Below are 144,179 nucleotides of genomic sequence, written 5' to 3'. Positions count from 1 at the left end.
TTGTGTTTCTTTCCTATGGTTTGTGTTGGTTTTTTTTGGGTTTGTCTTGTTCTCTTAGAGTCCATCTGTGCGATTTGTTAAGCTTACCCTCATTGTGGTTGGGATCTATGAAATATTTCGGACATGCTTTATTGCTGAACTTTTATAATCGGCTCTGCTTCGCAGTATGAGCACGAGTACGATATTTACGTCTGAATATTTTCATAATTCTTCTTCCTGAGTGCTTCTTGATTTATTTTCACTTTGTTTGGTGTAAGATTTGGGTTGTTTGGACTCTTATAAGTGCTGTTTGGCTTTCTTAATTGACATATTTCTTCCGATCAAAAAAAAAAAAAAAAAAACTCCAATTCAAACCCAATTAATAAAATCACAATTTTACTAAACTGAATCGAATATTTAATTAAACTCTCATGTGGTTCGATATTCGAAATTAAAATATTTCAGTGTCAATTTCATTTTCTTGAGCCACTTAAGCTTTTAATTTCTAATTCCAAAATAACTTTTTATAAAATTATATACGAATCAACCCCAATATTGTTTATCAATTCCACAATGAAATCAGAATAATAATTAATTAAAATCTTAATCACCTTGATTAATTAAATGTAAAATATTTTATGTGGCGGGGTCGTTACACCAAGCCTCCATCGAGAAGGAGAAAAATCCTTTACAAGGAAAGGAAACAAACCTCCGCATAGAAAGAATTATTATACCAATAAGTAAAAATTAAACAAATCAAATAGAAAAAACCATATTTAATGCGTCACCAAATTCATCCAAAACGCTATTGTTCCGCAACCTTCAACTTGGAATTTGAAAACTCCATCTTCACATGCTCTGCAACCTTCAACTTGAAACTTTCACCTTCAACTCTAAATGCATTTAATATAACTAGTGGGTGGCACACACGATGTGTGTGCAATTTAAATAAGTAGGAATAAAAAAAATAATAATGAAATTAATATTATAATGTGTACTTAGCTTAAGTGGTATGAGTCCTCGTACTTAAACCCATGGTCATGGGTTCAAGCCTTGCCCATCTCTTTGTTTAATTTTTTTTTAAAAAATAAAAAATACTGCCACATGGCATGAGGAGAGTAAAGCTTCAGGACACCATAAAAGGTGTTCACTTTATAATAGTATAGATAGATAGATAGATAGATAGATAGATAAAAAGACAATTTTATCTTATATTCTCCAAACTTAAAAATAGATTAAGTTGTTAATTAAAATAAAATTAATGATTGATATATAATATAATTAAATTAAACAATAAAAATTATAATAAATAATTAAAAAAATTAGAATTAATTTTAATTTTAATTCAATTAATGTTAAAAAATTATAATTACGTACATAAGAGAACATAAAGAGAGAAAACTATTAAAAAAAAAAAAAAACTATTATGGTTATTTCACATATGTAATTAACCAAATTAATTATTATACTGTGATCCAAAATCACATAATGTCTCTGTTTGGAAAGTGGGTTGATTTTTTAGTTTTTTAATTTTTTTGACTATTTTAACTTGGGCTAAAAAATTTAGTTTGGGAAAGGTTTTTTTGCCTTTTTTGTAAGAGAATAGTGTAATAATTATGGGTTGGATGTGATGTTTTATTTGTTATGACTAAAATAATCTATTTTGTCTTTTGTGGCTAAAATAACCCCAAACCTCCTTGCCAAACGGAGCCATATAAGTCTTGTTTGGGAAGTTAGCCATTTTAATAAGTTAAAATTTTTGTGTTTGAAACATAGTTAGATTTTTTGTAGTTGGATGTAATATTTGTGAGAGAAAAAGTGAAATGATTATAGATTTGATATGATATTTTGTCTTATTAATTATTTTGACCTATTTTATCTTTTTGTGAATTTTAGTAAAAAAACCAAAAAACCTCTTGCCAAACAAGGCCATAGGCCTCTTTTGACAAGATGTTAAAAGCAATTTTTTTTAACTATTAACCATTTTAGCCTAAAAGTAAAAAAGTTATTAAAAAAATTAAAAAGTCTAAAACTTATATTAAAAAGTCCAAAATTTTATTTCTCTTTATTTTTTACATATTTTTTTGTAAAAAATCAAAAAATCATTCGAAACATACAATTTTTCTTTCTCATATTTTAATCAAAAAGTTACTAAACTAGTTTATTCCCAACCGAAACAATCTACTTCTCAAAACAACCCATGAAGTGTTGGATTTTAGGTCTCATTTGACATGTAATTGTTTTAGCTTAAAAGTCAAAAAGTTATTAAAAAAATAAATAAACTTTTAATCTATATCAAAAAGTTAAAGATTTATTTTTCTTTATTCTTTTTTGCACATTTTTTTGTAAAAAATTAAAATATTGTTTCAAATATATTAATTTTTTTAAATCATATTTTAGTTAAAAAGTTAAAAAAAAAATTACTAAAATAATATTTTTCCAAACAAGGCTCGAATCCACAAAATATAAAATGAATTTTGGCAAAAAAATAAAATAAAATAAATAAATAAATAAATGAAATTAATCAATTCAAAATTTGAAATTGAAAATGAGGAGTGGTTAATTTTCCCCCTTTTCAAAATTCGTTATTCGCTCTCACGATCGATATCTCTCGCCCTAATTCTTCACATCTCAGGCATGGATTATTTCTCTCTTTCAATCAATCATTTTCGACCTAATTAGGGTTTCTGGCAAGTCAATCAACCATTCAAATTCGATAATTCAGAGTGTTCAAGATTAGGGTTCCAAGCTTTTTACAGAGATTGGAGTCACATTCAATGTCTGCTTCAACAGTTTCAATCACGGCCAACCCCTCTGCGAGGCGGAGACCCGTGGTGGTCGGAGACAAGAAGTCCGGCATAGAATTGGTGGCTACTGACGGCGTTGCCGCCGCCACAAGCGACAAGATTTCAAACGGGAAAGATCTCAGCCACTCAATTAGAGGCGAAGTAGTTCTGGAGAGATCAAGAGACGTGGTTCAAGTCAAGAAAGCTTTGCCCAATATAGAGACCGCATTACCTTCTCGCCGCACCAATCGAAAGGGGGTTTCGAAGACCCAGAAACCCCTCTGGCAAACTATCATCAGTGCCTCCACCAAGAACTTTTTGCTTCTTCTCGTGCTTCTGGGTTTGGTTCAGATGATCCGTAGATTGTTGGCTAATCCTGCAACCATCTCTCCCATTACTTCTTCTACGGAATTTGAGCGTCGAATCGCCGAAGTGGAGGGTCTGTTGGTGACTACTACGAAGATGATGAGGGTTGAAGTGGACTTGGTGGATCAAAAAATTCTGAATCAAATCGGAGGTCTGAGAACGGAATTAAATAAGAAAATTGAGGATAAAGGCGTGGAATTGGAAACTGGGTTGAAGAATTTGGAGGATAGAACTGAGAGTTTGGAGAACTCATTGGGTGAATTGAAGTTGACCGAGTGGTTATCGAAGGAAGACTTTGTTAAATTTCTTAATGAGTTCAAGAAGGCTAAGGGTCTTGATCATGGATACACTGATTTGAACCTAGATGAGATGAGAGCGTTTGCGAGGGAGATAGTTGAGAAAGAATTTGAGAAGCATTCTGCTGATGGGTTGGGTAGGGTAGACTATGCACTAGCATCTGGTGGGGCTATGATTGTGAAGCATTCTGAGCCGTACACTGTTGGGAAGGCAGGCAACTGGTTTTACACTGCTAACCGAAATGGAGTTCATAATGATGCGGAGAAGATGCTTAGTCCCAGTTTTGGAGAGCCTGGTCATTGTTTTCCTTTAAAAGGAAGCAGTGGTTTTGTGCAGATCAAGCTTAGAACTGCCATTGTCCCAGAGGCTGTAACTTTGGAACATGTTGCCAAGGTGATTTTTTTTTTTTTGTTCCCCTATTTACTACTTGAGTTGATCTTGATTCATTTATTGTTTTTATATCGTATGTGCTTGCATTCTATTTGTAGTATACAAGGTTTGTAGATCAGATGTTTAAGTTTCAACTGTCTTTAGGTCTGCTTACTTGTTTTGACTAGTATGGATGCATTGTTTAATTGGATTTGGAGAGGATTTTCTGTACCAAAATCAATTGCAATGTATATGGGAAAAAAAAGTAAGACATTGTAAGTCGAAGTGTAAAATTATAAGTTCTGTTGATGTAGTAGAAATACAAGTTTTGTTCATTGTGTTCATAAATTTGCTTCTACTGTCAGAACTAGAGAGGTGATGACTTTTGTTTTCTTGCTGCCATTTATTTCTAGCATCTTAAATGAGTTAATCTTGCTTCATCTTGCTCGACAATTTCAAAGATGTTATTTGGTGCCTTGCAGTAGGGTTGTGTAGTCTATGTTTGGGATGAACTTAATAACAATTTTGGCCTGGAGCGCTCTCTGAAAGACTGACGTATGCTCTTGGAATGGAAATGCCTTCTTTGTTTTTTTTTTTTTCTCGATGAAATAGTTTGTGGATTAAAGACAATTCTCTCCTGGAAGCATCTAATGATTGTGGTATTGTCTTTAGTAAATTGGAGAGAGAGAGAGAGAGAGAGAGAGAGAGAGAGGCTAGGGATTAATTATGATGGCCAGTTGAAAGGCTGGTTCTAAATGAAGATAATTAGTTGGAATGTGAGAGGACTTAGGTTCACTAGTAGAATGTGCACGGCAAAATAGGTTTTAGTTAGGAATAGTCCGGATATTGTGATTGTTTTAGAAACAAAAATTGAAAGTTTTGATAGGAAATTGATTAAGAGTATTTGGACTAGACACAAGGGGTGGGTCATTTTATTATTTGGATCAAACAGTGGTTTCCAGAAGTGAGGTAGTGGTAGTTGTGTTTCTGCTTTCAGTTAGGTTTAGGAGTCTTGATAATAGTGAATGGTGGCGAATGGGAGCTTACGGTCCCAATAACCCATGATTGAGGCAGTCTTTGTGGGATGAGGTAGCCTTTTTAGTTTATGCTATCCTAATTACTGTTGGGTGGAGATTTTAATGTTATAAGAGAGTAGTTTAAAAAAAGCTTAATGGGTACATAGTGTCATTTTGATGCTTTTGTTAGAGATTGACTTAATTGATCCATCAATATTAAATTCTTGTTTTTCTTGGTCAAATTCTCAGGACAATTTATCGTGTAAAAGGTTAGATAGATTTTTGTATTCCTTGGCAGGGAAGAGAGTATCCCAAATTTTTCAAATTTGAGACTGTTCAGATCATTGCCCAATAGTTGTAGAGAGTTGTCATTTTAAGTGGGGACCGACTCCCTTTAGGCCCTGTTTGTTTTGGGGGATAGGGGTTGGGATTGGATTAACATGGAGGTGGGTACCACTAAAATCATGTTTGTTTGCAGAAAACTAACGGTTCTATGAGATTAGAATTAGATTTGAAAATGTAAATGGATCATCACTTCTTTTAAGAGATGTTTTCAAGATTGGTGGGGTAATGGTAGCGTTCAAGGGTGTGAAGGGTTCAAACGCAAGAAGAAACTTAATTGGTTATGGATAAGCTAAAGGCTTGGAATAAAGAAATATTTGAGAGAAGTGCAAAATGAGATTATAAGTAGGATTGAAGAGTTGGATGGCTTTGAGGAGAGAGGTGAGATGGATAATAAGAAGGGAAAGGACTGACGTAAAGATTAAGTCTGAGAAAGTTGTCTTCAGGGAAACAATTCTAAGTTGTTTCATAAGGTTGCTAATGGACAACATGAAAAGAAATTCATCAAAAGGTTTCTCCTTCTAATCTAAGTCGTACTACTCATCAAGTGGGTAACGAGACCTAGCATTGAGGGTTTGGATTGGTTTCCTATTAATGTCTTGTTGGTTTGAAAGGCCTTTTGATGAATTATAAATTAGAGAGAGCCAACTTTTTATTGTGAAAGGGATGTGTCTTCGGGGCTAGATGGTTTCGTTATGGCTATGTTTCAAGATTGTTTTGGTGGGGTCTTAAGGAATACTCAACGAAGGTTTTTCTTGAATTTTTTGAGAAAAGAATTGTTAATACTTGCATCAATGTTTCTTTTATTTGTTTGATTCCTAAAAAAGAGAATTTCTTGAAGATTGGCAATTTTAGAAATATTGGGCATGTTTGGTTTGTCTCTCAAGACATGTTTTTGGAGAAAAAAATTCCAAAAACATGTTTGGTTTAAATTTATTTTTTTTTTTTAAAAAAAAAGGTCCAAAATCACTTTTCTCTTTACTACACATCAACCAATTACTTTTTTCTCACACCCATTTATTCAACTACAAAAAAAATCAAATCATCCGAAATTTAAAAACTATTTTCAAAATATACAACAAATTTTTTTTTTTAAATGTTCTAAACTCTCTCCAAAAAATTATTTTTGAAATAATATCTCAAAACACAAACCAAATAAGGCCATTAGTTTAGTTACATTTTGTATAAAATCTTGACTAGAGTTGTCTAGAAGATTGAGAACAGATTTAGGGACACTAGGCCTTGTTTGGTTTGTATTTGAGAAACATGTTTTGAGATAAAAAGTACGAAAATTTGTTTGGTTTGGTTTTTTTTCAAAAGATGTTTTGAAAAATTATTTTGAGAGAGAGTTTTGGAAAAAGTGATTGATTTGATGTGTATGAGAGAGAGATTTGTTTGGAAAATTTGTAAACCAAACAAGTTTTGAAAAAAAAATTGGAAAAATTTGTTTGGTTTGATTACTTTTGAAAACTTATTTGTAGAGAATTTTTCTCAAAATTTTTTGAAAAACACAAACCAAACAAGGCCTATATCCACTTCTTAGGGTGTTTTTGGTTAGGGACATTATATGCTGGATGTTGCTTTGATTGCTAATGAAGTTGTAGTGGATTATAGATCTCGTGATAAGGAAAGAGTCATTTTTAAGTTTGATCTTGAAAAAGCTTAAAGGTTTTGGAGATGAGTAGAGGAAATGGATTTAGGTTTGCCTTTTCTCTACCAATTTATCGGTGATAGTTAATGGCAAAGCTTGTGCTACTTTTGAAGCCACTAGGGGTCTTAAATAGGGGAACCCTTTGTCCCCCTTTTTTGTTTACATTAGTGGTTGATGTATTGGGTAGATTAGTGGATAGGACTAAGGAGGCGGGTTTAGGATTGTGTGCTTTGGGTTTCAGTGTTCCATCTTTAGTTTTTGTATATAAATATATTCTCTGTTGAGGAAATGGATTTAGGGTTGTCTCATTTTCGTTTAAGGTTCCAGTGGGCGTGGCAAATAAAATTGAGAATATGTCACAAGAATTTCTTGTGGAAAGGTAGTGAAGGGAAGAAAGACCACTTAATTAATTAGGACGTGGTTTCTCTTCCGAAGAATAAGGGGGGGATGTGGGTTGGGTTATATTGTAGAAAGAACATTATTTACTTGGAAAATGATTATGGAATTTCCGTTTGAAATAATTCTTTATGGCATGTTATCAAGAGTGAGTATGAGATTTGGGATAATGGCTGGGATTCTTGTGTTAAAATGGGGAAATTCTCAATCTTCATGGAAATTCTCGATCTTCATGGATATTCATTTCTCAAGGTTTCACATTTTTTTCAATCCATTTGTCTTGTTATGGAAAATGGGAAGAGGACTCATTTTTTGGGAGGATGTTTGGAAGCATCAAATTCTTTTTGCTCATTTGTTCCTCGCTTGTGTTGTGTATCTCCTTAACATAATTTTTCAATTGCTCATTTGGTTTCCTCTTATGCTACTTCATTTTCTTGGCATTTTCATTTTTTAAAGAAATTTTAATGATTGTGTAGCTAATGAACCTGCTTTGTTATCTATCCTGGATGTTTCTTTGAATGCTCGTGTTGACAAAAGGTTGTGGAATCTTTATTTGTCCAGTCTTTCTCCTATAAATTATTTTTGAGAAGGTAATTGATGATCCAAATGCCACTCTTTGATCCTCATGAAATGGTATGGAGTGCAGATGTGCCATTGAAAGTTTTTTGCATGGACTTCTCACCTCTTTGATTTTTGCTATTTCCTACTTCAAGGGGATACTTTATTTTCTATTAGTAGAGATTGGAGAGTTGTGTGCGATATGTAATTTTATTTTTTTAGAGCATTTACCCTTTCGATGTGTGAATTTCTTGTCCTACTTACTCTTTTGTATCTCTTTTCTTTTTTATTAATAAAATAAAATTGTCATTGTTACTAAAGCAAGCTGGCCAAAGGATGATGGGTTGATGGTGCTTCTAAGGTAGTGGTGTCTCTTCATACTTAAAGTGAGGAAATGAAACAAGATTATGGAACCTTAAGGGAAGAGAATTTAGGCTATCCAATCAGATTTGGTAGTCTAGAGCTTTGACTATAAAGTTGGGAAGCTAAGATGGGGTTAAAGAACAGAGTAAATATTAGGTTGGTAGAAGGCTGAAGATGTTGGTCTAAAATGTAAGGCAGAAGCTTGTAGGATTTTCTGCAAGGCAAATTCAAGGGATTCTGGGATATAATTACACCATGGTTCTAAATAATGAATCAGGAGATGAATTGGTATTGGTTGCAATGCAGCGTTATCGGGAGTATCAAGCGATACATATCGGGAATTAGGTGAGATGGTTGTGAATTTTCGGAAATCATTCACGACCCCTCTAATTTTCAATGAAACACAAATTTTGACTTTCTTAAACTTAATTTGTCCCATTTTAATTAGTGTAGTGTGTTCTAAGGAGTAAGTTACTTTTTTTTTTTCTCTACTTTGAGAGGAACCACACCCTTCTGTTTCTGGCAATGACTCGCATCACACATACTTCATCTAGAACTGTGTAGCCACATTCTGAACTGACCTGGTAGAGTAAATCATACGATTTTAGTACGAAACCCAGACAATTCACACAATAGACCTCTTTTTGGTTGTTAAGGTACCTAACAATTTTGATGAGGTTCAGATTTGGATTTTTCCAAGAACAAATAGAAATTAAAGTAGTGGGCCAGTTAGGACTCCCTAGTCAGCCATAGCTTGTGCACTGTTGTTTGATGCACCACTTTCCTATATTTTGAATCCTACATTGGTGAGAGAGTGCTCCATGAAGCAACCCATCAAGTATAAAACAAATCCTCATGACTAGACAAATTAAAGTTGTTGGTGTCTACAAGGACACGTGGGCCTCACAGTGTGCCATGTGGTGCACTTCAGTTCTTTCAAAAAATTCCCAATTTAAACTGTTTGGTTCTCTTTGAGAACATGTAATTTATCCATTGCAGTCCAGTAAGTTTCGCAAAACCAATACTTGTCTATGATGGTGCTACTACGTAAGGTTTGAGGTTATTGTCCATTCTTTTTGATGCTGCCACTGCTTTTGATTCCATCTCCTACTAATACTCAAATGGTTTTGATAATTAATCTTGGAATAGTGGAGTAAATCCACTGATTCATGAAGTGTGTTTGAATCATATTTTGAGTACAGATTTTAGTTGAATGCTAGAGTGTACCATGCCTCTGGTTACAATATGTTGAGTTGTGTGGTTCTCATAATTGTGTTTATTGCTCTTACTACTGATTCATATTATGTCATATGCCGGGGTGGTGTGTCTCCAATACTTGCAGTTTCTTCCTTTATTTTGTGTGTGGATGTTATGGTTTCAATTATATGATACTAAACAGCTGTTTTCAATTATGAGTAGTGAATTTTCAACATACCCATTCACTAAACGCATTTGGGTTGTAATGTGAGCAGAGCGTTGCGTACGACCGGTCGAGCGCTCCCAAGGACTGCAGGGTTTCCGGATGGCTGCAGCAAGGGCGTGATCCTATTGATCAAGTGGTTGATACAGAGAATATGTTTGTTTTGTTGGAGTTTACCTATGACCTTGATAAGAGCCATGCTCAAACTTTCAACGTGTTGGACTCGTCTGCCTCTAGCATTGTTAATATGATCAGGCTTGATTTCACATCCAACCATGGAAGTCCATCTCATACTTGTATCTATCGCTTGAGGGTGCACGGTTACGAACCCAGTTCTGTCTCGATGCTGGCAATTTAATCTTCAATATCTCAACGCTGCTGTGTATTGGATGGATCATTGTCCCTCTAGTTCTTTAATTGTTGCTTTTGTAATTTTTTTTCCCTTCTATGTTAGGTACTTGTTTTATTTTTTGTTTTTGGTTTTGGTTTTGGTTTTAAACTATGATCTTTGATCAGATACTAAATTTTAGTGTGTTCTCGGACTGCTTATCAGATGGATCTGTTTTTTAAAAATGGGGGATGTTACTCCCATTGTAGGAGAAAAAACAAGTAATATTAGGAAAGCTTCCAAATTATTGATGTTTTTATTTATTTATTTATGTTGTTTGGTGTATACTTGTTACTTGACCGTGCTACTGATGGGTATGTTTTTTGGTCATTATGCTACAATGCCAGTGGCTGTGTAAAAAGATGGAGACTAGAGCAATTCAAGTAAGTTTGACCTTGACCTGAGTCAACTTTGAAAAGTCTTAAGACTGGGGTTCTTACTACTCAAACATCATGAATTTTATTGTTAACGCAAATAATAAATAATATACTATATATTATTAATTATCTTCAAACGTTGAATTTTCATATTGTAATGTAATTAATTTTATTATTTGGTACAAACAACGCAAGTTAATTTTCTAGTCACTCCATCACCTTCCCCCAATCCCAACTCCACCTCCTCATTCTCTTCCCCAGTGCCACTCCTACCTTTACCTGATTCCAAAAATCAATCAGTGTGTTTGGTTTGGATTTTTTGAATTAAGTTTTTTGAAAATTGAGGGTTCGTTTGGTTTGAATTTCGGAAAAAATTTTGAGAAATTTTCTCTACAAATAAGTTTTTAAAAGTAATGAAACCAAACAAATTTTCTCAAAAAAATTTCTCAAAACTTGTAAACCAAACAAGTTTTCCAAACAAATCTCTCTCTCACACACATCAAATCAATCACTTTTTCCAAAACTCTCTCTAAAAATAATTTTTCAAAACATCTTTTGAAAAAAACCAAACCAAACAACTTTTCGTACTTTTAATCTCTAAAACACATCTCTCAAACACAAACCAAACATACCCTGAGTATTTTGGTTTTTACGTTTTTTTATTTTTAGTGAATATTTTTTAAATTTTAAACATTTTTTTATGTTTTTAGATGCACTTTACTTAGATGTATTTAAAAAATAAAAAATTTGTGCAAAAATATTTTTAAAAATTAATAAATACATAAAAATACAAAAAATGTACTGAATTTTTGTTTTTTTTTTTTATATTTTTGGTATTTAGTGAATTTTTAAAAGTTTTTTTTCAATTTTTTTTTTTACTTTTTAGGTATAGTTATGTTATGTATGTCTAAAAATTTTAAAAATTGCTCAAAATATTAAAAAAAAACTCAATAAAAACAAAAAAATACGAAAAATGAAAAAGTAGAATTTTCTGAAAAGTGTTTTTGAAAAATGATAACCAAGCATAGTTTTCTTTTGTTCATTAAAAAAAAATATATTTGGAAAGTTGGGTTGGAGAGCTTTTTTTACACTAAAATAGTCAATAAAAATAAAATATGTTAAAATAATTAATAAAAGAAAATGTTATATGTAAATTATAATCATTTCATTTTTTCTTTTACAATTATCAAATCAACAACAAAAAAAGTCAATTATAATTCCAAATATAATTTTTTTTAACTAAATTAAAATAATTAAAAAACTAAAAAATTAATTAAAATAACTAAGTTCCCAAAGGAAGGGAAGCTCTAAAGTGCCACTCCTACCTTTCACCAATTTCAAAAATCAAATTTTTTTATTCATTTAAAAAAAAAAAAAAAAACATGTTAGCTATGGTATTTTAGAATGGAAGCTCCAAAAACCGTGAGAGGCGATGAAGACGTGGTTGGTGCCCAAAATCATGAGAAGAAAAGTAGACATGGTTGGGCAGCTTTTTACAGTGCTAAAGTTTTAGGAGACGTAAGACATTGGCCTCGTGTAGATTGATCATCCTTGCATCGCTTAGGCGAAATTTGGCGTATGAGAAATGATTTATCTTTTTATTTTTTTATATTTTTTTCATCACATAACTTTTTTATTTTTCTGTACATCTTTTTATAAAAAGATAAAAAGTACACTTATTTAGGTCATTCCAAACAATCCCTAATAAGCACATATGGGGCGTTTTGACAAGTTGTAAAAAAATTAATTTTTTGATTTTCTTAGATTTTATTACCTCTTTATTTTTTTATACAAAAAAGTAATTTTTTTATCAATTTTTCAAAACACCACTATATATATATTGGAATAATCTGTTGTGTACAATAAATAAATTGAAACAATAATAAACAAATAAAATAAATAACGTACCGAATTTATTTTATTGAACCAAATAAATATTTAAAGACTAAGTCGAGTGTGTGATACTATATCCTTAAGACAGATTCGCTCTACTACGGTGCTTACGGTTATGTGGCGTTTATCTCTCAGAATACAATGATCTTCACAAATTTGTAATAGCACTCCAAACAAGTTTGTCCGGCGAACTAGAATCTTGTGTTCTATACTCTCTTTAATTTTCTCTAAAACTAGAATGAAGATTATATATGCAAAAGAACAAAATTTGGACAACAAAATGTATTTTTTCAAACTGTTTTTGATCCTTGAACACTGCTAGAAATGTTGGTATTTATAGGCAAAAATTTTGTCCGAACAGGTGCAATAAAAAAAAACGAACAGATATGAAACAGTTTTGAACAGGTGCAATTTCAAAATTCAAACAGATAACTGCTATAACTGCAACAGATCTAGTGGCAGTTTTGGACAGATAACTGCCCAACAGTTTGGATCTGTCTGGGCAGTTTAAAACCTGTAGACAGTTTAAATTTGAATCTGTTGTGGACTGAGGCACATTTATGGACATAAAAAATTAAATTCAAATTTTCAATTAAATTTCCACAATAATTTTTGGAAAAAATTGAAATGAATTTTGTCTAAAAAATTAATATAAGAACCGACCCGACCTACACCTACGCCAGGCACGGCCGAGCGGCAGCGGCTCGCGCGCGTGTGTGGTGGTTTGGGCTAAGGTTTATTTTTTCCATAACTCCTCCCTTCTACAAACTTAGGGTGCCCCTTGAGGCCCAACCCAAGTATTGTATTCTAGAGCTTATATGCATACACAAGCTCTCTTAAAGTTTCAATATATAACAATCCATTTCAAGGAAACCTATATTTAATTCTTTAAATGTCCAATTTCACGAACCCAAAAACGACGTCAACTTTCCATTCACTCATAAATGATTTTGACGAACCATCTTCACCGTGTGACTTGCTATGTGACAAGGAACACGTCACCTCTTTAGACCCACCCTAAAAGACGTTTGGGGTCCACTCAATTTTGGGCTCAAAGTTGGCCCAAAATAAGCCTTATAAACTAAATTTTTCAACAATCCGCCACATGAATGAAATTTGACGGAGAGAAAATGTAACAACATGATCTAATTACAGAGAGTACAAAAATTGAAAATATTCTGCAAAGGATAAGTAGTTTTTGGCTTTAAACCTTCCTTTGTGAGATATTATCGAATTTACTAGCTAACCAGTGAACATGATGTCTTGAACTGTTCAGCCGTTTGTATAAACCAAGACAATAGAACTCACACAGTATATCCTCAGACACAGTTTAGTTCTCACTATTATGTTCATTTTGGCCCTGAACAACCTGATCTTTCATGAGTGCTCTAAAGACTTGTAGCCCTTCACAAATCTCATAGAACCGACCCAGTTCACACTCACATAGGTGATTTTTATAAGGAGTATCCTACCATACTCCACTAGATATAAGAATCATTAAAATTTTACTTAACTTAAAACGCTGCAGACATCACTGTTTCATCCTAGAAATGGGTAGGAGTTGGACTCCCCAGTGATCCTTCTGAGTCATTCACAACTCGATTGTCCCTTTGAACCTAGATCTTGGGATCTCCAGTCAACTAGGTTGGGTTGCCATTGTGGTAACTCTTATTTAATAGGCTTAAGTCTCATTCCCCTCAATGAATTCTCAACTAACTCTCTTGCTAACCCTTTGGTTAGTGGATCCGCTATGTTGTCTTTAGATTTCACATATTCAATGGAAATAATTCCATTGGAGAGTAGTTATCTTACGGTGTTATGTCGACGACGAATGTGACGTGACTTACCGTTATACATATGACTCTGTGCTCTACCAATTTTTGATTGACTATCACAATGTATGCATATAGCAAGCATCGGTTTTGTCCATATTGGAATATCTTCAAGGAAATGGCGAAACCATTCTGCCTCTTCTCCAACTTTGTCTAAAGCTATGAATTCTGATTCCATAGTAGACCTAACAATGCAAGTCTGTTTGGAAAAATTCTAAGATACAGCCGCCCCACCAAGAGTAAAGACATATCTATTGGTGGATTTTAAGTCTTTAGTATCCGATATCCAGTTTGCATCACAGTAACCTTCAATTACTGCTGGATATCTAGTATAATTCAGCCCAATGTTACGAGTAAATCGAAGATATCTTAGAACCCCTATAATTGCTTTCCAATGTTCTACTCTCGGATTACTCGTATATCTACTTAATTTACTTACTGCATAAGCTATATCCGGGAGTGTGCAGTTCATCAAGTACATTAAGCTTCCAATAATTTGGGCATACTCTAATTGATAAATATTTTCCTGTACATTCTTAGAAAGAAACAAATTAACATCCACAGGCGTTCTAGCAAAATGATCATCATCTTTGCTAAATTTGTTAAGTATTTTCTCAATGTAATGAGATTATGACAAAGCAGATGCTTCTGATGTTTTGGTTAATTTCATACCAAGAATTACATCAGCAATACCCATGTCCTTCATGTCAAAATATTTATTCAACATTTTCTTGGTAGTTTTAATCATGTCATTATTACTACCTATGATGAGCATATCATCCATATAAGGACACACAATGACATAACATTTGTCTGTGTTTTTAATATAAACATATTTGTCACACTCATTAATTTTAAATCCATTGACATCATTGCCTTATCAAATTTCCCATGCTATTACTTTAGCACTTGTTTTAAACCATATAATGATTTAACCAATTTACACACTTTCGTTTCTTTTCTTTTCCTAGAACAAAAAAACCTTTTGGTTGTTCCATATAAATTTCTTCATCTAATTCACCATTTAAGAAAGCGGTTTTCACATCCATTTGATAAATTTCTAGGTTGTATAACGATGCAATAGCAATTAGCATTTTAATGGATGTTATTCTAGTAACCGGTGAGTGTGTGTCAAAGTAATCAAGACCTTCTTTTTGTCTAAATCCTTTGACCACAAGTCTTGCCTTGTATTTATCAATTGATCCATCCGTTTTCATTTTTCTTTTGAAAATCCACTTGTGCCCAAGAGGTTTACAACCTGGTGGCAAATCCACAAATTCCTAAGTGTGATTTTACAAGATGGATTCAACTTCACTATTGACAGCTTCTTTCCATAAAGGAGTCTCAGGATTGGACATAGCCTCTTTAAAAGTTAAAGGCTTATTTTCTAACAAAAATGTTAGAAAATCTAGACCAAAAGATTTTGAGATTCTAGCACGTTTACTACATCTAAGTTCATCTTCCTCATTTTGATCTAACTCTTGCTCTTGTTCTTGATCATGTTCTTGATCCTGACTAGTAATCGCATCATGAGATCTTTTATTGTTATTAATCTCTTGTCCAGTCTTATTGGAAATACATGTTCAAAGAAAGATGCATTCCTCGATTCAATAATAGTATTTACATACATTTCGGAATGTTCTGATTTATGAATCAAAAACCGATATGCATTACTATTCTTGATATAACTAATGAAAATGCAATCTACTATTTTAGGACCTATCTTAGTCTTTTTAGAATTAGGAATAGCCACTTTAGCCAAACACCCCCACACTTTTAAGTATTTGTAGAATGGTACTCTCCTATGCCACAATTCATAAGGTGTTTGATCTACTTTCTTTCGGGGTACTTTATTAAGTGTATAATTAGCAGAAAGTATTGCTTCCCCCCACAAGTTTTGCGGTAATTCAGAACTTATTAACATGGCATTCATCATTTCTTTTAAAGTCTTATTTTTTCTTTCAGCAATTCCATTTTGCTGAGGTGAGTAAAGAGCGATGGTTTGATGAATTATTCCATGTTCTTTACAAAACTCACCAAAAGGTGATTCATATTCACCACCCCTATCACTTTTTAGTTTTTTGATTTTCTTGCTAAGTTGATTTTCAACTTCATTCTTATATTTAATGAAAGTTTCTAAAGCTTCATCCTTGGTTCAAATTAAATAAACATAACTATATCTAGTATAGTCATCTTAAAAGTGATAAAATATTTTTTCCCACCTCTAGTTTGAATTGATTTAAAATCACAAATGTCACTATAAATTAATTCAAGTGGTTTCGTACTTCTTTCAATCGAATAAAAAGGAGTTTTGGATAATTTTTTCTCAACACAAATTTCACATTTATGATTTGAATCAATGACAAATTTAGGTAAACATTCCATATTAATTAATCTACGCAAAGATCCATAATTAACATGTCCAAGTCTACCATGCCATAAATTTGAAGACTCAAGTAAGTAAAAAGAAGATGTATTTTTATTAATAACTGAGGGTACAACGGTCATTACATTCATCTTGAAAAGGCCATCAAACATGTAACATTTTCCTACATACATCCCATTCTTAGTAAGTACAAATTTATCACTCTCAAACACTAGCCTAAACTCATTCTTACTCAACAAAGATCCGGAAACAAGATTCTTGCGAGTGTCTAGTACATTCAGCACATTGTTGAGAGTGAGTCCCTTTCCAGATGTCATCTTCAGAACAATCTTCCCTTGTCCTTCAACTTTGGAAGTTGAGGAGTTGCCCATAAAAAGTTGTTCACCGTTGTCCACTGTAGAATAAGATGTGAACATCTTTTTGTCGGCACAAATGTGCCGAGTAGCACCAGTGTCCACCCACCATTATTTAGGATTTTCGACAAGATTTTCCTCGAAAACAACTACAGAAAGATTGATGTCATCTATACCATTGGAAATATTGTCCACTTCGGTTATATGGGCTTGTGCAGGCTTCTTGCTTGTTCTTCTTTTGCTTTTGCCTTTGCTACAGCAATCTTTGGCCCGATGTCCCTCTCTTGTCACAAATGTAGCACTTACCATTAAACTTGTACTTTTTAATTTTCCTTCCTTTAGAGCTTTGTGATGAACTTTCTCTAGAAAACTTCTGTTTCTTTGTTTTTGGAGCATGTTCCACCACATTTGTCTTAGACTCCATAGGATGTTTCCCAGCTCGCTTTTCAGAATTGCGGTTATCCTCCTTAATCCTCAAACACACAATTAATTCTTCTAAAGACATTTTTTTGCGCTTGTGTTTGAGGTAGTTTTTGAATTCCTTCAAGCCTTGTGGTAATTTCTCAATTAAGGCTGCAACTTGGAAGGATTCACTGAGACACATGCCTTCTACGTAAATGTCATGCAGAATGAGTTGAAGATCTTGAACTTGGCTGATCACAATTTTAGAATCAACCATTATAAAGTCCAGGAATTTGCCAACCACAATTTTCTTTGAGCCGGCATCTTCCGTTTTGTATTTTTTCTTTAAAGACTCCCAAAGTTCATTTGCTGTCTTGATAGGACTGTAGACGTTGTATAATGTGTTGTCAAGTCCGTTCAAGATGTAGTTCCGGCAAAGAAAATCAACATGTTTCCAAGCATCGACCGCAATAACTACTTGCCGGTCAGTTTCATCCTCGTTTAGAGTAGGAGCATTCTCACAAAGAAAACGAGCCAGGTTCAGAGTTGTAAGATAGAACAACATTTTATGTTACCATTTTTGAAAATCAGTTCCTGAGAACTTCTCTGGCTTCTCACCGTGATTTACCAGTACTGTCACAACAGGAGAGGGGGTTGGCGCAATTGCAGCCACCATTCCAGTACTTGTTTGAGCATTTGTTTCAGTAGCCATGAATTTTAAATTATAAAACAAAATTATAATTATAATTATAATTTATACTACACAGAAAAGTAATCCAAATTCACAGAATTAAATTCTATAAAAATAAAAGAAACAAGAATGTAACTTTTATTTTTCAATTAAGTTGGAAATAAAATAAAATTTTATTTAACCAAATTAATTCCACAGAGAAAATTAAATTTCTGTAACACTTCGATAATTAAAAAAACTAAAACAAAATGTTTTAATTAATGAACACTCAGAAATAATTTAAGAAAACCAAGATTAGTTTCTGAAAAAATTCCACAAATAAATATTCTGAATTGTTAATGGCACCAGTATATTACTACTAGTTGTCAAAGAAAATAGATAGCATATTACTATTATATGCCAAATATTATATTACTACTATTTGTTTTTCAACTAGAATATTATCTTGTAAATTCACAGAAAATAATTTCTATAAGAAGAAGAAAGAAGAAAAGAGAAAGGAAATAAACGAAAAATTTTGTAAACAGAATAATTCGAATCTGTCTTAAAATTGTTGGAACAATCTTCTATGTACAATAAATAAATTGAAACAAAAACAAACAAATAAAATAAATAACATACCGAATTTATTTTATTGAACCAAATGAATATTTAAATACCAAGTCGAGTGTGTAACACTCTGTCCTTAAGACAAATTTGCCCCGCTACGATGCTTACGGTTATGCGGCGTCTATCTCCCAGGATATAATGATCTTCACAAATTTGTAATAGCACTCCAAACAAATCTGTCCGGCGAACTAGAACCTTATGTTCTATACTCTCTTTAATTTTCTCTAAACCTAGAATGAAGATTATATATGCAAAGGAACAAAATTTGGCTAGCAAAACGTATTTTTTCAGACTGTTTTTTATCCTTGAACACTGCTGGAAATGTTGGTATTTATAGGCAAAAATTCTGTCCGAACAGGTGCAGTAAAAAAAACCGAACAGATATGAAACAGTTTTGAACAGGTGCAGTTTCAAAATTCAAACAGATAACTGCTATAACTACAACAGATCTGGTGGCAGTTTTGGACAGATAACTGCCCAGCAGTTTAAATCTGTCCGAGCAATTTAAAACCTGTAGACAGTTTAAATTTGAATCTGTTGTGGACTGAAAATGGCACATTTATGGACATAAAAAATTAAATTCAAATTTTGAAAAATTAATATAAGAACCGACCTGACCCACAACCCACACCCGGCAAGTCCGGCTAGACGGACGGCGGCGAGCACGTGTGTGTGGTGGTTTGGGCTAAGGCTCATTTTGTCTATAACTCCTCCTTTCTACAAACTTGGGTGCCTCTTGGGGCCCAACCCAATTATTGTACTCTAGAGCTTATATACATACACATGCTCTTTTAAAGTTTCAATGTGGGGCAACTTATTTCAAGGAAACTCACATTTAATTCTTTGAATTCCCAATTCCACGAACCCGAAAACGACGTCAATTTCCCATTCACTCATAAATGGTTTTGATGAACCGTATTCACCGTGTGACTTGCCATGCGGTAAGGAACACGTCGCCTCTTCAGACCTACCCCAAAAGACGTTTGGGGCCCACTCAATTTTGGGCTCAAAGTTGGCCCAAAATAAACCTTATAAACCAAATTTTCCAACAGTATCTGCCGCAATTTTAGAGCATCTTTTAATTCACTAAGCATATAATACTTGTTAGTCAAAATGTTGAGTATAATTTACTTTTTTAACTCCAATCCATTAGGCATATAATTAGTTATTTTAGTTCAATTCATATTTAGGCGGGGTTTGAGAAGGAAGTTTTTTGGTTTTTGATTTTTTTTTTTTTCACTAAAAGACAAATTGGTTACAAAACCAAAAAAATAAATCCAAATAAAATATCATATCAAACCTTATAATCATTTTACTTTTTCTCTTATAAACATCACATTCAACCACAAAAAAATCCAACTATCTTCCCAAACACAAAAAAAAAAAAAAAAAAATTCAATAATATCCTACAACTAAAAAAACTCACTTCCCAAACATCCACTTGCTAACTGCGTGTAGCTAGTCTTTAAAGATTAGACAAAATGTATTTAATTCTTATGATAATTTTATTCCATTTTTATCACTGACGTGACATTCTATAATATTAATAATATTTAGATGAATAATTAAAATAAAAAATATGACTGGAATAGAAATATAAAAAAGTTAATAAACAAAATAAAATATATATTTTGTAATATGCCTATTAACATTGGAGATACGACTAAAAGTAAATAAGTGGTTGTGATTTTTTTTTATCCAACTAAATGGTTATGATAGGGGACTTGGGGGTGCTATTGTGCCCTTTTGTAGGAGTTCGTCCCGAACGTTTTTCGATAATCTGAACTGTTTATATTATAGGGTTTGTCAAGAATATTATTCATGTAAAAAATCAAGTTAATTGAATATTCATAACTCCATAATTAGGTCTTAATTGTTTTTTAAAATTTATGAAAGGTATGTTAACTGTTAATTTTTATAAAAACAAATGTGCTTTTAAGGCTGTAGATATTCAATCAACTTGATTTTTTACATAGATGATCTACTCAATGAATTCTATAACATGAACGATTCATATTATCGAAAAAGAGTCGGGACGATACTCCATAAGAGAGTACAGAAACCTACTGTGCCCAAAGGCAAGACAGGATCCCCAGATCTGAGAGGCAATATAAGAAGGTGACGAGATAATAGGAGTGGAAGTGGTAAATATTGTCGCATTGAGAAGGATGTGTTGGTAATTTGGAAAAAAGAAATAGAGAAAAAGAAAGTAAAAAAAAATAAAGTGTCGCTTATGTTATAAATTTAAGAGTTTTATCAAAAGTTAATTATATTTTATTCACTTTAACTACTATTAAATATTATTTTATTATTTATAGCTTTAAAACCTACATTTATGCTTTGTTTAAAAATATGTTGTTTTAATAATATTTTAATTTTTTACAAAATGATATTTAAAAAAATAAAAAAAATAATAATTTTTTACAAAATGATATTTAAAAAAATAAAAAAAATAATATGGTAATTTATAATAATGGACTTTTTAACTAAAATTTAAAGAGACACAATAATATTCAGTGATAACTGAGCCGAATAAAGTAAAAAAATAAAATTAAAACTAAAATTAAAACTAATTTATTACAAGAACAGAATCCTATTTAAAAAATTGCCAATAGATTTTGTTGTATGAATATTTGTTTTTGGTTGGTTGCGAAAGTAACGCAAGTCATTAGGTCCCACGGCATGACCGCGGTTTAAAATAACCTGACCACGGTTAAAAGTAGATGTCAAAAGCGAAACCCATGTCTCTCTCTCCCCTCGAAGCCACCACTTTCCTATTTGCTTCCTCGTGCGGTATTAAAAAAAGTAAAATTAAAGTAGAAATCCAGACGACTCCAAAATCCAATCCCCTCACTCTCTTCTTATCCTCCTCTCCTTTCCTTTTCTCTCTCATTTTCTCCCTCTCTCTCTCTCTCTCTCTCTCTCTAAGAAAACCAGAGAAACTCTGCTCTGGATGCAGAAATCAAATTCTACGAAAACGTTGCTGCTACCGGTATGTATCCCTCTCTCTCTCTCTCTGATTCCTTCAATTTTTTTTCACTTTTCTCCGATGGATCTATCTTCTTCTGAGCTTTCTGTTTGATTACTTTGATCTCTAACATGTTCATATGATCTACTATATCTGTTTTGCTTCTGTTTTTGTGTTTATATGTATACTATTTCGTTGTAATTACACTGTAACGCGCACACGTTGTGTGTACATACATATATGAATCTCGTTGACTAATAATATTTGAATTTCATATATATATATATATATATATATTTTTTGTACTTTCTGATTTGAGCATAGTTGAAGGAAGGTTGATTGTAAACTTCTGTGTTCTCTATAATTCTGATCTTAATTCACTAGAGAAAGTTTCTCCTTTTAGTAAATGAATAATTATGCTTTCTTGTAGATCTGGGAGTGCCTACACGGTTCTGCGTGTTTAATTATACCTAGATGTATGGAGTCAGGATTTTTGAAATTTTCATATCCAAAATTTTAAATGAAGAAATCTCAAATATATATTGTCAAGTGTGGAAATTACAACAGGGGGAAAGGAAATTTTAGATGTGGAAAATCAATAAAATAAAATTAAAATTAAAATTAACATTAGAAAGATAAAAATAAGAATTATGTTTTTAGAAACCTAGTGGTGGGAAATCGAGGACAAAGTTTTAAATTGTTGGAAAATAGAAATTTTTCTGAGTTTTAGTGGTGGAAATTTTGAGAAAAAATATAAAACCATATATAAATTTTAAATTTCCCTGATTTCAGCGAGGGTAATTGCTCCCTCTTGTCCTATAGTGGCTTCGTCCATGCCGGTGTATATGTTTGTATGTTGTTTTGACGTCAGAGTACTGGTTTTCTGCATTAAGAGCTTAGTTGCTTGCGACAGAACAGCGCTGAGTTTGTTAGGTTGCAATTATGTGTCAAATTCTACTCCTTATATATATATATATATATGAATATATTTATTTTCTGTTTGTTTTCCATGTGTGTTACGTTTGTGATTTTGTTTCTATTTGTAACAAACTTTGCATGGAACGACTCTGTAATACCTGTTTCTATTGTGATTCTGTCTTGTTTGTTTTCTTTTAGTTGGTTATTGATTTCAATTATTTCTAGAGATTATTGTGGGTGAACCCTTTTTGACGTAATCTTTTGATCATTAATTCTGCAGGACGAGTTTGGCTTCAGTTGATTTTCCAGTTTGTGCATCATTAACTCAAAATCCATAACATCTTGGTAATAATTAAAACGAGTGTCGTCTAGTGTTAAAGTTTGGTTATAAAAAGAGAGACGGTGAGGTGTTCCTGAAGTAGGTTTTAGTAATTGAAGTTTATTGTTGGATTGGGGTTTGATTTTGCCTGTGTTACTAAATGGGCATTTTGGAGGACATGGGTTTCTGTAGCAATTTTGATTTTCTCTCAGCTCCTCTGGGGGAAGGAGAGGTGGCTTTGGAACCTGAACAAGAGGCTGCTATGGAGGACGATTACAGTGATGAGGAGATGGATGTTGATGAGCTAGAGAGGAGGATGTGGAAAGACAGAATGCTCCTGAGGCGGCTTAAAGAACAGATTAAGGCCAAGGATGGAGTAGACAATATAAAGCAGCGGCAGTCCCAGGAGCAAGCTCGAAGAAAGAAAATGTCTCGGGCACAAGATGGTATCCTCAAATACATGCTGAAAATGATGGAAGTATGTAAAGCCCAGGGCTTTGTGTACGGGATCATCCCTGAGAAAGGAAAACCAGTGAGTGGAGCCTCTGACAATCTTCGTGCATGGTGGAAGGAGAAAGTCAGGTTCGACAGGAATGGGCCAGCTGCAATATCCAAGTACCAGGCTGACCATTCAATGCCCGGGAAGAATGAAGACTGCATCACAGTGGCCTCCACTCCTCACACCTTACAGGAGCTCCAAGACACCACCCTCGGTTCACTTTTGTCGGCTCTGATGCAGCACTGTGAACCACCCCAGAGGCGGTTCCCATTGGAGAAGGGTGTTCCTCCACCGTGGTGGCCCACTGGAAATGAGGAATGGTGGCCTCAATTGGGTCTTCCTAATGATCAAGGCCCTCCTCCATACAAAAAACCTCACGATCTGAAGAAGGCCTGGAAGGTTAGCGTTCTAACAGCAGTGATCAAACACATGTCCCCCGACATTGCCAAGATCCGCAAGCTTGTGCGCCAGTCTAAATGCTTGCAGGATAAGATGACAGCGAAGGAGAGTGCCACTTGGTTGGCTATCATTAACCAGGAGGAGTCGCTGTCCCGAAAGCTGTATCCCGATAGCTGCCCACCCGCATCGTTTGCTGCTGGGAGTGGATCATTTGTCATTAGTGATGTGAGTGACTATGATGTTGAAGGAGTGGATGATGACCCAAATACTGAAGTAGAGGAGTGCAAGCCCCGTGATGGTACTATCTTCAATTTGGGGATGGGGGGATCGAAAGATAGGTTTGTGGTGCCACCATTGGCTCAAATCAAGGGTGAAATTATTGAAACAAACTCGGATTTCATTCAGAAGAGGAAGCAGCCATCAGATGAGCAGCACATAATGATGGAGCAGAAGACATATACCTGTGAGTTCCCTCAGTGCCCTTATAACAATTACCGAAGTGGGTTTTTTGACAGAACTTCGAGAAACAATCACCAGATGAATTGCCCTTACCGAAACAATTCTTGTCAAGGGTTTGAAATGCCAAACTTCCATATCAACAATGACAAAGCACCTGCCTTCTCTAGTTCCTTAGCACAACCCAAGCCAACTCCTCGGACAGTGAACCAGGGTTCACCGTCTTTCCATGTTACCGGACTCGGACTTCCAGAAGACGGGCAAAAGATGATTTCTGATCTCTTCTCGTTCTACGATACTAATCTTCTGCAGACCAAGAGCTTGAATTCTGGGAGCCTTGATGTTATCGAAGATCAGACTCCACAGCAGCAAAAATTTCTACTTCAACTGGATGATAATTTCTATGGGCAGGGGGTTATAATGGAAGAAACCAACATGCCATTGAATCATTCAGTTTTCCCATCAAGTGAATTTCAGTTTGATCAGTGCAAAGCGTATGCTTCTTCATTCGATACCAATGGAAACGACAATATGGCAGATTTCAGATTTGGTTCGCCAATGAACTTGGGTTCGGTTGATTATCCCATTGACCCCATGCCAAAGCACGATGCATCCGCGTGGTTCCTTTGAAGGAACAGAGCAAGTGGCTGTATATTCTTGGAGGAAGGTCATCCAGGTGTTATTCTCTCCTAAAATAGGTGAAGCTTCTTCCTTGTAAGTGTAGGTAATTAATATGTGTTGGCTTGTTAAAGAACTTTTTGAAGTTTGCTTTCAATTGTCTCTCATGTTTAGGATATCTAGGTTGCTTAGTTGCAGTATTGAAGAGATGGAGATTACAGAACTGGGGAAAAACCAAAGAGACCCTCTATGCAGTACTGCTTTTGGAAATGGTTGGAGGCAACTTCTAGTTGCAATAGTTGATATTGGCATGTAATTATATATACCATGAAAACACTAATATTCATATATGTGGTTTGCTCTTATAAAAAATAAATATATCTTGTTTGCTTCATTAACTGGCAGTGTTTTTTTTTTCTTTTCTTTTTTTTTTCTTTCCAAAGTTCACTATGGAAAGTGAATTTTTGATATGTATAGTTATCTCTTTGTTCGATAAATGCAGTGGAAAGGAATGTTAATAAGCTTGGTGAAGTTGTAGACCTCGATTGATCAGATGTAAAATGATTTCTCATCTATCTTGTGAGGGATCCAGTTGAATGCTCGAGTATAGATTCCTTAGCCTCCGTTTAGGAAGTGGGTTGGCTTTTTGGCTTTTTAGTTTTTTTTGGCTTTTTTAGCCTGGGCTAAAAAGCTTGGTTTGGAAAAGATTTTTTGATTTTTTTGGCTTTTTTGATTTTTTTTGTGAGAGAAGAGTGTAATGATTATGGGTTGGATGTAATGTTTTGTTTTTTTGTGACTAAAATAGTCAAAAAAAAGTCCCAAACTCTTATTGCCAAACGAACCCTTAACCTAAGAGCCTATCCTAGGTGGGTTCTTGGGAATTGAGAAATAGCAACCACGTGGCATTTGATGATTGGTGTGTGATATAGACATGGAACAATTTTAGTAGTTGATGAGACTGGCTTGGAATTCACACGTTGTTTGAATTCCAAGTGCTGACTGACCCCAAAGGTCTTTTGTTTAACCCTTCATATATGTGAAGAGCTATGCACAACAAGGCATGGGGTTAATTGAGATATGACAAATGATTTGGCCTCTTTATATTTTTGTCCAGTTTAAGACATTATTATTGAATTTTTTTTTGTCTTGGAGGGTCCCAGGTGGTTGGCGTGGATGAACACGAAACGAAAGTAACTGTGGTGAAAAAAAAAAAATAATAATAATAATAAATAAAAATAAGAGATTTTTACGTACAAGTCTTTTAATTTATGAATTTGTATTCTATCAACTCCTAATTAAGATTTTTTTAGACCTTTAAGTTTTATTAAATTTTTAATAATTGAAATTGCCTTTCAAACAATATTTGTTTATCATTTATGATTATTTATAAAGGAAAATAATGATTTGATATTTATTTTGATTTTTAAAATTTTAAATATCAAATTTTAAATTAAAAAATTAAAAAAAATATATGTGAAAAAGAAAAAAAGAAACTATTAAATTTTTTTTGAAAAAATGGAATTATTTTTTTGTAATGAAGAAGCATAATGATGAAATATTGATGTGTAAAATTTTTTTAAAAAATTAACAATGAAAAAATTGTAATATTCTCAGTTTTAAAAGTTAAAAAAATTGATAATATTTTTGATTTTATTAGGTAGTTGAATCAAACTAACAAGTAAAAAGGTAAAAACGTTTAGGCCATGTTTGTTTGGGCGGACTGGATTAGCATTCCCATGACTAATAATCCTGGGATTACAAATCCATTGGATTATGTATCATATCTTAACTAAAAGTCAAGTTTAAAATAATTAATCCGTACTTCAATTGTTTAACCAAACATCGGATTAATAATTTTATTGGACTATTAGTCCAATCCCAAGCTCATGTCCATCCAAACAAACATGACCTTAATCTCATATTCTATTTTTTTTTATTAGTTGGTGAAATAATTATCTGAAACATTATTGTTCAAACTTGATAATATTCTTAGTTTTAAAAATTGAAAAAAACTGATAATATTTTCAATTTTACTAAATAGGACTTGTTAGTTCAAAAAATCTTAGATAAGACTTGAGTTATTATAATATTTGTAAATAAGACTTTTAGATAATTAACTCTAAAAATAAAAATGTTAAAAATTTTAAAAATTTTATGAAATATTTCACATGAGTGTGAGACTCGTACAAAACCCACATTATGTAGGTTTTATACTCATATAAAATATTTAATAAAAATTTTAGAATATTTAGGATTACTCAAATAAAAATGAAGGGGATAACGTGTTGAGATGGAAACAAGAGGGGGGCTGTAATTAACGGCAATCAATCAATCAAATCAAAGCTTTGAATTCCTTAGTCAAAGTTGGGCCAAGTTGCAACAATAATGGTCAGTTTTGTTGATTCCTAGTAGTATTTGTGTTCTGTTTTCTATATATATATATATATATATAAAATATGATGTAAACTATTAATTAGTGGTTACACTAGAGATATCTACTGTCACATGTGTTTTGTGTCTCTGTTTTTTTTTTTTTTTTTTTTTTTTTTTTTTTACTTATTACATCATTAGTGATGATATTAGTGATAGAAATTTGATGGTGTGTAGCATTGTTGTGTATATATATATATATATATATGCTTTTCGGAGAGGCATAAGGTAGCATCTACAATGTTCATGTAGCACAATAGCATTCTCCCTGCATTCTCACTTGTCAGGTTCAAATCTTGTCAGACGAAGTTGGATGGTTATGCTCTATTAGCTTATGTTGTACTTGGGAGTGGGTATGACCGGCCCGGTAGGGCCGGGCTGGGCTAGGTCAGGCCTAAGTTAAGAAAAAATAGGTGGGTATCGATAGGATTGGGCCAGGCTAGGCTAGGTCTAAGCTCTGGTTTGGAGATTTTGATTTTTAATTAAAAATATATATATATTTGATAATTTAAATTTGTATGATTCGAATGAATCAAATGTATTAAAATAATATATTTGAGTCATTTAAATTATAAAAATTTATATTATCAAACATTATTGTAATCAAAATGTCATATAAATTGTCACATTATTTTCTTTATTTTTTAATACCTTTTTATATAAAATTAAGAAGTTAGCCTATAAATTTAAATTCAAATTTAAATTTTGTTGGTCTAAAAGTCTACGGGCTAAAATATTTAGGTGAAATGACAAAAGCATCATATTTCTTTTATCCAAAATTTCACACGCCAAAACATCAACAAAGAGAAGTTTTGATTATCAATCTCGTTCACTTACTCATCATCATCTTCAAGTTCTGTAGGAAAAGTGGATTGCCGAAAAACCAGGTTTGAAACAATATCTGGTCTTCTTACCCCCACTACCACGAAACACTGTCGCCGATAAGTAAAAAAAAAAAAAAAAAAAAAATTAGTGAGCATCGCGGAGACAGATACAGATCTGAGCCGAAGGGCAAAGTGTCTTGTTTCTATATTTTAATGCTGATACACTAATGTTTCTTCTCGAAGATAGAAAGCCACTACCACTAAATAAAATTGCCCAAAAATGCTTTGGAAGATTCAATAAACACACTCTGTTTCGTTTGTTTTTCTGATTTTTTATTTTTTATTTTTAAATTCTAATGTGAAAAAAAATGAATTCGAAAAATCAAATTATTTCATGTTCTGATTTGTTATTTCAAATAAGTTTCTGATCATCATGTCAAAACTCGTGACATAACAGCAAAATGGTCCTTTGCTCGTCAGGAGCCATCATACCCATACCTCTCATCTCTACTTCGAATCATTGTCATAAATTAGTTTTTTATATATTTTTTTCCAAAGATTTCTAGGATACAGATTGTGTGTGTGTGTGTGTGTGTGTGTGTGTGTGTGGAGGTGTTGAATTGAGGTATAGAAAATGGCGGAAGGTTCAGAGTGTTGTTGAGTTGTAGAGAGAGAGAGCTGGTGGGGAAGATGAGAGACAGGCAAATAGAAAGAGAAAAAGAAATGGGTTTGTAGAGAGAGAGAGAGAGAGAGAGAGAGAGAGAAGAGAAGAGAAGAGTTGTTTCAACAGATAATGAAATTGTTTCAACAAGTAAAAAATGAAACTTGTGACTGTTTGTTGAATTGTTATTTTAACAGATAAAAAAATTTGAACAGATAGGTTCAACAAATAAGAAAGAATTAGCACATTTCAACAGATAGGGGGAAATTAAACAGATGAGGAAAAATAATTGAACAAATAGGTTCAAAAAATTGAACAGATAAATACAAAAATTTGAACAAATAGGTTCAAAATTGAACATATAAGATAAAAAAAAAATGTTTGAGGGCCCGAAATTGTTTGGCTCGAAACTCAAAACGACGTCGTTTTGGATTCTCTTACCGATAACATGTAATAAAATTCTTTTACCGATAAGATATATTACAATTCTTTTACCGGTAAGATAATCCAAAACGATGTCGTTTTGGATTCGGGACAAATTCGAGCTTGAAATGTTCGGGCCCTGTAACAGCGTTGTAAGATAAAATTAGAAATAAAATGTCTTCCAAAATAACAAAATGTACTTTTCATTATAATATTTTACAGGCAGTGTACTTTTCGCCCAAAAAAATACTTATGAGACCTAATACCTTACACCCTCTTTAAAATAGACTTTTCACCAATTTTTTCAATTGTCAATTTTTAAATGGGGCTTAAGAAAAAATAAAAAAATAAAAAAAAATTCGTGCTCAAATTTGGACTGGCTTAACGTTGAGACTAAACTTTAAATATTAAGCTAGGCTTCTAAAATTACAGTTCAATCCCAAGCTTTGCTAATAAATCTATGAATTAAATAAATAATAATAATTTTTTAATTAAGTTGGCACAAATATTTAATTTTGTTTATTCTATATTTTAAGTATAAAGTTTGATGGGTGTGTTTCCCTCTTTGGTTTATTGTTTGATTTTAAGCAAAAATAAAATTAAATAACACAAATATGTTCATTTATATAATATAGAAATAAATATAAATTGTATAATATGTATTAATAATCGAGCCGGCTTAGTAGTTGACTAGTTGGGCGGCCTTGCATTGCAGCAGCAACAACATATTTTATGACTGGAGAGGGCCTTCAAAGCAAAGTTTTTAAATTCAGACCGGAGTTTTGATCTGAATAAACCAGGGGCGAAATTTAAAATTGGAGCCCTTATGTTTGAAAAAAATATCATCTATCTAAAATTTTATCTCAAAAAATACTCCAAAAATGTAATACAATGTAGATTCAAGGACGGTGTAATGCGTGCAACAGCATCCAAAAATGAAAATGATCCAACAATATATTATTTTAAATAAAATTTCTAAATATGTAGTATTATTATACACATATTCACAACCCAAAAAAAAAAAAAAAAAGGTAAAAAGTAAGCGCACGCATATATATATATATATATATGTGGGTGTTTGGAAAGTGGATTTTTTTGTAAGTTTTTTTAATTGTAGGATATTATTGGAGAAAAAATTTTTTGTGTTTGGGAATATAGTTCGGTTTTTTTGTGGTTGGATATGATATTTGTGAGATAAAAAGTGAAATGATTATAGATTTGATGTGATATTTTGTTTAGATTGATTTTTTTTAATTTTATAACTAATTTGTCTTTTAGTAAAAAAAACCCAAAAACCAAACTTCCCAAATAGCGCCATCTGCACAAAATAATATACTAAAATTTACTTACACTGACATGAAGAAGTCATTACAAAATTCAAAAGATAAAAATATGATCCTCTTATTTTTTAATTTAGCAAAATTCAGTTTACAAAAAAAACAAAACATCGCCCAATATTTAAAAAGAGAAAAACGAAAAAAATATCAAACAAAATCTACAATTATAATATTATATTACTCCAACATGTTTAGAAACAAAATTACTAATTAAGTTACATAATTTGTAAGGACTTTTATTTTGAATTGTAAAGTTAGATTAGTTGAATTGGGCCTTTATTTTTGGATCAATTAACACTATTAAGAGAAAATTACTTGGAGACCCTAGTTTGATAAAATTTGGGGTTCGAGGCGATTGACTTCTTCGTCTTAAGCCAAGGCCAGCCCTAGAATAAACCCCTAAACCTATTTTTATTTTCATGAAACTGGATAAAAGAACCACTGTTAAACAGGTCACCCATTTAAAGTAGCACTGGTTCAAGAAAATTAGTTAATATTAATTTACCATGCAATACATGACTGTGTTTAGATGTGCACCATGGCAATAAGTTTTAATTCTGATTAACCGGATGGTTGAATCAGTAATTTTTGGCTCGATTTCTTTCCTATATGATTTGAAGTTTTGGGACTGCAATATTATTTTTTAATGTAATCACCCAACTAATTCAGTTGAATGATCCTCCACCAGGTGCTTACACCCCCTCTTAATTACGCAATAAGGAAAATTAAACTCTTTTCCAAGCCGCCCTCAATAATAAAAATTAAAAATTAATATAAGATCCTCCAAATTAAGAGAAACTATAGCAAGTATTTTGAGTTATAACACACCACGTATACTTTATATAAAGAGACGCATGTTCACTTTGTCTCTTATTTTTCAAATAAGATAGTCATGTGTTCCTCTATTATTGGACGGACACACAACCATGAGTTGGATCAGATCTACCAACTAACTTCTCTCAAATTTTAAATTTAAATTAAAAAGAAAAAAAAAATGGAAAGAGAGATTTTAATATACACTGGTCATAAGGGCTGTTTTGCAACTAGTGATTAAAGGAAATTGGCTCACCAGCTTTAAAAGTCAAACCCAGAAGTCAAAGGAAATATGCTTTAAGTTTTCCTCCCTGTCTCATTGAGAATTAACAACAATTCAATTATATTTTGAAAGTACAAGTTTTTAAGAGAATGATCAAACAGAAAAGGAAAAATGATACTTAAAAGTAAAAAAAATCTTTGATTTTTAATTATATTTTTTAGCACATACAACAAGGCAATGCAGAGGAGAAAAGGGGGAAGTGGGTGCTTAGATTCAAACCCATGACAAATGAGAAGGCTTTCCAAGTTTCTCTTTGAGCAATTTATTCTCTTTTAATTTGTTAAATCATATTATTTGTCGCAACTTGACTAGCTTCCTAATTTTTGAAACTTTCTTTTTTTGTTTTTTTGTGTGTTCTTTTTAGGATCTTGCAAATTTCTTCTTAGTGCCTTGTAAAAAATTCAAATTAGTGTTGAATACTTTCTCCCTCTTTTTCTTTCTTTTCATCCCTCTTAGACCATCTCTAACGGTGAACCAAACGCTTCATCAGATTCAAATTTTGATGAAAAATACACTTTTTTATGCTCCAACCGTTGCACCAGATTGATATTAAAATGAGATTTCAGCAAAAAAAGCATCAAATTGAGAACGAGACATAGATTTTACCAAATCACTGTTACTGACCGTTGAAAGAGGTACACCGGTCAACCAGCCGGTTGCCCGGCCGGTTGACCAACCGGTTAACCAGTAAAAGATTCAAACAGTTCAGGAAAAAAAGTTCAAACCGTTAAAAAAAAAAAAAAAAAAAAAATTTTGCCTAACCGGTCAACCGGCCAGTCGACCACCCGGTCATCTCGAAAAAAGTTCAGAAAGTTCAAAAAAAAGTTCAGACAATTCGCGAAAAAAAAAAAAAAAAAAAAAATTTGCCTAACCGGTCAACCGGCCGGTCGACCACCCGGTTGTCCCGGGATAGATTTGGTGAAAGGTGAACCGTTGGAGTGAGTGGTATCAACTTTAGTAAAATGGGTCATTTTTTACTCAAATTTGGTGAAAAATTTGAGTCACCGTTGGAGATGCTCTTAATCGATAACAATAGTTATTTCCCATTGTTTGGTGAAAAGAATAATTTAATTTATTTTGTTTCATAAACCCTTTAAGATAGAGGTGTATAATTGAGTAAGGACAGAATAAAATATTTTTTTTAGACAATATTACCCATGCATATATATATATATATATATCTCACAGAACTCTTTTGAGGAGAAATATTTTTATTTTATTTTATACAAGTTTAAAAATGTTGTGTATGTGTATTTTTTGTTGGTTCATCTAGTATGTATTATGTTTTTTATAACAGTAAAATATTTCTGTGAACTAGAGTAACATATTACTGTTTACGTCAATTTCGACGGTATTTTTTTTCTTTTTTATTTTTTAAGAATATAATCAACATGGATCTTATTTGATAGATCTAGATGGAAAAATTCTAAAAATATTAATTTCATTAAAAACTGACAACTAAATCAAAAGTTATATTATTTTAAAGTTTAAAACATTAAATTACTTATTAAATATATTTTGGTAATAGTAATATGTGTTAAGTTTTTTTTTTAAAAAAAAATTTTTATACTTATCTTTAATGCATTAAAATTTTATTATCAGAGAGTTTTAACCAAATTCTCCTATAATTTACCATCTCCCTATGGGATTAAAAAATTATGGTACATAAAATTTGATCACAAAATTAGATATGAATCATGATACTCTCTCATGGGATGGGCTAATGTACATCTTACTTTCATGTGGAGATTTGTACGTATAAAAATAGAGAAACTACCTCTCAATGGTAATTTGGGAAAATTATTACATATGTATAAAAAATATTATAATTATAATTATAAATATTCATAAATTTTACCATTAATTTGTATTTATGTTTTAAAATTTACACTGACCTAAAAATTTTCCTATAAAAATTGTATATCCTTGTTATTCTAAACTAATGGCCTAACCCTTTTTGTCGATTTTTCTCAACACATTCAAATAAGTTATTCTATAAATTTAAAAAAAATAAATTTATATAATAGGATATAAATGTGAAACAAAGGACAAATCTCACACATGGCCTTCATCATGTATGGAACCCACTTTTTATCTCTCACTTGTGTTTTATTCAATAAAAAATCATCCACATACTTAAATTTATTCTATTTAAACTGTTAAAAATCAACATTTCATAAAATAATTGTTAGTCATTTAAGATGGAATGAAGTGATTTTTTCCAATTGATAGAAGGATAAATTACAAAGATTAAAGCAAGAATTTGGAGATCTACCTCCTCTTTAGCACTATTCAATTTTGCCATTGTCTTACACTTTTTTGTCGGTCGTTCAGTCGATTATTCGGCAATAAGGTAATAGTTGCGGTTGATAAGGATAACAACTGCAGTAGATAAGGTGGCAGTTGTGCAGGGCCGGCGCTAAGTTATTAGGGGCCTAAGGCGAATTTTTTAAATTGGGCCCTTCATGTATCATTACTTTAAAAAAAAAATTGTTTGGATAAAACAAAAAGGATAAAAATTTATTTCTATTGCATTACAATTTAACATAATTTGGATAACAAATATATATATATATATATATAATAGTTGAACTTCAATTAGTTGAATCGAATTTTTTTTTTAGCTTACCAATGCTATAAAAACTAAAATTAATTGAGGGTAAGGATAAAAATTTTCGACACAACTCAAGCAATATATAAAATTAGTAAGTTAAGGTTGACTATTTTTCAATATGAATCTAAGTATGACACGACTCAATAATATGAATTACTAGTTATATATTTTAATGTTCACTAAGGGATGCTATAACATTTTTTTAATCTTTTTTTTAACTCCATCTAACTGAATAAAAAAGTAAGTAAAATAAAAAATTAAGGCTAATATCTTTTTTTCATTTAAGATATGCATTTTTTTATTACCTATTTTAGAGTCAATCTAATAAAAAAAATATAGTAATAAGGTATAATTTTTTTAATTAGAAAAATGCAATTGAATTAAAATCAAACATTCTATGAATAATTTCATGTAGTAGAATTAAATTTTATAAAATTCAACTTATGGGAAAAATTTTAATCTCGTCATACACTTGTTAAGTTAATTTTAACTAAAATTAAAAGTTTTCACATTAAATATCAATCAAACACAAATCAAAATAACACCATACAACAACATGAAAATAAATGAATTGAACTAATATTAAAGTAATCATAAAATAAAGGGAAAATTACAAACACCCCCCTCGAGGTTTGTTGAAAATACAGATTCCCGCTTGAGGTTTGAGAAATTACAAATTGCCTCCTGATGGTCAAATTTGCATAACAAATTTGGGGGGAATCTGTATGAAAATAAAAACCTCAGGGGACAATTTGTTATGAAAATATAAACCTTAAGGGGCGAGATGTAATTTCTCAAACCTTAGGAGGGAATCTGTATTTTCACTAAATCTCGAGGGAGGTGTTTGTAATTTGCCATAAAATAAAACGACATGATACACTCCCTTAATTGGGGGCTCTAAATTTTGTTCAAAATTGGGGGCCCGAGGCGACCGCCTTAGTGGCCTCACCTCAGGGCCGGCCCTGCAGTTGTGGTTGACAGGGGTGACAACCGCGATAGATAAGTATTGCACCTATCATCCGAGTAATCGTTTAGCCGGTCGACCAGCATGTATAGAACGTGGTGTTGGAACAATCTTCTGTGTAAATAAAATAAATTGAAATAAATCAAACAAAATAAATAAATAACGTACCGAATTTATTTATCGAACCGAATTAAAAATTAAAGACCAAGTCGAGTGTGTGACACTCTGTTCTTAAGATAGATTCGCCCCGCTACGGTGCTTACGGTTGAGTAGGGTCTATCTCTCAGGATACAATGATCTTCACAAACTTGTAGTAACACTCCACACAAATTTGTACGGTGAACTAGAATCTTGTGTTCTTATACTCTCTTAAATATTTATTCTAAATCTAATATGAAGAATAAAACAAATGCAAACAGATATAATCTGGACAGCAAGGAAAAGGGACTTTACAGATTGATTTTGGGATCATTTCGTGGTCCACCACCTGCTGGAATAGGATATCAATTTATAGACAACTTAGTGACTGTTGGCACAGCCCGAACAGGTACAAAAAGAAGTCAACAGGTGCCAAATTCAAATGGACAGATCTGTTGCAGTTTTATTAATTGTTTGGCAGCTTTAAAACTGTCTAAAAATGCTTGATAGTTATCCAATCTGTCTAGAACCATTTGAACCTGTTAAACTTTGTTTTGGATCTGTCCAAATCTGCCGGGCAGATTTAAATCTGTTTGAAAACAGAATCTGTCCGAAAATTTGAAGAAAACTGTTTGGGACAATTTTGAATTTGTTGGACAGTTTAAAACCTGTTTAACAGTTTGGGAAAAATGAAACTTGGAGAAACAATTATTGGACAAAATTTGAATTCAAATTCAAATTATAAAAGTGCAAAATTTAAATTAATTTTCTTGCGAAAAAAAAATCAAATAACTTTTGTTAAAAAATTAATATTTAGAACCGACCCACAACCCACACGCGCGCCCGGCCTGGCCCGGACGGACGGCGGCGGCACGCGTGTGTGGTGGTTTGGGCTAAGGTTCACTTTGTTCATAATTCCTCCCTTCTTCAAACTTGGGGTGCCCCTTGGGGCCCAACCCAAGTGTTGTAGGCTAGAGTTTATAAACTTAACAAAACTCTTTTAAAGTTTCAATATGGGACAACCATTTCCAAAGAAACCCACATTTACTTACTTAAATTTCCTATTCCACGAACCCGAAAACTACGTCATGTTCCCATTCACTCATAAATGGTTTTGACGAACCGTTTTCACCGTGTGACTTGCCACGCGGCAAGGAACACTTTACCTCTTCGGACCTGCCCCAAAAGACGTTTGGGGCCCACTCAATTTTGGGCTCAAAGTCGGCCAAAAATAAGCCTATATAAACAATTTTTCTAACAATCCCCCACATGAATGGAATTTGACAGAGAGAAAATGCAACAACATGATCTTATTACAGAGAGTACAGAAATTGAAAATATTCTGCAAAGGATAGGTAGTTTTTGGCTTTGAACATTCCCTTGTGAGACACTATCAGATTTACTAGCTAACCAGTAGACATGATGTCTTGAACTATTTAGCCGTTTGTGTAAACCAAGACAATAGAACTCACACAGTATATCCCCAGACACAGTTTTTTTTTGAACTGCCCCAGACACAGTTTAGTTCTTACTATTGTGTTCATTTTGGCCTTGAACAACCTGGTCTCTCATGAGTGCTCTAAAGACTTGTAGCCCTTCACAAATCTTATAGAACCGGCCCAATTCACACTCACATAGGTGATTCTTATGAAGAGTATCCTGCCATACTCCACTAGGTTTACCTAGATATAAGAATCATTAAAATTTTACTTAACCTCAACTCTGCAGACATCACTATTTCATCAAAGAAATAGGTAGGAATTAGACTCCTCAGTGATACTTCTGAGTCATTCACAACTCGGTTGTCCCTTTGAACCTAGATCTTGGGATCTCCAGTCAACTAGGTTGGGTTGCCGTTGTGGTAACTCTTATTTAATAGGCTTAAGTCCCATTCCCCTCGATGAATTCTCAACTAACTCTCTTGCTAACCCTTTGGTTAGTGGATCCGCTATGTTGTTTTTAGACTTAACATATTCTATGGACATAATTCCATTAGAGAGTAGTTGTCTTACGGTATTATGTCGACAACGAATGTGTCGAGACTTACCGTTATACATATGACTCTATGCTCTACCAAATGCTGATTGACTATCACAATGTATGCATATAGCAGGCACCGATTTTGGTCATATTAGAATATCTTCAAGGAAGTGACGAAGCCATTCTGCCTCTTCCCCTACTTTGTCTAAAACTATGAATTCTGATTCCATAGTAGACCTAGCAATGCAAGTCTGTTTGGAAGATTTCCAAGATACAGCCGCCCCACCAAGAGTAAAGACATACCCACTAGTGAACTTTGAGTCTCTAGTATCCGATATCCAATTTGCATCATAGTATCCTTCAAGTACTGCTGGATATCTAATATAATTAAGCCCAATGTCACGAGTAAATCGGAGATATCTAAGAACCCTTATAATTGCTTTCCAATGTTCTACTCCCGGATTACTCGTATATCTACTTAATTTACTTACTGCATAAGCTATATCTGGGCGAGTGCAGTTCATCAAGTACATTAAGCTTCTAATAATTTGGGCATACTCTAATTGAGAAATACTTTCCTGTACATTCTTAGAAAGATACAAATTAACATCTACAGGTGTTCTAGCAAGATGATCATCATCTTTGTTGAATTTGTCAAGTATTTTCTCAATGTAATGAGATTGTGACAAAGCATATCCTTCTGATGTTTTGGTAATTTTCATACCAAGAATTACATCAGCAATGCCCATGTCCTTCATGTCAAAATATTTATTCAACATTTTCTTGGTAGTTTTAATCATGTCATTATTACTACCTATGATGAGCATATCATCCACATAAAGACATACAATGACATAACATTTATCTGTGTTTTTAATATAAACACATTTGTCACACTCATTAATTTTAAATCCATTTGACATCATTACTTTGTCAAATTTCTCATGCCATTGCTTTGGCACTTGTTTTAAACCATATAATGATTTAACCAATTTACACACTTTCTTTTCTTTTCCTGAAACAGAAAAACTTTCTGGTTGTTCCATGTAAATTTCTTCATTTAACTCACCATTTAAGAAAGCGGCTTTCACATCCATTTGATGAATTTCTAGATTGTATAGAGATGCAATGGCAATTAGCATTTTAATGGATGTTATTCTAGTAACCGGTGAGTATGTGTCAAAATAGTCTAGACCTTCTTTTTGTCTAAATCCTTTGACCACAAGTCTTGCCTTGTATTTGTCAATTGATCCATCCGCTTTCAATTTTCTTTTGAAAATTCACTTGTACCCAAGAGGTTTACAACCTGGTGGCAAATCTACTAATTCCCAAGTGTGATTTTGCAAGATGGATTCAACTTCACTATTGACAACTTCTTTCCATAAAGGAGCTTCAGGACTGGACATAGCCTCTTTAAAAGTTAAAGGCTCATTTTCTAACAAATATGTTAGAAAATCTGGACCAAAGGATTTTGCGGTTCTAGCACGTTTACTACGCCTAGATTTCTCTTCCTCATTTTGATCTAACTCTTGTTCTTGATCATGTTCTTGATCCTGACTAGTAATAACATCATGAGATCTCTTATTGTTACTAGTCTCTTGTCTAGTCTTATTTGGAAATAAATGTTCAAAGAATGATGCATTCCGAGACTCAATAATAGTATTTACATGCATTTCGGTATGTTCTGATTTATGAATCAAAAATCGATATGCACTACTATTCTTAGCATAACTAATGAAAATGCAATCAATGGTCTTAGGACCTATCTTAGTCTTTTTAGGACTAGGAATAGCCACTTTAGCCAAACATCCCCGCACTTTTAAGTATTTGTAGAATGGTACTCTTCCATTCTATAATTCGTAAGGTGTTTGATTCACTTTCTTTCGGGATACTTTATTAAGTATATAATTAGAAGAAAGTATTGCTTCCCCCCACAAGTTCTGAGGTAATCCAAAACTTATTAACATGGCATTCATCATTTCTTTTAAAGTCCTATTTTTCCTTTCAGCAATTCCATTTTGCTGAGGTGAGTAAGGAGCGGTGGTTTGATGAATTATTCCATGTTCTTTACAAAATTTACCAAAGGTGATTCATATTCACCACTTCTATCACTTCTAAGTTTCTTGATTTTCTTACCAAGTTAATTTTCAACTTCATTCTTAAATTGAATGAAAGTTTCCAAAGCTTCATCCTTAGTTCGAATTAAATAAACATAACTATATCTAGTATAGTCATCTATAAAAGTGATAAAATATTTTTTCCCACCTCTAGTTTGAATTGATTTAAAATCACAAATGTCACTATGAATTAATTCAAGTGGTTCCGTACTTCTTTCAATTGAATGAAAATGAGTTTTAGATAATTTTGCCTCAACACAAATTTCACATTTATGATTTGAATCAATGTCAAATTTAGGTAAATATTCCATATTAATTAATCTACACAAAGATCCATAATTAACATGTCCTAGTCTACCATGCCATAAATTTGAAGACTCAAGCAAGTAAGAAGAAGATGTAGTATTATTAATAACTGAGGGTACAACGGTCATTACATTTAACTTGAAAATGCCATCAGACATATAACATTTTCCTACATACATCCCATTCTTTGTAAGTACAAATTTATCACTCTCAATTACTAGTCTAAACCCATTCTTACTCAACAAAGATCCGGAAACAAGAGTCTTGCGAATGTCCAGTACATGCAGCACATTGTTGAGAGTGAGTTCTTTTCCAAATATCATCTTGAATACAATCTTTCCTTGTCCTTCAATTTTGAAAGTTGAGGAGTTGCCCATAAAAAGTTGTTCACCATTGTCCGCTGAAGAATAAGATGTGAACATCTTTTTGTCGGCACAAAAATGACGAGTAGCACCAGTGTCCACCCACCATTCTGTAGGATTTCCGACAAGATTTGCCTCGAAAACAACTGCAGAAAGATTTATGACATCTACACCATTGAAAATTTTATCCATTTTGGTCATTTTGGCTTTAGCAACCTTCTTACTTGATCTTCTTTTGCCTTTGCAAAAATCAGTTCTTAATAACTTCTTTAGTTGTTTACCAAGATTCACTGGCACAATCCCAACATAAGGAGAGGTTGGCGTAATGGCAATCACCATACCAGTACTGGTTTGAACATTAGTTTGACCAGTTTTAGTAGCCATAAATTCTAAATTATAAAATAAAATTATAATTAGAATTTTATATTACACAGAAAATTTAAAACCAAAAACCACAGAATTTTAAATTCTGTAAAAATAAAAGAAATAAGAATTGTAACTTTTATTTTCAATTAATTTGAAAATAAAATAAAATTTTATTTAAACAAATTAAACCAAAACTACAGAAATAAATTCTGTTAAAATAAAAGAAGCAAAACAAAATGTAACTTTTATTTTCAATTAATTTGGAAATAAAATAAAATTTTATTCAACCAAATTAATTCCACACAGGAAATTAAATTCTGTAAAATAAAAGAAATAAGAAAATAACTTTTATTTTTCAATTAATTTGGAAATAATATAAAATTTTATTCAACCAAATTAATTCCACATAGGAAATTAAATTCTGTAAAAAATAAAAGAAATAAGAAAAAAATTAATTTGAAAATAAAATAAAATTATATTTAACCAAATTAATTCCACACAGAAATTAATTTCTGTAACACTTCAATAATTAAAAAACTAAAATAGAATTTTAAGTAATGAAAACTCAGAAAATAATTTCTAAAACCCAAAATTAATTTCTGAAAAAATTTCACAAAAATATATTCTGAATTGTTAATGACACCAGTATCGTACTACTAGTTATCAAAGAAAATAGATAGTACATTGCTACTATCTGTCAAATAACATATAATCACTATTTATTTTTTCAACCAGAATATTATTTTGAAAATCCACAGAAAATAATTTTCTTAAAAGAAGAAAGAGAAAAGGAAACAAACGAAAAATTCTGTAAACAGAATAATTCGAATCTGTCTTAAGAATGTTGGAACAATCTTCTGTGTAAATAAAATAAATTGAAATAAATCAAACAAAATAAATAAATAACGTACCGAATTTATTTATCGAACCGAATTAAAAATTAAAGACCAAGTCGAGTGTGTGACACTCTATCCTTAAGATAGATTCGCCTCGCTACGGTGCTTACGGTTAAGTGGCGTCTATCTCCCAGGATACCATGATCTTCACAAACTTGTAGTAGCACTCCACACAAATTTGTACGGCGAACTAGAACCTTGTGTTCTTATACTCTCTTAAATATTTATTCTAAATCTAATATGAAGAATAAAACAAATGCAAATAGATATAATCTGGACAGCAAGGAAAAGGGACTTTACAGACTGATTTTGGGATCATTTCGTAGTCCACCACCTGCTGGAATAAGATATCAATTTATAGACAATTTAGTGACTGTTGGCACAGCCCGAACAGGTACAAAAAGAGGTCAACAGGTGCCAAATTCAAATGGACAGATCTGTTGCAGTTTTATTAATTGTTTGGCAGTTTTAAAACTGTCTAAAAATGCTTAATAGTTATCCAATCTGTCTAGAACCATTTGAACCTGTTAAACTTTATTTCGGATCTGTCCAAATCTATCGGGCAAATTTAAATCTGTTTGAAAACAGAATCTGTCCGAAAATTTGAAGAAAACTGTTTGGGACAATTTTGAATCTGTTGGACGGTTTAAAACCTGTTTAGCAGTTTGGGAAAAATGGAACTTGGAGAAACAATTATTGGACAAAATTTGAATTCAAATTCAAATTATAAAAGTGCAAAATTTAAATTAATTTTCTTGCAAAAAAAATCAAATAACTTTTGTCAAAAAATTAATATTTAGAGTTGACCCACAACCCACACCCGCGCCTTGCTCGGACAGCGGCAGCAACGCGCGGGTGTGGTGGTTTGGGCTAAGGTTCACTTCGTCCATAATTCCTCCCTTCTACAAACTTGGAGTGCCCCTTGGGGCCCAATCCAAGTGTTGTAGGTTAGAGTTTATAAACTCAACAAAAATCTTTTAAAGTTTCAATGTGGGACAACCGTTCCCAAAGAAACCCGCATTTACTTCCTTAAATTTTCTATTCCACGAACTCGAAAACGATGCCATGTTCCCATTCACTCATAAATGGTTTTGACGAACCGTCTTCATCGTGTAACTTGTCACGCGGCAAGGAACACTTTACCTCTTCGAACCCGTCCCAAAAAACGTTCGGGACCCACTCAATTTTAAACTCAAAATGGGTAAAAAATAAACCTATATAAACCATTTTTCCAACACGTGGTGTCTCCCTTGCCTTTGGATCCCTGATTATCACGCATCTTTATCTGCTAGACATGGCTAGAGAGTGCAGGACAGAAGAGTGCTAGAGTGGAGGAAAATCCAGAATTTGGAAGAGAGATTAATTTTTTGACGGCAAGAATTTGGGAGATAAGACATGAAACGGTTGTACTCTTAACAAATTATTAAGTTGACTAGGCACTTGTTTTTGTCTCTTTGTTCTTGAGCTCCTACTGCATTGTTTTTTTCTCTTCTTCCTCACCTCCTACTTCATTTATAGTTTATTCCCCCTCATTTCCATCCATAGTACTCATTCAAATTTGTATACTATAATATAAAAACTAAAATATTCAAGAGTTGTTGATAGGTTTACGTCAATCCTTCTCATCCCAATTCATCCTCCATGTTTGATCACCAATATTTTAAAAAGTTTAAACAGATAGGGAATTTACTCAATAATGTGTTTGTTTGGTACAATTTTTTATTTTTTATTTATTATTTTTTTATTTTTGAAAATGGTAATATAAAAAAGCTAAAACTAAAAATACTTTTTATAAATTCTTAATAATCTTTTTTTTTTCATTGCATAAGTTATAAGTAGAAATTATATTAAACACTCTTACACAAATTGTCAAATTTAAAAAAAAAAAATCATAAACAATTTAAAAAAACTACACCGAACATGGTCAATATATATTAAGGGTTATTTTGGAAAATGACTGTTTAATTGATTTTTTAATTTTTTACAAAAAGATATACAGATAATGGAGAAAATGATTGACTATCTGATAGCGGTTTTTTTATTAAAATAGTCTATTGCTAAAACACCCCTAAATTAACATTCCCCTTCGTGTATGATCATGTCTTGGACGTGGAAAAAAAGCAGACCAAATAACAACATAAGGTGGTCTACCACATAGAGAGATACATAAATCGAAGAATAAAATGAGCAGAAATTTGAAGACAAACAAAATAAAGTGTATAATAATAGAAATAACAAGATGATGAGATTCAAACTCATGATTTTTTCAAATCAAAACTCTCATACCATATTGTTAGGTTATTACCAAACCTCATTTAAAATCTATGTCAAATTTAAATTTAAATAAAAATTACTCAAAAATTTCTCTACTCATTCATTTATGTAAACCTAGGTCAAATTGAGTTTTATCAATTTTTTTTACTCAAATCAAAAGAAACTCAAAGTTTTCCAATTCATTTTGTAACTCCAAATGTACAACTCTACCATTACTCAAATTTTTATTTAAATATGAATTCATCCATTAAATAAAATTTTTGTTCAAAATTTTACTCGAAAACCTCCCTCTCTCTCTATCATCATTGAACCTGCCTGCTGTCTTCTTCCTCCATTTCTTTACCCCAAGCAAATTCTCCAATCCCACACAATCCGATTCTCCTGTAATCTTCACTCATCATCTCCTTCTTTTCTGGGTCTCTCTCTCTCTCTCTCTCACACACATGGGACATGACGAAACCAGAAAACTCTCCGACGAATACGAAGTGTCCAACATCTTGGGCAGAGGTGGATTCTCAGTAGTCCGAAGAGGCACTAGAAAAAAACCAACCACCACAGCCGGCGCCGGAGACAAAACCCAAACCCATGTCGCCATCAAGACCCTCCGCCGCCTCGGCCCCTCCTCCGCCGGCGCCGGAATCCAGAAAAGTAGTATGATATCTCCGGCGATGGGTTTGGGTTTGGGTTTTCCGACGTGGAAACAAGTCTCTGTCTCGGATGCGTTGCTGACGAATGAAATTGTGGTGATGAGGAAGATCGTGGAAGACGTGTCGCCTCACAAGAACGTGATCCATCTCTACGACGTTTGCGAGGATCAGAGCGGCGTTCACCTTATTCTCGAGCTCTGCTCCGGCGGCGAGCTCTTCGACCGTATCGTCGCTCAGGCTAGTATAATCATACAAATTAACAAAAATAAAATAAATAAATAAATAACAAAAATAAATTAGTTTCTCCTGTTGTTGGAAAATAAAAAAAAATAAAAAAAAAGAGTTCAGCAAGTTAATCATATTTATATTGAGAAATATATTGTTTGGAATTTTAATATCAATTTTATTATAAATACTTTTAATGTCTCCTAATTTTTGGATGGTCAAATTACTTAGCTAGTCTCTATACTTTTTGTGTCGTTTTAATTCTTATAACAAAAATTTTATTTACAAACACATTATAAATATATTTAGATATAAAATTTTGAATACATATTAAATGTTTGGATTTAAAGTTATGAATAAAAATAAATTGTTCAAATATATAACCCATCCAAACAATTACTTTATGTTCATAAATTCAAATCCGAACATTTGATATTTGTTCGGAAATTTATATCCGAACACATTTGTGGTGTGTACTGAGAATTTGTATGGTGTGCAAATAAAATTACCCTTCTTAGAATTTTAATGCATTTGATTTTGACTTTAAATTTTTAATTTTGTCTCATTTTAAACCAATTAATTACAATGGTTATCATTTTTTATGAAAAAATGCTTATATAAATGATATGTCATATTTTTATGAGTAAAATTATAAACTTAATCAATTCTATGAATTAAGTTCAACCAACTCAGAGATAATTTTTTAATTGAATCAAATTGACACAAAATTTAAAATTGAAAATCAAAATTGAGTTAATTAAAAGTATAGAGACTAAAATAACACAATACTATTAATGTAATTCACCATTTTTAGATGTATTTTGTTACACTTCCTATCTTTTATAACTTACAAAGATACAAGAAAATAATTTTTCACTTGGAAAGTGATTTTCAAACAGATTTTTGTAAAACACATCCAAATTGATACGGTAGTGGCATATTTGTAATTATAAACAGTAATGGTAGATATTTTGACTAGAAATCAAACGATCGCACAAGGCCATGTTATATTGTACAAATTTTTATATAGAAATTCTGTTGGTATAACATTTCCTTTTTATTTTTAGGGAGACTTATTTATAAGTCTTTTTTTAGATACTTATCGTAGGTTAAGTTCTATATAATTTCTTATAGAGTCTCAAATTCTATTTAAATAGAAATGTATTCTATAAGATCCTACATAAACGTAACGTGACACCTACATAAACGTAACGTAATGTGTCACGTTACGTTTCGCAAACTTAATGAGTTTTTATTTTTTTAAATTGAATGTGAAAATGTTGCTGGTTTATGTTGGTATCACGTTACGTTTCATATAAATATGATCTATGGTAGCATTCAATTTCTATATAAGAAATTGAATGTTGTCATAAATCATAGGTGTCACGTTACGTTTATGAAAGCATCATGTTACGTTACGTTTATGTAGATATGATATATGACAACATTCAATTTCGTATTTCTTATATAAGAAATTAAATGTTGTCATAGATCATAGGTGTCACGTTACGTTTATGTAGGTGTCAATTTCCTATATATAGTTTTACTACTATTTATGATATTAACAACTTATATTGAGGGTAAATGTGTCAACAAACTTTTCACAGAACTTATAGGAATATAAGTTTTTTAGTACGACCATATGTAACATAACTCTCCCTAATATGACTTATAAATAATTTTTCCTTATTTTGGGAATGCAAGTAAAAATTGATATTGTAGTTTTTTTTTTTTTTTTTTTTTTTAAAAAATTGTTAGTATATATGTTCGGGCCTTTACGTTAGAATGTTGGGTGGCGCAGAAGAAGTACACGGAGGTGGGAGCGGCGGCGGTGGTGGCACAGATAGCAAATGGGTTGGCGGCGCTTCACAAGGCGGGAATAGTGCACAGAGATTTGAAGCCAGAGAACTGTTTGTTTTTGAATGAGAGAGAGGATTCGCCGTTGAAGGTAATGGATTTTGGGCTGAGCTCGGTGGAGGACTTCACAGACCCAGTGGTGGGATTGTTTGGTTCCATTGATTATGTGTCCCCAGAGGCTCTTTCTCTGCAGGGTGGTGGTGGTTCTGTCTCTACTAAATCTGATATGTGGTCCTTGGGTGTCATCTCGTACATCCTCCTCTCTGGGTATGTTTGTTTCTTATTAACTTTGTTGTTACCAAACAAGATTTTCACTGAATTTGGACACTGAGATAAATGACGAGTCTCGCATATACATATAGGTCTATTATGGATGGAACTGACCATTTATTTCACTCACATTTGTATCACATTATCTGAAAATCTGCCCACTTAACCTTTACTTCTTTAATTGTTTGCTTTTTTTACCTATTTAATTTTCAAAGACGCGAATCACATAACTAAGTACAAAATAGATATATCAGTCTCATCAACAAATTCAATAAAATCTTATTCATTTATATGTTTAGTTTTTGTGTTTGTAATAAAACTCTTAATTTCCAACCGAATAGCTTAATTATTTACATAAACAAAACACAAACACCAATAAAGATTGGACTTCACAATATGACTCATACATTGCAACTACTTCAAACCGGACACAGAACAGTCAAAGAATGCGTTCTATAGTTACTCTTTTGAAACCAGACACAGAACACTCAAAAGAGTGAGTTCTATAGTTGAAATCACACAGTTGGTCCCAGTGACTGCTTAGTATGTGAATCTATGACTATTTTTAGTGCATGTAATTTTATCGCCACATGCAATTTATGCTTCATTTTGATAAGATAAATTTTAGAAAGTCACAATTTAAAATCCATAATTACATGCAGGGAAATTATGTTTGGTACAATTAAGTTTGTAACAAATTAAAAATTAACATATAAATTGATATATCATTGTTGTTAAAATAAAGGAGACTTTTTAAAGATCCCATACTTTTTTCCATTTCCATAACTAAGGCTCTTTTTGTTTTCAACACAACAATTTATGGGTAAGATTCCAAATTTGTTAATTCATGTGTTCGTTTCCCCTTTTGAAATTTTTAGAATTTTCATTTCATTGAAGGTTGATTCAAGAATTTTCACTGCCTACATTGTTGTTATGGGAATGAGAGTCTTAGAAAATAAAGGAAATGAGAAAAAAAGATAGGGCAAATTATATTTTGCCCCTTTTATGTTTGGCCATTTTCTCATTTTGGTTCTTAAAGTTTATTTTTTTATTTTATTTTTATTTTGGCTCTTCATGTTTTATTTTTTTCTCAATTTACTCCAAAAATTACCTTACCAAACCAAACCAAACCAAAACTAAACCTTAAGTCTCATCAAATGGGATCGGCTAACTCCAAAAATTACCTTAGATCCCAAATTAGACAAGAAATTACACATTTACAGTCATGTGGCATAAATAACTCACTCCTTACACAAATTCAAACCCCAATATAACAGTATATTTTTTGTGTTATGTGACAGTTCACGTAGCATTTTCAATCTAATTTTGAACCGAAGTTAACTTTAGGAATAAATTGAAAAAAACTTTAAATATGAAGGGTTAAATTGAAAAAAATAAAAAAAATAACTTCAAAAACTAAAATGAAAAAAAGACCAAACATAACGAGGACAAAGTATGATTTCCCGAAAAGACATGCATACATTCATACTATAACTATACATATATATATATATATATATTAAGAGAGAATTGGTCAAGAAATTAGGGGAGAGGGAACTTGTCTGAATGATTGAATAAACCTGATTAACAGAAATACTGAATGAACAAATGGAATATATAAATTCATCCATAATAAAATGCAATTGGTAATGGTGTCAACACGGATGTATTCATATATATATATATACACATTAGTGGGTTGCGAATGACATGCGCGATACGTGTATAATTTAAATAAGTAAGAATATAAATAAATAATAAATAAATTAGTATCATAATATATAAGTTGCTTAAATAATAAATGTGTTCTTAATGAAACTCAAAATCTTGAGTTCAAACCTTACTTGCGTTGCAGTATAATAATTTTTTATTTTAACATATAAAAATCTGTCATGTGACAAGAGGAGAAGGTTTGGGGGAATATGCTTCCCAATATGTTATAAATGAGTCGAGCAATAGGTTTTTGAAGTTTAGTTTGAATTTTTTTTTTTTTTATATGTGTTAAAGTATGATTTGTTTGTCTTTCGATTCAATCTCAAATAATCTTTAATCAAATCGATCATAAGTCAAGTTTAAGTATTTTAATTTTTCTTATACAATTTATAATGCATATAAATTTATCGACCCGAACTCAAAAAGTTTTCAAACTAACACAATATATACAAGTTTGATTTGTTTACAACAGAAAATTTGTCCAGACTTTCACCACCCCCTATTCCACACCAAATAATTGTGAGACTCCATGTAAGGTTTCTCTACACTCAATGAGCCTTCTTGAGCCAGTGGTCTTATATCCCAATGGCATTTTCTCAACACTCTCATGTGAAAGGTTGGGTATTCAAATCTCGCCTTTGGCAAGTTTGGGTAGAAGCGCTCAAGTAGCTCATATCTATACCATCTGCCACTCATTGTGAGGTCACTCGCTCCTGTTGCTAAGCAGCTCCACCTCCTCCATCCCTTTTGGAGTAGACTATATATGTACTGTATTTTGAATTTTAAAAATAAATAATAAAATCAGCCTTCCTGCTGCCCGACCCAACAAATGTTAATGATAATTCAGGTGTTAGATGTTTCATGCCATTGTATACCATACTAGCCAGTCTACGAATTTCAAATTCAAGTCCTAGTGAGTTTTGTTGAGCTCAGTTCAATGATATTTTTTAATATAGATAAAAGAATATCTGGTTATGCATAAAAATGCCATAATTCAATCCAAACAATTGTTCTCATTTAATTTAAGTAGAATTTGTAAATTTCTAATGGGATTTTTTATTTTTGTAACATTAAATATTTCAGGTATCCACCTTTCATCGCCCAGTCAAATAAGCAGAAACAACAAATGATAATGGCTGTATGTCAAACAAACCTGTTTGCTTCTTGTCCACCTAACGTATAATTTATAATCGTTTGTATATGATTTTTTTCTTATTAATTACACAATTAATTCCAACAAATTTGTGCAGGGAGAATTCAGCTTTTATGAGAAGACATGGAAGAACATTTCTTCATCTGCAAAGCAATTGATTTCCAGTCTCCTCAATGTTGATCCTCACAGAAGGCCTAGTGCTCAAGAGGTATCTATCTATTACAGGCTGCATTATCAAAATTGGGTTTTAAAATAAATCAACTTCTCGCTATTTCTTTTGACTTCCCCCATTGTATCTCTCATCATCTTTAGTGATTAAAATAAGTGATTAAAAGCAAGAGAAATTGATTTTTTTTTTTTGGTTCTTTCTTCTCTTCAAATCATTCAATCTAAATGGGTTATATATAAATCTATTTTTTTTTCTTTGATGTTTTTGTTTTTCTTTTTGGTGGGTGGTTGTTGTGAAAAAGATTCTGCATCATCCATGGGTAATTGGAGAATCAGCAAAGCAAGAGCAAATGGACGCAGAAATTGTTACTCGCCTCCAAAGATTTAATGCCCGACGCAAGCTACGTGCTGCTGCCATAGCCAGCGTTTGGAGTAGCAGCATCTTCTTGAGAACAAAGAAGCTCAAAAATATAGTTGGCACTTATGACCTTAAGTCTGAGGAGCTAGAGAATCTCAGTGTCCATTTCAAGAAATTGTAAGTACATCTACATATCTAGAAAAAAGCTAATAATGCAAAAAAATTATTCAGTGTCACATAGTGTATGTATCACATGTGTAATTCAGTAGTGTGAACTTTCAAATTTTGTTTAAATATATATGAAATTTTGTTTAATAGTTTTGAATTTTAACAAAATGGCCCCAATGTTTGGAGCTATTTATTGTTTAGTGGTGTCAATTTTAACAAAATGACCCTAGTGAATATAGATCAATATCACATATATCACATATATTTTGAGCTATTCATTGTTTAGTGGTGTCAATTTTAGTTCAGTGTTTGTTCATTCATTTGTTCCATCAACGCTTTATTCTCTAACAACCATTGTTGTATTTCCATTGATGCATTTCTTCATTTGTTCTCACTCTCTCCCTCTGAATGACCCCACTGAGGGAAATTCCTGGCTACACCCCTGATCACGTCATTCGTTCATTGGTGTGGATCTGAAATCAATATGTGGGGTTTATACTATGCATACTATGTGACGATGACATCACAGTATCACCAATAAGGGTTGGCATGCCTCGTTTGGGAACATATTATTTTAGTAATTTTTTGATTTTTTAACTAAAATACGATGTAAAAAAAATTATGTTTGCAATGACTTTTTGATTTTTTACGAAAAGATGTGCAAAAAGTAGAGAAAAAAAAGAGAAACTTTAACTTTTTAGTATAGGGTATAGATTTTTTGATTTTTTTAATAATTTTTTGATTTTGAGACTAAAAACACTAGCATGTCAAACGAAGCCTAAGTCAGCTTTGCTACATTGGTGTACAAGTCGGTCCAATGAGTTTTTTTTCTTGATGGGTAGGGCCAGGCTCATGGTAGAAAACCTTGGCCCAAGCTGTAACCAACATGCTAGCAAATTGGCCATGGCTGAGATTCGAGCCTATTTCTTTGGACATTTTTTCGTTTTAACTTTTGCATTATTTTTTTTTAATCCAGAAAAGGCAGCTCCTTTTATCTTGAACTCATGATTGATTTACATTTAGGGTTCGAGGAAAACATTTATTCTAGCAGTAATTTTAAGTACTGTATATATGGATGTTATTATGAATTACTAATAAAATTTGCAGATGTGCAAAAGGTGACAATGCAACACTGTCTGAATTTGAGGAGGTGCTGAAAGCAATGAGCTTGTCATCACTAGTCCCTTTGGCACCTCGCATCTTTGATCTGTTTGACAACAACCGCGATGGCACTGTCGACATGAGAGAAATCGTCTGTGGGTTTTCTAGCCTCAAGCATTCTCAAGGCGACGATGCCCTCCGTCTTTGCTTTCAGGTTCTTGTTCACTACTGCACTTGTAAAATAAATTTTCTAAGGGTAAACTACAATTTTTTGAGAGCTTCTATGTGTACACCACACTAATTATAGTAACTTTTTATTTTTTTTTTTAATTTCGATCCATCAGATGTATGATACAGACCGGTCTGGAGGCATCAGTAAGGAAGAAGTAGCATCCATGCTCAGAGTAAATGCCTGCCCTCTCCATTCATTAATCTCTCTCCCAAAATTAAGCTCCAATAAATCATTAATTTTCATTTGCTTTAGGGATTTTTTAAGACTGACTTGTCTCCGGTTCAACTTGAACTGAACCAAGCGTCGAGATTGTGACAAGTCAAACATTTTATGACAAACAAAATTAAGGCTCAACATGGAAACCACTCACTCACACGCCCAACATATTTTGAGGGCGAATTTATACGGACTCAATGGTAGGCATATGAGTGGATGGACAAATTTAGAAGACTAGTTTCTTTGTGATTCAAAACCATCATGTCATCTCTGGTTAGGGGTACAATTTGAACAGGCTCAACCTGAGCAATCCGAACTCAATCTGAATTTTTTTAGGGTTTGAGGAAGATATTTTCAAATTTGGTACGGGTTTGGATAAAAATTCAGAAACCCGAATTAAATTTGGATGGACTTGAGTAAAGATGCCAAACAATCCGAGCGATCCGAAATCCAAATTATACATATATAAATATATAAAAATATTAAATATACATATAAATTATGAGTCATTACATAATATTAAAGTAATTTAGATTATTAAATCATATTAAATATATATTATATATACAAATAACATAAAATCTTACTTCTTTTTTATTTTCACTTATAAATTGTAAAGACTACTATAGTGACATCTCTCTTACATAATATAAATTATTTGTTTTGATAGTATTAATGATTTTCTATATTTAAAAAAAATGTAAATAGAGTCAAATTTTAATAATTTAATAATGCAATTGCAAAAAAAAAAAATTTATTTACAATTCGAGCAACTCAGGCAATTCGGGTTTAACTCAGGTCGGGCTTGAGTAGGCAACCTCAGGTTATAATTCGGGTTTGGACAAGTCTTAGCATAACTTGGGTTGGGCTTGGACAATCTCCCAACCCAACTGAATCTGCCTGAGTTACATGCCTATCTCTAGTCCTAACCAATCGTGGTTGGCAAAATTAACAAAAGCGGACCTAAGCTTTTACTTTGTAGGGAAGGTGGAATAAAAGTGACTAAAGATCAAAAAAAAAATATGGACAAATTATCAATAGGTTTTAATAGTTGAATTTAATTCTTATAAAGTCCTATTGAAAATAAATCCTAATAAAATTGTCGTTAAAAATAATTTTTTATGACGATTTTTTACATATAAAAATTGATAATTAGTGATTTTTTTAATCACAGTTTTTATAAATTGTCGCTAAAACTTACAATTAGTGACATTTTTCTGTAACGGATTTTTCAAATTGTTGTTGAAAGTTGAAAATTAGTGACATTGTTTTGTGATGATTTTTGTAATTGTCGCTAAAACTTATAATTAGTGACATTTTTTGTAACAAAATGTTTAAACTGCCCTTGAAAATTAACAATTAGTGATGTTTTTAGTAATGTTTGATAAAAAATGCCATTAATTAAAGGACCTATTAGACAATAAGTCCACCTATTAAGACTTACACGTAAGTCTCCCAAAAAATAATGTGGTGATTGTTGAATATAAAAATCAAAATATTATGTTTAAAAACGGAAATTAGAGTAGGAATTAGAATAGGAATATTTTGATTGTAAGAATTTTATCTTGTGTATATTGTTTCTTAAATTGTATCATGAATATATCATATATACATGGCCTCTATCTTATTGATTGGTAAGTCAAATAACTCTTTCCATTCTTTTTGGTATCAAAGCCTTCCTAGCCGTCTCCCTCTCAACCACCCATCACCACCGACTACCCTCTTTCTTCTCTCTAGCCTCCGACAGCCTTTTCCAGCTCTTTTTCTCCCTCCGACAGCCTCAGCCCAGCCTTCGACAGCCCTTTCCAACTCCTTTTCTCCTTCTAACAATCTCAACCCAGCCTCTACAGCTTTTCTCCTTTCTTGTCTTCACCTCGACAGGCCTTCTTTATCCCTGCCGAGGCTCTAACTGTTGCTGACCAAGCTTGGTTTTGGTCTTACGTGCTTCGGTTGCCTTTTTGGGTGGTTCGTGGCTATTTTTTTGTTTTCCCTTCTTGGGATGATTGGACTGATATATTAAGCCCTTTTGTTTGTCTTTTTATTCTTTTAAGCTACCAGGTTTATTCAGTAGCATTTATTTAGATAAGTTGTTGAGTTTTTTTCGACTTCTTATTTTTTCTTGGATTGTGTTGCTATCTTTGTGTGTTTTTCAACCCCTCTTCTCCTACAATGACTGATCCATCTTTTGCTGATATACCCACCAATCTTGTCCCAAGTAGTTATGATTTTTCTCTTTCTCATCACACTCTTGTTCTTCGTATTACGAGTGTGGTATTAAATGTAAAAAAATTTGTCGCTTGGAACGCTATTTGGGAGCAAAGGAAAAGCTCATTGGCTTTTATCTTCCCCTACCCAGCCTGCTGCAACAAATCTTACCCGTGCATAGTGGAATATTGAGAATTGTACTATTTTGGGATAGATGTTCAACTTCATGAAAGATCGTATTTATCACATGTTTCTCTATTACGACACAGTTCCTAGTCTATGGCATACCTTGTCATAGATGTATGCTCATGCTTATAGGGATGCTTGCATCTTTGAGCCCTATCAAGATATTGCTCGTGCTTCCTAGTCTGTATTGGGTCTTTTTGTGTCAGAATTCTTTGGATACCTTCAAACCCGTTGGGAAGAATTGGCTCAATATGAGCCCTTAACTGAGTTATCAACAGATGTTGTCTCTCTTGTGTCTAAGTAACTTGCTCGCCAGCATACTTACTAGTTTCTGATAGGTTTAAACTCTGAGTTTGAAACCCTTCGAACTTAGCTTTTAAACACATCACCTATACCCTCTTTCTATGAGGCCTTTGCCACTATTAATAGTGATGAACGTCGTAGGCATCTAGTTTAGTCGAATCCTTCTCCCTTGTCTCTAGTTTCATCTAATCGGATGGCTCTTGCTGTAAAGTTTGGTTCTCGAGGTTCTATTAGTCCAGTTACTTGTCATCATTGTGGCATTTCTAATCATGTTAAGGCTAGTTGCTTCAAACTTCATCTTGAGTTGAGGTTCCTCTCGCTCTCATGGTGTTGGCACCCCTCGCACTACAGCTCTAGTGGATTTCGTTACTCTTACTCTTGGGTCTTCTCATCTCCCTAATTTATAGGAGATATAGACTCAAATTGGTCAGTTTCAGGCTTAGCTTGGATCTCTTACTACTAGTGCTCTTGGCTCATCATTTACGACTATTGCCACCGTTACAATAGGTACTTCTACTGCTTTCCATGTTCGGTATGCTAGTCCGTTATGGGTTCTAGATTGTGGGGCTAATGATCATATGACAGATGAGTTTTTCTTTCTTTCTTCGCTAATCCTTACTACTATTGCCCAATCTATGTGTCTTATTGATGATTCGTTATCCTCTGTTAGTCATAAGGGTGTAGTGTCTTTATTCCCTACCATTACTTTATCATCCGTTTTATATGTTCTAAATTTTGCATATAATCTCTTATCCGTTAGTCGTCTTGCCAAACAATTTAATTATGTTGTCATCTTCTTACTCTCTTCTTGCCTTTTACAAGACCTAAATTCGAAGAGAATTTTTGACAAGGGCTATGAGCGTGATGGACTGTACTACTTTGGAGATCCACCGAACGAGCCTTTTTTTTCTTCCTTAGCTAGTTTTTAGGCCTTTGTTTTGCCTGCTTCCATGTCTTGTGTTTTTAATATTCAGACTTTAGAATTATGGCACGCTCGTATGGATTATGTTAATTTTCAGTATTTATGTAAACTTTTTCTTTCATTTAAAGCTTGCAAAGATTCTAAGTTTCATTGTGTGGTTTGTGAGTTGTCTAAGCATACCCATACTAGCTATATCCCTCATATGGCTCATGCTTCTTGTCTTTTGATCTTCTATATTTTGATGTCTGGGGCCCTTCCCCTATCACTGTTTTTTCTGGTCATAGATATTATATGACTTTTATTGATGATCACACTAGGTGCACTTGGTTTTATCTACTTCGTCGTAAATCTGACATCTTCCCCATTTTTGTTCAATTTTTATAGATGGTTAAAACTCAATTTCATATAGTTTTTAGGACTATCTATTCTAATAATGGTTAGGAATATATTTCTAATGCATTTCGTTCCCATCTTAATCAAACCGGTATTCTTCAACAATTTACTTGTCCTCAAACCCCTGAAAAAAATGGTGTTGTTGAACGCAAAAATCGTCATATTGTGTCTATTGTCTAGTGTTTTCTTTTGAATATGGGTGTTCCCAAGTCTTATTGGCATATGGTTGTCCTTACTGCTGTTTACCTCATTAATAGGACCCCTAGTCATGTGTTGCATGGACTCTCTCCATTTTATACCCTAATGCCCACCACCACTTTGTTTCCACTTTTACCTCGTATCTTTGGGTGTATCTGTTTTGTTCAAAATCAAAGTCTCACTCGCACAAAGTTGTATGACAATTCAATTCGTTGTATCTTCTTAGGGTACTTTTTTATGTCCAAAGGGTATAGGTGTTATGACCTTGTGTGTTGTCACTTTCACCATACTTTGGATGTTTCATTTTGTGAGGATCTTCATTTTTTTGGGTACTAACCTTTCTTTGTAGGCTTCTCCTCTTATTACTTCCACTGTTCGTTCGGTAACCATTTTAGACAAGCTTGAGAATAAGGTTGTCCCCCTTCCTCCTTCTCAACCTTCGCCTCCTCCCTCATTGTAAGTATACTCTTGTCGCCCACGCACACAGCCTCCCATGCCGCCTCTCTTATCTCTGAGTCAGGTAACTCTTCTCCTTTAGCTCCTCCTCCACCTCCTCGTCATAACCCATATCGGGATCGACATCTCCCAAATCGTTTGAGTTATTTGAGTAGTATTAATCATCCTATTTCCCAATATCTTTCCTATGACAGGGTTTCCCTTTCTTACCATTCTTTTCTTGGTAAGTTTGAGTCGGAGTTCATTCCTCATTCTATGTTTGAGGCCTTTCAAAATTCCAAATGGGTAGCGGCTATGCAGACTGGAATGACAGCTTTAGAACAAAATCACACTTGGGATCTTGTACCTCTACCTCCTAGGGAAAACACAATTGGTTGCAAATAGGTGTTCACCATAAAGTACCTCGATGATGGCTCATTGATCGTTACAAACCCTGCTTGGTGGCCAAAGGTTTCATACAAATTCCTAGCAAGGGTTTTGACGCCACTTTTGCCCATGTAACCAAGCTTACTTATGTACGTCTCCTTATCTTCCTTACATCATCTCGTTCTTAGCCTCTTCATCAGCTTGATGTCAAGAATACATTTTTCCATGGAGATCTTCTTGAGACAATTTACATGGCTCCTCTACTCGATTTTCTGGCTGAGGGGGAGTATTCGAGAAAAGTGTACCAGTTACGCAAATTCTTGAAATGATCTGAAACAGTCTCCATGAGCATGGTTTGGTTGCTTCAATTCTGTTATTATATCTATGAGCTTTGTTCAGTGCTACTTCGATCACACTTGTTTCATTCTCCAGAATTCTACAAGTCAGTGTATAGTCTTGTTAGTTTATGTGGATGATATTATTCTCACAGGTGATGACTCTATCAGCATTGGTCAAGTAAAGAAAGACTTGGGCCAAACTTTTCATATTAAGGATTTGGGATGTCTTAAATATTTTTGGAGAATTGAGGTGGCTCACTCAAGGGAAGGGATCTCCTTGCCTCAAAGAAAGTACACCCTTGACTTGCTTCAGGATACTGGTATGTTAGGGTGTAAACCTGCTTCTACTCCTATAGATTCTAATGTCAAACTCACATCAAAGTCTGATGAGCTGCTGGATAACCCAGGCATGTATCAACGTCTTGTTGGACGCCTCATTTATTTGACCAACACTAGATTTAACTTGACATTTGCAATTAGTGTTGTGAATCAGTTCATGCATGCACCTCGTAAAGAGCACCTTGACACGATTCATCATATTTTGAGGTATTTGAAGACTTCTCTTGGCTTGGGATTGTTCTTTACCGCTAGTCTACAATCTGGTCTTTCATGTTTTACCGATGCAGACTATGAAAGATCTATGACTGATCGGCGCTCCACTTCTAGTTTCTATACTTTTTATGATGATCATCTTATCTCATGGAAAGTAAGAAGCAGGTGGTGGTTTCTAAGTCTTCTGCAGAGGCTGAGTATCGAGATATGGCACATGGGACATGTGAGATTCTTTGGATTCGCTCTATTCTGGCAGAGTTGAGTTTTGAGAAGACTGTTCCTTCCTTTTTATTTTGTGATAACAAATCTGCCATTATGTTATCCTCTAATTCTGTGCCTCATGAGCGTACCAAGCATATCGAGGTTAACAATATCCAGGCGAGCCCGCACTCCTTGCTTCCGAGCTCCGATTCTATCTGATCACCTGCGTACACAACGGCGATGAACTACCCGGCGGTGTGTGGCCGGAAAACCCCTCCGACGATCAAGTCAGACACACAAACAGGGATAGAGAGAGAGAGGACTCAGTTGTGTTTAGTGTTTACCTCACCAAATGTCATCTGCCCCAGCATGGGGGGCGCAGACTTACTTATATACCTTCTGCGCGCCAAATCCATTCCCATTCGTCTCTCGACACGTGGTGCTACTATTCCATTTGTCAGCACAAATCTTGTTGAACATCACCTAACCCGACTGCCAGCCCACTCTTCTAGGAGCTCGGTAGCTGGGCTGCATCTTCTCGGCTGTAGATGGCCGTGTTGTATAGCTGGCCAGAACGCTCCGCTCGCCGCGCACCGCTTTAACCGAGCTCGGGCATATCCCAGCATCGCCGAGCTCGGGACAGCTATGCTTGTTTGCCGTGGGCCTTACTGCTGAGCAAACACATGTAGCTCGATCCAACCTTATCTTTCCGGGCGCCGGACAACCCATTTGACAGGCTCCGATACCAAGAAGCTATGTAGCTCGGTCGAACCACGCCTTGCATTAACCGAGCAGGATCTTTCAAGACATGGCCGTACTACCTCGGCCCAACCCTTGTTCGGCCCAAACCCGTCCGGCCCAATTCCAGATCATAAATCTCCCTCTCAATTGCCCCTTAATTCCGTCCGCGCAAGCGTGACTGGGATTACCCGTTCTAACCGGGGTTACCTCTCCCCGCTCCTCGGTTCACCTGTCGATGACCGAGTTAGCTGACATGCTTGTCATCAACATACTATCTCTTGACTTGCTCGGTCCTCGCCTCATCTGACCTTCCTGTCTGTTCAACTCTGACGCTGCCATTAATGTGGACACGTGTCAACCTCCCATTGGTCCTCAAGCGGCCAACCCAGCCGCCTGTTGGCATTCAAATTTTTGGCAGTTTTTTGTTCTTTATCTGCATGCCCAGCTTTATTCATTTCATTCCTTTTGCTTCTCATTTCTCTTTGACGACCCAGAGCTTGTGCCATTCCTCCCTCGCCATTCCTCAGCTTGTGTTCAAAGAAGCAGCCACTACCCTTCAAAGGTATGTCCCCCAACTCCTCTTTTGCTGTTATTTCACTTAGAGTTTCACACATTAGGGCACTAAACACGCAGTTTTTAGGACATAGGTTCATGGTGTTCTTCACTTTCTCTTATGAGCATTGAAGATCTGGGGCGGACCGGGCTCCAGGTCATCTTTTGATTTGAAAAATCACTCCGACCAAACAAATAGCTTGTTTGCCTCAACCTTCGTAGAAACCGGGGTAGCAGAAGGATTTGGCCGCTCGACCGGGCCATTCTCTGGTTCGCTTGAGCGACCGAGCTCCTTAGCTAGCTTTTACGACCGAGGTGGTTTGGCACAATCCATGACCGAGCTCAAGTCCAGCTTGTTTTGCGCGACCGCGCTCCCACTTACAATTACCCTCCGTTTTCCTGCAGAGTCCAAGGGGACCAAAGACCAATCCTGAGGCTCTCAAGGACCGAGCAGCCATTAATTCCCAGCCTGTGCCAAACCACCTCAGCCGAGCTAGATTAGTCAGTCAAACATGGGGAAATTCCGCTTCCTTGTGGACACCCCTGCTGCCTTGGCTGCCTTCAGGGAAGAATACGGCATCCCGGCAAATGTCCACATAGAGCTCGCCGAGATGGAAACAACCCCTTGGGGTAGGCTTGACCAATGCCCCTTCACCGTGCTGTCAGTAATTGAAGGAGGCCTCCGCTTCCCGGTCAACCCTCTGATGACCGAATTTCTGCGCCGCACCGGGCTAGCACCCACCCAGGTTTCGACCAACACCTACCGAATAATCAATGGCGTGCACGAGCTAAACAACCGGCTAGGAACAAACTTAGGTTTAGCCGAGATACTTGGACAATACACACTTGGGCACACCGGCGATGGCCTGGCCTACTATTTAAAAATAAGACCGGGTAAAGAAAAAATAGTGACCGGCACCCCAGACAAAGACTTGCATGATGACGACTTCTTCTGGGTGTCTGGCAATTATGAAACAGCCAACGTATCGGGCTGGTTCATCAATAAGAACTTCGGTTCCACATGTAAGCCACGCTAATTTGCTCGGTTAATACCCTGCCTTCAACATTCTGTACTTGACAATTTTTCCTGTTTCTTTTGCAGCAATTCAGGCCTTGCAATCCAACTACCAATATCCCAACGTTGAAGCCATCCGAATCGTGCTCCGTTACAGCCACTGGGATTGTAACGAGTTACTCGGCTACACACCAACTTACAGATACTCAGCTCCACGCCGGAGCAAAGTTACAGACTTTCTTCGTGCTCCAACGCCTCCTCCAAACCCAACTTTACCGGACGTGCCCCTAATCTGGCTGACCGAAGAACAAGAGATGGCAAAACGAAGCCGTATCAAGAACCTCCTAACAGCCACCTCAGCCGAGATACCGAGCATCACCACACACTTCCAAGCTGCCGGACAATCCAGCGGCCCCGTGGTCGCCTTGGCATCTCCAAGCGCCGGGCAATCTAGACCAGAAGCTCGCCGAGCTGGCAAAAGGCCACGTGCAGACCCATCCACCGAGCTGGTTGCCGAGCTAACCACCGAGCAACCCACTGTCACTGTCGACCCAACACCCCCGTGGCGGCCGCAGCTGAAGCACCGGGGAAAGGACATCCCGGCTAATGCTTCCGTCAAGGGCAACAAGGAGCACTTGCTCGCCTTCGATCTTTCTAAAGCCCTTCTGCTGCCGAACGACGTGGTTGGCAGCGACCACGTCCCCGACACCCGGTTGGTGAAATCAGCCGTGAAGTCCATGACCAGGGTAAGAATCTTAATCTTCTACTGAAATTTTATAAGTGTTTGCACGGTCTCTCCTCTAATCAGACTTTCTTTTTGCAGGCCATCCAGAAGCAACACTTGGTCATGGAGCGAATCCATCGGCTGCGGCAGAAGGTGAATGACACTGCCGGCCAAGTCCAAGGTCTGCAGACCGAGCTCGGCCGAGCAAAGTCCTCACTTCAAATGGCCAATGCTAACAACAACAGGTTGCTCGGCCAGCTTAAGGAGGCCGAGAAGAAAAGAGAGGAGCTCCAAGCCGAGCTGGACGCACTCAAGGCGTCCAGGGAGAAGGACTGCGAAGATGCCAACAATGCCGGCTTCCAGGAAGCCGAGGACAGCTACAAGAAGTAGGTCTTCGCAACTCAAGACATTTATTTCAAAACGGGCTGGAAGTCAGCCTGCGAACATCTCGGTCAAAGTTCCGACACCGACGTGTTTGCTGCTCTCCGGCTGCCTTCCTACCGGTCTACCTCGTGTCGTATGCCAACGACGTCTTCAGTGCGTTGCAAGCTAAGGCCGAGGAAGAGCTTGCTAAAGAAACCGAGGTCAATGCCGAGGAGCGAAGCGGCCAGGAGCAGCCCGGAGAAACTGAGGCCGGTGTCCAAGAGCGAACTACGGTCAACTTGGAAGCAGCTGATGACGAGTTCTCCGGTCTTTCCCCCCTTGTGTAGTTTTATTTCATTTTTCGCTTTGCTAATGTAACCGGGCTCTCTGTCTCCCCTTTTGTACTACTTTTACATCAATGAAAAAACTTTAATTTCATCAAGTGTTTGTGCGGTTTTTAAGTCTCATAACTTCAGCCGAACAAGATATCTCAGTGGGCAAACCACTTTAATTAATTGATCTAACCAGAATAAACATCTCAGCTGAGAAGAGCTAAATTGAGCAAACCATCGATACTTTCAACTGAAATAAACATCTCGGTTGAGAAGAACTGAGTTGAACAAACCATCAACTCTTTCAACGGGAATAAACATCTCGATTGAGAATAACGGAGTTGAGCAAACCATCAACTCTTTCAACCGGAATAAACATCTCAGTTGAGAAGAACTAAGTTGAACAAACCATTAACTCTTTTAACTGGAATAAACATCTCGGTTGAGAATAACGGAGTTGAGCAAACCATCAACTCTTTCAACTAGAATAAACATCTCGGTTGAGAATAACAAAGTTGAGCAAACCATCAACTCTTTCAACCGGAATAAACATCTTGGTTGAGAAGAACTAAGTTGACCAAACCATCAACTCTTTCAACCGGAGTAAACCATCTTGGTTGAGAAGAACAGAGTTGAACAAACCATCAACTCTTTCAACCGGAGTAAACCGTCTCGGTTGAGAATAACAAAGTTGAGCAAACCATCAACTCCTTCAACCGGAATAAACATCTCGGTTGAGAAGAACTAAGTTGACCAAACCATCAACTCTTTCAACCGGAGTAAACCATCTCGGTTGAGAATCTCAAAACTTAAAGCAACATTAAAAAATGCTAAGGCAAAGATGAGTTCCATATATTTGACACAAATGAATATTACATGTAAGGCAAAAAATTCATTTGCTCAAAAAGAAAGCTAAAGCTTTACACAAAAAGAGAGATAAAGCTAGAAATAATACAGCTTGAGGTTGGCTGCATTCCATGGCCGGGGTATTCTTCTACCATCCAAGTCCTCCAGGTGATATGCCCCCTTGCCCGCCAGACCGTTGATCTTGTAGGGTCCTTCCCAATTTGCCCCTAGTTTGCCTTCACCTGGCACCAGGGTATTGCCCATGACCTTCCTCAAGACCCAATCACCTACTTTAAACGGTCTGGGGTGCACCGTTTTATTGTATTTCCTTGAGAGCTCTTGTTGGTAGGCAGCCACATGGATGAGAGCCTTTTCCCGACGCTCTTCCACTAGATCTAGTTCAAGAGCAATGGCTTCGGCGTTCAGCTCGGGTTCAAAACCTTCACGTTTGAGGGTGGGCATGCCGACTTCCAAAAGTATGACTACCTCCATGCCATAAGCCAAAGCGAATGGAGTTTCCCTAGTAGATCGCCGTGGGGTTGTCCGGTATGCCCAAAGGACGTTGGGGAGCTCCTCAGCCCACTTTCCCTTGGCTTTTTCCAGCCGTTTCTTCAACCCATCAAGTATGATCTTGTTCGACGCCTCGGCTTGTCCATTGGACTGTGGGTAAGCCGGAGTAGAGTTGTAGAATTCGATCTTTAGATCTTCACAAAACCCCCTAAACAGGCGGCCGTCAAATTGAGTGTCGTTATCAGAGATCAGAATTTTGGGGACGCCAAACCGCGTGACCACATTCTGCCAGACAAACCGCTTCACGTCTTTCTCCTTGATTGTTGCCAAGGGCTCCGCTTCAACCCATTTGGTGAAGTAGTCCGTGGCCGCGATGAAGAACTTCATGTTGCCTGGTGCGGTTGGTAGCGGCCCCGCTATATCTAGCCCCCGCATCGCGAAGGGCCAAGGGCTGGTGAGGGGAAGAAGTTCCCTGGCCAGCTGGTGTATCTGGTGGGCAAACTTCTGGCATTTCTCACGCTTGCGAACATATTTCTAGGCGTCGGCTTGCATGCACGACCACCAATAACCCTGCGAAATAGCTCGGTAGGCCAAAGACCTGCCCCCTATATAACTGCCACAGATGCCTTCGTGAATTTCGTAAAGGAAGGCTTCCACACTGCTCGGGTGCACACACTTCAGGTAAGGACCGGAGAAAGACTTCTTATATAAAGCGCCGGATGGGGAGAGCCAAAACCGCTCAGACTTCACCCGCATTTTATGTGCTTCCTTCTTGTCGGTTGGAAGGGTCCGTTCTCTGAGAAAGAGGATTATGGGGTCCATCCAAGAAGAACCTAGCTCGGCGCAGAGTAATTCTGTCTGCCCGGCACCCTCAATGCTGGGCCGCGGAAGGAATTCGATCAGAAGAGGTTTGGGAGATATACTGTCGACCATAGAAGCAAGGCCGGCCAACTCATCTGCTCGGCCGTTGTCTTCTCGGCTAATCTGTTGGACCCTGATCGCCTGAAATCGCTTGATGAGGTCTCTGACCAGAGCTTGGTACTTCATCATTCTATCATCCTTCGCCTCGTAAACCCCAGAAACTTGGTTAACCAGAAGCTGGGAGTCACTGTAAACCATTAGTTCGGATGCTTGCATTTGAAGCGCGCTCTTGAGACCAGCTAATAGCGCCTCGTACTCGGCCTCATTGTTGGATGCCGGGAAGCCAAGGGTGATAGAATGTTCAATAGTCAGTCCGTCGGGCGAAATCAGGACTATACCCAGCCCGGCACTGTGACGGTTCGAGGCTCCATCAACAAAAAGTTTTCACATTTCGCCAACAAAGAGCTTCCAACACTCTGAGGGGTCCTGAGAAGCTTGAAGGTTGATGGGATCACGGTTGCTCGGCTGTTCGACTTCCAGTCCCGTGCTGAGCGGTTCCACTTCAGCCCCCCTTCGTGATTCGGCGCCGGACTCAGCATGTTGCTCCATAGTGCTTAAGTCCGTAGGCGAATCGCCAGGTTACGGTATTATGCCGGCCGCAGGCTCTGTGCTGAGTGGTGCCATTTCGATCCTCCTCGGTGATGGGGTGTCGGACAAAGCAGATTGGTCGATGATAGCCAACTCAGCAATCGCATCACCGGGTTGTAGTACCGTATTAACTGAAGGGGCTTTGGCGGGGCATGCAAGCTCCGCATCGCTAATGCCGCCAAGCTGTGGTATTTCGGTCGATCTTACATGCATTTCTTCATCTGCCACGGCAATATCGACCGGGCAAGCCAGATGAGTTCCAGGTGAGAACTCAGCAACGAAATTGGCCAGAGTCTGGGCTTTTATAGCTGTGCGCGGCTGGAACTGCACATCAAACTGTCCCAATTCGACCGCCCACTTAAGAATCCGACCGGAGAAGTCTGCCCGTTCGAACAAAGCTTTGAGAGGGAACTCGGTCAAGACGATGATGGTATGGGCATGGAAATAGTGTGCCAGCTTCCTTGAAGCCATAATCAATGCCAACGCAAGTTTTTCCAGCGGCAAGTACCTCGACTCTGCCGGTAGCAAGGTTTTGCTGACGTAGAAGATGGGTAGATGTTTGATTCCTTCCGACCGGACAAGCACGGCACTGACTGCATGCTGCGATACAGCCAGATAAAGGTAAAGTTCTTCTCCGAATTTTGGTGTGACCAACAACGGCGCGGAAGACAAATACTCCTTGAGCTCGGCCAAAGCCCGATCACACTCTTCATCCCATGTGAACTTTGATTTCAAAGCTTAAAAAAAAGGGCGGCAGCGATCTGATGACCGGCTTATAAATCGGTTAAGCGCAGCGGCCATTCCGGCCAGATACTGCATATCCTTAGCCAAGCTAGGATGTTTCAATTCTTGCACGGCTCGGATTTGTGCAGGGTTTGCTTCGATACCTCGGTTCGTGACTAGGAAACCCAAAAAAATTTCAGATCCCACGTCGAAGGCACACTTAGACGCATTCAGGCGTAGCTTGTGTTTTTTGAGAATGGCGAACATCTCGGCTAAATTGGACAGATGGTCTACTTGATGCCGGCTCTTAACCACCATATCATCAATATAAGCCTCCATTGTTCGGCCCAACAACGGAGCGAACATCTTGGTCACCATCCTTTGAAAAGTTGCCCCAGCGTTCTTCAAACCAAAAGGCATGACTCGGTAGCAGAAGAGTCCCCTTGGTGTAGTAAACGAGGTAATCTCTCGGTCGGGCCCATGCATGGCAATCTGATGGTAGCCGCGGTAGGCGTCCAAGAAACTGAGCCTGTTATGCCCAGCCGTCAAGTCTACAAGCTGGTCTACTCTAGGCAGAGGGAAGCTGTCTTTCGGACAAGCTCGGTTGACGGTCTTGTAGTCAACGCAAACTCGCCACTTCCCATTCTTCTTAGGCACCACAACCGTGTTTGAAATCCACCGAGGGTAGTGCATTTCCTGAATTGCTCGCGCTTCAAGCAAGTTCTTCACTTCCTCGGTAACTACCTCGGCGTGATGCAACACCGATCTCCTTGTGCGCTGAACGACCGGCTTTGCTCCGGGGAAGACATTGAGATGATGGCATATAAAACTTGGATCGAGACCGGGCATGTCGTAAGGTGACCATGCGAAGACTTCGATATTGGCCATCAAAAATTCAACCATGTCGACCCGTTCTTGGGCTGTAAAGCTTGAGCTGAGCAAGAAGAATCTGTCTGGATGCTCTGTATCGATGCGCACTTCCACCAATTCCTCGACAGCTTTGTCCTCGGCCTTGGTGCCCACATCGTCAAGGACTCCCCAGTCTCCCGGTCCCTCAATCATTTGAACAAATCCTTTGGCAGCTCGGCTCCCATTGATCGCCACAAAGCATTGCTTCGACATGACTTGATCGCCCCAAATCTCCTCGATTGCCCCCATAATCGAGGGGAATCTCATCACCTGGTGATAGGTCGACGCTACGGCTTGCATAGCGTGAAGCCATCCCCTTCCAAGGATCAAATTATAAGTGGATGGCACTTGCAACACCCAGAACTCCACTTGTTTGACAACGGATCCCGCTTTGACCGGCAGGATAATCTTTCCCAAAGGCCACTCCGGTTGTGAGTTGAAGCCAACCAGTGGCGAAGTTGTCGGGGCCAAATCTGTATCCCGAAGCTTGAGCTGTTTGAAAGCGTCGTAGTACATGATCTCGACCGAGCTTCCCTGATCGATCAAGATCCGTTTGACATCAAATTCTTTGACGCGGAGTGTAACCACCAGGGCATCGTTGTGCGGCGTCTGGATGCGCTCTAAGTCTCTTGAAGAGAAACTGATCACTTTTTTCTCTTCGGTCTTCCCCCTTTTGATTGTAGGCTGAACTGACAAAACTTCCCTCATGTGTTCTGCCTTCTTGATCATACCTCGGAGCTCGCATACACGCGCCGGTTCCACTATGCCATGGATGACGTTAACCACCCCTTGCGGAGGCGCATCTCGGTCATCCGGTCCCCACGGATCAACTGGAGCTTGGTTGGCCTTCACGCCGCCATCAATGTAAAGGTCTAGGTGTCCGGCTGCAACTAGCTCTTCCAAGTGTTACCTCAAAGGCAAACAATCCTCTGTCCGATGGCCTCGCTCCCGGTGAAACGTGCAACGGTACCGCGGATTGAAGCCTTTCTGTCTGTCACCTAACTTAGCAGGAAACCGGACATACTCCTCGTCACGGATTTCACTAAGTATGCGATAGATTGGAATCTTAAAGACCGTGGTGATGCCTGTCCTTGCTTTCAACCTTCTGTTAGCATCGGCTACGTCATCCCGGGGGTAGTCATCCCGGTCATTCCGACGTCCCCTACCGCGGTTTTTGCGATTACTGCCACGGTCTGAGTCCTCAGCGTGGTCGCTGGATCGGCCAGCCTCCTGCCCGACCGCGTGCACTTTGCCAGCTGACCGCTTGTCTGTTGCTACCAGAGTTGCCTTCACAGTAGATGCTGACGCATCATCCTCCACTCGGATGTGCTCATTGATACGCTGCATTAGCTGTCCCATGGATGTCGGCTGGTGCATGGTAAGCAAGTCCCGCAGTCTATGTCCGACCGGGAGACCTCACTTGTATTGTGTGATTGCAAGGTTGGTCGGGCAATCTAAAATCTTGTTGAAGGTCTCCCACTATCTGGAGTTGTATGCCTTCAGCGTGTCGCTCGGTTCCATCTTGACACTTAGGAGGTGATCAACTTCCTTTGGTGTTTTGGTATTGGTTTTGAAGCGCGTCACAAAGGCTTCAGCCAACTGCTGCCACCTTTCAATGCTCCCCTCCGGTAGCCTCTCGAACTATTTCAAACCTAGCTCGTCCAAACTCGACGGGAAGATCAAGCACATAAGAGTGTCATTCCGCCTATGTCCGGCCATGACCTGTCGAAAATGACTTACATGCATATACGGGTCGGTTTTTCCATCATAGAGTGTGAACTTTGGCTGGTGGAAGCCAGCCAGAAGCGGTGCGGTCTCAATATCCACGGAGAATGGGGTGGCACTCAGCCTTGCCAAGTCTGTATCTACAAGGAGAGGCGCGGCTAGGCGAGGTAGAGGCATTCCGACCTCCTCGCTGGCGTGAACCCTATAGGATAACCGCTGGAACGCCGGCACCCTTTGAGCCTCCCGCCGGCGAGCCCGCTCCTTCAAAACTGCCCGCAAATCTTCTGAATGAGCAGAATAAGAATACCTCGACGTCGTCGCCGAACGTGAGGGTTGGTAGGTACTATCTTGCGCGCTGGATTTATCTTCGTGCGCGTCGGAGTCTCTAACCTTGTAACTTCTGGTGATTGAGATGGACGGTGTACGCCGCTGGCTCTGACTGCTTGAACGGCGGGGTTGGGTGCGCTCACTGTGGTCTCCCTCTCCAGCTACACCCTTTCCTTTGACATGCCGCTTCAGCTCCTCCATCTCCGCCGCCATTCGACGGATGACGGCGTCCTGGTCCCTTAACTTGTGTTCCAGACGTCTGGCATGTGATTCTCTCCGCCGCCGATGATCGTCTGGACTCCGTGAATGACCATAACTCCTTCCGCGCTTATCCCGCGCATCTCTTGAATGTCCTCCTAGAGAAATCTCCAGGTCCGCCATCGGAGGAATGATGGTGGGATGTCCTTCTCTCCGTCTTCCCGACTCCGGGGTAACTCCGTCGACGGCGGACAGTGGAATCTCCTCAATGTTCGCCATGGATGGCGATTAGGTGAGCCTGGAAGACAAGGTTTTGTCTGTCGATTTCCCACAGACGGTGCCAATTGTGTGGGGAGCAAATATCCAGGCGAGCCCGCACTCCTTGCTTCCGAGCTCCGATTCTATCCGATCACCTGCGTGCACAACGGCGATGAACTACCCGGCGGTGTGTGGCCGGAAAACCCCTCCGACGATCAAGTCAGACACACAAACAGGGATAGAGAGAGAGAGGACTCAGTTGTGTTTAGTGTTTACCTCACCAAATGTCATCTGCCCCAGCATGGGGGGCGCAGACTTACTTATATACCTTCTGCGCGCCAAATCCACTCTCATTCGTCTCTCGACACGTAGTGCTACTATTCCATTTGTCAGCACAGATCTTGCTGAACATCACCTAACCCGACTGCCAGCCCACTCTTCTGGGAGCTCGGCAGCCGGGCTGCATCTTCTCGGCTGTAGATGGCCGTGTTGTATAGCTGGCCAGAACGCTCCGCGCACCGCTTCAACCGAGCTCGGGACAGCTACGCTTGTTTGCCGTGGGCCTTACTGCCGAGCAAACACATGTAGCTCGGTCCAACCTTATCTTTACGGGCACCGGACAACCCATTTGACAGGCTCCGATACCAAGAAGCTATGTAGCTCGGTCGAACCACGCCTTGCATTAATCGAGCAGGATCTTTCAAGACATGGCCGTACTACCTCGGCCCAACCCTTGTTCGACCCAAACCCGTCCGGCCCAATTCCAGATCATAAATCTCCCTCTCAATTTCATTCAAGAAAGGGTTCAGACTGGCATTGTGCGTCCATTTTTTCTTCTCAACAAGTTAGCAGATATGTTCACAAAATCTGTAGGACCGACTTTGCTTCAGTCTTTCATTGACAAGCTACGTTTGTTGAATATCTTCACGTCAACTTGATAGGGAGTGTTGAATATAGAAATCAAAATATTATATTTGAATATGGAAATTAGAATAGGAATTTTTTTGATTGTAAGAATCTTACATTATGTATATTGTTTCCTAAATTGTATCATGAATATATTATATATATATGACATCTATCTCATTGATTTGTAAGCCAAATAATTCTTTCCATTCTTTTGTGATCCCAAATCACTGAATAACTTTTCCAAATCTGGCCCTTTGTTTTTCATAAAGTACCAATGTCTCGCAATCCCAGCGCTTGGGCTATTTGGTCCAGTTCGAACCCAAATTGGGAGACAAGCCATTCTAGCTCCAAGTGGGAGATCAACTCATTAATTATGAATAATAACTAGTTTATTTATTTATTTATTTATGTAAGATTAATTTAAAAATTTTGGTTGTAGGCCTTGCCAGATGAGTGCCTACCAGTAGATATAACAGAGCCAGGGAAATTGGATGAGATATTTGACAGAATGGATGCCAACAGTGATGGAAAAGTCACCTTCGATGAGTTCAAAGCTGCCATGCAGATCGATAGAACTCTCCAAGATGTTGTCCTCTCCTCTCTTCGCCCCCTTTAGCTTTTCTTTTCTTTTCTCATGCATTTTCCTTCTTTCGTACTTATGTCATGTTTACTGAGTACTGAGCTATCAATCTATAAAAAGCCCCTTTGAAACTATCGTTGAACATTCAACTCTTATGGGTATATCATATTAGATGGTAAACTAAATATGTCATGATTCAACAAGCGGCATGAAAGTAATATTAGTTTCACCCTTGTAACACCACGATTCTTCCTATAAATAAAGAAAACTTGTATTTCTCATTCCCATGTCCATCTTTGTTTATGCCGCTGACTCTTGCTAACTCTCATGTCATGTGCAATATCCATAAATGATGATTCATTAATGTTCATTGATTTTTTTAGACTCCTTTTCTTTTCCCAATGTCTCATCTCTCCTTAATGTCTAGTACCATTGCTTGCCCACAATGGTAGACCCAAAAATCACGGATAGGAGGGACAAACTCATGTCCACTCGAGCAAGTTAGAGTCCGGATGGCTTAACAACCCGTTCAAACAACTAGTAACTTGTCTGAACTTGACCTCTTAACATAAGATTCTCAACCTAAACCCACCCTAAGTAAAACATAAGTTGCACAGTTATATTTATATCTACATAATATGCATAATTTGTTGCTATGTAAGACATGTTTAATTTCAAATGTATGCAATAGTAATCACAAATAAAATCAGGGTTGTGTTTAAATTAAGGATTTAAAAATAAAAGGATTCGAGTAGTCAAACTTAGATACATGATAGTTTTAGATAAACAAATTAAAATTGGGCTTTACTTGGGGTGGAGTCCTACTCAAACAGATTAAAGTTCTCAATCTATACTCTACAGATTAACACCACAAATTTTCTAAATTGCCAAAGAAGTTCAGCAATTCAAAAAATGATAACATTAATTACAAATACAACAACAGGAAAAAAAATTCTATATATGATGGATACACTTATAGTCATCACTGCAATTGTCATTTGTACAATCATTAAAAATATCAACAATTTGCTTTTTAGGACTAGCCACGGTCCTGTCGATTGGAACTGTTACATCCATCCAGCTATAATCCTCGCCCTCAACGCTTCCGGGGTCTTCCACCCAATCACTCATGTCGGCCTCCATAGCTTCTAAGCATAAAGGATCATATTCATCCTTTGTACTCCTCCTATTTGCTTCCCGCCTTCTTGCATAGTAAGACAAGCCAAAGTTTAGGTGATACATTTAACTTACTAATAGAATTTTGAATGTTACTTTCTTACTAAATAATGATGACCACTATGTAATGAAAAAAGGGTAATAATATAGGATGTATTGCTGAAATTTATGGTATCAAGTCAAAGTTCAAAACTGAAATAATACATATAACCTTGAATTAAGAAGATGCTTTATAACCCACTAAATATTGCATATTTGCCTATAAAGTGAGAATCCCCAGAAAAATAATGTGTAAGAAGAAATTCACTATTTATTATTACCTAATTTTCAATTTTCACATCTCCATTATTTTCACTTCTACTGCTACTAAAGACATTTCATATATTCAATTTTTTTTAATTTAAATCCTTATAACTAGAGTGTTTCTCTCCGAATTTATAATTTAGTGTTAATTCTTTAGTTTCATCTACTAGAACCAAGCAAGTAGTAGAATATGTATACAAAATGTAAACAAAAGTTGTTACCTCTCTTTAAGGCATAAGTTATGGTTACCCCAAATTTATAATTTAGTGTTAATTCCTTTCTTAGTTTCATCTACTAGAACTACATCTACGAACAAAGAATAGCCCAACCAAGCAAGTAGAAGAATATGTATACAAAATGTAGACAAAAGATGTTACCTCTCTTTAAGGCATAAGTTATGGTGAACAAATATGAGGTCCTTCAATCTTTGATATTCCAACCGATTCCTCTTCTTTGCATGGATTTGGTCAAACATGCTCCAACTCCTTTCACATCGGGTCGTACTTATACTGCAGGTTTGACTTAAAACCCTCAAAGCTAATCTTTGCAGATCCGGATAATCAGATGCATAAAGAGACCACCATGTAGCTGTAAAACAACACAAGTGATTACTAAATCATGAACAATAATATGTTTCAAAAAAACTATTTTGAATTGAGGGTCACCTGGGGCAAGTGACTCTCGACCACGTAATGCCACAGGACGACCAAAATCACCTACAGCATCCTCATAGAAATTAATGTGGCTTGTAATTGTAACCTGAGCAGTCAAGTTAGGCTCTAACATCTCAATGCAATCAAGTAACCCTTTTTGAATGACTTTGTTAGTTGAGAAACCAGGGTTGTAAAATATGGATGGGTTGAGGTAGTATCCAGCTGCATGAAGGGGGCTATGGAGTTCCTCTTGCCAAATGCGATCAATAACATCTAAGTATGGCAAGTAATCAGATTTGTTGCTATCAAATGCCACAATGATGCTTTTCTTCGCTTTCTCCATTGCATCATAAATATAACCCACTGATGGTCTGTCTTCACAATCAATGAGATGTAAAACAGTAAGTAGGGGTTTTGTGGCATTTAGTGTTCGATCACACTGTGACCAGAAACACGGGTCCACCATAATTTCTGCCACATCAAGCCCTGCCCTTTGCTTAGAGAAAGTTGATTGCATCCAAGTGGCACCAGTAAACATCTGATGGAGAGGCTCTTTCAAAGATACAATGCTTTGCAGTGTCAGGAAATTGGATGCGTGCCTAGTAATTGCAAGTTGGATAATGTCACTTCCTCCAGTCCTCTTCCTCATCAAATTAAGGACCCAAGAATTATTATATATGAACTGTGTTATTTGTTTAGCCTTTGCCAAAACCTCTTTCACTTCATCCATTTTTCCAATTTCCTCGAGCATTAAATCAATACAGTGTGCACCACTGGCACTCCAGAAAAACGTTCTGTACTTATCCATTAAGGCTTTCCCTGCAGCTTTAAAACTTGGTTCAGTATCTGTCACGAAGTTGACAATATTATTGGGCCGCACTTCTTGAACAACACTATCAAATAAACTCAGAAGTGCTTCAGAGGATTTACTGATACCAGTAGCATCAGCAGATTTGAGGAAGACTGTGCCCTTCGAACAATAAACAAAGAAGTTTATAACTGTGCGTCCAGTTTTATCTGCCCATCTATCAACCATGATTGAACACCCGGTCACTTCCCAAGATTTTCTCAGTTCACAACATAGTTCCTTTGCCTCTTGAAAACTGTTGTTTAATAATTTACCCCTCAGAGAATGATAAGAAGGCATTTTATAACCAGGACCTGCAGCAGTAATAGCATCAGCCATCAGCTGGAAATAATATGAATTCGAGGCACTGAAAGGTATACCAGCATCATACATAAATTTTGCTACAGCTATATCTGCCTGATTGATGATCTCTTCAGAAGCAGAACTCTGGTTTAGAGGATGAGCAACAGGAATAGCCATTGGATGAAAATCCTTCTTGTGTTTCTTTGTTCGATTGGATGTTCCCTCATCAACCTCTTTCCCCCTTCTTTCCCCAGAAGAACCTCGGCTAGTAGCTGTCTTGGGAGGGTTTCTATGTACATCATTGACTCCTTTGCAGTTGTCTAAGTAGGACAAAGTGGATTTCTTGCCACCTTTTAATCTTTTCTGCCTCTTCAGCTTTTCCAGAACTTTAAAGCCTAAATATTGTTGAAATTGCAACTTGACATCCTCTGGTACTTCCTCACACGGAGCTACATTCCCCCTTTCCCCAGCTAAATGTTGCTTTAGTCTTGAAATTCCACCACCAAGAATAACTTTCTGACAGTATTTGCACTTAATCTTTTGCTGACCCCCATTTACCATAATTCCATGGGCCCAACCAGGGTCGGTGGCTCGAGGAGGTGCTAAACCCTAGTAAAATAAGCACATCCAAAGGTTTAAGAAATTTTACTTATTAAAAAAAGGCAAGAAAACTTGATACTAGAAAGCATGAATCTTGGGGAAAATACATGCAGCAAAATAATGTCTTACAATAACTCTCCAAAACAAATCTGGTATTCGTGTCAAACACTTAACACCTAGATGAAGGTATGGTATATTTGTTTGATACTTCCAATCAAATATGCACTAGCAAGCACATACATCAATTCAATTTCGTTATATTATTGTATTACCACTGTCATTATATGTATTTTTGTCGCTTTCTATAAAAACAAGTGTCTTTTTTAACTCTACATGTTGCATAAAACACCATTTTATCCCAAACAAATAGATTAAAATACGAAAAAAAATCCTTTTTTGCCAAGTCATCATATCCTTCACTTAGAGGTTTGAGGGGTCCAACCACCAGATACAATCCCACCCCCGACACCTATACCCAAGTCTATGTAACATAGGTAATGGCAACTACTTGGAGTTAGGGCTGAAGAGGGTTAGGATAACATGAAAGGCAATAGTAAGAGAACAAATATGAACATTTCTATAGCATACTTTATTATCCTTGTACTGGGTAGCTGAAAAATCATCAAAGAACTCTTGAGTCTCCACCATTAGCAGTTGATTCTCTGCAGAAGAACCATAAGACAGCAAAAATGTGTTAATAAATAAAATAACATAACAAGAGGCCGAGCAATGCTATCGCATTGCCTCACCTCTTTAATCTTACTACTTATGGTAACAAGACAAAGTTAGCCTTGTTGTCTAATACACTCTCTAAGAGAACTCAAGAACTAAATCCACCTATTCGATAATTATGTCTACATCTGGCATAAAAATAAATAAATAATGTCTACATCTAAAGGAAAAACATGCAAATATTTGAATCCATTATGAAATTACTTGCAGACAAGAACATCCACCACACACAGGTTGGTTGATACTTTGTTGTAGAACAAATAATATAAGTCCACAGAGGTCACCCGACAAGGGTTGCATTGCACGACAGGAACAACATAGCCATCCAGGTAAGGCCACTGTGTAAGTCTAATGAGCAATTAACCACATGAAGGCCCGTAAAAGGACTTCCAGTGACCTATGGGCCATTGACTGCATGACAACTTATGACCAATCCAGAAATGGAACCCGAGAACCTAAGCAAAGTAGAGAAAGTAAACCATCTTGCCACACGAAAAGCAAAGAACAAAAGATTTGACCACACAAAACCTACAGAAGTTACATAAAAGACACAAACATACCACACAATCAACTAAAAACAAGATTCTGAGACTATAAAAATCATAAATCTTCACAAACAAAGTAAATCAATTTATAGGGTCAGTAACCATCAAGTTTCTGGATAATGCTGCAAAGCAAATTAGTTTAATTTCGCAATGCTGTGACCGTGATCTTCATGACTTCGGGAGTCCAAACTAAGAATAAAATTGAAAGAGGAGCATAATACAATTCAACCCCATCAAGAACAAGCAAATTAGCTTATTCTATGAAGAAAATCTTGATTACAAATATGATTACGAAGCCTCCACCATTCTTATCACACAACAACCAACATTACAAGGCAGCAAACAAGAACAACACAAAGAAACCCAGTGACTATTTAAGCAAATCCAGGAGCATTTCATTTACACTAGGCAAAAAACCAATCCAATCTATTATTAGTGGACAAATTAATGTTGTGTTTGGTTGGGAGATTCGGGGAGAGATTTGGAAAAGGAAAGGAAAAAAGTGTGTGAAACTAGGTGAAATATAAATATGTTTTATTCACATTTCACCTAACTTTTTCCTTTCTCTTTCCAAATCCCTCCTCAAATCTTCTAATCAAACACAGCGTAACTGTCATAGAGAGAGAGTTCAAAAGATGACCAAGACGAATTGTAAAATAAGAGACCCAAATATTCTACTAAATTTTTTATCCACACCCATATTGTTTGGTAAACAATTTTGTAGAACTTTACATTTTTCTTGTAAAATTAGTAAGCAAATCGATTTGAAAGTAAAACCCACTTCGCCGATTGACAGAAACAGACATAAAAATGAATAAAAATCTCACCTTTGATTAAGGTTCCGAAATTGTCACGGTTTTAACTGAAATTACACTGAAAGAAAATTGAGTACAGATATTTCGGATTCACAGAAATGAGTTTCGGTTTTCGAACCAACGAACGATTGAGAGCAGTGATGATGATGATGGGATTGGGTTGTTTCGGGAGTGAATCGGCGGCGAGATGTTGATTTATCGGATCCCGGAAAATTATCTGAACCCTAGACAATGCGAAACCGATATATTTCGAAACATTTTATCGTTTTCTTCGATTATTACATTTTTAATTTGTCAATTTGTTTTTGTCGTTTCGCTTTTGTAAACTCGGCAAAATATCGCTCGTTTATTTCGTCCCATCATTTTTGTTTTAGAGAATCTCCGACCGCTAATCAAATTTTTTATTAACTTTGAGTTAAAAAAAGTCAATTTTTTCAATTTTATACTACTGGCTCCAACGGTGAGCATCAAAAGGGGGAGGGGCGACCGATTGGTCGACTGGTAAGTTTTTTTTTTTTTTTTTTTTACCTATTTGAACCTTTTTTTGACCAGTTTGAATTCACTATTTGAAAGGAAACCGGTCGACCGGCCGGTCAATCGGCTGATTGACCGGTTGGACTCCTCCAACGGTCACGCACAGTAATTTGGTGAAACCTGTATTCTGTTATCAGTTTAATAATTTTTTTGTTCAATTCTCATTTTGATACTAATTTGGTGAAACTGTTAGAGTTTCAAAAAGTATATTTTTTATCAAATTTCAAATCTGATGCCAAATTTACTAAACCGTTGGAGATGGTCTTATGTGATAACATTTTGTCCATTTATCCTTTTGTCTTGTCATATGAATAAAATAAAAATCTACACAATCTCACTGTGGGGAAATTCTACTTACAGGTTTACCTTTTTATATTTATGAATTAATTACTTAAAAATTTTATTTATAAATATTATCGTAGTTCATATCTTATTTTAAAAAATTTAAATTAATAAATTTTATTTAATAAAATTAAAAATATTATCAATTTTTTTTAATTTTTAAAATTAAAAATATTATCAATTTTACATAGTAATATTTCAGATAATTGTTTCACTAACTGATAAAAAAATAAAGTATGGGATTAAACATTTTTGCCCTTCTTTGATTCAACTATCTAATAAAATCGAGAACATTTTCAGTTTTTTTTTCAATTTTAAAATTGAGAATATTATCAATTTTTTCATTTTTAAAGTTTTTTTTTTTTTGTTTTGCACATCAATGTTCCATCATCATGCTCCTTTATAGATACAAAATTTTCAATTTTACACAAAAAAATAATTCAATTTTTTCAATTTTAAACAAAAAAAAACATTCACTTTGTTTAGTTTCAGTTTTTAAAATTCACTTTTCAAAAAATTTTACTTTTTTATTTTTCATATTTTTTTTTATTTTCACTAAATTTGTTTAATATTTTAAGTAAATTTTTAAAATTTTAGACACACTATAAATAAGCTTAAAAATATAATATTTGTAAAAAAAATCTTTAAAAAATCTACTAAATACTAGAAATACAAACATTTTTTTTGTATTTTTATATATTTATTTATTTATTAAAATATTTTTTCACAAATATTTTACTATTTAAATATATCTAAGTAAGGTGCATCTAACAAAGTTAAAAAATACTTAAAATTTTAAAAATATTCACTAAAATTTTTTTAAAAAACGAAAAAATAAAAAAAAAACTCGATTTCCAGAAAACTAAAACCAAATACACTAATTAGTTTTTTTTTTTTTGCACATAATTTTTTTTTTAATTTTTTCAATTTGAAAGTTAATGTTTTAAAGTTTTGAAAATCAAAACAAATGTCAAATCATCATGTTTCTTTATAGATAATAATAAATGATGAACTATCATTATTTGAAATGTTATTTCGGTTGTTAAAAATTTAATGAGACTTGAAAGTCTAAAAAATCTAAGTTAGGACTTAATGGAGTATAAGTTCATAAATTAATATTTATGTGTAAATGCCCCTATATTTATTTTCTTATTATACCATTAAGAAAAATTTTAAATTCTCATTGCACCTTTCATAATATCAAAATTAAACTTTTTTCAAAATCCTTACAAATTTTTCTCATTACACCTATTACTCCGATGTCATGTTACCGAACTAATTATATTTGTCCAGATATCTATTGCCGCATGTTTACAAATTCACTTTTCCTTAAAATATCATTTTTTTCCCCTAAATTTATAATAGGTTTGCTCGGTTATATATTGCCAAAATTGAGATTATTTCAGTATCATATTGTCGAACAAACTAGATTTGTCTAGTTATCAGTTATCGCACGTTTACAAATTCACTTCCCTTAAAGTATCAAGCATCCGTAAAAATATGAAGTGTACAAATATTCATAAAAACATTCATAAAATCTGTCAATACAAATATCTTCAAATCTATCAATACAAACATCTATAAAAACACATTGAGATGTTATTATAATCCATCTATGTCGATAATTTCGTTAGTTACTACATCAGGACTGACAAGCGTACAAAATTTATCAATTTGAGTAGTCTATATGTTCTTCCATCCATTAACACACGGGTAATAAAAGCGGATACAATTACTTGTTATCGAATGTACTAGATGACCAGCAAATAGATAAATCTAACGAACCTCGTCTATAATGAACTCATGATTGTAGTCCGTTAACAATGCACTACTAGCCTTACTACAATGAGTAGAAGCATAATTCTTCAAAGTAAAAAAACCAAAAATGTCATAAAATGAAACTAAAAATGCTTGGCAGTAAATTACCAAGCATGTACTTTTTGTTCAGCAGTAAGTTATTGAACAAATATTTTTTGTGCATTAGTGGGTTACCAGATATGTATTTTTTGTTCGGCAGAGTAATTCCGAGCTATTTGATTTTGTTCAGTTTTGATACACCGAACAAAAGTCAAGCAACAATTTTAAAAAACGATTATCACTTTCTTTTTTTTATGATCAAAATACTATAATTTTCACTTTTTAAAAGTAAATATATAGTAGAGAAAAAGAAATGAGAAAAGAAGAAAAGAAGTATGGATTGAAATGTAATGAGTGTAAAGAAGTAATTAAATCTATTTAATTTTTATCTTTTATCTTTAAAGATAATTTCACGTATAGATAAAATTGGTAGAGAAAAATTGAGGGGTAAAGAAGTGAATGTAATTGTGTAAATAGAATTTCCCTGCAATGAATGTGCTCCAATTTTCTTGTAGGATCAATTACACTTTTACCTATGGCCATTTTTCACTTTAGTCTCTAAATTATTTTTTGTTTTCCACTTTGATCCAATTATTAACTCTCATGACGATCTATAGGTAATTTAAAATTTTTTAAAAATAAGTTTTTCACTTTAATTGTTAAAAAAAATAATTTTTTTTTTTCACTTCAGTTCCTAAAATAATTAAATTTTCACAGTTTGATCCATAAATACAAACTCAACCTAATCTAAAAACCAAAATGAATGTTCTTTCAAAAATATTTATCCAAAATCTTTATAAAAAAATGGATACCTACCTCCGTCGAAAAATATTTATCAAAAATCTTTAAGAACATACACAACCCCTGTCACAACACTAGTAAAATCTTCTAAACTTAATCATGCTAGAGTTACATATTTAGTGCATTTACGATTTACAACTTTATTAAATACAAGTAGCATAATATAAAAAAAATAATGTTCATTAATTGAAACTGAGAAAACAATGGTTGTGCCTTTCTTTTTTTCCGATTATACGACTTATTAAATAAAAATAACTTAAATAAATTAAAAATTACTCATTAAGGAGAAGAATACTTTTGACTTATACTTTTTAATTATCAGTTTTTAATTTACAATAAATTTCTAAAATAAATAATAATAATAATAATAATAATAATAATAAAAAATAAATATATAAAAACATAAGCAACTCATACAAAAAGTATACCAAACTATACTCCCCAAAAAAAAAAAACTGTACCAAACAGCCCATCTTTTGCACTTAACCCGAACCTGTGATTTATTATAGGCATCTGGGTTTATTCCACAGAAGTAAATCTACAAAAATTCCACGTCATAAATAAATAAATAAATAAATAAAAAGTCGTGTACTACTTAGAAGAATAAAAAGCTCCCTCTCTTATCTCTCAACAATATCAACCATAAACTCACACACGGAAGGATGAAAAGAAAGCAATAGTTAAAATAGCAGAGTGCCAAGCAATCTGTAACCCTTATATAAATTATAGAAGATCCCAGTGTAGTCACTAACGTGAAGTACAGATTTCTGCAATGTTCCGTAGACCTAAACCTAGCTATGTGCCTAAGATGAAATACACATATCTTCAATGCTCCTTGAATAAATTTCTAGGGTTTTCACATTTACACAATTTTCCAGCACACGCTTAACTGGAAACGAAGGGTCTCCTATCTAAACAAGTTAGTAATTACAATACCTAAACACGACTAACCCAAATTGTGATGATAGTAAAACATCAACACGGTACACAAATTATCACAAACCAAACGATCAAGCCTTCAATGCCTCGATAGCTACTGCTTCTGTGTCTGCCACAAATAAATATTTGCCCAATGAGATAGATTAGCACTTTGCTTAATAGATTTTGCCTGACAAAATATAGATACTGTATCAGTGATCTCACAAAGACATCCCTTCGGGATATTCACGTATGAGACTATGAAATTCGTTAATTGATGCAGCTATAATATCGTATCAGTGGTCTCACAAAGACATATCCCTTTGTGAAATTATAGAATTAAACAAACCAGTACTCATGTATGAGGTGATGAAATTCATAAATTGATGCAGCTATAAAACTACAAACATAACAACAATGGTCGGGTATAATTTAAACAACACCAGCACCTCAGACATGGCCAGGCTCGATGACACAAACAATTCTAGTGACTAATGGAAACATACCACATCGTAAATAGTCAACGAGGCATAGTGGTTCAAATTGTATCTTCAATCCACTCCAACAAACCTTTGTCTGAATCTAAACAATATTCGGGAATATACCAGGTCGATTTGTATAAGATATAGACAGGTACAAATCTCAACTCTGAAAATTGTGCAACAGCTTACGTTGCAGAAAATTGAGTTTTGAGTCCACCAGCTAGCATATTATTTAGACATTAAAGAACACAAAATTCAGAGTTCTGGGATGTACAGTGTAACAATATGCTTGACAGGCTTAAGCATCAATTCAGAGCCAAAATACCACATTCATCCACAAGATTGCAATGCAGTGTGTTGTGTTCTATTCATAATACAAGAATGATGAGATCAATGAGATGGGACGAATCAAAATATTGTAAAATAAGCACTAGATATGTTTACACTTTTACAGTGAGACAGTATTGTAGCCCATTGCCCAAGATATGATGGTGCATGTTAAAAATGATGTATTATTGATTGTTGTATGTTATATTACAATGATTCCTATATATAGAAGAGAGGATGTGGGAAGAGAATAGGTGAGTGTGTAGTAGGTATGGAGTAGGTGGAGAGTAGGTGAAGTAGGTGAGTGTGTAGTAGGTGGTAGTGGTAGGTGTGTAGTAGGTGAATTTTAACAGCCCCCGCAAACTCAAGGGGGATAGGAACTAACCAACTTGAGTTTGGAGAGAGTAACAAAACAAGAAAATACATAAAAATAAAAGAGGATAGGAGACACTGTATGGTCGTGTCAGACCATTGTTGAAGACACTGGATGGCGGTGTCAGACCGATGTAGAAGACAGTTTATGGGATCATGTCGGACCGTTGTAGCAGACAATGTTGTGACAGTTGTTGTGACAGTTTACAGAGTCTTGCTGGACCCTTGTAGAAACTAACCGGAATCAATGTCGGGACAGTTTACAGAGTCTTGTCGGACCCATGAAGGAGCTAACCGGAATCAATGTCGGGACAGTTTACAGAGTCTTGTCGGACCCTTGTAGAAACTAACCGGAATCAATGTCGGGACAGTTTACAGAGTCTTGTCGGACCCATAAAAAGTTGCACCCTCAAAAGGTGTGCCCAATCTTTCAAAAGGCGTGCCATCAAAAGGCGTGCCCAATCCATAAAAAGGCGTGCCATCAAAAGGCGAGCCCAAGTCATAAAAAGATGTGTCGGACATGATGGCGAGGCGCGTCACCACATTGGCTTGCGCGCCCGTTTTGTCGTCTGGCGTCAAGTGGCGCGCGATGCGCGTATCTGCCTTGGCTATTTAACCAAGACAGATGCTGAGGCTGAGGCTGAGGCTGAGGCTGAGGCTAAGACAAAAAACTGGCTAAAAACCTCTGAGAAACTCTTCGTTGTCTTGAGAGAGATACTCTGTAAACACTCTGTAACCAACCCTTCTCTGAAACACTCAGCAACCCATAACATGGCCTCGTCTTCCCGTTCAGCTACCCAGAATATGGCCTCTTCGTCCCGTGGTCTGCTCACTCTCTTTCCCGACCTCAACGAGTCAACAAGAGAGATAACTGGTGCGGTGGCCAGTGAACCTCAACCAAGCGCCTCTGGTTTTGCTTCGTTGAACTTTCCGATGCGGTCGGTGGAGCAAAAAATGGCGGTGCAAACTGATATTGAGGCCAATCAGTATACTTTGAAGTCATGTGTGGAGACCATGACGGCGGTCAGAAACCTGTCGCACCAGCTGCAGAGTAGGACAAATGAGGTGCAGCAGTTAAACGCCCAACTGGCTCTGCTCCAACGCATGTATAAGGATGCGCGAGCAGAGATAAGTGTGCTGAAAGCGGAAAACAAGGAGTTGAAGCGGAAGGCCACCGTGATGTTCCGATTTGGAGGTCCACCATATGCTGCAGTGGAGGAGCAGGGAGGAGGCAACTTGCTTGGTGGTCTAGGAAGCACGGAGGCAACACCGTCAAGGGCCGCGCAGGACGGAGGCAAGAAGAAGAGACCGGCGGCAGAGTAGATAAGAAAAAATCCCGCAGGTGGATGTGGTTGTTTTGTTTGTTTTTTTTTTTTTTTTTTTTTTTTTTTTTTTTTTTTTTTGTGTAAAATTATGATCGGGGTTGATCCCTGACATGAATAAAAGATGGTTTGGTGTGCAAAGCTATATGGTATGAATGGAATTTGCAAAAGAGTAAAAATAATGTGAAAGAAAAATAAAAAAAGAAATAATAAGAATAAATTTGAAATCAAAATGAAAGATGGGAGAAAGAAGGAAAGTGGTTCACGTGATATCTTGGTCCACTGTTTTGTGAAAATCGGTAATGGGGTTCGGTATATATATATATATATTTTTTTTTTAATTTATTTTTTTATTTTTTTTTTTTTTTTGGGTTAATAATAATAATAATAACAATAAGATATGAAAGAGGAAAGCATGTGCGCTGGTGGGTTGGAAAGTGAAAAAAATGAGAGAAAGAGAGAGTGGGGTACATGATGATTATGTTGGATGTAACTTTAAGATATTGAACAGTGAGAAGGACGAAGATGCTCTGGGCCAATTCTGTGATCAACGATTCAGCCACCAAGATCAGGGTTCACTGTTTCGAAGCAAATACTCTCTGATTCTAGAGAGAGAGAGTATGGATCGTCGTCGTTGAGCACACACTGGTTCGACGACAGGCAGGGTGTTTACGGTGGCAGATGCGGTTCCATTCTTGTGTTGGCTGTCCACTCTTTTTTTTTTTTTTTTATAATTTCTCTCTCCTTCTTCGAATCTTCCCCACAAGGAGAGAGAGAAAGAGGAGAGAGAGAGAGAGAGAGAGATCTGATATTTCGACAATGGAGAAGCTCAGAACTGGGTCTCTGATGATGGGTTTCTCAGATTCCTCTACAGATCCGACACGAAATCAAAAGATGATGCGAATGACGACGGGAAGTTCACCGGCCAACGGCGGCGGAGAAGGAGAGTAGGAGCTTAGGCCCGGCGGAATGCTGGTTCAGAAGCGAACTGACTCCGATCAACACCGCATCCCACCGCCCACCATCCGAGTCCGAGTCAAATTCCGGTCCATTTACCACGAAATCAATATCAGCTCTCAAGCCACTTTCGGGGAATTGAAGAAGATGATGACAGAGCCGACAGGGCTGCACCACGAGGATCAGAAGCTTGAGATACGAAAGAATGCCACGATGGAGAAGGCTTCCAAATCGATCTCCGATATCAACTTGGAGGTTGATAGGCTTGCAGGCCAGGTGTCTGCGCTTGAATCGGTAGTCACTAAAGGTGGGAAGGTTGCAGAGAAGGATTTGTTGAATCCGACTGAACAGTTGATGAATCAACTGCTTAAACTGGATGCGATAATAGGCGATGGGGATGTCAAATTGCAGAGGAAAATGCAGGTGAGAAGAGTGCAGAAATTAGTTGAGACTCTGGAGGAGGGGCAGTGGTGGTGGACTTGAAGAAATTTCAAGGTATGTGTAGAAAATTCTAGCAGATTAGGTTGAGGTCCGGCGGACGGCCAAGGCGAGGTTGCCGCCCGCCGGTGAAGCGAAAAATACTAAGTGCTTAACCTTGCTCTGATACCATGTTAAAAATGATGTATTATTGATTGTTGTATGTTATATTACAATGATTCCTATATATAGAAGAGAGGATGTGGGAAGAGAATAGGTGAGTGTGAGTAGGTATGGAGTAGGTGGAGAGTAGGTGAAGTAGGTGAGTGTGTAGTAGGTGGTAGTGGTAGGTGTGTAGTAGGTGAATTTTAACAGTGCACACACTGACTAGTTAGTTCCTTATTCATTTTGAGCCCATGTATTTCAAATATCATTTTCACAGACAAAAGTGGGACCTCCTTAATGATTTAACAGTTACACGCATATGGTCAATCTTTTCTTCTTTCAAATAGAACTATTTTCTCACCAAGTAAAAACACCAAATTAAAGAAGAAAAAAATAAGAGAAAAAGGATCAGAAGGCAAAAAATATCATTTTGATGCTTTAATTTGGTGAGATTTATTAAAAAAAATTGAAATTTATTTTCTCACCAAATTAAAACATTTAATATGCAAGAAAAATAATAAAAACATTTGAACCAAAAAGTTCTGTAAGGGTATAAACATCATTTGGTAGTTTAATTTTGTTAAATAATAATTTTAGGTCAAAAAAATTTAAATTCCTGGTCATATCTTTATATTAAACCAGAAAAACTAGCAGTTTTACTTCGATTCAAATGACAGGAAATACAAGTGTTGCATGTTGAAAAACGGGATTGTCAAATTAAAAGGTTGGGGGCATTGTCAAACTAGTAGTTTTACTGTGAACTCATTTCAATGACTCGCTTCTTCTATCAAGGGAGGAATAAATATGAAGAATATAGACTTATCTAGTAAAAATACAGAAACTATATTACAATCTTTACAAGGGTGGAAATGTCATCCAAATAAGATTTTAGAATCAATTAAAGGACAGGAAGACCAAGCATGTTCATCTCTCTGTGTCAGAGAGGCACATGCGCACCCTCCCCCAGGCCAGTGTGGGAGGGTACTAAAGTTAATGGTAATGATAATTTGATGCCTGCAATGCTCTAATTCTCTTCCAAAAGCTTGGTACCTAAAACTAAAGGCATAAACCTAGTCTCTGGAGGCAGTGAGTGCAGTTCAGAAAGCATGCACAAGAGTACCCTAGAAGTACTGGTTATTACTTTAATTCAGAAGCCCGCCCCTAACCATCCCCTCTGCTGTAGCTTGATAGTGACTTTAATTTCCAAAGACACAAAACTCCTGGACTTTTGGAAGTGAGGGACTACAAACTTGAGTGAAATATCAAATTTTGAGCACTAGCACCATGCCACCATCCATTTAATTTTTTCCCAGCAACAATGCTATCCTATCCCACCATCACCCAAAATCCACCAAAAGTTTCTTACAAGCAAAATTTCGTTGGGAAACACTACAACCTAGTACCATCAGAATAAAAAACTAAAAAAATCAGCAGTTTTTAATGATTCAGTTTAGCTATTGTAAGTAGAACCTATATTCATCTTTCTTTTTCCTTTTTGGAGATAGGATTTAACAAACTTAAGTTTCCTAGAAAAACCCACTAGACGAGGAGTCGAACAGAACAATCAACATTAACAAATCTGAAACTAGCAACAAAAATACTTCACATCAATTCAAATATGTCATGGTTAAATGGCAGTATTACACACTGTGGTACTCTCACTTTGAAATATTTACATATCAAAGCAAAAAGAATGTAACAGTATCAATCACAGAAGCACACAACAAATTTCTGGGCCAGGTTGCTTATTCAATAAATAATAACAAGTACTAACAACAGAAAAATAAAGAATAGTGCATACACATGTTACAACTATCATGCCATCATAAATCATTATATCAAGTTCTACTTCAATTTTATTTGAATAAGCTTGCGTAAGAACAGACAAGGACAAAGGCTTCAACCGCAAAGGCAATATTGGGTCGAGCATTGGTTCATTTGAAGATGCTAGTTTGCGATGTTCATAAGGATGCATTGTTTTTTGTTGTCTACTAATTCAATTTCTACCACTATTAATTGAGACACAGTAAAGCATACAGAAATTGTTTTCAAATCTAATATGCATATAAATTTTTCGTCTGTTTTTTCTCAGCAACTAGACACAGTTTTAATCAATACTGAAAATTAACACCCTGCTTCACAAAGCACTTTGCAAAGTGCCAAAAGGAACTGGCAATATGGAATCAAAGTTATTTGGAAGCACTTTCCCACATTTGACTACACTGGCCCCATAAATGATATCTAAGCCTCAAATAGGGAAGTTAATAACTTTTCCTGGACAGCAAATGAAATCGCTCCTTCAAATGCAGGGAGAAGTGATGTCTTGGTACATTAATCATACTTCAAACAATCACAATGATATCTAGAAGAGAATGCTTACAGATTCTCAAAGTTGCTCACGAATGTAGGCCATTGATCTTAACATAGAGCCTAGTGTCTCTCTTGAAACTTGAAATTTCACCTCTGTTTCTCCAGTAGTCGTTTTTGTATCTTGGAGCTGATAAACACAAGGAAAAACACAGCAGTTAGTGTGAAGAAAAATGAGTAATTTACCCCTTGGTCATATGTTGTCAATATCATTCCAATAGATTGAGTTCAGTTAGCTAAGTTGAGTTACATGGGAAAATTTCATATTTGAAGATAGAAGTTGGAAAGAGATAATTCTGCAGCAGTAGCAGCAACTTGTCCAAACGCCACTGCACCTAATACACAAAAAAAAATTGCCTGTGGTTCAACAATACGTTGCTAAAAATGTGGGGAACCTGGTCATCGATCATCGGACTGCAAAAAAAAAAATAACAGTAGAGAAGGCAAGCATCACCATAATGGCACAAATTACAGACAGCATGAAGGGTGTCTTTCCGTGGACCAACGATGCAGAGGAGAGCTTCACATTACTAAAGAGCAAGTAGACTGAGGCACCTATTTTGGCTTTAAACAATTTTTAAAAACTAAACCAAACAGACTAAATACAATTAAAACTATATTAACCAAATTGACAGAGGCACCAATCACTTGTTTTTCTCTCTCCTTTTTTTAAGGTAGGGGAAGAAGCCCTAAGAGTCCATCACCAACACAGAAAGTGCTCAAGCACACATCCCTTGTAGCACAGATAAAGACAGATGAACGGATAATTATCATCATTCCTCATCTTCAGCATCTACAATCTCTTAGAATCAATCGATATCAATCCTAGTAACTGGTTCATAGTCCGAACTGGTGCAAAGGCGTTGAGCCACCACCACACAATCTGAGTGGCACTTCCTTTTCTTGCATAATAAAAACAAATGAAGAAAGCAACGTCTTCACTTGTTGTACGCTCACATATTGATGCTGTACTGCAGCCATTGTGTCTATATTTGATTGTTGCATAAAGTCCATACCATACGAAGTTACAACAAATAAAACAAAAACTCAGCAACTTAGTTGATCTCAAATTCTAATATTTGAACAAATCAAAACAAAGGGTCATATAGATACAGCATGAGAAGGAGAAAAAAAATGAACGTGTTAATAAATAAAAATACAGGTAGCAGAAATGGACTACAAAATCACAAAATGCATACCTTCAGATTGATAACAGCAACTCTACTAGCTGGTGCTGAGAGCTGCTGACTTATGTAAGTCATGGATTTCAACATAGGCTCCAGTGTAACCCTTGTCAGTCTAAACTGCACTTCTGTTTCTCCTGAAGGAGTCTTTCCATAATCTTGCAGCTGCAGTTCAGGAAAAAAGAAGTGAAACTAATACGAAAACGGCTCCTATTCAACTACAATAAGAAAATAAAGGGCACCATCTTAGAGTACCATGTATATACTTCTTATTGTGCATAAGGATAACAACACTTGACGAGTAAAGATGGCAATATACCAACCCCAATTTCTTTAAAAGGTTTTATACAATGCATGATATGGTACAAACATATTCATGATGAAATAAGCTCTTTAGGACTGGAGATGCACCAGTTTCCACTTTTTCTTCTATTAAAATAGCATCAGATTAAAGCAAATAGAGATGCATCTTAAAACATAAGAGTAATGTGACAGTAGGATCATTAAGTTATCCAAGTTCTCCACAAATACAAAATAAAAGTTTTAAGACAAACATTTATACCTTCAGGTTAATAACAGCTACTTTACTGGCTGGTGTTGAATTCTTATTTTCAATGACCCAAGTCATGGATTTAAAACAAGTGAACACCACCTATACATAACACAAAAGAAAATTAGAAGAAGCAATCACCAACATTCTTGATTTTATTCGCACTTGCAAAACAACAAATCTGTATATTCGATGTGTAATTAAACATGTCGCCAAAAAGATCACACTCCATACCATGTTATCAGGAGGACCACCATCACGGGTGATAGAAATGGGAGCCATGCTGGGCTGATTCAAATCAGCAGCAGGAACTCCAGCATCATTAAGATTAAAGCGATGTGGCATCGCATCTTGCCAGGGCCACAGTGGTGGAATCATATCGGAAGGTGATGTAGGGTTCTTCTTGTTACTGTCTTCCTGAGTACTTCCACTGCCCTGAGAGGGAGGTGTAACTTTAGCCACATTTTTCTTCACCGCAGCAATCTTCCTCGCACCCTCTTTCAGAACACTCATTGCTGTGTTATAGGTCTCTGCAGCAATCGCCCCTTCCTCAGCATACTTAATGGCTTCCCGACATAGATTGTTGAAGCGTGAGGTCAGAGACTCAATGCCTTGGGTATGTGCATCATGTTCCTCCGATCCAGAGCCAACTCTGGCATTCCTCATCCATCTCTTCAATATGTAATGGGATGGAAGGGTGAGAACATTTGTTACTGTAAAGACAGTCAATATGTGTCTACATATAATGCCAGAGTATTCGAACATCTGACAGCTGCAACTAGCTTTCATCTCAGAAATATTCAATGTGACTATGTATGCCTTGTCATCATGCTCATATTTTGCAACCCTGAATTTGCTGACCACATCGTCACCCTCAATCTTATTAGCAGTATACACAAAAGTTTCAACCAATTCCTCCTGAAACTTGGCAAAAACTTTCTTGGTATAGAGGTTTGCTGCCTGTTGTTCCATTGGTGATGGTGTCTTTAGCACTGGCGTGGTGCAAATTGTGTCATAATCTGCTTCTATCTCCTTTTCTAATGAATTTTCTAAAGCTCTTTCGTACTGCTTAAAAAACATTGGTATGGTGGTCTGCTGATTCACAAACCCATCAAAAAAGGAGCTAACTCCTTGGTTTGATGAAAGTGCAGCAAAGAAAGTGCCCCGAAAATAAACAGGAGCCCACTGCTGCCGAGCATTATAGACAGCTTGAAGCCACTCATTGTTCCGAAGATCATATCGATCAAGGAGAGATCCCCATGATGATTCAAAATCCTCAGTTGTCTCGGAAAAGTTTATGCAGCTATACAGCTCCCCATAGAAAGAAGGGTGAGCAAGATATACATGAGCCAACCTTTCTTGGCCTTCTCTCAAGATGTGCCACTTGCAAATGCAGTGGCGTGTTTCTGGAAACACCCGAGCAACTGAAGCCTGAATGGCTCTATCTTGATCAGTGGTTATAGAAACGGGGGGACGATCATTCATTGCAGCCAGCCATGTCCTAAATAGCCAAGTGAAGGAAGACTCTGACTCATCTAAAAGTAATGCACATCCAAACAAAACCATCTGACCATGATTATTTACACCAGTGAAAGGAGCAAAGGGAACCAGAAACTGATTTGGTCTATACATTGTGTCAAAAATAACAGCATCACCAAAGTGATTATAAGCCGTCCTTGATCTTGCATCAGCCCAAAAAACATTAGTCATGCGATTGTCATCATCAAGTTGTATTGCATAATAGAAACCAGGATTTTCAGCCTGCATCTTCTTGAAATAGTTGAGGAGATTCTGGGCGACTTTCCCAAGGGTTCTCTTTCTGATACAGGGTTGACCATAATTTACAGGGCCAAAACTCCTAGCTGGGCAATTTGTGTCTACAGGGGAGGCACCCCTTAGTCCACGGTTAGGATCATAAGACACATGATTTCCATCCATGGAGACAAAAACATCACTTGGGCCATCAAATGTTTCAACCACATTCTTTGTAGCCCCAGCAAAATGCCTCCGAGGTCGAAGGTAATGAACCTTGCTAAGACTTGCTGTAGAATGGTTATGATCCTCCACAAATTTCGTTACAACCCAACTGTCTTGATCCTTTCTCTCTATCCTAAGCATAGCATTGCAGCTTTCAACATTCTTCCTTTTAAAAATCTCTCTGGAACATGCAAAATCCCAAGTAATGATTGGCCCATCAGGCTTGTTACGGCTGTACTGACCAACATTGGTGCTAAAACCCACATGCCTGGCATATGTATCGTATAATGTCTTGGCAGCTTCTTCAGATTCGAACTCCATACCAACATATGGTTTTGTATATTCATCATCGTCCTGATTGGGAGCATCTCTGTCAGAAGAGTTTCGAGCTCTACCCTGTTTTTCACCCATATTAGGTGAAATATTTGCTTTCCCATTGTTTTCTCTCTTACCCCCATCAACTTCAACAACTTCAACATCCATTCCTGATGACCGAATAATATCAAAACATGTCTTTATTTCCAGTAAGAAAATAAGCAGCTCCTCATGTTTATCCCTACTAGAGCAAAAGAGGAAGTAGGCAACAATAAGTACCAACCTACATAAGTGGCAACATCTGATAAAGCAACTCAAATGGTAGCACATGATTCAAAGAGAATCCAATGAACAGATACTTACTAAAACAAACACATATTCATGTATTTGCCCAATTTGGTTTCACAAAGAACAATTATATAAGCAAACAATTACAGCAATGTGAAAAAGAAATGAACAAAAAAAGAGCTTCTTTTTTGCCAATTTCAGAAAGAAAGCACTGCAGTGAGATCGTTGACGTATTTATTAATGTACCCACTAAGAATTAGGGCTGAAAATGAAACGAGCTGTTCATGAACATGCTCAAGCTCATCTCATTTAAAGCTCGTTCAGCTCATTCAGCTAGGTTCGTTTGACAAAGAAACAAGCTCAAGCTTAAATTTTACGCTTGTTTGATAATCGAGCCAAGTTCGAGCTCAATAAAACTCGTTCAACTAGGCTCGCGAGCCATGCATAATTGCAACAATTTTTTTACTTTCTGTCTAATTTATATAATATAATAATACATATATATTATATATTATTATAAGGCCTGTTAGACATTTTCTTTTGCTTGCTAGACCATCAATTTTATAAGGCCCGAAGGACTTGATGTCAGTTGCTTTAGCAATGTGGGACTGGAGACTTCAAAGCAGAGGTGAGAAGACCACATAGTTTGGCAGCAAATTTTTGTGTTGCTTATGATAGCCATACCACATCGCTGCATGACAAGTTGAAGGAGCACATTCACACTTATAAAAGGAGTGACCAGAGAGATGCCACCAAGTGTGATGCTTGGTAACGACTTTATGATTTCGAGCCAATGTGAGCCGAGCTCGAGTTTAGAAAATATCCAACGAGCCGACCTCGAACTTGGATAGTTAAGCTCAAACTCAAGCCGAGTTCGAACACATTGAAAATTTGTCGAGCTGAGCATAAACATAGTCCGGCTCAGCTCGGCTCAACACGTTTGCAGCCCTACCAAGAATATGGATGTTTGTATGCTACATGTTTGAATATTGTTGTGCACAAAAAGTTCACATTGTAGCGGCACCCTAAGAAAGATAACGAGATTAATTATTCAACAAACCACACCAACTGTAGTGCTTTAAACCAGCTCCATTGGAATGGTATGTGCAAGAACCTGATTTAAATTGCGGTATCTTAAAGTCAGCTTTGACAACAATAAGTAATAGCAAGGGTTTCCTTTAATTGACAACATCTACCTATATCAATATCTATATCTTCAATACTATTATACAGGCAACACTCCATTTCGTGTCCATGAGCTTAACCGGTTTTGGTTGTTCCTAAAAAACCTTCAAGGTCAAACAATAATCAATTTCTTTAATTTGTCTTTTAGGATAAATTTGGTAATACAAAATATAATTTTGAAATATAACCACCTCCCACAATCCCCCCCCCCCCTTCATGAATCCACAATACCAGTCAATTAAAAAAAATAATAAAAAAATAAAATACTCGCCAACAAGCAATAACCAATAAAATTCATTATGTGTTCATATAGTCTTAAAATATGATGTTTCACACATGCAACATAGGTGAAATTGCCAGTATGTATATAAGCATAAACTACAATTTAAAGAAGAAGAAAAAACATGTTTAAACTCCATTCTTAGAGCATCAGCATCAGCATCTTTAAAATAACAAAAAGTTAAAATATAACTAATAAATCATCAAATTCTCCCTCCATCAGTCTCAACAAATTTTTGTTAAATTAACTTTTTGTTAAATTTGCTACAGTAACTCGTCTGATGAAACGAGGAACTGTTCATCGCTACAACACGCGATTTGGGTGTAACCGGACGTCCGGCAGGTCAACCAGTCAACGGTACTTTTTTTTTTAAACATAAGAATTGTTTGGTTGATAGGTCATCAATTTAATTATAAAAAAAAAAAAGAATAACAAATATTTTAATAGGATTGAGTTAAAATAGAGAGTTTGATGTAGTGGGTGACTAGCTAAATAAAAAAATGGCTTTTTAAATTATAATTTGACTCAAAATTTGCTGAGGCTGATGCGGATGCTCTTATCACCTAGCAAAAACATATTTTATTTATTTATCTTCCACAAAAAATTACATTAAAGCCACCCAAAGAAGGAAAATCTATTAAAACCTATTAAACCAGAGGGTTAGAAAATTTTATTGAGCAAGCGAACATATAAAAAGAAGAAGAAAAAAAAAGAGTTAATTTATCAAACAAGACTTCTGCAGAAGCACCTGCTAGCACTATCACAATAAGAGAGCCACTCCAAAACCAATGAAAAATAATTTGACTTCATAGAATTTTGCATCGCACTTTTAGTAGGATTGCTATTTAATTAGAGAAAACTCAAGTTCTCCAAAGCTCATTGCATAACTAAAGAATTGCCACCAAAAAAATCAAAAAAATATTTTTAGTATAAAATTCATGCAAGTCAATTTTTACCATTAAAAGCCACTGTCACGTGGAAACGTTCCAAAACAGACAGACATTAGTTTCATGATTTCAATGTCAAAAACTAAAAATTGTGTAGCGAAGAAACACAGATACGTATATGCCGACATGGATTTTTTAAAAATGCAGGACACACCTGGGAGACGCACATAAAATACATAGTTTTAGTATATATAAATTTCATTCAAAGATAATAAAAATATGTAATATAACACTAATTCCTAAAGTTTAAAAGAGCAAGAATTAATAAGTGCAAATTTACGTAGTTTTTCTTTTATCATTGTATCCTAGTTATTTTGTTCAACTTCATGATGTGTTTCATATGCGTCCAAACAACGGAAGCAATGGGCACGTGCGTCCCCGAAGTGTCTAAAGCGTGTCTAGAACTAAAAAATTTAAATAATAATGGGACACATTTAAAGGTGTGTTAGACGCATGTCTCCAACATGGGTACAACGACTTCGAAGAACTGTCCATGTTGCTTATTTGTTCAGCAAGGCATGTTCAGATACTCAAATAATTAGAATTCTAAAAGCAAAGAAACGTCAAATGCCATTGTTCAAAGTTAAGATTTCCCGATAGTGCCAGACATTTTGCTGTGATTAAAGCCTCAAACAACAAACGTACCTAGAGAACAAGGGAGAAAAAATAGTCTTTCTTCCCACAATTTACCATAAAATCTACCATGAGAAAGTTTTACCAACAATGTTATACTTTATTATTCTACCTAATTTTCTGAAACCGAGGCTAAAACATGTGTCCCTGTTAGAATTTAAGTTTCAGAGATATGTACACAATACCAAGATACTAAATTTTCAAAAAAAAAGAAAAAATTAGGCAAACGATAGTAACTGCAAGGTGAGGTGCTCTATTAGATCATGTGATGCAAATTCAATATCAAATTAGAGAAACAAATGGGTGTTTGGAGTCATTGTTAAAGGCAAAAGTCCCAAAACAACAGCACTGCAAAACTGTAGCTTGCTTCAACTGTCAAATGTATAGAACAAGGGGGTGTTTAGACACAATTAAATAAATTAGAAATACCCATTATCCAAAAACAAACAAGATTTCCAGACAGTGCCATGCGAGACCATCAAAGCTATAGCTTAAAAAAAAAATGAGAAACGCAGCCAAACAATGCCTTAACTAAGCCCAAATGCTAGAAAGTCAAACACAAAACAAACGAATTGTCAGATAGTGAACCCTAGACATTCTGTTTTGGGGAAAATTTAGAAGAAATTAGATCAGAAAAGAAGGAAGTACCAGTTGTTTTGGCGATTAGATACGAATCGAAGCCCTCACTGTCTAAATCTTGTGGGTTCTGTGAATATGGTTTCAGTCAGGAGGGTTTGGAGTTAGGAAGAGATCCAATTTCATCGATCGAAGTTCAGCCGAGTTGAGAAATCTCTCCCTCTCTCTCTCTCGCGCGCGCTCAGCAGAACAGCCCCAAAACCCAGACGAAACTCGTTTCCGATTTCTCTCTTTTTTTTTACTTTTTTTTTTTTCTTTTTTTTGTAATTTTTCGGTAATATTTTCGGTTTCTGACAATTTCACCTCTCTCCGTGATGCTAGTTTCACTGAATTTGGGTTGGGCCGCATTGCTATAATTTATACATGTCGGTTGTATATAGTCAGGATCATTTGGACAGATGTTGATTAACACACAGGTTAATAAGGGGGTGATTATGCAGTACTTCCGGAATATAGGCACGTGGTGCTCCATAATGTTTTGATTGGTGGAGAGACACAAGGGCCCACAATTTATGTTGGAGATGGAGGGACAACATGGGGCTAACTAATTGGTGATTGGTTTGGAGTATGGACACGTGGTGCTCCGGGAGTATTGAATAATTTCCTGTTAATAAGGGTGATAATAACGATTGGTAAAGACAACGTCGGTCATGCAAAAAATTATAAAGTCAAGCGAGATCAAATTTGATGAATTAATCATTTTTATTTTTTTTACGTTCGTTATGATGGGATTTTTGGGCTACTTTAGTCGGTAATGGCCAAAAAAAAATATAATAATTAATAAAATAAGATATTACATTCAAATTTTTTCTTCCATAACCATCAATTTAACTACAAAAAAATAAAAATAAAATCAAAAGTTATCTCAAACATAACTTTTTTAGTCAGGTTCAAATAACTAAATAGCTAAAAAACTAAACTAAAAAAATTTATTCCAAACAAAACTTTAGTAAATACTTTTAATAATGAAAATTTTGTATTTTATTTTAGAATAAATTACAAATACACTTGTTGAAATTTATTTAAAATACGAATTATTCACTATAATTTTGAAAATTACATCTCATCTTCTAGAGTTTCTAATTTCATGACAAATAACTTATTTTATTAATAAATTATCAAATTAACAACTTTTAATTATATCATAGATTTATTTCAATTTATAATTCAGGAAATTTTATTATTGTATATGAAAGTAGTTAGAAATTTTATTTTTTAAATTAATTTTATTAAATTAAAATGATGACAAATGAGTATTTATAATTTTGCTATTAGCACCCCATCAATTATTTTTTATCCTATTTTTTTAACTTTTTTTTATTACAATAACAATCTTAAATGAAATTACCAAAAAGGACATTGATAATTTTGGAACACCCCATCTCACAATTAAGCTCACACACCCGCTACATCATGAGTTGGGGTTTATGAGAGCTCCCACTTCCATCACCACGCATCCATCTTTTTCTAAATTTCACTTTCAAAACCTTAAAAGTTCTTTGACGGCAATATTCCAACAATAATGGTGACAACCATTCAATTACCTACACTTCTCCTACAATGACAATGAGTGAAAGTTTTTTCGACAACCACAATTCCATAAGACGAGATAAGTACAATGATAAAAGTTCAGAAAAGGTTCATAGCATTGATAGTACTCTTAGCTCAAAAGAGATTGGCCTTATAAGGAGTAATTTTCTTGAAAAAAATGGCAAAAATAATAAAAATTGTTCGTCATTTTTTAAGGACTGAACTCCCGAACATATGACATAAATTTGGGAACACAAGGGCAAACATTATTTTTTTGTTTAGGAACAGGTAACCGAACATTTATTTTATCAAGTCATGAACGAGTATGTTGAGATGAAATATTAATCACCTTCGTGGATTTTATTAGGGTTTTTGGGGGAGAGCCTTTTTGGGATGTGTAGGCGTGCATTCAATTAAATTAGTGGAATATTTTCACAATGACAATTTTGATATTATTTGGGGGAAGAAAATAAATTTTAAGGGTTTTAGAATTTATAAGTGGGAATTCAAAGAAATAGGGGTCAAAAATAATTAATGGGATGCTAATAGCAGTACTCTTTTTTAAATCATAAGAAACAATTTATATTTTGAACAAATCAAGAAATGTATTCATAATTTATGTTTATTTTATAAAATACATATAAGTTTAGAACATGTTTTTTACCTTTTGAATTTAGAAATGCGGATGTGGTTGTTCTCGTTAGGGGTAAGCAGCGGATATTTCGATCTATTCAAGTTGTTCGAATTGATCCGATTCGCCACATTTTGGATGATGCATGATGGCGAGCGGACGGTTGCAGATTAATTTTTTTTCAATCTACCTAATTTTGGACAGATGACAGAATTGAGGTTCATTTGGTTACAACCGAACCGCCAAACCGCGAACACCCCTAGTAATTTGTAAGATTTTATATTTTCAATTTGTTTAGATATTTTGTTTGTGTTTTCAATTGAAAAATAGTTCAGATATTCTGTTGTGTTTTCAATTTGGAAATCTTCTTATTAAATGGCAAATATTGATATTTAAGCCTTGTTTGGCATAATCTATTTTAGTCAATTTTTTTATCTTTTTATCTTTTTTGGGTCACATCAATCAATATCTCATCTCTATTTTTTTACACATTTTTTTATAAAAAGTCAAAAAGTACACTTATTTAGAACATCTCAAACCAACCATTAGTATTTTTGTATGGAAAATATAGGGCTTAATTTTGTCATTTTAAAAAAAATCAAATTAAGTAGTTTTTGAATAAAAAAAAGTAATGAAATAGTTTTGATAATGCATGATTTTCTTATATGTATTTATTATTGGTATTTGACAATTTACTTAATAATCTTTTGGTTATGTTGAGTTAGATTATTATAAAAAAGAATGTTGACAAAATTGTTATATTATGTTCATAATTTATAAAAAATTAAACTACCAAACCGATTCTCATAAATTTGTCAATTTGCTAATCCGTTTAATTCGTATCCGTCAATTCGGCAGACAGATTTGGATTATTTTTTTCAATCTGCCCATTTAACAGACGGATGACAGATTAAAGATTTTCTAATCGCAACCAAACGGCGAACAGCGCTAGTTCATGCAACGTAAATTACAAAAATTTCATTTGGTGGATTATTTTAAATTTTCTTAAGAAAAAATTTCAACCCCTACGTTAAAAAAATTATGATTCAACCACTCTGTAGCCTAATTAGAAAAAACAGTCCGTCATAAAGAGTTAGAATCCAATGTTATTGCTACTATAATTAAAACTGCATCCTTATGACTTTTATCTTTTACAAAAAATTGAAAAGCTTTCGAGTTTTGCATTGATGAATTTTCTAAATTTGATAATTTTCTCAATCTTTAACGCAGTGGTTGAGAAATTTAAAAAAAAAAGAAAGAAAAAAATAATTGACACGTGAGTCAAATATATTTACATTTCACATATATTTTTTCTTTTATTTTTCCAAATCCCTTCTCAAATTTTCCAACTAAACACAGCATAAATAATAACTTTTTTTTAGTGTTGTGAAATTTCACACAATTTTTTTTTTATTAAATTTCATATAGAATATGAATTTTATTTGATAGATTTTCTCAAGTAGGTTTCAAAATATAGATTTCAGCAAAAACATGTGTAAAATGAAAGTTACAAAATTTAATTATTTTTTTTAAAAAAAGTAACCATTTAAAATATATAAAAAAAAAAGAAAAAAGAAAAAAAAGTAACCATTTGACACCACTTAAATGTTATGCACAAGCAGAACTCATGTTGTAACAAAAATAAGGGTTGTGTGATTGATGAGTAACACAGAACTTGTTTGGTTAAAGTTTCCAAAAATGGTACATCTGTCATATATTTCATCCTATTTGTGCTTAGCAACCAACAAACACATATTTATTGTGTGAGCCCTTACAGGTCTTGTTTGCATGATCACAATTAATTCATAATTTTTTTAACTTCAAGAAAATTGCAGATAAATAGAAAGAAGAGATAATCGCAAAAACGGTGAAAATAAAAAATAATTGCACCATGCATGAAAAAATAAATAAATAAATAAATATTTAAACATGGTTATACTAATTTCACCTTCAGTCCCTTGCTCTCTTCCCTGCTTTTCCTCTCTTCCCCTCCCCTCCCCCGCCATCTCCAAACCCTAATCTCTCTAATATTATCGTCGATTGAAAAGGCAGCATAGACCAGGAATATAATATTATCATCACTCAACTGATCCAATCCAATTTCTATTTCCACATTCATTACAATTTCCTCAAATCATATGAAACTTGGAGATGAGAATAGTATGAGCAACGTACAAATTATCCAAACAAACGTACTCTCACACTTTACATACAACTTGGGAATTCCCAAGATCATCACAATGTTTCAGATTCAAGTAAACAAACCCAAAGAAGAAAGTGAAATTGACAAACCTCCGTCACAGAGATGCAAACACCCGGACTCTATTCTGTTCTTAAATAATACCCTGTCAAATAACAAGCTTTCTGCACGGCCTTGTAAATTGTACTCATCTAAATCATAGTAATTTGATCTAAAATTCTCTGAGTCGATGTCATCTTTTTCAAATTCTTTTTCATTTTTCTTAATGTAATTCCTAATGTCCTGTTGGAGCCCAACACTTTCAGTTGGTTTCCGACTGAAGGAGAATTGTAGTTTCCTACCCGATTCAGCATTATTACCTCTTAGACTGGCTTGATTAATCTCGTTACTACCGCTGCTAGTGGTAAAACTGGAATTCGTATTGCTATGTATGAGCTGACCGTGACCACCTGACTCCTGCAAGCAAGAATATCTTTATATAAGAATTCCAAATTTACATCAATGTTTGGTTGAATATATGGATAAATTTATGACCACCTTTGCCAATTAAAAAAACAGTTCTTCTATAGGCACCACCCTAAATTACCATCCTCTCACAAAGAGGGGTGGGCCCCACATCACATGGGTGTGGGTGTGGACCCAGGCCTCTTATTATGAGGATTGAGTAGTTTATTGTGTAAATCATTCCAGGTCAACACTTTTGCTAAAAAATCACAACCGCATAAATATATATTCGGATAAATACTCATAGCTTCACACTTAAAATTTAGCTTCATCATCATTTTTTAGATGAATATGCAAACCATCTTATTGGACTTGTGATCAAGGAAGGACTTAAAATCCCTAAATTGTTTTATACCATTAGCTCAAGTGTTACTAATGCATCTATACAAGGTACAATGAAGAGTAAATATAAAGCACGAGCTAAAATTGGTAATCAGATATGATTTCAATTTCAATGTAGGGCCATCGAAACCATGCATAGTTAACTTTTTACACTAAGTAGTATCATCTTATGATTATTAAGGTCAGGCATAATTTCAATTAGTTTTCTATACGATTCCTCATGTTTTGTAGCTTAAGTATTGTTCCATTTTCAGGGTATCCTAGACATGGGGTTTCATGGTTGCCCATGAGTCATACTACCGTCAACTTATATTATTGGGTCTGCATGTCTTTTTCACTGGTTAGATGCGTTTTAGAAGCCAAATGTCTCAAGTTTCTAAAATTGGAATCTTAATCCTATCAGAGCTAGCACTTAGTAGTCCATAAGAGCTCATATTATGTCAGCATCGATCATTTTGCCTCTCCCATCACATACAGTACAAAGTAAAGGATAAGATGAATTAAAATCCGCTAAGACACTTCGGTCATGTCTGACAGAGGCCAATGACTGACCAAATTAATTGTGTCAAAGCTGTACCAAAAAAACACAATGTCCCATTATTTATTAGACAGTACACCCTTGTGGGAGAGCTAAATGAGAAAAATTACAGCGTATCTCATCCCAAACTAATCTGAATGATTTAAAATGTTGGAATAAATGGAAATAATAAGGAGATGAACCTGGTTATGGTTCAAGAAACTGTTAGGGCAATAGGAGGTTGATAAGCTGGGGCTTACTTGGGCTAAAGATGCAGTCCCACCCACTGGTGTAGTGGCTCCAATCAAGTTGAGAGGTGGATCTTCTGGTGCTGAGAAATCAGAACTATCAAATGTGGAGATGGACACACACTCATCAAAATAAGCCATGGCTTCTTCTGTAAGCCGTCTTGACATCTTTTTTCTTTCACTGCTACTCTGTCATCACATAATGATAAATCGGTTGAGAAACAAGAACCAAAAAAAAAGAAAAAGAAGAAGAAAACAAAAAGGAAGAGAGAAACCATAAATTTCCTAACTGTAAGCCAAAAAAAGAGATATCTGACTCCATGCCAGCTACATAATAAACCTTGCAATGTTTGCACAAATAGATGTAAACTGTTGCACCAATGGACAACAGGATTTTTTTTATGGAGTAAATAACATGGCTCTTGAATAATCACCCAAGAAAAACAATAAAGTAGAAGAAAAGAAGAAAAAAAATAATGTAGACTAGAATCAGAAATTGATGGTTGCAACCCTAAAAGGTGAGTTAACATAAAAAACTCACCTTAGTTCAGATTGCACTATTGCTGGCTCTGCTTGGTGTAGACAAATAAACTAAAATTCTCTCTCTCTCTCTCTCACACACACACACAAATACGGTTTATTAAGAAGGCAACCAGAGGCAATATATTTTAAAAACTTCCACATACCCAAATATGAAGGAAATCCACTATCCCTGTCTTGCAATGAGATGTGCCAATTTGTCGACGGCATGGAGTCATATATAGAGGAGGCATAGGGCCATGCACACATTTTCTTGGATAAAAGAAAAGCATAACTCAACCTATTTCTACATAGCCTATGATCTTGGACCTCCACTTTAAGTGCGATTCATCCAAAATATCAACAGGCTGGTGCTAGCTAATCTTTAGCTTACAGCATGAATGCCACTTACAGGAACCACTATATTTTCATGCTCATGCTGATACAAACCCCTTGGGTCGAACTCACCCATGGAAACCGGCTTGCAAGGGGAGGGATCAATGTTAACTAATGTGGGATCAATGATCATAACATACCACTACGCGCCGCAACCGATATCCATAGCGGCCAGTCTATCGACACTGACCCAGTGGTAACTCTTTCCCTTCTTGGGGCTTCACTCAACTGTCAGTATTCGACACCTTTTTAGATGTCTTAATCCAGCCTATATAGGTCACCCCTCCGAGGCTCAAACAGCAAAGCCACACCCATCTGATCCCATACTCGCATAGGTGTGTCCAACCCATATCGACGTGGTGGTTGGCTCTAATACCAAATTATACAAACCCCTTGGGTAGAACTCACCATTGCAAACTGGCTTGCAAGGGGAGGGTGCCCAAGAGGCTTATATGCACATGGCCACAACCTATGTTAACTGATGTGGGATCATAACACATGCATTGTTGTAAAGGTGAATTCATCCACGTGCTTTCCATGGAAAATTAATTTGATGCGTAGAGGAATTTCAACTAAAAGAAGTAGGCTTACTTTTCTTCCTGGACGAGATTTCTGCATATTAATTGTCTTTGGATCTGGAAGTAGCTCCTTGAGGATTCTACTCAACTCCTCTCCACGATGCTCCTCGACAGTCAGGTCTGCTCGAAGTTTTCTAGCCCTTTCCCCAGACTGCCATATAATAACAACAGCATTAAGTTACATCCAAAAAACCATGAAGCAGAACAGTATATCATCTATTGCCTCCCAAAAGAGAATTTTCTTTTTTTGATAAATAAGAATAACTTTATTTATTAAAAAAAAAAAAAGCATCAAGACGATGCTAACAAAAAAAGATAAATTTATTTTGCTCCCATGAATCTCTAAGAACCAAAGAACATATGAAATTGAGTCAAAATAATTATTGCACATAAAATTTGGCACGTCATTATGTACATTAGAGACAAATGTCTCAGTGTCAGGCTATACAGAAATCAACTAAAATTGTTACCCAAGCCATATCTTGGCATGACAATCGAACTCTATTCAATCATATCCCAACTAAAATTATAGAGAAAGGGTATAACCTCCTCAAGCTTTCTGGCATATTCCCTTCTGATGTCCAAGACTAGTTCAATAGCCCCAGGGTTAACCAAATCTGGAGCAATATCAGCAATATTTGTAGTTGCAATTGCAGTGCCATTGTTCCTTTGGATAGCCTTTAGTTATAAGAACCAAAAAATTTAAATATAAACACAAATTAGCCACACACAGGACAGCGATATAAGTAATGAACAAACATGTAACAGACAACCAAACGCCAACAAAATAATTGACGCACATCAAATCTGTCTCAGTTATCATGCTCCCCCTGAATTACCAAAATACAACCAAGATTGAGAGTGTAAGCAATGACTTTATAGAAATATTTTTATCTTATTTATCTCCACATATGTTTGCATGTCTTTCTTCACATAACCAACTTGATTGAATGGAACAAAGCTAATCTTCTTTAGTACGCACAAATTAATAGAAAATTCCAATTTACTTCTATCCATGTCATGTTGTGGGAATGAACTTTACACGAATCAATATATGTAGATATATTATGTATGTGAAGTTTGTATAGACTATTAGTTCATGGTTCATAATTTATTGCAGGTCAGAGAAAAAAGAAAGCAATCAAAGTGGACTTATTGACTCGCCTAGAGAGACTCCTAGCAACAAACTTGTATGAATGATCCCCCATAGAGATGCAGAAGATGCACCATTTGAACTTACACTTTCGAGGTCATTTTGGATATCTGAGATGGCTCGTCTTACTTCGGATCGAACAGTTTCATATATTCCACTTGCAGTGGTGTCACCTCCTCCCATAATATCTCCCTGGAATGACTGCAAAACAAAGTAGAAACTAACACTGCATTGCCAGGTACCCCAGGTTTGATCATCTAAAGAGAAACATTTTAATTGTCTTTAAAAGCAACTTCTAGTTTCCAACTTCTAGTAACCAGAACTAGAGTTTGATGTTGTTATACATCCAAATCTTGGGGTCAGAAAAAAACATGCGCCTCACCTTCATTTGTTCACATACTGCTTTAATTGTCTTCTCTTCAGCTTCCGAAAAAGAACCCGTTGAGATTCCATCTTCCCAATTTGGTGTTTGTGAATTAGACTAAAAAGGTGCACATTAGAAACTGGTTAATTGACATCACCACACAGAGTACAACATTGCCCCAAATCAAAAACAAACTCTACATATATTTCTACTGAACTCACATTAGAATTATGTGAAGGCTCGACAACTGGATGCTCAGTATATTTTATTCGCATATCAGCTACATTTCTACCTAAATTAGCTTTCTTTAATCCATTGGCAGCTACAGTCGAACTACTTTTGTTGCGATAGCTGGATACAACAGAGTCTTGTTCCACTTCACTCTATAATCAAAACCCAACAAAAAGAAATTACAAACTCAAATTTCACCAACCAAAAACAGAAAGGTAAAATACAATTTTTATCCTCCAACTTTCATTCAAATTTAACTTCTCATCTTCTAATTGTAACAACAACTAAGTAGCTTCAACCCGAGTTTCAATATAGTTCTTATGTCACTCACCATTCAAAAAAAAAAAGGACAAAAATGCTCATAGGACATTAAATAATTTATTTTTAATTATATTTCTCAGGTCCAAATTTTCACCCAAATTCATTGTGTCCCTTCATGTTTCAATTTTTACTTAAATTTTCAACATTGGGTGACAAAACAATTACATTGAAACTTGGGGTTAAAGTCAAAAAGATTTAATTGTAACAATTGAAGGGTGAGAAAGTAAGCAAAACAAAATCCAAATGAAATTTACATAAAAATTGGATGTTAAAAGTGAAATTAATCCCCCAAAAGAGAGAGAACCTCAGAAGCAGCGTAATGGCCCGTGGAGGCAGACCTGCCGCGCCGCCCTGTATCCACCTTGGACAAACTCCGACCACCACCCACACCCACCGGCTTCCTCCCTCCCTCTCCAACTTTCTTGCTCGAATTCCTGGTCACCGATCGGCCTCTCTCTCTCTGCCCATCGACAGAACCAGTCAAAACAGTGGCACTGACCTTGCGCACATCTTGGGGCTCGATTTCCTTGTCCGGTGGACCAGAGCAGCTCCAGAAGAGAGGATTGTCTCGTTTGTTCAAGAACTCGGAAGTGATGTCGGATTGAAGATGATCGTGAGTTCTGGAGAGAGCGCTGACGCTGAGGGATCTTCGAATTGGGGCTTTCTTGGGGGAATTGCGGGAGCTACTGGTGCTGCTAGTTGTGGTGTTTCCTCTTCTGGAGGTGGACTTGAAAGCTGAAGTCGCCATCTTCGAACTAGAATTGGGATTTGCAGTGAGTTTTCGAGGACTCGATTTTCACATTTGCACAACCCTAGAGAGAGAGAGAGAGAGAGAGAGAGAGATAGATTGGACTGTTGGGATCGTTGAGAAAAAGAGACAAAAAGTGCAGCAGTGATTCTGTTCGAAAGCGATGCTTTGGCTGTTTTCGTCTCATTATTACAACGTGATCTATCTTTGTTATCATCATCACGCACGAATCAATTTCTTTGTTTTTGGCCTTATTTTGTTCTAGAATATTTTAGTATAAAATTTGTTTAAAACATTAAAAAAAAACTACGTAACTCGAAAGAGTTTTTCTGAATTCCCCCGAAACAAAAATGATGTCGTTTTTAATGTTTTCAATTTTTTATTTTTTTTTTCAGAAGAAGAAGAAGAAAATCAGGAGGAGGAGGAGAAGGGACTGGAGGGGCCAACAAATTGGGCTGGAGGCGGAGGAGGGGTGGGGGCTGCGAGGTAGAGGCTGCGACGACGATCGGCGGAGGTGGGGCTGCGACGATGGGCAGAGGCGACGGCGGAGGGCTGCGAAGTCGGGCGGAGGGTGCTGCGACGACGACCTGTCTCCTCTCTCTCTCTCACTCTCTCTCGCACTCTCTCTTTCTCTCTCTCCTTCTCCTCTCCCTCTCCCTCTCCCTCTCCTTCTCCTCTCCCTCTGTTTTAGACCTGCAAGAAGAAGAAGAAGAAGAAGAAGAAAAAAAAAAATGCCCAAAATGACGTTGTTTTGGGCATTCGGGGGATTAGGGGAGGGGAAAAATTCGAGCTACAAATCATTATTCTAAAAAAAATATTAAAAAGTCTTGTTTGAAAAATTTATTTGTTGTGAGGACACATTTTGTGAATGACCATACGTGACCAAGGTGGCGTCGAAGTATCAGTTGAGGTGCCACATAGGTTAGTCCTGATGTCGAAGTGATCTCGGCTAGGCCGAGGTTATTTACGGAGACCGAAATCCGAGATAAGCAGATAAGGAACAAGAGTTCTCAAATATGAGAAGATCTCAGTTTGGATAAAGATAAAACTTTTAGCATTGAACTTGAGTCTATTGAAATGAGACTTCTATAAGATCAGGTTAGTATTGGCTATAAAAACAGGACACCCCGTGGATCTCAGGTATGTGTGAGATACTGTGAGCAGTAAGTTATTTTTTGTGAATTTAAGCACAATTCGCTACTCCGGGTGGACGAACCACCGTTGGATTCTTATCTTTCTGTGACAGATTATTCGAGTTTAATCTATTCTACCGGTGCTCCCCAGCTGAGTTTCCCGTTTGGTTGTATGGTCATAAATCAACACCCACATTTGTGGTACTTCATAGGAAAATACTTGTAATCTAGTAACTTCTATTTCTATAAGTATTTTTCTTATTTTTAATTATTTTCATAATTTTTTTATCTATTTTTTTGATACAAATTTGTAATTATATGTGAATTAGATTGTGAGCAATTTTTTCATGATTGTGCAGCCCGTTTTGGATTGGTCAAATGAATAGGCGAGATTCATGTATTAGGCTATGTTTGAGAAGATTAGTTTTTAGTTAAAAAGTTATTATAAGTTGTCATGTTATTCTCTCTATATTTTTACACACTTTTTTTTATAAAAAGTTAAAACTTGTTGAAAAAATCAATTCTCAAATAAGCTCTCAATTTATTTTTTTCCATCAATGTGAATTGTTTGTTGTTGGGTTGTTCTTAATTTTGCAATTTGTGTCACCATCAAGGGCGGACCTAGGGCTGGGCATAGGTGGCTACAGCCCAGTGTAGACGTCCCCGAACGCCTCGGGAGGGAATTCCATTTTGTTCATTTGGACTTACTACAGTTCGGACTCAATTGTCACGGTCATGTATCTAATCTCGCAGAGTGCAATGCAAGACCGATGAATCATCAAAGAGTCCAAATCCGGCAAATCGTTTTGAAAAACTAATTTTTAGAAAGAAGTGTCAAACATGAACTGCTTTGCCAGATATAGAGTCGCCACCTAAATATTTTATTTTGAGAAAATTTAGGAAACCCTGACTCGTGCCTAAGGCCACGTGTCCGTCATCACCAAAGTTGCCTCGGCTCAGGAACTTCGGTACGATTGGGGAAGGTCACTTCGTGAGCACTCCCGCTCGCCCAATCAAAGATCGGCCTCTACTAACCATGATATTAAATTTTTGAAAACACGTGTGCTCTCATTCCGGTTTATTAGCCTAGAATTACTATGTGATGCTCACAGCAAAACAAGTATAGACTGGATTGCTTAAGTTGGAACAAAGTATCGTATATCCGTTTGTTTTGAAAAATGGATTGAAGTTTACTACTCGCAAGTAGGCTAAAATATGGGTTTCGACGAATTATTCCAACTCAAGCAACCCAACCTTCACCCACAGGCATTCAAGCAGTTATATCACGTAAGCACATAGCCTCATGGTAAGCATGCTATCATGGCAGTCACTCACACACATACAAGGATGCTAAAACATAAAAGCTTACCGAGTACTCCAAGCCAAAAGAGAAGCTAATTAGAAATCATGCATGAATCCTAAATATGCTGATATGCCTAATGCAACACATGCAAAAATGTAACTTAAGATAGGCTCGGCTACTCTAAGATGGCATATGAGATGTAACAGATAACATGTATTCAATTTGGAATTGAAATACAATGCAGTTAGCATGATGCGCCGAGCCTGGTACATGCAAGACAGATGAATGAATACAAGCATGCGAGCATAAGTATACTAATTGAAACATGTCCTAAACTAACCATCATAAGCTAGTAAATAAAAGGGAGAAAGAAGTGGGGGTTGGAAGACATGCATCACATACATGCACGCTTATTACACAATTTGCCCTCTCTCGGAAGGACCGAATGAATAATACAAATTAATTAACTAACAAGCTAATTAATTAATTACAAAACCACCTAACTAATTGACAAATTAATTAAGCTACTGAAAGCAGTAAAATAGCCTCAGGAAGAGGGATGAATGTATGCATGCTCAGCTCTGCTCGGAAATCCATCGCCATGCCACAATTGCCTCTGTTTGTACTGCTTTATGCCTCTAAAAATTGCATGAGTCCCAAGGTCGGTTCTGGAACACTCCCTGAACACTATGGGAGGTCACCCGCCAAGAGGAATGGTCACCGGCCATGGAAAAGTGGTCATCGACCAGTTGTGAGACTCCCGGCCAACAATGGATAGCCGGCCGGCACTGAAGATGGCCGACCAGCCATCTCTTATTGCAGAATTCTATTTGACAGCAGCAAAGGGCAAACAGAGCATGGCAATACATTTTCAAAGCAATGTATACACAACCATCCTTCCTATCATGTTTAAGACTCAAGGGAGTATGGTACTCGACTCTCGGGCCACCAATCACGCATTTTTATGCATGATGGCCAAAGAGTCAAGTGTGTAATTCAATATGGAATGAAATGCACAAAACACATAAATGGCCCCAACCTCTATCATGATTGATCAAGAGGTAAGGGATGCATGCTCAATGCTATGCAACCTAAGCATGCAAACAAACTAATGCAAAATGAGTACGCTAGCAAGCAATATGCAATAGGCATACAACCTAAATATGCAAACATGCAACCTAGCATACACAATGCTATGGACTATATGGCACACACAATGCTATATGAACTACAGCATGCTCAATGCAACTAACCACCTAGCATACACAATGCAAGGAGTGACATGGCATACACAATACTAACAACATAACATGCACAACGCATTGTAACATGGCATACAAGCACAACTCTCAATAGCACTTAAAGCAAGGAAAACATGGGAGTATGGCACAAGTATAAGCTCTGAAATATCATACCCAATGATGCCAAAACATGCAAACACCTCAATATAAGTAGGCAATAGGCTTCAAAACTCAAGACTAGGCATGATTATTACACTACAAACATACATGTCAAGTACCATTCGACCATGGGACACAAAAACAGAGCTAAGGCAGTCCAAAACATACACAAAATCAGTTTAAGGCATGGCCAAAATATGCTAAAATGGAGGGCCAAAATAACATGCAATGTAAGCTAGTAAGCATGGTTTACACTACAAGCATATGGAGCATATGAGGAACCACCAAACCAGCTAAAAACAGATTCATGGTATGCCAAAATATGACCAAATACCCACTGAAAATGTGTCTAATGCATGCAAGAATGAGGTGCTCCTTTGAAAGGCCATGAAAGGAGTTGTTCTACACATGCAAGAAGGACATCTAATATGGCAAAACTAGCTCTGGACAGAGCTTATGCAGGTTCTAAAACTCACCAAAAAGGGCCTGAACCAAGCTTGGGATGCATGCAAAGATGGGTTCCTTTGTAAGGCCAAAAATGCAAGTAAACAAGACAATAAGTAGAGGGGATGACCCTCTCCTTCTTAGGACCTCAAAACATCATCCCCACCACTCAAATACCTTTGGATTTCAGTGGTAAGAAGGCCAATACAAGCTGGTCCCGAACCTCACAGAAAAGGTACAAAAATGAGGCCAAACAAGGCCTAAAAGGGGGTAGACAACCCTAAACACAAAAGTGGTCTTAAACAAACTTCAAAAGGATCTCAAAATAAGACTTTTTTCAGTTTATGACAAAGCTCGAAAATGCTTGCAAGTATGGCTAAAAGATGAAGCAAAATAAAGACCAAAAGAGGGTAAAGTGTGTTACCCTTGTAGTTTCAGCAAAACCAGCAGCTTTGAGACCAAAAAACCAGACCTTCAACCTCTGAAAATGGCCTCCAAGATCCTTAGGTTGATGATGGAGGTGTTAGGCTAAGAGTTGGTGTGCAAAGGAGCCAAGAGCTTCACTCTTTCTAAGCCTAAGTGTAGAGACAAAGAGAGATATATGTGTATGCCTTAGCAAAATTTTTTAGAACCTTTTCTAATGAGGGAGAGGCTCCCTCTTATAGAAGAGCAAAGGACCAAGCTCCTCTTAGAAGCTTGAGTAAAAAGGCCAAGCTTCTTTTAGAAGCTAAAGCAAAAATGGTCAAGCTTCTTGAGGAAGCTAGAGCAAAGGGGTTAAGCTTCTTCAAAAAGCTAAGAAAGGTTCAAGCTTCTCTTAGAAGCTTGGAGCAAAGGGTCAAGCTTCTTTAAGAAGTCAAAAAAAAGGGTCAAGCTTATTGGAGAAGCTAAAAAGGGTCAAAGGGTTCAAGCTTCCTCAAGAAGCTAAAACAAAGGTTCAAAAGGTTCAAGCTTCCTCAAAAAGCTAGAACAAGGGTTCAAAAGGGTCAAGTTTCCTCAAGAAAAGGGCTCAGCCAGAAAAAGTGGCCGATTGATCAAAACAATGGCCGGCCGACCAAAAGCAATGCCGACCGGCCAACACTTTTGGCCGGTAGTAAGAAAACAGGGCCGGTGGCCTCAGGCCATGGCCGGTGAGGTGTGGGGATGGCCAACAAGCCATTCCGTGCCCTTAGAAGCAAAAAAAAAAAAAAAGTGTTTGGTCCACAACCAAGCACAAAATAAACAGGTCGAGAGGTCTTGAGGCAAGGCGCGCGGCCAAAACCTCTGAGAACTCAAGACGAACACGAACATGGATAATCATTGAGTGTTCAAACGATGACGTCCAAGTCTTAAGAACGGTCAAAAATGGGGTGTCTATACCCAGTCCAAAATTTAAAAAATCTATAGAATTTTTTTTTCCCACCCAACCTAGCCTCTTAACCTCTCCCTGCCCAAATAAGGGTCAATAGTTTTTTTTTTTTTTTTTTTTTTTTAAATAGGCAGCCCAATAGCTGCCTAATACTTACTCAAAAAAATAGATAGGCAGGCCAATAGGTTTGTATTTGTTTAAAGAACAAATCTTCCAAAACAATCCTCACATATTTCAATAGATAGGAAGCAGCCCTCTCTTCGTCTTCTCCGTCATCTCTAGTAGCCTACAGCAACTCCACTTTCTTAACATTTTTTGTAAATGTAATAAACCAATTATATTATTTGGTTGGTTGAGAATGGAATTGATTAACAATGGTTTTAAAATTTTGTCTTTATGCAACAAATATTATATTACTCTTAGTTTTTTTATGATGCTGCCTTGTTCAATGTTCTATATTGCTCTTAGTTTTTAACTTTGAAATATGTTAAAATTGTCATTCGCAATTCAATGGGGAATGAGTTTCTTGGCGATTGCTTGTCTCTCTACCTTGAATGTGACCTTATATTGAAAATTGATCTAGATTTTGTAATCGATGAATTCGAATAATCTTGTTGAGTACAACTTAATTAGATTGTTTCTAATCAATAAATTTAGATATTAATTTAGATTATATTATTAAATTCTCTTTTTTCTTATGTGGTTATACTTAAAATATATTGTATAATTTTACTTTAATATTAGCCCAACCCATCGACGAATCCTGGGTCCGCCCTGGTCCCCATTTGATTAGCAACCATCAAGTATTCATTGACAAATTATTGAAGCTTTATTTTGATTTTGTGTTTGTATTTAGTTCACCAAAGGATATCTCTGTTTGTTTTTTTTCCCCATTATTCAGATAATCATTTTTTCTAAAGAGTTGGTTTTTTTTTTTTTTTTTTTTGTTTTTTTGTTGTTGTTGTTGTTGAAATTGAGTTATCACTGTTCGTCAATGCATTTAAATGAAACACAAGGTCTGAACAATAAGTGTTTTGTTTTTATTCCTCATGTATGAAATTCTAGAATATATGAACTCATCAGATTTATGAAATTTTGATGTTTATGTTTCTTTCATAATAATAAATACAATTACTATGCTTGGTTATCATTTTTCAAAAACTTTTTTCAGAAAATTCTACTTTTTAATTTTTAGTGTTTTTTTTTTTTGTTTTTACTAATTTTTTTTAATATTTTGAGCAATTTTTTTAATTTTTAAACATACCTAACATACATATACCTAAAAAGTAAAAAAAAAAAAATGAAAAAAACCTTTTAAAAATTCACTAAATACCAAAAATATAAAAAAAAATATGAGAATTCAATACATTTTTTGCATTTTTATGTATTTATTAATTTTAAAAATATTTTTTCACAAATTTTTTACTTTTTAGATATATCTAAGTAAGGTACATCTAAAAAAGTAAAAAAAATATTTAAAATTTTAAAAATATTAACTAAAAACAAAAAAAAATACGAAAACCAAAAAACTAAATTTTCAAAAAACTTAATTCAAAAAACTCAAACCAAACATACTAAATGCGATTTTCATATTTCAAATATTGTTGTTCATGTTTCAAATCAATCCGTTGTGATATTCATATTTCAGATTCACACTTGCAGACCAATGGTTTCGGACAATGTGATTTTAAGATAAGTTTCATATTTTACATTTGCAACCCAATGTCTATTTCACAGAATACTATGAAAATAGAGTTGTGATATTCATTTGGAGGGTAAATGTGTCCATAACAATTACACACGACCTTGTGCATCACTAGACTTTTAGTAGAAGCATCTCCAAAGGGGATATTTAAAAGAGATTTAAAAAAGATTCGTTAGTTATTTTAACTAGTTTCATATTATTTTACTCACGCCAGTGGATTAATTAGTATGATAACTATTTTAACAAAATTTTTGAAAACTACTATATTTGTAGAGTAATGAGAGACTTTTTAACGGTCCGTTTGGGAAGAATTAAAGTGGATTTTTTTGGTTATTTTAGTCACAAAAGACAAAATAGGCTATTTTACTCACAAAAAACAAAACATCACATCCAACCCATAATCATTACACTCTTCTCTCACAAAAAAAAGTCAAAAAAGTCAAAAAGTCAAAAAGCCAAAAAGACTTTGTCAAACCAAGCTTTTTAGCCCAGGCTAAAATAGCCAAAAAAGCCAAAAAGTCAAAAAGCCAACCCACTTCCCAAACGGGGACTAAGTTAGTTTGTGTAGATAAATATGTAAAATAAAGACTAATGTTATAGCACATAAATAAAAAATTAGTTAAGTAATATAAAAATCATACAATTTTTATATTTTAACTAATAAAAAATAAAGAGTAACGTTACCGTTACTCTCCTAAATGGGATTTAATAGTAAACACCCAAATAATATATTCAAATATAATTTATTTACATAACAATCTTAATCCGTTTGGGAAGAACTAAAGTGGGTTTTTTTTGGCTATTTTAGTCACAAAAGACAAAATAGGCTATTTTAGCCACAAAAAACAAAACATTACATCAACCCATAATCATTATACTCTTCTCTCACAAAAAAAAGTCAAAAAAGCCAAAATGCCAAAAAGTCATTCCCAAACCAAGCTTTTTAGCCCAGGCTAAAATAACTAAAAAAATCAAAAAGTCAAAAAGCCAACCCACTTCCCAAACGGAGGCTAAATATCCCCTTCAAAAAATATTATTAAACATTGAAGCAAACACCAAATCTATTAAACCCTTACATTGGGTTGGATCAATTGGAATCTGGACCTACCTAAATTTATAATTGGATCTAAAAGTAAAAGAAATAAAATCCATAACTAAGTCGTTAAAATGGGCCAACCTTGATACCACGATACATTAATAAAAAAACACGTTCACCCCAATATATTGGTCTCTTTCTTTAAGCCAACCTTAGTTGGGTTGTACTGGACTCGACTGATTATTTATTTAGAATGTTGGCCCATTTTGTTTTTTTTAATTCTGATTTTTAATCCCCACAGACATTTTTTTAGAGAAATTTAGTGATAAATCCAATTTGAATGATGTTTAAGACATTAAATTAAGTGAATATTTTTTATTAGGGATAGATCCACCTTTTGTGAAATAGTTTGGTGAAAAATCTTTTTTATTGTTTTGAATGACATTTTGTTTCTAATTTTATCCCTTAATTTATCTATTAAATTTCATTGGCTATCTGTTAAAAAAATTTCCCTATCGGTTGAAATTTTTTCCTATCTATTCAATTTTTTGCTTATCTATTTAAATTTTTTACCCTATCTGTTTATTTTTTTTAATCTTTTCAATTCAAATTTTCCTCATCTATTTAAATATTTATCCAAATAAAATTCTATCTGTCTAATTTTTTTGTCAATCTATTCAACTTTCCTTTTATCTATTTATTTATTTTTTTATCTTTTCAGTTCAAATTTTATTCCTATCTGTCAAACCAACTCTATCTGATGTCAAAATATTTTCTATATGTTGAAGTTTTATATATATCTATTGCAATTGCAAGAGAGATGAAAGAGTTATCTATTGCAATACCAAGCCAAACCAAACTTATCTATTAAAAAATTATTATCTGTTTAAGGATCTCTCTATCCCATCTATTTAACACAACATAAGAATAAGAAAAAATGGCGCGATCTATTTTGTTTTCATCAACATCAATATTAACATCAATAATCAAAATAACTACAACTTCATACACATACACATCAACTACCAAAAAAAAAAATAAAATCTTGAGACAGAGATAGAAACATATACATACACATGTATACATACACATATCATACATTCGAAGAATATTCCAAAAAAAATCTAGAGAGACATACATACATATATACATATACATACACATACCATACATTCGAAGAAACTTCGAAGCTAAATACTTTTGTATCATCAACAGATTTGAGAACAATAGCGAGAGTGAGGAGACTGATCTGCTAAACCCTAATGAATCTGATTGTGAATCTTGCTATGAATCTGCTTATATAATGAATAAAGTTCCCCACATGTTTCAAATTCAATTCACAATTTTTAGATAGATAGATAGAGAGAGATCTATCTGAAGAAAGAAATTATGCGGTATGGTCGGTGGTGATGAACGACGGAGGATAACGACGACTCCATTTCCAGATCTGAGAGATCTGTTTAAAATAGTAATTGATAACAATAGAGAAAGCACATTAGCTTCCAGTCAGTCAAAGAAAAAGAGAGCTTTGAAAGTATATGAGAAGAAGCGGAATGTGAAGACAAAGACATATCGTATAAGAACAAGTTTACCAAATGCATATGCTGGTGACTTCCTGCCTATGTTAATACCATTCATAGAGTTGATGAAGGATATAGATGGTGATGAGAATTGTGGTTTTAGAGCTATTGCGGGTTTACTTGGTTTTGGAGAGAATGACTGGGTGCAATTTAGGCGTGATCTGCTACTTGAATTGAATAATCACAGAGATGAATACGTTGTATTATATGGGTCGCATGAGAGGGTTGAGAAGCTGGCACACATCATTTCATATTTTGAAGATAGCCCAGGCTGTTGGATGACTATGCTTGACATAGGGCATCTTATCGCATCATTTTATAATGTAGTCTTGTACCACTTGTCATTGCAACAGTGTCTCACTTTCTTACCTTTGAGATCACCGCCATTAACCCATAGCTTATTGTCGTAAGATTGCCATCGGATTTGTCAATGAAAATCATTTTGTGCAGGTATAAGTTATGAAAATAACCGAACATTGTTGTCTAATATTTGTGTAATTGCAAATGTTATGTATTTGGTAAAGATATGTAATTTTTTGGATATACATGTAGCCATTTTTGGAGATCGGTCATCCAATTCCTCCCATTGCCGTGCTTTGGCAAGTTCACAATCACCCTTGTGCATCGAAATGGGAAAATACATATGTTAGACGCATTCAAAAATTCAAAGACAACATAGGACCTAATATTGCTACTCGAGAGACATTTTATGTTGTTGACATAGATTGATGTATTAGAGAGTAGTAATGACAGCTTTAAGACATTAGTTTTTATGATTTACTAGCATGAAGTAACGAGATGGATATCATTTTGTTATTGAATTTTGTAATGGTCAGTTTTTTTTTTTTTAAATAGAATATTATATGCGTTATAGTTCTCTAATTTATGGAATGGATGTCATATTATTTTTACATTGTCTGAACACAAAACGTAATGAAAATAATATTACCAAGTGCAACTACTATTAAAAAGTAATAAAATTAAATAAGTATGTAAAATAATAATAATAATAATATTAAATAGTAGTTTAATCCATCCACACCATCACAAATTACATGTGTACTTGTACATAATCCAAAAAGTACATAATCCGAAGATAATAATAATATTTGTCTCCTTATATATCCACCAACACCATCAAAAACTACTTATGCTAACATTATGAACTACTATCAACTATGTGGTCGGTGAGTGTAATGTGCTCCAAAATGATGCGCAGTGGAAGAGCTGGGTGCAGATCGACCCTAAATGGATGTGCTGGCCGCAGCTTCACTAATGTGCTGATCTTGAAGAAGTTATTTGATTGCATCAATTGCGTAGTAAAGCCTATTAGGATGTTGAACACTGTCCTCATAGCCAGCCTCAATGAAATGATGAGTAATCCGATATATCTGCATACGTTGTATTACGAGAACAAATATAACATTATATACAAACTTGTAACAATTTACATAAATAATTTGCAATGTAAATGAAAAAAAGGATACTTGTGATTCTTGGCTAGGATACTGATAATGATAGATATTCGGGTCCACTTGAGAACGACGCACTGGGTTTTGTACATACATAGGGGTAATGGTTTGGTACCAATCCATGTAACCAGGAACGCAATCCCAAGGTTGTCGTACCGGTGTACTTCTCCTCCGATCAGATAACATATGGTTGTCCCATGCCTCCTAAATGATATCCAAGTATGCATACATAACATTGTAGCGTGGGGCTATGGTTTCTTAAGAAGCACGCATAGAGCCAAGTGGTGGATTAGGATTTGTCTGCACTCTGCCAAACTGTCTCAAAACTCTATTACGGTGATATGGTTCACTACTTCCAAACACTTTAGGCAACCGTGGTAGAACGTAACTGGGTGACACGGATGGACATCTCTGCAACTCTAGTACGGGTCCCAAATAACCTACAAACAATAACAACTGTAAGATATGACAACTGTAAATTGTGTATGATATAGAGTTTCAAATTTTGAAGGACTTTTTAACTTACATCATGTACACCCAACCTATCAAGCTCCTCTCGAAAAGTCTGCAACTGTGTCTCTTCACCAGACTCTCTCCAAGAAGTCCAATGGTAAACATGTGGCATGTCTCGAGTGTAATTCATATTAAAGTGTGGTCAGAATCCACGAAAGTGCTCATAAATCCATCCCTGAAGGAGTGTCATGTAATCGGTTATTTGTTTCACGCCAGACCTACTAGCGTACCCTATCTGTCTATATAAGTATGCTAATGCAGCAGCACCCCAAGTATAGCGATCCCGGGTTTACCCTTGTTATATAGTGATCCGGACATGTGTCCGTGGATGTTGGTAGTTGTTTATTATCTTGTTTGCATCCTTTCTTACTTTGTATTTGAGTTATAGGATGTGTTGAGCGGGTTGTTACAGGTTGGTTGAGTTTAGAAACCAAAACTAGTTGCCCAGATTTTTGGCCTGTACGCTCGAGCGGAGGTGTTGGCGCTCGAGCGTAGATTACACCCATTCAGTATTTTCCTATGCAGCGTTGTACGCTCGAGCGTGGTATTGGCCGCTCGAGCGGGGTTGTCTGAGTGCCGCTCGAGCGTAGGGTTGGGAGCTCGAGCGGAGGCCTGGTTCTGCAAAAGTGCTGGGCGAGTGCATTCTGCGCTCGAGCGGGAGGTTGGCCGCTCGAGCGGAAGTCTGTGAGTGGCCGCTCGAGCGGGGTGTTTTACGCTCGAGCGGAGACCTGGGTTAAAGTCCCGAATTTGTGACTCTTTAAATCACTTTTTCACTTTCTCTTCTCTCTCTTACTTTTCCAAAATCACCATTGTTGAGCCTCTCACTCTAGACTCTACCTTCTCTCTAGGTTTTGATCTAGTAGGAGTGATTTACTCACCTTTGGCCTTTACAAAAAAGTTGTTGATCGTCGAGGGCTTCATTTTAATCTGAAAATCTCGGGTTTTGGAGCACGTTGGGTTTTGTCGTCTTCTCCTTTGGGACTCCGAATTTGAGGTAGGGATATCCTACTCCTCTCTATGGGTTTTGTCTTTAAATTTTGGTATTTTGAGATGTTGGGCTTGGTTTGGTAATTTTGTGAAAGTTTGGGGCTTTTGTGTAATTTTACAAAAGTTGGGGTTTTATTCATAATAAACCTAGATGCATGTTTGGCATAGAAAAAAATGGAATGATTGTTGAATCATTGATGTAAATGGGGCCTAAGGGTTGAAATAGTAATTATGGAAAATGGCCTAATTACATTGTTTAATTAATTGGGATAATTAATTGGTGAGAAATGAGGAAATGAAATGTTGATTGAATATCCATTTGTCTATTTATTTTCTGTTTAGAAATAACTGCTTTGGGCTATCGGTGGAGGATAGTCGAGATTGTTGTAGACAATGCATGATGATTAGGTAAACGGAAACTAATCAATGGAATGTGTCATGGAACTTGACGGTTGATAGAATACATTAATTGTGTGTATTGTGTGATTGTATATAGAACCAATGTGTTTATATACGTTATGTGTAGAGGAGGAGATAGGAGATGTACTCCGCGGTTTAGGGAAAGATAGGGGATGTACCTCTAAACCGGATAGGTATTGGGAGGAGATAGGGGATGAACTCCGTAGACAGAGCTCATATGCTTGTCTAGAGAAGTGAAGATAGAGCTCATATGCTTATCTTGGTGAAGTGTGGATACAGCTTGTATGCTTATCTGTGGATATTGTTGATATACATATCTGTTGTAGAATGTGGATACAGCTTGTATGCTTATCTGTGGATATTGTTGATATACATATCTGTTGAGAATGTGGATATAGCTTTTATGCTTATCTGAATGTGAGATATAGTTTTTATACATATCTGTGGAAATGATGATAGAGCTAGCATGCTTATCTGTTGAAAAAGGGAAAATGAAAAGTAAATGGGACTTGTAAGTCGTTGACATAAATATGTAATTTATGTGATTGTATCAGTGTTGACCAACTATCAATTGCTAATGTTTTAGTCATTGTCCATGGTTGGTTTAGTGTATTTCTACTGGGCTGTGGCTCACCCTATATGGGAATATCATTTTCAGGTACAGGAAGCATGCCACCTCCAAGGACATAGCTTGGGAGGCTAGAGGCGGACATAGTGTAGTTGTTTAACTTTTGATGTATTACATGTAATTTCAAGCCAAGGGCTTAATGTGTAAACGAGTTAGTACTCTTTGTTGAAACCAAGTGTTAACTTGGAAAGCTGTAAGCCCGTAGGGCATTTTGTTTTGATGTTAACATGTAATACTTATGTAATGAAACTCAATGAAATAAAGGAATGTGGTTAGTTTAATGTTATTATTTTGAGGGCGTTACACCAAGCATATGAAGATACAATTGTCAAATCGAACAACAAACTCAAATAAACAACAGGGACCCTAGTACTAGTCTTGTCACTGAAAAGTGTACAACCCAACAAAAATAGCAAGTTTGCTCTACCTGTACATGTAATTCTTTCTATTGAATCATTGTCTGTGACATTATAAAAGTGTGCCCTCAACCATTAAAGCCGCATTGAATTGCCTCAAGCACTAGACATCTCATGTTTGACCTCTTGCTCATCAATTTCCAAGGTATTAACTACTAATGCAATGGCCCGCCTTTCGGACAACTTACGCACACTAATAGATTTGCCTACAATGAAAAGCCCTAAGATAGTGACGACATCATCCAATGTGATAGTCATCTCTCCAACAGCCAAATAGAAGGTGTTTGTCTCCGGTTGCCATCTCTCAACAAAACTAGACACTACAATTTTGTTGACAAAGTGGTACGTGCAACGAGCTAAGTGTGCAAGTCCTGACATCTCCACAATGTTTACAAATGTAGCGTTGTTTCCTTGTTCCCACCACGGCCACAAACGAATCTTAGACAAGTGATTATGACACTTCAAGGGCCCTCTTTTATCAGCACCATTCTAAATAGTTGGGGCAACATGACTTTTAAAACTTTTAAGGATTGATAGATCAATTGGCCCTCTTGGAAATGGCTAAGTAAGGATATCTTCATCAACAATGTCAGCATCACCAGGGTCATCATCCATAGCAATATCGTCCATGACTGGTACAGGATCATCATCCATAGCAATGTGTGTGTCATCATCACGTACTCGATCATATCCACGTCCACGTCTACATTCAGCATTCTCTAATTCATGAAGTCTTCTGTTCGAAGCTGTTACTGACCGATGTTGACTGGGATTGGCATCCATCTGCATACGAAAAATTGTTCGTATCAATTCAATATAGCATTTATAGTGATATGAAAAATAACAAAAGGAAAAATAAGAAAAAAAAAACTATAAATTATATAGTAACCAAGTTCGTGAATTTAATATGCAGCCAAACTAAGCCTAGTTAAAGTTCAGTTAACAATTTTTTTATCTTGTTTTTTACCTTACCAACTTGGTTTAAAGCAGTTTGACTATATCAAATTAAGAATCAATCTGTGTTCTAGTTTGACTACTTCATTGAACTGAGAAATTAGAGGTCAAAAGCATGACTCCATCATAAATGTTGAAAGTAAACTCATCATATTTTATGCTTCACTCATAATACAATTCATAACAAAGTTTCGACACATGCAAATGAAAGTGAATCAAATACCACCAAGGAGTAAAAAACAATAAGTGATTTGTTCATAACTTTTATCCAAAAACTAAAGTCAACATCTAAAGTACACATCTTTCGTATATATAATATACTGTGATATATATAAATTATCTCCCATCTATAATTGTTAATCAAAATTGGGATTACTAGAAAAAGTAAGAAAATTTCAGAAGCTAGCATGAAGAAAGTTCACTGTCACAAAGGTTGCTTCTAGAGAAAATAAAATTGTATTAAAAACATAAATTTCAAATTCAAAACTATTTTTGATTCCTCTTATGATCACTTCATTTACGATGAAAATACCTACCATTATTCTTATAATTTCACAAATGACACTTACATCATTCATGTTATGAGTATAAATTACATACAAAAATTTTACAAGTATATCTTGGTGGCCTATGTAACTTGGTCTAACAACAAAAGAAAAAGAAAAAAATAAGCATTCGGAACTTCAATGCCAAAAGAACACAATAATTTCGAAACTACAGAACCGAATAAATCTATTAAACTCGGAAGAGAACTATCGAAAAAACTAAAAATTTTCTAAACTATATAACCGAAATTATTTTCTAAATTCGGAATACAACTGTCGACTATGTTATCTATTTTTGGTTCTTGAGTTCCGAATTTTGTGCACAAATTCGGCAAACCAATGCTGACATCCTCAAACCGTAACCAACATGGAAAAATTCGACGATTTCATGGCAATTGAGTGTAGAAAAATCTGAAAATGGTAAAATGCAATAACAAAATAATAAATGTAAAAACAAAATGGGAAGATTCCTTACCTTCAACACTGTTTTGGAGGTTTCAATAAATGTTCAATGGAGGTCTTCCTTCCATGGATGTTTTCAATGGAGGTTTTCATTCAGACAAAGTAAATGTTTCAAACTTTGGTCTTCAAAGATTCATGTGGGTGACAGTTCAGACTTTGGTTTTCAAGTCTTCAAACAGTGTGCGGAAAGGAAAGAAGGGGTCTGTGGTGTGTGTACAATAATATTGAGTGAGAATATAATTGTAATCTTAAATATGTAGACTAAGAAAATTAATCCATAAATAAATTAATAGGGATGCGTATTGAGAAAAGATGTATTCTGAGTTATCTAGGTGGGTAGAAATAAAATTTCTCATGTATCACTAGAATTTTAATAGAAGCATCTCCAAAGGGCTATTTAAAAGAGATTTGTTAGTTATTATAACTAATTTTATATTATTTTACTCACTCCAATGGATTGATTAGTATGATAGCTATTTTAACAAAATTCTTGGAGACTACTATATGTGTAGAGTATTGAGAGACTCTTTAAGCTAGTTTGTGTGGATAAATATTTAAAATAAAAAGTAATATTATAACACATAGATGAAAAATTAGTTAAGTAAAATAAAAAGCATACAATTTTTATATTTTAACTAATGAAAAATAAAGAGTAACATTAGCGTTACTCTCCTAAATGGGATTTAATAGTAAACACCCAAATAATATATTCAAATATAATTTATTTACATAACAATCTTAAATATCCCCTTCAAAAAAATCTCAAATATTATTAAACATTGAAGCAAACACCAAATCTATTAAACCCTTACGTTGGGTTGGATCAATTGGAATCTGGACCTACCTAAATTTATAATTGGATCAAAAAGTAAAAGAAATAAAATCCAGAACTAAGTTGTTAAAATGGGCCAACCCTGATCCAAAGTAAAAAACACACCCCAATATATTGGACTCTTTCTTTCAGCCAACCTTAGTTGGGTTGTGCTGGACTCGACTGATTATTTATTTAGAATGTTGGCCCATTTTGTTTTACTAAATTTTGATTTCTCTCTCTCTCTCTCTCTCTCTCTCTCTCTCTCTCTCTCTCTCTCTCTCTCTCTCTCTCTCTCTCAATTCTTGGAGCAAACCAACAATATCGATTAGATATGCCTCCTAACTTTGCCATTTGAACATAGAGCCATTGTTGAGAATTTGACAAGATAAAATTATAAGACCCCTCTCTCTCTCTCTCTCTCTCTCTCTCTCTCTCTCTCTCTCTCTCTCTCTCTCTCTCTCTCTCTCTCTCTCTCTCTGTATATATGAGAATTTGAACAAATAAAGATAAAAAATTGAACAAATAAATTTTTTAAACAAATAAAAAATTGAATAGATAGAAAATGTTGAACAAATTTTTTTTTGAACAGATAAAGTCTTTGAACAATTTGAATAGATATGTCAAAAGAAAATTTCAATATAAATAGGCAAAACTGAAAAAAAAAAAATGTCCTCAAAAACAACAACAGATAAATTTTTTGAACAATTAGAATAGATAGATCAAAATAAAATTTCAATATAAAAAGGCAAAACTGAAAAGAAAATGTCTTCAAAAGCAACAGAAGGTATTTCTTATCACAATATTTTACAAAACATGTATTTCTTACCAAAAGAAATTATCTAGTGGACCCAACGTCTTAACCAATCTTTATATTGGACTTATTGCCAATTTTCTCGACAAAATATTCCAAATTAGAACTGAAATCAATTTTAACCCTGATAAAAAAACACTACAAAGTGTCCTAACAATCAAATTTTCGAATCCGTTGAATATTTAAATATTTTGAGCACGTCACTTGGGAAGAAAGTCTCAACGAGACTCTGCGTTTTCTTTAGGTAGTTTTGTGGTGGAATAATGAAATGGTGTTTTTTTGAAAGAAAAAAAAAATTATATATATATATAGGGGTGTTTGTTTGGTGGAAGTAGGCCATAGGATTGGACTTCATGTCTAACAAAGTGGATTATCCAATGTTTGGTTAAAAAAATAAAAGTCGGACTATTGGTCTGGTCGGACTAATAATCCCTTATATGCGGGATAACTCAATCCCACGGGAGTGTCAGATAGAAATAGGCGGACTGAGCCAACCTCCGAATTTGTTAGTTAAGTGACAAAATTAACCCTCAAATATATATAAAATTGATTTCTTTCATTTTTAAATTTTGTTTTTTAAAACATGTATTATTTTAATCCTATGTAAATTAATCTCATGATATATAATTGTCTTCTCTTAATTTTTTTTTTCTTCCCTTTTTTGTATGAGCAAAATCATAAATGCAAATATATTTCTAATGTCGTGTTTAAATAAAATTAAAAGTGTTTTTGTGAAATAACATAAAATATACTCTAAATAAAATAAAATAAATTATACTTCAAATTTAAGTATTGTCATTGTAAACAATTTAAACAATATACTTCATAATTTTCAAATCAAACATGAGTTTCACTAAATTAGGCATTTATATACATCTAATCACATAAGAAAATAAATATATGATACACATCATTTCCACGAAATAGTTTAAGGACTATGTATCCCAAGACTATCAATCCATTGCATTACAATCCCTCCTTATTTAATCCATCCAAACAAACATCACCATAGTCCTTATAATTTGTCTATTGTACAAATAATTTCAAATGGACGCAGGGTCCCTGCAGTGGATTACCCCCTGTGGTGCTTGCTGTCCCTAAAACAACATTGTTTAATCTTCTTCTTCTTTTTTTTTTTTTTTTTTTCATGTTCTGACTTTATTTTTTTGGCATGATAAATTACATTTTGTTCTAAATCATAAACCCTAAAATAAAAATAAATAAATTTTAAAAATTAAACCCCAAACCCTAAATTCTAAAATAATAATTAAAAAAAATTATCCCTAAACCCTAAAATAAAATAAAAAATAAAATTTAAGAATTAAACCCTAAACCTTAAACCATAAAATAAAAATAAAAAAATTTAAGAATTAAATCCTAAACCATAGATCCTAAACCCTAAAATAAAAAATAAATTTTAAAAATTAAACCCAAAAACCTAAACCCTAAAATAAAAATAAAAAATTTATCCCTAAATCCTAAAATAAAAAAAAAATTAAGAATTAAACCCTAAATCTTAAATCCTAAACCTTAAAATAAAAAAATAAATTTTATCCTTAAATCATAAAATAAAATAAAAATAAATTTTAAGAACTAAACCCTAAAATAAATAAAATAAAATAAAATTTAAGAATTAAAGTAAAAAGGTGACAAAAAAAAAAAAAAAAAAAGCAAATACACACAAAACGCCACCGTTTCATTTCACGACAGGAACAAAAGTGAGGGGACCCCTCATCCAATTTGAAATGTCTATACTTTGTCATTTAATTTGTTATACAGTGTCAATTTAGTCAGTGAATGACAGTTGTTAATAAATTAAATAGAAACCAATGAAAAATGTTAAATTAAGAAAGAAATGGATAATTTTAAATTTGAAAATTCTAACTATGTGCCACATAAAATATTTGTACACACCATTTGTGTCATTTAGATATAAATTTTTAAAGAAAAAAAAAAAAACTAATTAGATATACATTATGTTTAATTGTTTATATCCGAACTATTATTTTTTGTTCAAATTTTTTTTTGGTAATGTGCAAATAAAATTATCATTTCAAGTTGCAAGTCAACATTTCTATCATTTTAGATTCTCTCAAGTTGGATCAAGTTGGCCATCAAACTTTAGAAAGTGTTTGAGTTTGGTGAGTCTATTTTGAGATCGATTTCAGTGATTTAAAATGTTCATTTTATAGGACTCATTGAATAAAATATTTACATAAAAAATAAGATAATCGGATATCGATAGTTATATGTTTGAATGACATTTGTTTAAAAAAAATAGACGATAATTATAATTTCAAAAATAGTCATCAATTTTTGGTAATGCAAATATGATTTAAACATATAACTACTAATGTCCGATCATCTTATTTTTGGATGAATAACTATTCAACAAGTCTTAAAAAATGAATGATTCAGATCATCAAAGTCAATCTCAAAATGGCCCCCTAACTCCCCAATACTCTCTTAATTTAAGATGGCCAATTTGAGATAATCCAAACTTATTTTTGAAGTGTGTACCATATGATTAACTTATGAGATTTATAGTTTTTAGTTGAGAGGGAGATTTATGATCTGGATTGGGCCATGGTAATGGCCAGACAAATTTGGGCCGAACAAGATTGGGCCGAGGTAGCGCGGTCCATGCCCTGAAAGGATTTGCTCGGTTAAGGCAATGCGTGGTTGGACCGAGCTACTTGGCTTCATGGTATAGAGGCCGGGCAAGTGAGATGTCCGGCGCCAGGAGCGGCGTTATTGTTCCACGGTTCATGAGTTAGCCCGGCAGGAAGGTCGGCGGCGGACCAGCATGCACTATCCCGAGCTCGGCTATGCCGAGATACAGCCGAGCTCGGTCCTCATTGAGTACGGCGAGCGAAGCGCTCTGGCCAGCTGCATAGCACGGCCGTTGATAGCTGAAAAGATTCAGCCCGGCTGCCGAGCTCCCAGTAGAGTGGGCTGGCAGTTTGGTTAGGTGGTGTTCAGCAAGATTTGTGCTGACAGATGGGATAGCAGCACCACGTGTCGAGAGACGAATGAGAGTAGATTTGGGGCGCAGAAGGTATATAAGCGAGTCTGCGCCCCCCATGCTGGGACAGATGACATTTTTGGTGAGATAAATACTAAACACAACTCAGTCCTCTCTCTCTCTATCCCTGTGTGTGTGTCTAACTTGATCGTCGGAGGGGTTTTCCGGCCACACACCACCAGGTAGCTCACCGCCGTTGTGCTCGCAGGTCGATCGGACAGACAGGAGCTTGGAAGAAAGGAGTGCGAGCTTGCCTGAATATTTGCTCCCCACACAATTGGCGCCGTCTGTGAGAAATTTGCAGACAAAACCTTGTCTTCCAGGCTCATCTGATCGCCGTCCATGGCGAACAACAAAGAGATTCCGCTGTCTGCCGTCGATGGAGTTACGCCGAAGTCGGGCAGACGGAGAGAAGGACATCCCACCATCATTCTTCCGATGGCGAACCTGGAGACTTCTCCAGGAGGACACTCAAAAGACGTGTGAGATAAGCGCGGAAGAAGTTATGGTCATTCACGGAGTCTAGACGGTCATCGGCGGCGGAGAGAATCGCACGCCAGACGTCTGGAACACAAGCTAAGGGACCAGGACGCCGTCATCCGGCGAATAGCGGCGGAGATGGAGGAGCTGAAGCGGCATGTCAAAGGGAAGGGTGTAGCTGGAGGGGAAGACCACAATGAGCGCACCCCAACCCCGCCGTTCAGGCAGCCAGTGTCAGCGGCACACTCCTTCCATTTCTATCACCAGAAGTTTCAAGGTTGGAGATTCCGACGTGCATGTAGAAAAATCCAGCGCGCAAGATAGCACTTACCAACCCCCTCGTCCGGTGACGACGTCGAGGTACTCCTATTCCACTCGTTCAGAGGAATTGCGGGCAGTTTTAAAGGAACGGGCTCGCCGGCGAGAGGCTCAGAGGGTGTCGGCGTTCCAGCGGCTATCTTATGGGGTTCACGCCAGCGAGGAGGTCAGAATGCCTCCACCCCGCCCAACCGCGCCTCTCCTTGTAGACACAGACTTGGCGAGGCTGAGTGCCACTCCATTCTCCGTTGATATAGAGACAGCACCGCTTCCGGCGGGCTTCCACCAGCCAAAGTTCACGCTTTACGACAAAAAAACTAACCCGTATATGCATGTAAGTCATTTCCGACAGGTCATGGCCGGATATAGGCGGAATGACGCTCTTATGTGCTTGATCTTCCCGTCGAGTTTGGGCGAGCTGGGTTTGAAATGGTTCGAGAGGCTGCCGGAGGAGAGCATTGAAAAGTGACAGCAGTTGGCTGAAGCCTTTGTGATGCGCTTCAAAACCAATACCAAAACACCGAAGGAAGTTGACCACCTACTGAGTGTCATGATGGAACCGAGCGACACATTGAAGGCATACAACTCCAGATATTGGGAGACCTTCAACGAGATCTTAGATTGCCCGGTCAACCTTACAATCACACAATACAAGCGTGGTCTCCCGGTCAGACATAGACTGCGGGACTCGCTTACCATGCATCGGCCGACATCCATGGGCCAGCTAATGCAGTGCATCAATGAGCGCATCCGAGTGGAGGATGATGCGTCAGTATCTACCGTGAAGGCAACTCTGGTAGCAATAGACAAGAGGTCGGCTGGCAAAGTGCACGCGGTCAGACAAGAGTCCAGCCGTTTAAATGACCGCGCTGAGGAATCGGACCGTGGCTCAAATCGCAAAAACCGGGGTAGGGGACGTCGGAATGACCAGGATGACTACCCCCTGGATGACGTAGCCGATGCAAACAGAAGGTTGAAGGCCAGGACGGGTATCACCACGGTCTTTAAGATTCCAATCTATCACATACTTAGTGAAATTCGTGACGAGGAGTATGTCTGATTTTTCGCTCAGTTGGACGACGGACAGAAGGGTTTCAATCTACGATACCGTTGCATGTTTCACCGGGAGCGCGGCTAACGAACAGAAGACTGTTTTCCTTTGAGGCAACACTTGGAAGAGCTAGTCACAGCCGGACACCTGAACCTTTACATTGATGGGGGCGTGAAGGCAAATCAAGCTCCGGTTGATCTGCGGGGACCAGTTGACCGAGATGCGCCTCCACAAGGGGTTGTTAATGTCATCCGGGCATAGTGGAACCGGCGCGTGTATGCGAGCTCTACGGTATGATCAAGAAGGCAGAACACATGAGGGAAGTTTTGTCGGTTCAGCCTGCGATCAAGAGGGGGAAGACCGAAGAGAAAGATGTGATCAGTTTCTCCTTAAGGAACCTAGAGCGCATTCAGACGCCGCACAACAATGCCCTAGGGGTTACACTCCGCGTCAAAGAATTTGATGTCAAACAGATCTTGATCAATCAGGGAAGCTCGGTCGAGATCATGTATTACAACGCATTCAAACAGCTCAAGCTCCGGGATACAGATTTGGCTCCGGCAACTTTGCCACTGGTTGATTTCAACTCACAACCAGAGTAGCCTTTGGGAAAGATTATCCTGCCGGTCAAAGCGGGATCCGTGGTTAAGCAGGCGGAGTTCTGGGTGTTGCAGGTGCCATCTACTTATAACTTGATCCTTGGAAGAGGATGACTTCACGCTATACAAGCCATGGCGTCAACCTACCACCAGGTAATGAGATTTCCTTCGGCTATGGGGGCAATTGAGGAGATTTGGGGCGATCAAATCATGTCGAAGCAATGCTTCGTGGCAGTGAACGGGAGCCGGGCTGCCAAGGACTTCGTCCAAATGATTGAAGGACCAGAAGACCAGGGAATCCTTGATGATGTGGGTACTAAGGCCGAGGACAAAGCCATTGAGGAATTGGTAGAAGTGCGAATTAATACAGAGAATCCGGACAAGTTCTTCTTGTTTGGCTCAAGCCTTACCGCCCAAGAAAGAACCGAGATAGTTGAGTTTTTATTAGCTAATATCGAAGTCTTCGCATGGTCGCCTTACGACATGCCCGGCCTCGATCCGAGTTTTATTTGCCATCACCTCAACGTCTTTCCCGGAGCCAAGCTGGTCATTCAGCAAACCAGGAGATCGGCGCTGCATCACGCCGAGGTAGTTGCAGAGGAAGTGAAGAACTTGCTTGAGGCACGCACAATTCAGAAAGTGCACTACCCTCGGTGGATTTCAAACACGGTCGTGGTGCCTAAGAAAAATGGGAAGTGCCAAGTCTGTGTGGATTACAAGACCGTCAACCGAGCCTGCCCGAAAGACAGCTTCCCTCTGCCCAGAATTGACCAACTTGTGGATTTAACGGCTGGACATAACAGGCTCAGTTTCTTGGATGCCTACCGCGGCTACTATCAGATTGCCATGCATGGCCCGGACCGAGAGATCACCTCATTCACTACACCAAGGGGACTCTTCTGTTATCGAGTCATGCCTTTTGGTTTGAAGAACGCCGGGGCGACTTTCCAAAGAATGGTGACTAAGATGTTTGCTCCTTTGCTGGGCCGGACAATGGAGGCTTACATTGATGATATGGTGGTTAAAAGCCAGCATCGAGCAGACCACTTGTCCAACTTAGCCGAGATATTTTCCATTCTCAAAAAACACAAGCTACGCCTGAATGTGTCTAAGTGTGCCTTTGGCGTGGGATTCGAAAAATTCTTAGGCTTCCGAGTCACAAACCGAGGCATCGAAGCAAACCCCACACAAATTAGAGCCGTACAAGGATTGAAGCAGCCTAGCTCGGCTAAGGACGTATAGCATCTGGCCGGAATGGCCGCCGCGCTTAATCGATTTATAAGCCGGTCATCAGATCGCTGTCGTCCTTTCTTTCAAGCATTGAAGTCAAAGTTCTCGTGGGATGAAGAGTGTAACCGGCCTTTGGCCGAGCTCAAGGAGTATCTGTCTTCGGCGCCACTGTTGGTAACACCGAAGCCCGGCAAAGAACTTTACCTTTATCTAGCCATTTCATAGCATGCAATCAGTGTAGTGCTCGTCCGGTCGGAAAGAATCAAGTGCCTCCTTATCTTCTACGTCAGCAAAACCTTGTTACAGGCAGAGTCGAGATACTTGCCGCTGGAAAAACTTGCGTTGGCATTAATGATGGCCTCAAGGAAGTTGGCACACTATTTCCATGTGCATACAATAATCGTTCTGACCGAGATCCCCCTCAAAGCTATATTTGAGCGGGCGGACTTCTCCGGTCGAATTCTTAAGTGGGCGGTCGAGTTGGGACAGTTTGATGTCAAGTTCCAGCCGCGCACTGCCATAAAAGCCCAGACTTTGGCCAACTTCGTTGCTGAATTCTCACCCGGAACTCTTCCGGTATGCCCGGTCGATATTGCCGCGGCAGATGAAGAGGTGAATGCAAGCCTGACCGAAATACCACAGCTTGGTGGTGTTGGCGATGCGAAACTTGCGCGCCCCGCCGAGGCACCTTTAGTTAATGCGATACTACAGCCCGGCGATGCGATGACGGAGTTGGGTATTACCAACCAACCTGCTCTATCCAGTACCGCACCACCGAGGGGGAAAGAAATGAAACCACTTAGCATAGAGCTTGCAGCCGGTATAATATCGCAACCTAGCGATTCGCCTACGGACTTAGGCATTATGGATCAACTTGCTGAGTCCGACGTCGAATCACCAAGGGGGGCTGAAGTAGAACCGCTCAGCACGGAACTAGAAGTCGAACAGCCGAGCAACCATGATCCCATCAACCTTCAAGCCTCTCAGGACCCCTCAGAGTGTTGGAAGCTCTTTGTTGGCAAAATGTGGAAATTATTTGTTGATGGAGCCTCGAACCGTCACAGTGCCGGGCTGGGCATAGTTCTGATTTTGCCAGACGGACTGACTATTGAACATTCTATCACCCTTGGCTTCCCAGCATCCAACAATGAGGTCGAGTACGAAGTGCTCTTGGCCGGGCTTAAGAGCGCGCTTCAGATGCAAGCATCCGAGCTAATGGTTTATAGTGATTCCCAGCTTTTGGTTAACCAAGTTTCTGGGGTTTACGAAGCAAAGGATGATCAAATGATGAAGTACCAAGCTCTGGTCAGGGACCACATCAAGCGATTTCAGGCGATCAGGGTCCAACAGATCGGCCGAGAAGAAAATGGCCGAGCAGATGAGTTGGCCGGCCTTGCTTCTATGGTCGACAGCGCATCCCCCAATCCTCTTTTGATTGAATTCCTTCCAAGGCCCAGCATTGAGGAAACCGGGCAAAGAGAAGTACTCTGTGCCGAGCTAGGTCCTTTTTGGATGGACCCTATCATCATTTTTCTCAAAGAGCGGACCCTTCCAGCCAACAAGAAGGAAGCACATAAAGTGCGAGTGAAGTCAGAGCAGTTTTGGCTCTCTCCATCGGGCGCTTTATACAATAAGTCTTTCACCGGTCCCTACCTGAAGTGTGTGCACCCGAACAGCGTGGAAGCCTTCTTGTACGAAATTCACGAAGGCATTTGTGGCAGTCACATAGGGGGCAGGTTCTTGGCCTACCAAGCTATTTCGCAAGGCTACTGATGGCCGTGCATGCAAGTCGACGCACAGAAGTATGTTTGCAAGTGTGAGAAGTGCCAGAAGTTTGCCCACCAGATCCACCAACCGGCCAGGGAACTTCTTCCCCTCACCAACCCTTGGCCCTTTGCGATGTGGGAGCTAAATATAGTGGGGCCACTCCTAACTGCACCAGGCAACCAGAAGTTCTACATCGCGGCCACAGACTACTTCACCAAATAGGTTGAAGCAGAGCCTTTGGCAACAATCAAGGAGAAAGACGTCAAGCGGTTTGTCTGGCAGAATGTGGTAACGCGGTTTGGCATCCCCAAAATTCTGATCTCTGACAACGGCACCCAATTTGACGGACGCCTTTTTAGAGGATTTTGTGAAGACTTGAAGATTGAATTCTACAACTTTACTCCGGCTTACCCGCAATCCAACGGTCAAGCCGAGGCATCAAACAAGACCATCCTTGATGGGCTGAAGAAAAGGCTTGAAAAAGCCAAGGGAAAATGGGTTGAAGAACTCCCCAACGTCCTTTGGGCATACTGAACAACCCCGCGAAGATCTACCGGGGAAACCCCTTTTGCTTTGGCATATGGCATGGAGGCGGTCATACCTTTCGAAGTTAGAATGCCCACCCTCAGAAGTGAAAATTTTGAGCCCGAGCTGAACACTGAAGCCATCGCCCTGGAATTGGACCTTGTGGAAGAGCGCCGGGAAAAGGCTCTTATCCATGTGGCCGCCTACCAACAAGAGCCCTCAAAGAAATACAACAAAACAGTGCACCCCAGACCGTTTAAAGTCGGTGATTAGGTCTTGCGGAAGGTCATGGGTAATACCCTGGTGCCAGGTGAAAGTAAACTAGGGGCCAATTGGGAAGGACCCTACAAGATAATCGGTCTGGCAGGCAAGGGGGCATACTACTTGGAGAACTTAGATGGTAGAGGAATACCCCGGCCATGGAATGCGACCAACCTCAAACTGTATTATTTCTAACTATTGCTTTCCTTTCGTGCAAAGGAATTTTTTGCCTTACATTTCAGAATGTAATATTCTTTTTGTCAATATATAGAAGTGTCTCATCTTTGCCTTAGCATTCTAATTGTTGCTTTTTAATTGAGATTCTCAACCGAGATGCTTTACTTCGGTTGAAAGAGTTGATGATTTGCTCAACTTTGAGATTCTCAACTGAGATAGTTTACTCCGGTTGAACGAGTTGATGATTTGCTCAACTCTGAGATTCTCAACCAAGATGATTTACTCCGGTTGAACGAGTTGATGATTAGCTCAACTCTAAGATTCTCTACCGAGATGATGTATTCTGGTTGAACGAGTTGATGATTTGCTCAACTTTGAGATTCTCAACCGAGATGGTTTACTCCGGTTAAACGAGTTGATGATTTGTTCAACTCTGAGATTCTCAACCAAGATGATTTACTCCGGTTGAACGAGTTGATGATTTGCTCAACTCTGAAATTCTCTACCGAGATGATGTATTCCGGTTGAACGAGTGGATGATTTGCTCAACTTTGAGATTCTCAACCGAGATGGTTTACTTTGGTTAAACGAGTTGATGATTTGTTCAACTCTGAGATTCTCAACCGAGATGATTTACTCTGGTTGAACGAGTTGATGATTTGCTCGACTCTGAGATTCTCTACCGAGATGATTTACTCCGGTTGAACGAGTTGATGATTTGCTCGACTTTGAGATTCTCTACCGAGATGATTTACTCCGGTTGAACGAGTTGATGATTTGCTCGACTCTGAGATTCTCTACCGAGATGATTTACTCCGGTTGAATGAGTTGATGATTTGTTCGACTCTGAGATTCTCTACCGAGATGATATATTCCGGTTGAACGAGTTGATGATTTGCTCAACTCTGAGATTCTCTACCGAGATGATATATTCCGGTTGAACGAGTTGATGATTTGCTCAACTCTGAGATTCTCAACCGAGATGATTTACTCCGGTTGAATGAGTTGATGATTTGCTCAACTCTGAGATTCTCAACCGAGATGATTTACTCCAGTTGAACGAGTTGATGATTTGCTCAACTCTAAGATTCTCTACCGAGATGATGTATTCCGGTTGAACGAGTTGATGATTTGCTCAACTCTGAGATTCTCAACCGAGATGATTTACTCTCGTTAAACAAGTTGATGATTTGCTCAACTCTGAGATTCTCAACCGAGATGATTTACTCCGGTTGAACGAGTTGATGATTTGCTCGACTCTGAGATTCTCTACCGAGATGATTTACTATGGTTGAACGAGTTGATGATTTGCTCGACTCTGAGATTCTCTACCAAGATAATTTACTCCAGTTGAATTAGTTGATGATTTGCTCAACTCTGAGATTCTCAACCGAGATGATTTACTCCGGTTGAATGAGTTGATGATTTGTTCGACTCTGAGATTCTCTACCGAGATGATGTATTTCGGTTGAACGAGTTGATGATTTGCTCAACTCTGAGATTCTCAACCGAGATGATTTACTCCGGTTGAACGAGTTGATGATTTGCTCAACTCTGAGATTCTCTACCGAGATGATGTATTCCGGTTGAACGAGTTGATGATTTGCTTAACTCTGAGATTCTCAACCGAGATGATTTACTCTGGTTAAATAAGTTGATGATTTGCTCAACTCTGAGATTCTCAACCGAGATGATTTACTCCGGTTGAACGAGTTGATGATTTGCTCAACTTAGAGATTCTCAACCGAGATGATTTACTCTGGTTGACTATGCTGATTATTTATTCAAACCGAGATGTATTGTTCCGGTTGAAACAGTTAATGATTTATTCAATTATATGCTTGCAACCGAGATGTCTTTTCTGGTTAATTAAGTTATGCAAGATGGTTAGTGTTGCCGAAGTATTTTGTCTGGTTGAAGTTACTCGACTTTAAGACTAGGCAAACACTTGATGAAATTTAACTTTTTCATTGAGGTGAAAATAAGTACAAAAGTTGGGGAACTTAGCCCGGTTACATGCTCAGACAAAAAGCAATAAAAAGAAAACTAAGCCAAGGAGGAAAGGTTAGTGAATTCATTCTCGGTTGCCTCCAAGTTGACCGTTGGTGATTGGTCTTGGACACCAGTCTCAGTTTGGTCGGGCTGCTCCTCCATTTGGTGGTCCCGTTTCTCAGCATTTGCCTTGGTTTCTCCTTCGAGTCCTTCCTCGGCCTCAGCCTACAACGCGTTGAAGACATCGTTGGCATACAGCACGAGATAGGTCGGTAAGAAGACAGCCGGCGGCGAGGCAAACACGTCGGTCCCAGGGCCTTGGCCGAGCTAATCGCAAGCAGACTTCTAACCCGCTTTGAAGTATATATCTTGGGTGGCAAAGACTTGTTTTTTGTAGCTGTCCTCGGCCTCCTTGAAGCCGGCATTATTTGCGTCCTCCAGCTCCTTCTCCCTGGACTTTTTTAGTGCTTCCAGCTCGGCCTAGAGCGCATCCCTTTCTTTCTCGGCGTCACCAAGTTGGCCGAGCAATCGAGAGTTGTCCGCGTTTGCTATCTGCAGTGAAGACTTTGCTCGGCCGAGCTCGGTTTGAAGGCTTTGAACTTGGCTGGCTGTGTCATTTGCCTTCTGCCGCAGTCGATGAATGCGCTCCATGACCAAGTGTTGTTTCTAGATGGCCTGCAAGAAGAAAGATTGATCAAAGAGGAAACCGTGCAAACACTTGTGAAAATTTGAGTAGAAGTTTGAGACTTTTACCCTAGTCATGGACTTCATGGCCAACTTCACCAACCGGGTGTCTGGAACATGGTCGCTGCCGACCACGTCGCTTGGTAGGAAAAGGGCCTTGGAGAGGTCAAAGGCGAGAAGATGTTCTTTGTCGCCCTTCACGAAAGCTGTTGCCAGGATCTCCTTACCCCGGTGTTTGAGCTGCGGTCGCAATACCAGTGTTGGGTCGACGGTGACGGTGGGTTGCTAGGTAGTCAGCTCTTCAATTAGCTCGGCAGAGGGGTCTCCATGAGCCCGTTTCCCAGCCCGGCAGTTGTCTTGGCTGGCTTGCCCGGCAGTAGGAGACGCTAGCGCAACCACGGCCCCGCTGGATTGACCGGCAGCTGGAGAGCGGGTGATGACGCTCAGTATCTCGGTGGAAGTTGCTGTGAGGAGGTTCTTGATACGGCTTCGTTTTGCCATCTCTTCTTCTTTGGTTAACCGGATTAGGGGCACGTCCGGTAGTGTTGGGTTTGGAGGAGGTGACGGAGCACAGAGGAAGTCAGTGACCTTACTCCGGCGCGGAGCTGAGTATCTATATGTTGGGACGTAACCGAGTAGCTCATTACAATCTCGGTGACGATAGCGGAGCACGGTCCGGATGGCTTCTTCGTTGGGGTAGTGGTAGTTGGCTTGTAAGGCTTGGATCGCTGCAAAGAAAAGAAGAAAAATGTTAAAATACAGAATATGGAACAAAGACAATTGACCGAGCAAGTTAGCACGGCTTACATGTGGAATTGAAGTTCTTGCTAATAAACCAGCCCAGTACGTTGGCTGTTTCATAATTGCCAGACACCCAGAAGAAGTCGTCATCGTGTAAGTCCTTGTCTGGGGTGTCGGTCACTATTTTTTCTCTGCCCGGCCAAACTTTTAGGTAGTAAGCGAGACCACCGCTTGTGTGCCCGAGGGTATACTGGCGGAGTATTTCAGCTAAACCTAAGTTGGTTCCAAGCCGGTTGTTCAGCTCGTGGACCCCGTTTATTATTCGGTAAGTGTTGGTTGAAACTTATGTGGGTGCTAGCCCGATCCGGCGCAAGAATTCGGTCATCAAAGGGTTGACCGGGAAACGGAGGCCTCCTTCAATAATGGACAGCACGGTGAAGGGATATTGGTCATGTTTGCCCCAAAGGTTGGTGTCTATGGCCCCGAGCTCTAAATGAACGTCTGCCGATATACCATACTCTTCCCGGAAAGCGACCAAGGCAGTTGGAGTGTCCACAAGGAAGCGGAAGCACCCCATGTGTGGCCGGCTAAGTTAGCTCGGCTGAGGAGGTTTGGCACAGACTAGTGATTGATGGCTGCTCGGTCTTTGAGAGCCTCGGTAATGGTCTGTGGTCCCCTTGGACTCTGCAGGAAAATGATGGCAGTGTAAGAGGGAGCGCGGTCGCGCAAAACGAGCTTGACTTTAGCTCGGTCATGAAGAGTGCCAAATCACCTCGGTCGTTAAGGCTAACCAAGGAGTCCGGTTGCTCAAGTGGACCAGATGTTAGCCCGGTTAAACGGCCAAGTCATTTGGTTACCCCGGTTTCTACTGAGGTTGGGACAAACTGCTTATTTGCTCGGTCTGAATGATTTTTTTGATCAAAGGAAGACCTGGAGCCCGGTCCGCCCCAGATCTTCAGTGTTCATCAGAGAAAATGAAGAAACAGCAAGGAGAGTGAAGGGTTAGGGACGGTTTTTGGTGCCTATGTCCTAAGACTTATGGATTTAGTGCCTTAATATGCGAAATACCAAGTGAAATAACAACAAAAGGGGTTGAAGAACTTACTAGTTGAGAGCAGTGGCTACTTCCTCGAACACGAACTCAGTAATGGCAAGAAAGGAAGGGCAGAAGCTCTGGATCAGCAAGGATGAAGGAAAATCAGTAAAGACGAAATGAAGAAGGAAATGACGTATATAAGGGAGGAAGACCGCCAAAAATTTGAATCTGAACGGACGTGATGTTTGGCTGTTCGAGGCCAATCAGCGCACGACACATGCCCCTATTGACGGCGGCGTTAGTATTGAAAAGACAAGATGGTGAATCGAGGCGTCGACCGGGCAAGTTTTCAAGACAGGCATGCCAACTAGCCCAGTCACCGTATTGCAGACCAAGAACCGAGGAAGTGTTAGCCCGGTTAGAATAGGTAATCCCAGTCACGCTTGCGCGGACGGAATTAAGAGGCAATTGAGAGGGAGATTTATGATCTGGATTGGGCCGTGGTAATGGCCGGACACATTTGGGCCGAACAAGATTGGGCCGAGGTAGCGCGGCCCGTGCCCTGAAAGGATTTGCTCGGTTAAGGCAAGGTGTGGTTGGACTGCGCTACTTGGCTTCATGGTATAGAAGCCGGGCAAGTGAGATATCCAACGCCAAGAACGGCGTTGTTGTTCCACAGTTCATGAGTTAGCCCGGCAGGAAGGCCGGAGCCGAACCAGCATGCACTGTCCCGAGCTCGGCTATGCCGGGATGCAGCCGAGCTCGGTCCTTGTTGAGCACGGCGAGTGGAGCGCTCTGGCCAGCTGCACAGCACGGTCGTTGATAGCCGAGAAGATTTAGCCTGGCTGCTGAGCTCCCAGTAGAGTGGGTTGGCAGTTTGGTTAGGTGGTGTTCAGCAAGATTTGTGCTAACAGATGGGATAGTAGCATTGTGTGTCGAGAGACGAATGAGAGTAGATTTGGAGCGCAGAAGGTATATAAGCGAGTCTGCGCCCCCCATGCTGGGACAAATGACATTTTTGGTGAGATAAACACTAAACATAACTCAGTCCTCTCTCTCTCTCTCTATCCCTGTGTGTGTGTCTAACTTGATCGTCGGAGGGATTTTCCGGCCACACACCGCCGAGTAGCTCACCGCCGTTGTGCTCGCAGGTCGATCGGACAGACAGGAGCTTGGAAGAAAGGAGTGCGGGCTTGCCTGAATATTTGCTCCCCGCACATTAGTTATGAACTATTGAAGTGTTAGTTATGATTTGATCATGACTCATTGTTTGGTATTAATTATAACTCATTGCGATGTTGATTATGACATATTATGATTTTTATTTTTGATCAAATATTTGACTATACATTTTGTGGTGTTTTATTATGAGTTATTATTATTAGTATTATTTTTAATTATGACTAAAAATAATTTTATTACGACATTTATGGTAATGAACACCTCAAATGCCATAAATTGAGTATGATACAGATATGTTGAGAGTGTGTACCGTAGAATGACCCTTTGAAACTAGTAAATAAACTATTTTGCCCTTTAAATTGACATATTATAATCAAGGCATTTGGCCTAGTGGTGTGTAATACTTTTTGTGGTGTGAGGTTGTAGGTTCAAGCCCTATAGAGAGGAATTTAATACCTTTTGTGGTGGTTTATTTCCACCAAATTATGGAGTTGTATGAAATTAGTAGTGTTTGTTGAGCTCGGTGAGCTTTATTGACTTTCTAATTATTGCGGATTAATAATTTATTTAATAATGTAAAACTTATCATACTTATAATTAATAGGGATTTTTATTGATAAGTCCAATTTAGAAGTGTTTTAACCCAAGAAGTCCATGAAGGAATTTTTTAACCCATTTAGTCCCATGTATATATAGTTTTATTCCATAAAGTCCATTTTCTTGATTTACACTATTTTCTTGGACACTTATGCCCTTATATTTAATTTTGATACCCTTATAAATATTTTTTCAACGATTAGCAATTTAATGATGTGAACATTCGTATTTTAAAATTCACATTTGTAGGAATGTAAATTGGCCCGTGGGCGGCCCGAAACCCGCCAGCGAGCCAGGGCGGGCCCGGCCCGTTGACAATGTGAATGTTCACATTGACATGTTAAAATTCACATTAATAGGAGTGTAAAATTGGCCCCCGTCCCGTAGCGGCGTGAAACCCGCTCGCGGCCCATGGGCGGGCCCGGTCCGGCCCGTTGACAATGTGAATATTCACATTGACATGTTAACATTTACATTGATAAGAGTATAAAATTGGGCCGCGGCCCATGGGCGGCCAAAAAGCCTGCTCGTAGCCCGAGGTGGGCCTAGCCCGGCTCGTTGACAATGTGAATGTTCACATTGACATGTTAACATTCACATTGATAAGAGTGTAAAATTAGCCCGCACCTCGTAGCTGCCCGAAACCCGCCCACGGCCCGTGGGCGGGCCCGGCCCGGCCCGGCCTGTTGACAATATGAATGTTCACATTGACATGTTAACATTCACATTGATAAGAATATAAAACTAGACAGCAGCCCAGGGCGGGCCCGACTCGACCCGGCCCAGCCCGTTGACAATGTGAATATTCACATTGACATGTTAACATGCACATTAATAGGAGTGTAAAATTGGCCCCCATCCCGTGGCGGCCCGAAACCCGCCCGCGACCCATGGGCAGCCCGGGGCGGGCCCGGTACGGCCCGTTGACAATGTGAATATTCACATTGACATGTTAACATTCACATTGATAAGAGTATAAAATTGGCCCGCGGCACATGGACGGCCAAAAGCCCGCCCGCGGCGGGCCCGGCCCAACCCATTGATAATGTGAATATTCACATTGACATGTTAACATTCACATTGATAAGAGTGTAAAATTGGCCCGCAGCCCGTGGGCGGCCCGAAATCCGACCGCAGCCCGAGGCAGGCTTGGCCCGACCCGTGATAATGTGAATATTCACATTGACATGTTAACATGCACATTGATAGGAGTGTAAAATTAGCCCGCGCCCCGTGGCTGCCCGAAACCCATCCACGGCCCGTGGGCGGGCCCGGCCCGGCCTGTTGACAATGTGAATATTCACATTGACATGTTAACATTCACATTGATAAGAGTGTACAATTGACCCGTGACCCGTGGATAGCCCGAAGCCCGACCTCGGGCCAGACGGGCCCGACCCGTTGGCAATATGAATATTCACATTGACATGTTAACATTCATATTGATAGGAGTGTAAAATTGGCGCGAGCCCGTGGGAGGCCCGAAGATCGATCGCAGCCCGAGGCGGGCTTGGCCCGACCCGTGACAATGTGAATATTCACATTGACATGTTAACATTAACATTGATAGGAGTGTAAAACTTGTCCGCTGCCCGAAGCCCGCCCGTGGCCCGGGATAGGCCCGGACCCAAACCCGAGCCACCCCGGGCCATCCACGGGCTTCGGGCCGCACATGGGACGCGAGTCAATTTTACACTCTTATCAATGTGAATGTTAACATGTCAATGTAAATATTCACATTGTCAACAGGCCGAGCCGGGCCCGCCTCGGGCCGTCCACAAGCCGTGGACGTGTTTCGGGCAGCCACAGGGCACGGGCTAATGTTACACTCTTATCAATGTGAATGTTAACATGTCAATGTAAATATTTACGTTGTCAACGGGCCGGGCCCGTGTCGGCCCGGGGCCGGCTTTCGGGCTGCCCACGGGTCACGGGCTAATTTTATACTCTTATCAATGTTAATGTTAATATGTCAATGTGAATATTCACATTGTCAACGAGCCAGGCCGGGCCCGCCCTGGGCAGCGGGGGGGCTTCGGGCCGCTCACGGGCCACGGGCCAATTTTACACTCCTATCAATGTGAATGTTAATATGTCAATGTGAATATTCACATTGTCAACGGGCCGGACCGGGCTCGCCCCGGGCCGCCCATGGGACACGAGTCAATTTTACACTGTTATCAATGTGAATGTTAATATGTCAATATGAATATTCACATTGTCAACAGGCCGGGCCGGGCCTGCCCCGGGCCGCCCACGGGTCGTGGGCTAGTTTCGGGCAGCCACGGGGCGCGGGCTAATTTTATACTCTTATCAATGTGAATGTTAACATGTCAATGTGAATATTTGCATTATCAACGGGTCGGGTCGGGCCCGCCCAGGGCAACCCACGAGCCGTAGGCGGGTTTCGGGCCGGCCACAGGCCGCGGGTTAATTTTACACTTCTATCAATGTAAATGTTAACATGTCAATGTGAATATTCACATTGTCAACGGGCCGGGCCGGGCCCGCCCCGACCCGGGCCTGGGCCCGGGCCCGGGCTGCCCACGGGTCATGGGCCAATTTTACACTCTTGTCAATGTTAATGTTAATATGTCAATGTGAATATTCATATTGTGAACGGGTCGGCCCGGGCCCGCCCAGGGCGACGAGCTGGTTTCGGGCCGCCCACGGGTCGCAGGCCAATTTTACACTCCTATCAATGTGAATGTTAACTTGTCAATGTGAATATTCATATTATCAACGGGTCGGATCGGGCCTATTTTTTTGGCTTGTGGGCCGGCCTGGCCCGACTCGAATTTTTCCGGGCACCCACGAGGATCGACATGAGCCGGGCCTCTACACATTGACGATATAAACATTTATATTGACGGTGTGAACATTCACATTAAGGGTATTTTGGTAATTATGCCATCCATAGGACTTATTGAAACATAAGAAAATAATGTGAACTAAATGGAACATAAGTAGATGAAAAGGGTATTTTGGTCTTCTTATCTCAAAATGGACCTAATGGAATAGTCAAAAAGAATATGGGTTGGATGGAATAAAACTCTTAGAAAATGGATTTATCAAAAAAGCTCCCTAATTAATATCCTATCGGTTAACAAAAAAATAAAATTGACATACTGTTAAAATTTTAATTATAAAACTGATGTAATTAAATTTTAAATACTGAATTGATACAATACACAAATTATAAATATTACGTGTATAATTTATTTTCCTTGTAGAAGATGGTAACTTAGGCTTGGTTTGGCATCTACTATATAATTCACCTTTTTATCTTTTTATTTTTTTTTCATCACACCACCTCTCTACTTTTCTATACATCTTTTTATAAAAAGATAAAAAATATACTTTTTTAAGACACCCCAAACCAACCCTTAAAAAATCATTTTGCATGCTTTTGGAAATGAAGCTTCAAAACCCACAAAACTATCACGTGTTTGTTAAGGTTGTCATTCTTCGAACCTTAAAATATTAGAAAAATTTAGGTAATTTTAAATTTATGATTCTCTTTTTAAAGTTGTAATTTGAATGTAAAATTGTAAATTGAGTTTTGAAAAGAAAAAATTTATTTAGTTATGAGTTTTGAAAATAATTTTGAAAGGTATTTTTGAATTTTGAAAAGAAGGGATTGGGTCTACGCAATCGTTCAGCCGGTTGACTGGAACAGTGATATTTATTTATTTATTCTTTTTCAATTGCAACCTGTTGTTTGAAAAATATATATATATATTTTTTATTTTATATATTTTTTAAGTATAAAAACAATTTTTTTAAGATTTTTTTTAAAAATAATTTAACAATTCTATCACTAATCATTTTCAACATTATATCATCAAAAGAGTTTTCAAAAGAGTTTTGAATTGAGTTTTGTATTGTGTATTTGGTTATGAGTTTTGAAATTAATTTTTGAATTGAGTTTTATGTAATTTTTGAGTTGTGTGTTTGGTTATGAATTTTAAAAAATGTTTTGAAAATTTTGCTTTTGAAATTATGATTTCAAAAGTAAACCAAACAAAGCGGCTCTATTTGGAATGTAGATTGATTTTTTAGTTTTTTTAACTATTTTAATTCGGAGTTAAAAAACATCGTTTGAGATATGTTTTTTTATTTTTTTGATTTTTTGACTTTTGTGAGAGAAAAAATAAAATGATTATAATTTTAATATAATATTTTATCTTATCTATTTTATCTTTTTTTTTATTCTTTTTTAAGGCTATTTTAACCTAAAAAATTACATGCCAAACGAAGACTTTGACAGTCGGTTTGATTATGGGTTTGAAAACGTGATTCTAAGGCTGCATTTGAACCCATCATTACAAAAGAGGAGCTCATGTTTGGTTATGGGTTTCCAGACTTGATTCCAAGCCCAAATTCACTAGGGCTCCAGTCAAACAACTCCTCAGTTTCTGCCGGATGTTCTCAACTTTTCGTACACATCCTCTGGTAGGAGTTTGCAGCGGATATACGGCTATGTCTAAATAATCAAATTGAATTGATCGGTTATATTTTAAACAGATGAGTGGTGATGAGTGGATAATTACGGATTAATTTTTTTTAATTCGCATAGTTGTGGATGGATAAAAGATTTGAGATTCTTTTGACCGCAACCGAACTATCAAACCGCGAGCATCCTTAATAATTTATAAGATTTTGTGTTTTCAATTTGTGTAGATATTTTATTTATATTTTCAATTGAAAAATAGTTTAAATATTATATTAAATATATTTTGTTGAAAAAGAGTTTCAACTTGAATATATTTTTTGAATTGAAAAAAAGAAATGTATTATTTACCTATATTTTTTTTGTTTTTAAATCTAACTCTAAAAATAATGATTTTTGTTTTGAAAAATAAATATAAATGTAACAATGCACAGGTATACAATGTCTACTATTGCTATGTTCATGATTTTAGTAGGTTGAATTATTTTTATATTTTAAGAATCACAAATTGTAATACTTTATGTGAATGAGACATGTTGTGATTGTAATATATCCATGAGGCATGCAGTGATTGTAATATTTTAAAATTTCAAACTTTATTTCTTTAGATGATGCATTTAATGATTGTAATACTTTTTAAATCATTAATTGCAATAATTTTTTTTTATAGGAAATGCACAAGTTAAATTATGTTAAAAATTTATAAAATTTTAACAAAAATGCTAGAGGTCCCAAAAAATTCTACCAAAAGTTTTATCAAATGTCTCACATGGGTGTGAGACCCACATGCAACTCACATTGTGTCGGTCCCACACCCATGTAAAACATTTGGTAAAACTTTTGATAAAATATTTAGGGTCTCTAGTATTACTCAAATTTTAAACTACTAAATTGATTCTCATCTATTTGCTAATCCGTCAATTTACTCAATTTATATCCGTTGAATTGAAGATAGAATGTGGATTAATTTTTTTTAATTCATCAATTTAACGAATGAACGATGAATTAGAGATTCCGTAATCCACGCACACCAATACCCTCTGCTTCGGCTTCTCCATTCTCTGTAGCATCACGAGCCAAAGAAGATAAAGCT

At 36.8% G+C, this 144,179-nt stretch overlaps 6 protein-coding genes, 1 long non-coding RNA gene and 1 pseudogene across 20 annotated transcripts; 4 read left to right on the top strand and 4 right to left on the bottom strand.

The window, feature by feature from the left end:
- The first annotated feature begins 2,451 nt into the window (after positions 1-2,451).
- On the top strand, positions 2,452-10,202 carry LOC114298999 (SUN domain-containing protein 1). Its single transcript, XM_028243675.2, has 2 exons — positions 2,452-3,821; positions 9,596-10,202. Exons 1-2 carry the CDS (start codon positions 2,757-2,759, stop codon positions 9,899-9,901), a joined length of 1,371 nt encoding a protein of 456 aa, XP_028099476.2. The 5' UTR covers positions 2,452-2,756; the 3' UTR covers positions 9,902-10,202.
- Positions 10,203-21,204: 11,002 nt separating this feature from the next.
- On the top strand, positions 21,205-25,182 carry LOC114298996 (ETHYLENE INSENSITIVE 3-like 1 protein). Of its 3 annotated transcripts, none has more exons than XR_003642172.2 (3): positions 21,205-21,466; positions 22,641-24,731; positions 24,826-25,049. XR_003642172.2 is itself a non-coding variant. In XM_028243671.2 (2 exons), exon 2 carries the CDS (start codon positions 22,840-22,842, stop codon positions 24,661-24,663), a length of 1,824 nt encoding a protein of 607 aa, XP_028099472.2. In that variant the 5' UTR covers positions 21,300-21,466; positions 22,641-22,839; the 3' UTR covers positions 24,664-25,049. The 3 variants fall into 3 exon arrangements, 1 of the variants encoding a protein (XP_028099472.2); XR_003642173.2 differs by lacking the exon at positions 24,826-25,049 and adding an exon at positions 25,154-25,182 and having other exon boundaries at positions 21,239-21,466; XM_028243671.2 differs by having other exon boundaries at positions 21,300-21,466; positions 22,641-25,049.
- On the bottom strand, positions 23,772-25,627 carry LOC145790884 (uncharacterized). The gene is made up of 2 exons (XR_014330202.1): positions 25,501-25,627; positions 23,772-25,271 (listed from the first exon to the last, which is right to left on the bottom strand). It is a non-coding gene; the product is annotated as an uncharacterized LOC145790884 (long non-coding RNA).
- A 17,750-nt stretch (positions 25,628-43,377) lies between these two features.
- Positions 43,378-70,175, top strand: LOC114298971 (calcium and calcium/calmodulin-dependent serine/threonine-protein kinase). 2 transcript variants are annotated; one of them, XM_028243638.2, is made up of 8 exons: positions 43,378-44,323; positions 46,113-46,435; positions 49,235-49,289; positions 49,402-49,512; positions 49,775-50,007; positions 51,106-51,313; positions 51,444-51,503; positions 69,748-70,175. In XM_028243638.2, the coding sequence occupies exons 1-8, from the start codon at positions 43,883-43,885 to the stop codon at positions 69,922-69,924; spliced, it is 1,608 nt and encodes a 535-aa protein (XP_028099439.1). In that variant the 5' UTR covers positions 43,378-43,882; the 3' UTR covers positions 69,925-70,175. The 2 variants fall into 2 exon arrangements, with proteins under 2 accessions (XP_028099439.1, XP_028099440.1); XM_028243639.2 differs by lacking the exon at positions 51,444-51,503.
- Positions 70,176-70,763: 588 nt separating this feature from the next.
- Positions 70,764-76,223, bottom strand: LOC114298970 (uncharacterized). Of its 2 annotated transcripts, none has more exons than XM_082869883.1 (5): positions 75,875-76,223; positions 74,359-74,432; positions 72,033-73,779; positions 71,745-71,955; positions 70,764-71,089 (listed from the first exon to the last, which is right to left on the bottom strand). In XM_082869883.1, the coding sequence occupies exons 2-5, from the start codon at positions 74,416-74,418 to the stop codon at positions 70,843-70,845; spliced, it is 2,265 nt and encodes a 754-aa protein (XP_082726009.1). In that variant the 5' UTR covers positions 74,419-74,432; positions 75,875-76,223; the 3' UTR covers positions 70,764-70,842. The 2 variants fall into 2 exon arrangements, with proteins under 2 accessions (XP_082726009.1, XP_028099436.2); XM_028243635.2 differs by having other exon boundaries at positions 70,764-71,092; positions 75,875-76,169.
- A 3,867-nt stretch (positions 76,224-80,090) lies between these two features.
- On the bottom strand, positions 80,091-95,067 carry LOC114298977 (protein FAR1-RELATED SEQUENCE 3). 10 transcript variants are annotated; one of them, XR_014330200.1, is made up of 7 exons: positions 94,731-95,067; positions 88,692-90,990; positions 88,470-88,559; positions 87,923-88,072; positions 86,974-87,709; positions 86,737-86,853; positions 80,091-80,504 (listed from the first exon to the last, which is right to left on the bottom strand). XR_014330200.1 is itself a non-coding variant. In XM_028243646.2 (7 exons), exons 2-6 carry the CDS (start codon positions 90,915-90,917, stop codon positions 86,753-86,755), a joined length of 2,652 nt encoding a protein of 883 aa, XP_028099447.1. In that variant the 5' UTR covers positions 90,918-90,990; positions 94,731-95,067; the 3' UTR covers positions 80,091-80,504; positions 86,737-86,752. The 10 variants fall into 10 exon arrangements, 9 of the variants coding, with proteins under 9 accessions (XP_028099447.1, XP_082726003.1, XP_028099448.1 ...); XM_028243646.2 differs by having other exon boundaries at positions 86,974-87,058; XM_082869877.1 differs by having other exon boundaries at positions 80,091-80,444; positions 86,974-87,058.
- Positions 83,700-84,282, top strand: LOC114298978 (BAG family molecular chaperone regulator 3-like; annotated as a pseudogene).
- Positions 95,068-98,966: 3,899 nt separating the features above from the next.
- Positions 98,967-105,273, bottom strand: LOC114298990 (uncharacterized). The gene is made up of 8 exons (XM_028243660.2): positions 104,557-105,273; positions 103,922-104,083; positions 103,719-103,817; positions 103,424-103,537; positions 102,730-102,861; positions 102,197-102,334; positions 100,703-100,879; positions 98,967-99,535 (listed from the first exon to the last, which is right to left on the bottom strand). Exons 1-8 carry the CDS (start codon positions 104,998-105,000, stop codon positions 99,131-99,133), a joined length of 1,671 nt encoding a protein of 556 aa, XP_028099461.2. The 5' UTR covers positions 105,001-105,273; the 3' UTR covers positions 98,967-99,130.
- Positions 105,274-144,179: the final 38,906 nt, after the last annotated feature.

This window comes from Camellia sinensis, chromosome 5 (genome assembly GCF_055761805.1).
Source record: "Camellia sinensis isolate YWXY chromosome 5, ASM5576180v1, whole genome shotgun sequence".
NCBI lineage: Eukaryota > Viridiplantae > Streptophyta > Magnoliopsida > Ericales > Theaceae > Camellia > Camellia sinensis.
Note: the sequence above shows the minus strand (reverse complement) of the source record. Positions and strands in the feature narration are given on the sequence as shown.

Coding starts and splice junctions, on each gene's coding strand:
- LOC114298999 (XM_028243675.2), top strand. CDS start 2,757: ATGTCTGCTTCAACAGTTTCAATCACGGCCAACCCCTCTGCGAGGCGG. Junction 3,822..9,595: donor CTTTGGAACATGTTGCCAAG/GTGATTTTTTTT, acceptor TAATGTGAGCAG/AGCGTTGCGTACGACCGGTC.
- LOC114298996 (XM_028243671.2), top strand. CDS start 22,840: ATGGGCATTTTGGAGGACATGGGTTTCTGTAGCAATTTTGATTTTCTC.
- LOC114298971 (XM_028243638.2), top strand. CDS start 43,883: ATGGGACATGACGAAACCAGAAAACTCTCCGACGAATACGAAGTGTCC. Junction 49,513..49,774: donor GAAGGCCTAGTGCTCAAGAG/GTATCTATCTAT, acceptor GTTGTGAAAAAG/ATTCTGCATCATCCATGGGT. Junction 51,314..51,443: donor CCCTCCGTCTTTGCTTTCAG/GTTCTTGTTCAC, acceptor TCGATCCATCAG/ATGTATGATACAGACCGGTC.
- LOC114298970 (XM_028243635.2), bottom strand. CDS start 74,418: ATGGTGGAGACTCAAGAGTTCTTTGATGATTTTTCAGCTACCCAGTAC. Junction 73,780..74,358: donor CCCAGTACAAGGATAATAAA/GTATGCTATAGA, acceptor TTATTTTACTAG/GGTTTAGCACCTCCTCGAGC. Junction 71,956..72,032: donor TCGAGAGTCACTTGCCCCAG/GTGACCCTCAAT, acceptor GTTGTTTTACAG/CTACATGGTGGTCTCTTTAT.
- LOC114298977 (XM_028243646.2), bottom strand. CDS start 90,917: ATGGATGTTGAAGTTGTTGAAGTTGATGGGGGTAAGAGAGAAAACAAT. Junction 88,560..88,691: donor GTGGTCCTCCTGATAACATG/GTATGGAGTGTG, acceptor TGTTATGTATAG/GTGGTGTTCACTTGTTTTAA. Junction 87,059..87,922: donor TTGCTGTTATCAATCTGAAG/GTATGCATTTTG, acceptor TTTGTGTATTAG/GTGCAGTGGCGTTTGGACAA.
- LOC114298990 (XM_028243660.2), bottom strand. CDS start 105,000: ATGGCGACTTCAGCTTTCAAGTCCACCTCCAGAAGAGGAAACACCACA. Junction 103,538..103,718: donor CAGTATGTGAACAAATGAAG/GTGAGGCGCATG, acceptor TTTGTTTTGCAG/TCATTCCAGGGAGATATTAT. Junction 100,880..102,196: donor AATCTCGTCCAGGAAGAAAA/GTAAGCCTACTT, acceptor ATGTGATGACAG/AGTAGCAGTGAAAGAAAAAA.